The following is a 144179-nucleotide window of genomic DNA, read 5'->3' on the forward strand; positions in this document are numbered from 1 at the left end:
TTCTCATCCAAGTACCTTTAACATTTAACCTTTAATGACATATATTATAAGCTGCAAATCTATAATAATTCCTTTATCACTAATCACATAACTCATAATATAATTATAACATTCCATCAATTTATTATATTAATCATCTGAACCATAATCAGTTGCCAAATTTCTACTGTATTCAGATCGAGTGTAAAAATTCATTAACTACACAAATGAGACCAACATTATCTTATTCATGCATTTACCAATATTCACATGTTCCATAAATCATAATGAGGTAGTAAAGTATTACCTCAATTTCTATGCAATATTAATCGACCATTAAATTACATTCGAACGCTCTCGATCTTGAAATCATCTCCTAATAATTCCTCAGATGCATATCAACAAAAAATTACATAAAAAAATAGAGCTTAATTTCAAAAAATGGATTGAATCGGGTGATAAATCAGTTAAAAATAGCTTATCGGGTTCGAGTTTGGCAAAACGGACCACAAAAATAGATTCGGGACGTCAAAAACATAAAATATGACTTTTCAAAAATCTTGACTTTTCGTTTAAAGTCAAAGTCAACGGGATTGACTGGCGATTTCGAGGCCTTCTGGTTCAAATTTTGAAAAACAGACTGCAGAATCGGACTCAGAACGTCGAAAAACGTTAGAATTAGTATACCCGGTCAAAGTTAAAGGTTGTTTAACGCCCGGTCAACGCCGGTCAAAGTTCTGGTCAACAGTGATCAACGACGGTCAACGGTCAACAGTCGACTGTTTTACACAAATATCACCCGAACATAAATTAATTACAAAATTAGCCTCATTCTACAAATATTTACAAAACTAACACCCAAATTTTTACACAAATAACACCCAAACAGAAATTAATTACAAAATTAACACCCTAAGGCCAGACGATGCCCACTCTCGGTGGGTGGCGCGTGAACAGTGATACGGTGTCGAAAAATTCCCATAAAAAATTCCTAAAAGTTATTTTAAGCGATTTTGAGGCACTTACAAAGCTCGGTTCACAATTTTGATCGGTGGAGAGTTCGATTTCAACAAATTCGAAACTTTGACCGTTTCACCTCCTCACGCGCCACCGTCGCCGGAGACAAGGAGGACACCGGCAGACTCGGAACGACACAAGGAACACGATGGTGCGGAAGGTGTAGAAAACGGGATGTCATATCGTCTTGAATCGACGAAAAACCAACGAAAATTGAGTTAAAACCGATGATATTTCCGACTGAAATTAACGACGAACGACGATGATTCACGACAAAAGGCTTGAGGGGTTTTGTTCATCGATCGACAAAGAACACGATGGAGGTTTCGGTTCGTCGGTCAGAGGTCGGACAGTGAGTAGATCGAAGTTCAAAGAGGGGTTGACAGGGGAGGAAAACTGAGAAGAATACGCAGAAACAATCAGGGAAGTGGTTTATACTTCATCCCATAAAAAAATGGGTAAACCATTAATTTAGTCACTAAATTTCCTGCACTTCTTAAAATGGTCTGTCAACTTAAAATTTTTTCAATTTAATCATCAATTTTCTTCCAAAATACCAAATTAAATCCAATACTTTATAATTCTAAAATTTAGCCCCTAAATTAGGGTGTTACAATTTTTCCATCCTTAAAAGAATTTCGTCCTCGAAATTCATTCATGTCACAAAACTACAGAAATGAAAATTCCATCAATTCTTCCATATCTTCACGTAGCTTTTATAGAAATATGGATCCTCCACTAATACTTGACCAGTTGAGTATACAATCTTATCAGAACTCTCCCTCATTTCAATAAAAGAATCCGAACAAAAATTTCATGGAGTAATCAATTAAGTTTTGGTCAAGAGAATAGGCTCATAGAGCAGTAGCATATCCCAATTTCATTTCCAGAGTCGGGTCAGAATTTCAAAGAAGAGTAACTCTCACATGGCTCGTGAGATACTTTACATAGTTTAGACAAACGTTACTGATATTCCTTTTTGCAAAGGTAGGGTCTTAACGAATAGAAAACTTAGGTTTACTCATTACAGATAGGGATTCAACCTTGGAGTTTCAGCTCAGAGAAGTACGATTGTAGTCTAGGGGCATGTACTGATCAAACATCGTTTTGAAATTCGACTAGCCGGTCTATCTTGAAAAAATTTGACTCAACCATAGCTTTGATACCATTAAATATAACCCCCTCAGACCGATGCAGGTAACCTAATCCGATCTGAAGTCTCACATTAGGGCCACCGGAGCGACCCACTATGAAAACCTCAGAAAATTTAAAACTTTGATTAAAACATGTAACTATTAAAATGATTTATTAGTATGCAAAGATAAAACAAATTTTCAGACTTGTATATAAAACAAAATACAATTACATGCCCCATAATCATATGTACCATACTCTGCAAGCAACGCCGGAAAACTATCTTACTGAAGTCGATAGCTGCATTAGTACAATTCTTTTAACCTGCAATATTAAGTAATAGAGTGAGCTTCGGAAAACTCAGTAATACATAACTACCATATGATGTTGAAAAACATCCAGATACAGATAAACATATATTTCCTTATTGGTTCCGACATCTATAGATTTTTATGCTTAGCGAAGATCCTACTGATATTTCAGGTGGTAACGGAAAATGAGTTTTCAGTTCCGATAAATATTTCAGATGTCTAGGTTCAGGAGATTTGAATAGGTTATCTAGTGTGTTCCCGCAAAACCAGTAAAAAGATACAGATCTTTTAAAACATATATATATATATATATATATACGTTTCCCAGATCCGTCAATTCCAAAATGTGTAGGTTCCCCAGAACCATACACCCACCATCAAGTCCTGTAAGGCCCTGAGCACACAGTCGAGGATCCAGTAAGTAAGGCCCTGAGCACACAGCCGATGAGCCTCCAGGTAAACTTCCTCAAACAATACCCCCCAAATAAAACATGTTCCGTCCGTAAACGGATATATCGAAAAATCAAAACATAATTCATGTCAAGTATCATATCAAAATCCAGGTCAAGTATCAGATCAGAATCCAAGTCAAGTATCAGATCATAATCAATGTCAGATATCATATCAGAATCCATGTCAAGTATCAGATCAGAATTCAATCGAAAATTAGATAAAATATTCATGTGAGTAGGGAAAGCACCAGAATTTACAGATATTATTCAAAGATATTGGATAATCTTAACAGGTAGAGGAACACAGATCTTCAGTATATCTATAGAATATTAGAGTTCAGAATCACTATTGGAATAGTTCAATAACTGACGGAATCATCAGTTATTCAGAATATGACTTGAGCTGGTAAGGAAGAAATGAAGATTCAAGACATTTACAGTCTATGTCGATTAATCGGATTATCTAACAACTCCAGATGAATAGCCCCCAGAACTAATACTTGCCAACTTGTCAATTCATTAATCTTCCAGGGTATTTACTCTTTAATACCAAATATTTTTATCCCTAGATCATCTTCTGAGTCACATTGAACAGATCTTAAGGAGACGAACAAATATTATAACGGTCTTTATTTCATTTCCATGTTTCAACTATACCAAGAAATGCCGACGTACTTGATTTATGGTTCATAATCCATAGGGATGATACATCACATAAGTTCATCCGAGTTTCCAAACTTATTCCAATCTCTTACTTAAACCTCAGTCCTTTAGGTTACTTAGTTCATTTAGCAATCAAGTCCTTTACAGATGTTTCTGAATTTCAGATACATATTGTACTTCCGTTCAATTCAATTTGGTAGTCATAGTTGATTTTTCTAATGAATATCCACTTCTTAATATTGAATGTGATCTAGAGTTTGGCTGAGCTAAATACTTCCAAAATTATCATCAAGCCACATTGAGAAGACAAACATGCATTCAAGTGACATCTATGTCGTTCAAGTATTGATATAACACTAGCATTGGTTGCTCAGCTTAATATGTGATCCATAACTTTTAAGAGCAATACCTCATCCATGTTTTTTTTGGATTCCTTAATTAATCCAACACCTCTACTTAGTTTAGGTCATAAGGGTATTTTGGTAATTCTGATGCTCAGTTTTATTCCATTCTTTTCAGAGCTCGAGGATATCCAATCATTCCTAAGCTTGGTGATATTCTTGAGTCATTTTCATTACAAGGGTATCTTGGTCATTTTACATATTTACGGTATTTCAATCTTTTCCTTTCATCCGGACTTATTATTTAATTTAATCTTATCATTTACTTCAGTCCTGTCAAACAATTCTGACAAAAGAACAACATTGATAAATCATTCTTTAGGTATTTACTTATAACTCAAACATTTTCGGGTTAAGTGTCTTCTTAGATTTTACAAACGGAATATCATAAATTTTTCTGTCCTAAGTCATGTTCTTAATAATTAAATCCGTACTTAATGGAGTTAAGTACGAATCCTCAAAGTATTTTCTCATTCAGGGTCAACTCGGACTATTTTACCTCTCAAGGGCATTTTCGTAATTTCTTAACCAGAAAACTTCGATATTAACTCTTAACGAAAATAATATTAATATAGAGACTCTATGGTTAATTGTTTTCCCGAACATTCTCTGATCTTAGAATGATTCCTTAACAGACTTCTAGAGTCTTGCCCAAACCCTCTTGGGGTTAAAACCCGGTTATCCAAATTTTCTACCCAAAACTAGTATTTCCTATGCATATCAGTAGTTTCATCATATCAATGTCTTTTAAAACCTCTTATCCCACTTCCATGGTCAAATCTTGTCTTTTTACAATATAAAGGTATTTTCGTAATTTTACCCTACCGGAGTATTATCATAATTTCTCATCCAAGTACCTTTAACATTTAACCTTTAATGACATATATTATAAGCTGCAAATCTATGATAATTCCTTTATCACTAATCACATAACTCATAATATAATTATAACAATCTATCAATTTCTTATATTAATCATCTGAACCATAATCAGTTGCCAAATTTCTACTGTATTCGGATCGAGTGTAGAAATTCATTAACTACACAAATGAGACCAACATTACCTTTTCATGCATTTACCAATATTCACATATTCCATAAAGCATAAAGAGGTAGTAAAGTATTACCTCGATTTCCATGCAATATTGATCGACCATTAAATTACATTCGAACGCCCTCGATCTTGAAATTATCTTCCAATAATTCCTCAGATACATATCAACAGAAATTACATAAAAACGGAGCTTAATTTCAAAAAACGGATTGAATCGGGTGATAAATCAGTTAAAAACAACTTATCGGGTTCGAGTTTGGCGAAACGGACCCCAAAAATAGATTCAGGACGTTGATAACATAAAATATGACTTTTCAAAAATTTTGACTTTTCATTCAAAGTTAAAGTCAACGGGTTTGACTGGCAATTTCGAGGCCTTCTGATTCGAATTTTGAAAAACGGACTGCGGAATCGGACTCAGAACGTCGAAAAACGTCAGGATTAGTATACCCGGTCAAAGTCAAAGGTTGTTTAACACCCGGTCAACGCCAGTCAAAGTTCTGGTCAACAGTGATCAACGACGGTCAACGGTCAATCGTTTTACACAAATATAACCCTAACATAAATTAATTACAAAATTAGCCACCTTCTACAAATATTTACAAAACTAACACCCAAATTTTTATACAAATAACACCCAAATAGAAATTAATTACAAAATTAACACCCTACGGCCAGACGATGCCGACTCTCGGGGGGTGGCGCGTGGGGCGCGTGAACAGTGATACGGTGTCGGAAAATTCCCATACAAATTCCTAAAAGTTATTTTAAGCGATTTTGAGGCACTTACAAAGCTCGGTTCACAATTTTGAACGGTGGAGAGTTCGATTTCAACAAATTCGAAACTTTTACCGTTCCAACTCCTCACGCGCCGCTGTCGCCGGAGACAAGGAGGACATCGGCAGACTCAAAACGGCACAAGGAACACGATGGTGCGGAAGGTGTCAAAAATGGGATGCCGGATCGTCGTGAATCGACGAAAAACCAACGGAAATCGAGATAAAACCGACGATACTTCCGACTAAAGTTAACAACGAATGACGACGATTCAGGACGAAAGGCTTGAGGGGTTTTGTTCATCGATCGACAACGAACACAATGGAGGTTTCGTTTCGTCGATCGGAGGTCGGACGGTGAGTAGATCGAAGTTCAAAGAGGGGTTGATAGGGGAGGGAAACTGGGAAGAATACGCAGAAACAATCAGGGAAGGGTTTTATACTTCATCCCATAAAAAATGGATAAACCATGAATTTAGTCACTAAATTTTTTACACTTCTTAAAATGGTCTGTCAACTTTAAAATTTTTCAATTTAATCATCAAATTTCTTCTAAAATACCAAATTAAATCCAATACTTTATAATTCTAAAATTTAGCCCCTAAATTAGGGTGTTACAATTCTCCCATCCTTAAAAGAATTTCATCCTCAAAATTTATTCATGTCACAGAACTACAGAAATGAAAATTCCATCAATTCTTCCATATCTTCACGTAGCTTTTATAGAAATATGGATCCTCCACTAATACTTGACCAGTTGAGTATACAATCTTATCATAACTCTCCCTCATTTCAATAAAAGAATCCGAACAAAAATTTCCTTGAGTAATCAATTAAGTTTTGGTCAAGAGAATGGGCTCATAGAGCAGTAGCATATCCCAATTTCATTTCCAAAGTTGAGTCAGAATTTCGAAGAAGAGTAACTCTCACATAGCTCGTGAGATACTTTACATAGTTTAGACAGACGTTACTGATATTCCTTTTTGCAAAGGTAGAGTCTTAACGAATAGAAAACTTAGGTTTACTCATTATAGATGGGGATTCAACCTTGGAGTTCCAGCTTAGAGAAGTACGATTTTAGTCTAGGGGCATGTACTGATCAAACATCATTTTGAAATTCGACCAGACGGTCTATCTTGAAAAAATTTAACTCAAGCATAGCTTTGGTACCATTAAATTTAACCCCCTCAGACCGATGCGGGTAACCCGATCCGATCTGAAGTGTCACATTAGGGCCACCGGAGCGACCCATTGTGAAATCCTCGGAAAATTTAAAACTTTGACTAAAACATGTAACTATTAAAATGATTTATCAGTATGCAGAGATAAAACAAATTTTCAGACTTGTATTTAAAACAAAATACAATTACATTCCCCCTAATCACATGTACCACACTCTGCAAGCAACATCGGAAAACTCTCTTACTGAAGTCAATAGCTGCACTAGTACAATTGTTTTAACCTGCAATGTTAAGTAATAGAGTGAGCTTCGGAAAGCTCATTAATACAGAACAACCAGATGATGCTGAAAAACATCCAGATATAGATAAACATATATTTCCTTATTGGTTCCGACATCTATAGATTTTTATGCTTAGCGAAGATCCTACTGATATTTCAGGTGGTAACGAAAAATGAGTTTTTAGTTCAAATAAATATTTCGGATGTCTAGGTTCAGGAGATTTGAATAGGTTATCTAGTGTGTTCCCGTAAAACCAGTAAAAAGATACAGATCTTTTAAAACATATATATATATATATATATATATATATATATGTTTCCCAGATCCGTCAAGTCCAAAATGTGTAGGTTCCCCAGAACCATACACCCACCATCAAGTCCTGTAAGGCCCTGAGCACACAGTCGAGGATCCTCCAGGTAAACTTCCTCTAACAATACCCCCAAATAAAACATGTTCTTTCCGTAAACGAATATATAAAAAAATCAAAACATAATTCATGTCAAGTATCATATCAAAATCCAGGTCAAGTATCAGATCAGAATCCAAGTCAAGTATCAGATCATAATCCATGTCAGATATCATATCAGAATCCATGTCAAGTATCAGATCAGAATTCAAATCGAAAATCAGATAAAATATTCATGTGAGTAAGGAACATACCAGAATTTACAGATATTATTCAAAGATATTGGATAATCTTAACAGGTAGAGGAACACGAATCTTCAGTATATCGATAGAATATTAGAGTTCAGAATCACTATTGGAATAGTTCAATAACTGACAGAATCATCAGTTATTCAGAATATGTCTTGAGCTGGTAAGGAAGAAATGAAGATTAAAGACATATACAGTCTATGTCGATTAATCGGATTATCTAACAACTCCAGATGAATAACCCCCAGAACTAATACTTGCCAACTTGTCAATTCATTAATCTTCCAGGTTATTTACTCTTTAATACCAAATATTTTTATCCCTAGATCATCTTCTGAGTCATACTGAACATATCTTAAGGAGACGAACAAATATTATAATGATCTTTATTTCATTTCCATGTTTCAACTATACCAAGAAATGCCGACGTACTTGATTTTTGGTTCATAATCCATAGGGATGATACATCACATAAGTTCATCTGAGTTTCCAAACTTATTCCAATCTCTTACTTAAACCTCAGTCCTTGAGGTTACTTAGTTCATTTAGCAGTCAAGTCCTTTACAGTTACTTCGGGGTTTTTCATAGTAATTCAGATGTTTCTGAATTTCAGATACATATTGTACTTCCGTTCAATTCAATTGGAAGTCGTAGTTGATTTGTCTAATGAATATCCACTTCTTAATATTGAATGTGATCTAGAGTTTGGCTGAGCTGAATACTTCCAAAATTATCATCAAGCCACATTGAGAAGACAAACATGCATTCAAGTGACATCTATGTCGTTCAGGTATTGATATAACACTAGCATTGGTTGCTCGGGTTAATATGTGATCCATAACTTTTAAGAGCAATACCTCATCCATGTTTTTTTGGATTCCTTAATTAATCCAACACCTCTACTTAGTTTAGGTCATCAGGGTATTTTGGTAATTTTGATGGTCAGTTTTATTCCATTCTTTTCAGAGCTCGAGGATATCCAATCAATCCTAAGCTTGGTGATATTTTTAAGTCATTTTCATTACAGGGGTATCTTGGTCATTTTACATATCTACGGTATTTCAATCTTTTCATTCCATCCGGTCTTATTATTTAATTTAATCTTATCATTTACTTCAGTCCTGTCAAACAATTCTGGCAAAAGAGCACCATTGATAAATCATTCTTCAGGTATTTACTTATAACTCGAATATTTTCGGGTTAAGTGCCTTCTCAGATTTTACAAATGGAATATCAGAAATTTTTCGGCACTAAGTCATGTTCTTAATAATTAAATCCGTACTTAATGGAGTTAAGCACGAATCCTCAAAGTATTTTCTCATTAAGGGTCAACTCGGACTATTTTACCTCTTAAGGGCATTTTCGTAATTTCTTAACCAGAAAACTTCGATATTAACTCTTAACAAAAATAATATTAATATAGAGACTCTATGGTTAATTGTTTTCCCGAACATTCTCTGATCTTGAAATGATTCCTTAACAGACTTTTAGATTCTTGCCTAAACCTTCTTGGGGTTAAAAACTGGTTATCCAAAATTTTTAACCAAAACTAGTATTTCCTATACACATCAGTAGTTTTATCATATCAATATTTCTTTTAAAACCTATTATCCCACTTTCATAGTCAAATCTTGTCTTTTTACAATATAAGGGTATTTTTGTAATTTTATCCTACCTGAGTATTTTCATAATTTCTCATCCAAGTACCTTTAACATTTAACCTTTAATGACATATAATATAAGCTGCAAATCTATGATAATTCCTTTATCACTAATCACATAACGCATAATATAATTATAACAATCCATTAATTTCTTATATTAATCATCTGAACCATAATCAGTTTCCAAATTTCTACTGTATTCGGATCGAGTGTAGAAATTCATTAACTACACAAATGAGACCAACATTATCTTATTCATGCATTTACCAATATTCACATGTTCCATAAAGCATAAAGAGGTAGTAAAGTATTACCTCGATTTCCAAGCAATATTGATCGACCATTAAATTCCATTCGAACACACTCGATCTTGAAATCATTTTCCAATAATTCCTCAGATCCATATCAACAGAAATTACATAAAAAACGGAGCTTAATTTCATAAAACGGATCGAATCGGGTGATAAACCAGTCAAAACAACTTACCGGGTTCGAGTTTAGTGAAACGGACCCCAAAAATAGATTCAGAACATCGATAACATAAAATATGACTTTTCGAAAATCTTAACTTTTCGGGTGGTGGTGCGTGGTCCGCATGAACAGAAATTAATTACAAAATTAACACCATACGGCCAAACGATGCCCACTCTCGGGGGGTGGCGCGTGGGGCGCATGAACAGTGATACAGTGTCGGAAAATTCTCATAAAAATTCCTAAAAATTATTTTATGCGATTTTGAGGCACTTACAAAGCTCGGTTCATAATTTTGAACGGTGGAAAGATCGATTTCAACAAATTTGAAACTTTGACTGTTTTACCTCCTCACGCGCCGCCGGTGACGGAGACAAGAAGGACACCGGCAGACTCGGAACGGCACAAGGAACACGATGGTGCGGAAGGTGTCGAAAACAGGATGCCGGATCGTCGTGAATCGACGAAAAACCAACGGAAATCGAGTTAAAACTGTTGATACTTCCGACTGAAATTAACAACGAACGACGACGATTCACGATGAAAGACTTGAGGGGTTTTGTTCATCGAACGTCTATGAACACGATGGTGGTTTTGGTTCGTCGATCGGAGGTCGGACGGTGAGTAGATCGGAGTTTGAAGAGAGGTTGATAAGGGAGGGAAACTTGGAAGAATATGCAGAAACAATCGGGGAAGGGGTTTATACTTCATCTTATAAAAAATGGGTAAACCATGAATTTAGTCACTGAATTTCCTACAGTTCTTAAAATGGTCTGTCAAGATTGAAAATTTTCAATTTAATCCTCAATTTTCTTCCAAAATACTAAATTAAATCCAATACTTTATAATTCTAAAATTTAACCCATAAATTGGGGTGTTACAATTCTCCCATCCTTAAAATAATTTCGTCCTCGAAATTCTTTCATGTCACAGAACTACAGAAATGAAAATTCCATCAATTCTTCCATATCTTCACGTAGCTTTTATAGAAATATGGATCCTCCACTAATACTTGACTAGTGGAGTATACAATCTTATCAGAACTCTCCCTCATTTCAATAAAAAAATTCGAACGAAAATTTCCTTGAGTAATCAATTAAGTTTTGGTCATGAGAATAGGCTCATAGAGCAATAGCATATCCCAATTTCATTTCCAGAGTCGGGTCAGAATTTCGCAGAAGAGTAACTCTCACATGGCTCGTGAGATATTTTACATAATTAGACAGACGTTACTGATATTCCTTTTTGCAAAGGTAGAGTCTTAACGAATAGAAAACTTAGGTTTACTCATTACATATAGGGATTCAACCTTGGAGTTCCGGCTCAGAGAAGTACGGTTGTAGTCTAGGGGAATGTACTGATCAGACATCGTTTTGAAATTTAATCGGCCGGTCTATCTTGAAAAAATTTGACTCAACCATAGCTCTGATACCGTTAAATGTAACCCCCTCAGACTGATGCGGGTAACTCGATTCGATCTGAAGTGTGACATTAGGGCCACCGGAGTGACCCACTGTGAAAACCTCAAAAAATTTAAAACTTTTATTAAAACATGTAACTATTAAAATGATTTATCAGTATGCAGAGATAAAACAAATTTTCAGACTCGTATATAAAAAAAATACAATTACATGTCCCCTAATCACATGTACCATACTCTGCAAGCAACACCGAAAAAACTCCCTTACTGAAGTCCATGGCTGCGCTAGTACAATTCTTTTAACCTGCAATGTTAAGTAATAGAGTGAGCTTCGGAAAGCTCAGTAATACATAACTACCAGATGATTTTGAAGAACGTCCAGATACAGATAAACATATCTTTCCTTATTGGTTCCAACATCTATAGATTTTTATGCTGAGCGAAGATCCTACTGATATTTCAGGTGGTAACGAAAAATGAGTTTTCAATTCAGATAAATATTTTGGATGTCTAGGTTCAGGAGATTTTAATAGGTTATCTAGTATGTTTTCGCAAAACCGGTAAAAATATACAGATCTTTTAAAACACACACACACACACACACACACACACACACACACACACACACACACACATATATATATATATATATGTTTCCCAGATCCGTCAAGTCCAAAATGTGTAGGTTCCCCAGAACCATACACCCACTATCAAGTCCAGTAAAGCGCTGAGCACACAGCCGAGGAGCCTCAGGAAAACTTTCTCTAACAATACCCCCAAATAAAACATGTTCCGTCCGTAAACATATATATCAAAAAATCAAAACATAATTCATGTCAAGTATGATATCAAAATCCAGGTCAAGTATCAGATCAGAATCCAAGTCAAGTATCAGATCATAATCCATGTCAGATATCATATCAGAATCCATGTCAAGTATCAGATCACAATTCAAATAGAAAATTAGATAAAATATTCATGTGACTAGGGAACACACCAGAATTTACAGATATTATTCAAAGATATTGGATAATCTTAACAGGTAGAGGAACACGGATCTTCAGTATATCGATAGAATATTAGAGTTCAAAATCACTATTGGAGTAGCTCAATAACTGACGGAATCATCAGTTATTCAGAATATGACTTGAGCTGGTAAGGAAGAAATGAAGATTCAAGACATTTACAGTCTATGTCGATTAATCGGATTATCTAACAACTCCAGATGAATAGCCCCCAGAACTAATACTTTCCAACTTGTCAATTCATTAATCTTCCAGGGTATTTACTCTTTAATACCAAATATTTTTATCTTTAGATCATCTTCTGAGTCACACTAAATAGATCTTAAGGAGATGAACAAATATTATAATGGTCTTTATTTTATTTCCATGTTTCAACTATACCAAGAAATGCCGACGTACTTGATTTATGTTCATAATCCTTAGGGATGATACATCACATAAGTTCATCCGAGTTTCCAAACTTATTCCAATCTCTTACTTAAACCTCAATCCTTGAGGTTACTTAGTTCATTTAGCAGTCAAGTCCTTTATAGTTACTTCAAGGTTTTTCATAGTAATTCAGATGTTTCTGAATTTCATATACATATTGTACTTCCATTCAATTCAATTTGGTAGTCGTAGTTGATTTGTCTAATGAATATCCACTTCTTAATATTGAATGTGATCTAGAGTTTAGCTGAGCTGAATACTTCCAAAATTATCATCAAGCCACACTTGTGAAGACAAACATGCATTCAAGTGACATCTATGTCGTTCATATATTGATATAACACTAGCATTGGTTGCTCGGCTTAATATGTGATCCATAACTTTTAAGAGCAATACCTCATCCATGTTTATTTGTATTCCTTAATTAATCCAACACCTCTACCTAGTTTAGGTCATAAGGGTATTTTGGTAATTCTGGTGCTTAGTTTTATTCTATTCTTTTCAGAGCTCGAGGATATCCAATCATTTCTAAGCTTGGTGATATTCTTGAGTCAATTCCATTACGGGGGTATCTTGGTCATTTTATATATCCACGGTATTTCAATCTTTTCCTTCCATCCGGTCTTATTATTTAATTTAATCTTATCATTTACTTCAGTCATTTCAAACAATTCTGACAAAAGAGCACCACTGATAAATCATTCTTCAGGTATTTACTTATAACTCGAATATTTTCGGGTTAAGTGCCTTCTCAGATTTTACAAACGGAATATCAGAATTTTTTCTACACTAAGTCATGTTCTTAATAATTAAATCCGTACTTAATGGAGTTAAGCACACATCCTCAAAGTATTTTCTCATTAAGGGTCAACTCGGACTATTTTACCTCTTAAGGGCATTTTCGTAATTTCTTAACCAGAAAACTTCGATATTAACTCTTAACGAAAATAATATTAATATAGAGACTCTATGGTTAATTGTTTTCCTGAACATTCTCTGATCTTGAAATGATTCCTTAACAGACTTCTAGATTCTTGCCCAAACCCTCTTGGGGTTAAAAACTGGTTATCCAAAATTTTTAACCAAAACTAGTATTTCCTATACACATCAGTAGTTTTATCATATCAATATTTCTTTTAAAACCTCTTATCCTACTTCCATAGTCAAATCTTGTCTTTTTACAATATAAGGGTATTTTCGTAATTTTACCCTACCGGAGTATTCTCATAATTTCTCATCCAAGTACCTTTAACATTTAACCTTTAATGACATATAATATAAGCTGCAAATCTATGATAATTCCTTTATCACTAATCACATAACTCATAATATAATTATAACAATCCATCAATTTCTTATATTAATCATCTGAACCATAATCAGTTGCCAAATTTCTATTGTATTCGGATCGAGTGTAGAAATTCATTAACTACACAAATGAGACGAACATTATCTTATTCATGCATTTACCAATATTCACATGTTCCATAAAGCATAAAGAGGTAGTAAAGTATTACCTCGATTTCCATGCAATATTGATCGACCATTAAATTCCATTCGAACACCCTCGATCTTGAAATCATCTTCCAATAATTCCTCAGATGCATATCAACAGAAATTACATAAAAACATAGCTTAATTTCGAAAAACGGATCGAATCGGGTGATAAATCAGTCAAAAACGATTTACCGGGTTCGAGTTTGGCGAAACGGACTCCAAAAATAGATTCGGGACGTCGATAACAAAAAATATGACTTTTCGAAAATTTTGACTTTTCGGTCAAAGTTAAAGTCAACGGGTTTGACTGGCAATTTCGAGGCCTTCTAGTCCGAATTTCGAAAAACGGACTACGGAATCGGACTCAGAATGTCGAAAAACGTCAGGATTAGTATAACCGGTCAAAGTTAAAGGTTGTTTAACGCCCGGTTAACGCCGGTCAAAGTTCTGGTCAACAGTGGTCAAAGCCGGTCAACAGTCGACCGTTTTACACAAATATCACCATAACATAAATTAATTACAAAATTAGCCACCTTCTACAAATATTTACAAAACTAACACCCCAATTTCTACACAAATAACTCCCAAACAGAAATTAATTACAAAATTAACACCCTACGGCCAGACGATGCCCACTCTCGGAGAACGGGGCGTGGGGTGCGTGAACAGTGATACGGTGTCAGAAAATTTCCTTAAAAATTCCTAAAAATTATTTTAAGCGATTTTTGAGGCACTTACAATGCTCGGTTCACAATTTTGAACGGTGGAGAGCTCGATTACAACAAATTCGAAACTTTGACCGTTTCACCTCCTCACGCGCCACCGTCGCCGGAGATAAGGAGGACACCGGCAGACTCGGAATGGCACAAGGAACATGATGATGCGGAAGGTGTCGGAAATGGGATTGCATAATGTCGTGAATTGACGAAAAACCAATAGAAATCGAGTTAAAACCGACGATACTTCCGACTAAAATTAACGACGACGATTCACGACGAAAGACTTAAGGGTTTTTGTTCATCGATCGACAATGAATACGATGGTGGTTTTGGTTCATTGATCAGAGTTTAGATGGTGAGTAGATCGGAGTTCAAAGAGGGGTTGATAGGGGATGAAAACTGGGAAGAATATGCAGAAACAATCGGGGGAAGGGGTTTATACTTCATCTCATAAAAAATGGGTAAACCATGAATTTAGCCCTGAATTTCCTGCACTTCTTAAAATGGTCTATCAACTTTGAAAATTTTCAATTTAATCCTCAATTTTCTTCCAAAATACCAAATTAAATCCAATACTTTATAATTTTAAAATTTAGCCCCTAAATTGGGGTGTTATAATTCTCTCATCCTTAAAAGAATTTCGTCCTCGAATTTCACTTATGTCACAGAGCTACATAAATGAAAGTTCCATCAATTCTTTCATATCTTCATGTAGCTTTTATAGAAATATTGATCCTCCACTAATACTTGACCAGTTGAGTATACAATCTTATCAGAACTCTCCCTCATTTCAATAAAAGAATCCGAACGAAAATTTCCATGAGTAATCATTTAAGTTTTGGTCATGAGAATAGGCTCATAGAGCAGTAGCATATCCCAATTTCATTTCCAAAGTCGGGTCAGAATTTCGCAGAAGAGTAACTCTCACATGGCTCGTGAGATACTTTACATAGTTTAGACAGACGTTACTGACATTCCTTTTTGTAAAGGTAGAGTCTTAACCAATAGAAAACTTAGGTTTACTCATTACAGATAGGGATTCAACCTTGGAGTTCCTGCTCAGAGAAGTACGATTGTAGTCTAGGGGCATATACTGATCAAACATCGTTTTGAAATTCAACCGGCCGGTCTATCTTGAAAAAATTTGACTCAACCATAGCTCTGATACCATTAAATGTAACCCCCTCAGACTGATGCGGGTAACCCGATCTGATCTGAAGTGTCACATTAGGGCCACCAGAGCGACCCACTGTGAAAACCTCAGAAAATTTAAAACTTTTATTAAACATTTAACTATTAAAATGATTTATCAGTATGCAGAGATAAAACAAATTTTCAGACTCGTATATAAAACAAAATATAATTACATGGCCCCTAATCACATGTACCATACTCTACAAGCAACACCGGAAATTCCCTTACTGAAGTCGATAGCTGCACTAGTACAATTCTTTTAACCTGTAATGTTAAGTAATAGAGTGAGCTTTGGAAAGCTCAGTAATACAGAACTACCAGATGATGTTGAAGAACGTCCAGATACAAATAAACATATATTTCCTTATTGGTTCCAACATCTATAGATTTTTATGCTGAGCGAAGATCCTACTGATATTTCAGGTAGTAACGAAAAACGAGTTTCCAGTTTAGATAAATATTTTGGATGTCTAGTTTCAGGAGATTTGAATAGGTTATCTAGTATGTTTTTGCAAAACCAGTAAAAAGATGCAAATCTTTTAAAACATATATATATATATATATGTTTCCCAGATCTGTCAAGTCCAAAATGTGTAGGTTCCCCAGAACCATACACCCACCATCAAGTCCAGTAAGGCCCTGAGCACACAACCGAGGAGCCTCAGGTAAACTTTCTCTAACAATACCCCCAAATAAAACATGTTCCGTCTGTAAACGGATATATCAAAAAATAAAAACATAATTCATATCAAGATCAGAATCCAAGTCAAGTATCAGATCATAATCCATGTAAGATATCAGATCAGAATCTATGTCAAGTATCAGATCAGAATTCAAATCGAAAATCAGATAAAATATTCATATCTCTAGATCATCTTCTGAGTCACACTGAACAGATCTTAAGGAGACGAACAAATATTATAATGGTCTTTATTTCAATTCCATGTTTCAACTATACCAAGAAATGCTGATGTATTTGATTTGTAGTTCATAATCTATAGAGATGATACATCACATAAGTTCATCCGAGTTTCCAAACTTATTCCAATCTCTTACTTAAACCTCAGTCCTTGAGGTTACTTAGGTCATTTAGCAGTCAAGTCCTTTACAGTTACTTTGGGGGTTTTTATAGTAATTCAGATGTTTCTGAATTTTAGATACATATTGTACTTCCGTTCAATTAAATTTGGTAGTCGTAGTTGATTTGTCTAATGAATATCCACTTCTTAATATTGAATGGGATCTGGAGTTTAGCTGAGCTGAATACTTCCAAAATTATCATCAAGCCACACTTGAGAAGACAAACATGCATTCAAGTGACATCTATGTCGTTCAGATATTTATATAACACTAGCATTGGTTGCTCGGCTTAATATGTGATCCATAACTTTTAAGAGCAATACCTCATCCATGTTTATTTGAATTCCTTAATTAATCCAACACCTCTACTTAGTTTAGGTCATAAGGGTATTTTGGTAAATTTGGTGCTCAGTTTTATTCCATTCTTTTCAGAGCTTGAGGATATCCAATCATTTCTAAGCTTGGAGATATTCTTGAGTCATTTCAAACAATTCTGACAAAAGAGCACCATTGATAAATTATTCTTCAGGTATTTACTTATAACTCGAATATTTTCGGGTTAAGTGCCTTCTCAGATTTTAGAAACGGAATATCATGAATTTTTCTACACTAAGTCATGTTCTTAATAATTAAATCCGTACTTAATCGAGTTAAGTATTAATCTTTAAAGTACTTTCTCATTTAGGGTTAACTCGGACTATTTTACCTCTCAAGGGCATTTTCGTAATTTCTTAACCAGATAACTTCGATATTAACTCTTAATGAAAATAATTATAATATAGAGACTCTATGGTTAATTGTTTTCACGAACATTCTCTGATCTTGAAATGATTCCTTAACAGACTTCTAGATTATTGCCCAAACCCTCTTGGGGTTAAAAACCAGTTATCTAAATTTTCTAAGCAAAACTAGTATTTCCTATGCACATCAGTAGTTTCATCATATCAATATGTCTTTAAAAACCTCTTATCCCACTTCCATAGTCAAATCTTGTCTTTTTACAATATAAGGGTATTTTCGTAATTTTACCCTATCGGAGTATTCTCATAATTTCTCATCCAAGTACCTTTAACATTTAACCTTTAATGACATATATTATAAGCTGCAAATCTATGATAATTCCTTTATCACTAATCACATAACTCATAATATAATTATAACAATCCATCAATTTCTTATATTAATCATCTGAACCATAATCAGTTGCCAAATTTCTACTATATTCGGATCGAGTATAGAAATTCATTAACTACAAAAATGAGACCAACATTATCTTATTCATGCATTTACCAATATTCACATGTTCCATAAAGCATAAAGAGGTAGTAAAGTATTACCTCGATTTCCATGCAATATTAATCGACCATTAAATTCCATTCGAACGCCCTCGATCTTAAAATCATCTTCCAATAATTCCTCAGATGCATATCAACAGAAATTACATAAAAAACGGAGCTTAATTTCAAAAAACGGATTGAATCGGGTGATAAATCAGTTCAAATCAGCTTATCGGGTTCGAGTTTGGCGAAATGGACCCCAAAAATAGATTCGGGTCGTCGATAACATAAAATATGACTTTTCGAAAATTTTGGCTTTTCGGTCAAAGTTAAAGTCAACGGGTTTGACTGGAAATTTCGAGGCCTTCAGGTCCGAATTTCGAAAAATAGACTACGGAATCGGACTCAGAACGTCGAAAAACGTCAGGATTAGTATACCCGATCAAAGTAAAAGGTTGTTTAACTTCCGGTCAACGCCGGTCAAAGTTCTGGTTAACAGTGGTAAACGTCGGTCAACGGACAACAGTCGACCGGTTTACACAAATATCACCCTAATATAAATTAATTACAAAATTAGCCGCCTTCTACAAATATTTACAAAACTAACACCCAATTTTTTACACAAAATAACACCCAAACAGAAATTAATTACAAAATTAACACCCTACGGCCAGACGATGCCCACTCTCGGGGGATGGCGCGTGGCGCGTATGAATAGTGATACGGTGTCGGAAAATGCCATAAAAATTCCTAAAAATTATTTTAAGCGATTTTGAGGCACTTACAAAGCTCGGTTCACAATTTTGAACGGTGGAGAGCTAGATTTCAACAAATTCGAAACTTTGACCGTTTTATTTCCTCACGCGCCGCCGCCGCCGGAGACAAGGAGGACACCGGCAGACTCGGAAGGAACACGATGGTGCGGAAGGTGTCGAAAACAGGATACCGGATCGTCGTGAATCGACGAAAAACCAATAGAAATCGAGTTAAAACCGACGATAATTCCGACTGAAATTAACGACGAACGACGACGATTCACGACAAAAGGCTTGAGGACTTTTGTTCATCGATCGACAACGAACACGATAGTGGTTTCGGTTCATCGATCAGAGGTCATACGGTGAGTAGATCGGAGTTCAAAGAGGGGTTGACAGAGGATGAAAACTGGGAAGAATACGCAGAAACAATCGGGGAAGGGGTTTATACTTCATCTCATAACAACTTACCGGGTTCGAGTTTGGCCAAACGGACCCCAAAAATAGATTCAGGATGTCAATAACATAAAATATGACTCTTAAAATTTTTTAACTTTTCGGTCAAAGTCAAAGTCAACGGGTTTGACTGGCAATTTCGAGGCCTTCTTGTCTGAATTTTGAAAAACGGAGTGCGGAATCGGACTCAGAACGTCGAAAAACATCAGGATTAATATACCCGGTCAAAGTCAAAGGTTGTTTAACACCCGGTCAACGCCAGTCAAAGTTCTGGTCAATAGTGGTCAACGCCGGTCAACAGTCAACAGTCAACCGTTTTACACAAATATCACCCTAACATAAATTAATTACAAAATTAACCACATTCTACAAATATTTACAAAACTAACACCCAATTTTTTACACAAATAACACCCAAACAGAAATTAATTACAAAATTAACACCCTACGACCAGACGATGCCCACTCTCGGGGGGTGGCGCGTGGGTCGCGTGAACAGTGATACGGTATCAAAAAATTCTTAAAAATTATTTTAAGCGATTTTGAGGCACTTACAAAGCTTGGTTCACAATTTTAAACGGTGGAGAGCACGATTTCAACAAATTCGAAAATTTGACCGTTTCACCTCCTCACGCGCCCCTGCCGCCGGAGACAAGGAGGACACCGGCAGACCCGGAGCGGTACAAGGAACACGATGGTGCGGAAGGTGTCGAAAACAAGATGTCGGATCGTCGTGAATCGACGAAAAACTAATAGAAATCGAGTTAAAACCGACGTAACTTCCGACTAAAGTTAACGACGACAATTCACGACGAAAGGCTTGAGGGCTTTTGTTCATCGATCGATAACGAACACGATGGTGGTTTCAGTTCATCGATCAGAGGTCGGACGGTGAGTAGATCGGAGTTCAAAGAGGGGTTGACAGGGGATGGAAACTGGGAAGAATATGCAAAAACAATCGGGGAAGAGGTTTATACTCCATCTCATAAAAAATGGGTAAACCATGAATTTAGTCATTGAATTTCCTGCACTTCTTAAAATAGTCTGTCAACTTTGAAAATTTTCAATTTAATCCTCAATTTTCTTCCAAAATACCAAATTAAATCCAATACTTTATAATTCTAAAATTTAGCCCCTAAATTAGGGTGTTATAATTCTCCCATCCTTAAAAGATTTTCGTCCTCGAATTTCATGCATGTCACATAACTACATAAATGAAAATTCCATCAATTCTTCCATATCTTCACATAGCTTTTATAGAAATATGGATCCTCCACTAATAATTGACTAGTTGAGCATACAATCTTATCAGAACTCTCCCTCATTTCAATAAAAGAATTCGAACGAAAATTTATTTGTCTAATCAATTAAGTTTTGGTCATGAGAATAGGCTCATAGAGCAGTAGCATATCCCAATTTCATTTCCAGGGTCGGGTCAGAATTTCGCAGAAGAGTAACTCTCACATGGATCGTGAGATACTTTACATAGTTTAGACAGACGTTACTGATATTCCTTTTTGCAAAGGTAGAGTCTTAACGAATAGAAAACTTAGGTTTACTCATTATAGATAAGGATTCAACCTTGGAGTTCCGGCTCAGAGAAGTACGCTTGTAGTCTAGGGGCATGTACTGATCAGACATCATTTTGAAATTCAACCGGCCGGTCTATCTTGAAAAAATTTGACTCAACCATAGCTCTAATATCATTAAATGTAACCCCCTCAACTGATGCGGGTAACCCGATCTGATATGAAGTGTCACATTTGGGCTACCGGAGTGACCCACTGTGAAAACCTCAGAAAATTTAAAACTTTTATTAAAACATGTAACTATTAAAATGATTTATTAGTATGCAGAGATAAAACAAATTTCCAGACTCGTATATAAAACAAAATACAATTACATGGCCCCTAATCACATGTATCATACTCTCCAAGCAACACCGGAAAGCTCCCTTACTGAAGTCGATAGCTGCACTAGTACAATTCTTTTAACCTGCAACGTTAAGTAATAGAGTGAGCTTCGGAAAGACCAGTAATACAGAACTACCAGATGATGCTGAAGGACGTCCAGATACAGATAAACATATTTTTCCTTATTGGTTCCAACATCTATAGATTTTTATGCTGAGCGAAGATCCTTCTGATATTGCAGGTGATAACGAAAAATGAGTTTTCAGTTCAGATAAATATTTTGGATGTTTAGGTTCAGGAGATTTGAATATGTTAACTAGTATGTTTTCGCAAAACCAGTAAAAAGATACAGATCTTTTAAAACATATATATATATGTTTCCCAGATCCGTCAAGTCCAAAAATGTGTAGGTTCCCCAGAACCATACACCCACCATCAAGTCCAGTAAGGCTCTGAGCACACAGCCGATGAGCCTTTAGGTAAACTTTCTCTAACAATACCCCCCCAAAAAAAACATGTTCCGTCCGTAAACGGATATATCAAAAAATCAAAACATAATTCATGTCAAGTATGATATCAAAATCCAGGTCAAGTATCAGATTAGAATCCAAGTCAAGTATCAGATCATAATCCATGTTTGATATCATATCAGAATCCATGTCAAGTATCATATCAGAATTCAAATCGAAAATCAGATAAAATATTCATGTGATTAGGGAACATACCAGAATTTACAGATATTATTCAAAGATATTGGATAATCTTAACAGGTAGAGGGACACGGATCTTCAGTATATCGATAGAATATTAGAGTTCAGAATCACTATTAGAATAGTTCAATAACTGACGGAATCATCTGTTATTCAGAATATGACTTGAGCTGATAAGGAAGAAATGAAGATTCAAGACATTGGCAGTCTATATCGATTAATCGGAGTATCTAACAACTCCAGATGAATAGCCCCCATAACTAATACTTGCCAACTTGTCAATTCATTAATCTTCCAGGGTATTTACTCTTTAATACCAAATATTTTTATCTATAGATCATCTTCCGAGTCACACTAAACAGATCTTAAGGAGATGAACAAATATTATAATGGTCTTTATTTCATTTCCATGTTTCAACTATACCAAGAAATACAGTCGTACTTGATTTATGGTTCATAATCCATAGGGATGATACATCATATAAGTTCATCCGAGTTTCCAAACTTATTCCAATCTCTTACTTAAACCTCAGTCCTTGAGGTTACTTAGTTCATTTAGCAGTCAAGTCCTTTACAGTTACTTCGGGGGTTTTCATAGTAATTCAGATGTTTCTGAATTTCAGATACATATTGTACTTCCGTTCAATTCAATTTGGAAGTCGTAGTTGATTTGTCTAATGAATAGCCACTTCTTAATATTGAATGTGATCTAGAGTTTAGCTGAGTTGAATACTTCCAAAATTATCATCAAGCCACACTTGAGAAGACAAACATGCAATCAAGTGACATCTATATCGTTCAGATATTGATATAACACTAGCATTGGTTGCTCGGCTTAATATGTGATCCATAACTTTTAAGAGCAATACCTCATCCATGTTTATTTGAATTCCTTAATTAATCCAACATCTCTACTTAGTTTAGGTCATAAGGGTATTTTGGTAATTCTGGTACTCAATTTTATTCCATTCTTTTCAGAGCTCGAGGATATCCAATCATTTCTAAGCTTGGTGATATTCTTAAGTCATTTCCATTACAGGGGTATCTTGGTCATTTTACATATCTACGGTATTTCAATCTTTTCCTTCTATCCGGTGTTATTATTTAATTTAATCTTATCATTTACTTCAGTCCTTTCAAACAATTCTGACAAAAGAACACCATTGATAAATCATTCTTCAGGTATTTACTTATAACTCGGATATTTTTGGGTTAAGTGCCTTCTCAGATTTTACAAACGGAATATCAGGAATTTTTCTGCACTAAGTCAGGTTTTTAACAATCAAATCCGTACTTAATCGAGTTAAGTACGAATCCTCAAAGTACTTTCTGATTCAGGGTCAACTCGAACTATTTTACCTCTCAAGGGCATTTTTGTAATTTCTTAACCAGATAACTTTGATATTAACTCTTAATGAAAATAATTATAATATAGAGACTATATGGTTAATTATTTTCTCGAACATTCTCTGATCTTGAAATGATTCCTTAACAAACTTTTAGATTCTTGTCCAAACCCTCTTAGGGTTAAAAACCGATTATCCAAATTTTCTAAGTAAAACTAGTATTTCCTATGCACATCAGTAGTTTCATCATATCAATATGTCTTTAAAATCCTCTTATCCCACTTCTATGGTCAAATCTTGTCTTTTTACAATATAAGGGTATTTTAGTAATTTTACCCTACCAGAGTATTCTCATAATTTCTCATCCAAGTACCTTTAACATTTAACCTTTAATGACATATATTATAAGCTACAAATATATGATAATTCCTTTATCACTAATCACAGAACTCATATTATAATTCTTACAATCCATCAATTTCTTATATTAATCATCTGAACCATAATTAGTTGCGAAATTTCTATTGTATTCGGATCGAGTGTAGAAATTCATTAACTACACAAATGAGACCAACATTATCTTATTCATGCATTTACCAATATTCACATGTTCCATAAAGCATAAAGAGGTAGTAAAGTATTACCTTGATTTTCATGCAATATTGATCGACCATTAAATTCCATTCGAACGCCCTCGATCTTGAAATCATCTTCCAATAATTCCACAGATGCATATCAACAGAAATTACATAAAAAAAACGGAGCTTAATTTTGAAAAACGGATCGAATCGGGTGATAAACTAGTCGAAAATAGCTTACAAGGTTCGAGTTTGGCAAAATAAACCCCAAAAATAGATTCGGGGCATCAAAAACATTAAATATGACTTTTCAAAAAATTTAACTTTTCAGTCAATGTCAAAGTCAACGGGTTTGATTGGCAATTTTGAGGCATTCGGGTTCGAATTTCAAACAGATTGCAAAATCAGACTCAGAACATCGAAAAACGTCAGGATAAATATACCCGGTCAAAGTTAAAGGTCGTTTACCGCCCGGTCAACGCCGGTCAAAGTTCTGGTCAACGTTCAACAGAAATTAATTACAAAATTAACACCCTACGGCCAGATGATGCCCATTCTCAGGGGGTGGCGCGTGGGGCACGTGAACAGTGAAACGGTGTCAGAATATTCCCATAAAAATTCCTAAAAATTATTTTAAGCAATTTTAAGGCACTTACAAAGCTCAGTTCACAATTTTGAACGGTGGAGAGCTCGATTTCAACAAATTCGAAACTTTGACCGTTTCACCTCCTCACGCGCCGCCGCCGCATCTGCCGGAGACAAAGAAGACACCGGCAGACTCGGAAAGGCACAAGGAACACGATGGTGCAGAAGGTGTCGAAAACGGGATACCGGATCGTCGTGAATCGATGAAAAACCAATGGAAATCGAGTTAAAACTGACGATACTTCCAACTGAAATTAACGACGAACGACGACGATTCACGACGAAAGGCTTGAGAGGTTTTGTTCATCGATCGACAACGAACACGATGGTGGTTTCGGTTTGTCGATCGGAGGTCAAACGGTGAGTAGATCGGAGTTTAAAGAGGGGTTGACGGGGGAGAGAAACTGGGAAGAATACGCAGAAATAATCGGGGAAGGGGTTTATACTTCATCCCATAAAAAAATTGGTAAACCATGAATTTAGTCACTGAATTTCCTGCACTTCTTAAAACGGTATATCAACTTTGAAAATTTTCAATTTAATTTTCAATTTTCTTCCAAAATACCAAATTAAATCAAATACTTTATAATTCTAAAATTTAGCCCCTGGGGTGTTACAGTGAAGTTTGGCACCACTATACAAAATACAAAAGGTATTGTGGATTATATTCACTCAGATGTATGGGGTTCTACAAAGACATCATCTTTGGGAGGAAACCATTATTTTGTAACTTTTGTAGATGACTTTTCCAGAATAGTTTGGGTGTATCCGATGAAGTCTAAAGATGAAGTGCTTCAAATTTTCCTGAAATGGAAAAATATGATCGAGAACTAGACTAGTAGAAAGATCAAACGTCTTATAACGGACAATGGAGGGGAATATAAAAGTGACTCATTCTTTGACGTTTGCCATGAGTATGGTATTGTTCGACACTTCACTGTTAGAAATACACCACAACAGAATGGAGTGGCAGAGCGTATGAATCGAACACTATTGGAGAAAGAATGATGTATGTTGTCTAATGCTGGGTTAGACAAGGCATTTTGGGCTGAGGCTGTGACATATATTGGTTATCTCATCAATCGTCTGCCATCATCAGCGATAGGAGGAAAAACACCAATGGAGGTATGGTCTGGAAAACCTGCTACTGAATATGATTCCTTACATGTATTTGGATCCACTGCTTATTATCATGTGAAGGAATCCAAGCTTGATCCGAGAGCAAAGAAGGTTCTCTTTATGGGAATCACCCATGGAGTTAAGGGATTTCGCCTTTGGTGTTTAGACACCAAGAAAATAATTTGTACCAGAGATGTTACATTTGATGAATCTTCCCTAGTAAAGAAGGTAGCAAATAAAGCTGTTCAGACAAGTAGTACTCCGCAGCAGGTGGAGCATACTCTAAAACAGGTGGAGTTTCAGCAAACAATGATCCCAGAAGTTGATGCATTTGATTCTTCAAATCCAATAGAAGAACCATAAGATGAAGAGGTTCAAACCCAATAGAGACACCAGAACCACTTTCAGTTACAAAGCCAATGAGAGAAATTTGTAGACCTGCTCGATTTGTTGATATGGTGGCCTATGCTCTTCCAGTTGTTGATGATGATATCCCTATCACTTACTAAGAAACAATACAAAGCTTGGAAAGTGATAAGTGAAAAAGAGCCATGGATGAAGAAATATAATCTCTCCAAAAGAACAACACTTGGAAACTGACACAATTACCGAAAGGTAAAAGAACAATTGGATGCAAGTGGGTATTTGCAAAGAAAGATGGATCTCATAGCAAGAAAGATGTTCGCTACAAGGCAAGGTTGGTAGTTAAAGGCTATGCTAAAAAAGAGGGAATCGACTACAATGAAATATTTTCCCCGGTTGTGAAGCATTCCTCAATTAGAATATTGTTGGCCTTGGTAGCACGGTTGAATTTGGAGCTAGCTCAACTTGATGTAAAGACGACTTTCTTGCACGATGATTTAGAAGAGGAGATCTATATGACTCGGCCAGAAGGATACAAAGATAGTGGTTGTGAGAAATGGGTTTGTAAGCTGAACAAATCGCTATATGGATTGAAGCAATCTCTGAGGCAGTGGTATAAGAGATTTGATAGCTTTATGAGGAGGGAAAAGTACACTAAAAGCAAATATGATCATTGTGTGTATTTGCAAAAGCTCAAAGATGGATCTTTCATTTGTCTTCTCTTGTACGTTGACGATATGTTGATCGCTTCGAATATTCAAAATGAGATAGACAAATTAAAGGATCAGTTGAATCAAGAGTTTGAGATGAAAGATCTAGGTGAGGCCAAGAAGATTCTTGGTATAGAGATAAGTAGAGATAGACAGAGAGGGAAGCTTTGTTTAACACAGAAGCAATATCTGAGAAATGTATTACAATGTTTTGGCATGAATGAAAATACCAAACATGTAAGTATCCCACTGCTTCTTATTTGAAACTTAGTTCTCAATTATCTCCTAAAACTAACTAAGAACAAGAGTACATGGCAAAAGTTCCATATGCTAATGTAGTTGGGAGCTTGATGTATGCAATGGTGTGTATGCGTCCTGACATTTCACAAGCAGTTGGAGTTGTGAGCAGGTACATGCATGATCCTAGAGAAGGACATTAACAAGTTGTGAAATGGATTCTACAGTATCTCCAACAAACCGTGGATGTTGGTTTAGTTTTTGAATAGGATGAAACACTTGGTCAGTGTGTGGTTGGATATGTTGATTCTGACTATGCTGGTGATTTGGATAAGCGTCGATCAACTACTGGGTATTTGTTTACTCTTGCTAAAGCTCCAGTAAGTTGGAAGTCTACTTTGCAATCTACGGTGGCTTTGTCTACTACAGAGGTAGAATACATGGTAGTTTCAGAAGCTGTGAAGGAAGTAATTTGGCTTAACGGGTTGATGTAAGACTTGGGAGTTGTTCAAAGTCACATTAATTTCTATTGTGATAGTCAGAGCGTTATTCACTTAGCGAAAAATCAAGTCTACCATTCAAGGACTAAGCATATCGACGTGAAGTATCACTTTGTGCGAGAGATCTTTGAAGAATGAAAGATTCTACTTCAGAAAATTGAGACATCAGAAAATCCTGCATATATGATGACCAAGGTGGTAACAGTAATCAAGTTCAATCATTGTTTGAACTTGATTAACATCCTGAAAGTTTGAGCACCATCAAGTGTATGGCGCTTGTGAGCGCAATTAGAGGTACTACATTAAAAGAGCTTCATAAAATTTGGGGAGTTGAAGAAATTGAGTAGGGTTGGTAATTTCAAGCCAAGATGGAGATTTGTAATGTTTGGCTTGAAAAATTAGCAAAGTTGAAAGTTGGCAAAATTGAAAGTTGGCAAATTTGACATCTTTGGTTGGTGACTAACTTGTACACATTGGAAAATTCTTTGGTAGGTGGCCAACTTATTTTTCATCTTTGGTCCCTAAAATATTAGGTCATTTATAAGTTTAGTCCTTAAAACTCAACTATAAATAGGCCTAAGTATTTCATTAGAAATCATCCCAAAACAAGTTTTCTCTTCCTCTTGTTTTCTTCATTCTCTCACTTTGGGAATTCTAAAGAATTCCATTTGTTGTAATATTTGTTGATAGTGAAATTATCATCTGGTGTGGTGCCCGAGGAGTAGACGATATTCTCGTCGAACCTCGTAAATTTGGTGTGTTCTCTCCTTTATTGTTTTTTATTCGATTTTTTGCATTGTGTTTCAATATTCAATAGTTTGACAGGTTTATCCGCTGTGCAACCTTTGGTGGTTTTGATCTTGATATTTTAGGTCAATTTTGAAACTACGTTCGTGTGAGAAATAACCCGGTTTCCCCAACATAGAGAAGTGTTCTTTGTCTTTACAAAGCTTTTTACTACATATTTCAAAGATAAATAAAATTTAAAAGTATTAAATATTTTATAAATTTATTCTAATTCAATTCAATTAATTCATAAAAACATTTTATATATATATAATTATAGTTAGGATGCATTTAGACTCTAAAGTGTAATTATATAAAAATGTAACTACTAGCATAGTAATTATACATTCACATATTTATAAAAAAAATTAAATTATTTAAACATATTTGATTGAGAGAGTATAATTACATATTATTTTTTTATGTAATGTTTAATTGTACAAATTATATTATAATTATGCATATTTGATTTATTTATTTTAGTTTCAAGTAAATATAAGATAGTGTATGCTCAAAAACTCTCAATCATTTAGCAATAAATGTTCATATCTTTGCATACATAGTACTCGAACCGAGGACAACAAGATATAACAATAATTCATTAATCACTGAGATCGCTTGATTTCTTGCAATAATTTATATAATAAACTTGTTGAAGAAGAAATATTTAATTTATTAAACAATGATCATTGTAAACTTCGATGTCGAGGTTGGTTAAATTTCTCCTTTTATGAGGGCATTATCGGAACTGCGATGGATGTAGATTTAGCAAATGCGGTGGTATATCTTCACACTGCATTTTGTAGACCAGTAGTAGTCCATTGTTTGTGATATTAAAAGCTCAATTATCATGCTGGATTCCAACAATGCCCCCAAACTCATCGATTTTGGACTATGTATTCCAATTCCGCGAGGGGAATCACAGCAGAAGAATGCAATAAAAGTCAAAACTTAATCAGAAAACAATCAATGGATTCCAACAATTTACAAGAAAACAAAAGCATCGTATTGGATTCATTATTCAAGTTGGTATCAAAGCTAATATTTGAGACTTAATTCTGCCCATGCACCTTTGTATTTCTCGGTAAACCCGCAGGTTCTCCGTAGACCATGGCTTTTTCTACAAGGGGTAAAAGTCGATGCACTTTGGTATAACTTCCTCGTTAGCATGGGAGAAATGTGCAAGACTCACTATCGAAACGAGTTAATTACATCACATGTCCTCAAACTATGACCTCAGTTTAAGTTGATATTTAAACTTTTAAATATTTCAATTTTATCCCCAATAATCGACCCTTATTCTAAATTGATCCCTAAACTTTTTTAATCTTCTCATTTCATCAAAATATGTAATTAGTTCCAACCATAGTTTAACCTAAATTTTTTAAACATATAATGATAAAACTTGCCCTAATGATTTTATCAACATGGGATGCGAGTAGCATATATCGATCGTTTGAGATGAAATTCAAATGCTCAAAAGTTTAGAGACTAATTTAGAATGAGAATTATAATTTGGGGATGAAATTTAAATATTTAAAAGTTTAAGAATTAATTTAAAATGAGAATAATAATTTGAAATGAAGCTGGAATATTCAAAAGTTCAAAAACCCAACTAATAGTAATTTTATTGGACAACTAGACCCAACTTGGAAGAAAATATTTTGGGTGACATTAGTCTTTTTACAGCAGAAGCCCAGTAGAAGATTACTTCAGACCAAGAGAGAAAAAGAAGATTACTTCACGATCCTTTTCCTCAATAGCCCAAATTTAAGAATAATGAGCTCTTTGGGTCCAATTTATATAATTAAAAACATATATTAAACTCAAATCAAGTACTCAATTTCAAAATGCCCCAAATAGCTTACTATGGTACTATCACAAGTTACAAACCTCAAGTTTAATGTAAGAAGGTTGAACAAACAGTGAGTACCTGAAAAACAGCAAAAAATTAGCACACATGGCTGATGATGGCACCCTTAGATCCATTGAAATTGGAGGAAACACATCTCAACTGTCCCATGCGTGACCAAGCCCGTATGCATCCATGAATCCAGCTGCATGATCATGATCATGTCCATGACCATGACCATGATGATGGTGGTCAGAGTCTTTTGCTTCATCAAACATTTTCTGAATATGCTCAGAAATGGGTTCTTCCTCAACTTGTCTAACTGTTTTTGGCAATGAAGATACAAACTGAGCTACATTCTCAGCTACTTCACCAGCAACACTTTCCTACACATCACAAACACACAGCAAACATGAATTCAAAAGGCAGCAAATGCATGTAATATCGACTAACACATGGAAGCCATCTAAGGAGCTTGTTGATGCTCTTGAACAAGATTTAAATTCCACAGGGTGGATGGATCCATGCTATGTTGGAATTGGTTAATGGCTACGAGTATGTATCTAACCTGAGTATGCTTAATTTTTCCTAAGCTATATATTCGGAGGATCATATTCTCAATACGCATGTTGGATTATGCGTCAAGCACAAGTGTTTAGAAGTTCGGTTAACACAGCACCTATGGTCCTATAAGTTTGGAAGAATGCAGTTACCAACTGACACACGGAGGGAGAACGGTATCAATTTGAACAAGATCATGAATCAGACTCTGAAAAAAACCAACCAATGTTGCTCCGGCTTTTCATATGTTTTGAAGTACCCATGTCCATCACCAACATCCGATTCATACTCGGAAATGGCAATGGGGATATGCTAATCCAAGAACCCTCCAAATATATGAAAACTGGGTAAAAATTTATCTGTCGTACACATACTCGTATGTGTATTTATACTCAGACTCTAGGTAACATAGGAACCAAGAACAAAAGTCAAGCAAGCAAGCAGATTTCTCAAAACTGAGCAAATGTCCCAATTTACAAGGTCAATTTTTCATCTAGTCGATTAAAACCTTACTAATTTGGAAGACAATATTAGCAACCTTAACTAGCAACAGATTTCCCTTTTTTCTTTAGTAATTCAGTCACCATATTTCATGGCCTATCCAGGTGTTGATTGCACTCTCAAGACCTCAACCAAGCAATCTACTAAGTAAATGCATATTAATCAATTATATACAAGAATTTACCAGTAATAGAAGTGTAGAATATGGCTTTATATGAGAGCAAAATCAGTGGTCAAAATGTTAAGACACAAAAGTTGAAAGAATGTTCACGGTATATCTTACTCTGACTTTGGCACGAGTATTGGGCATGTGTCTGAAAAATACTCGATTTTTTCTTAGTTTTTTCATGTATTTTGAATGTTCATGTAAGGTCATATCCCCATCCATATCTAAAGGTGTGCAGCATACGGGTGTATGCCAAGTAAAATGATGAATCAAAGCAACATACTTCTTGGTTTAATTCCACAAACTAAACTTGGAAGAATGCAATAACCAAGCAACGTGCAAATTAAGGGAAAATGGCATCAATTTGAACTAAAGAATAAACAATTCAAAAGGCATGCAAAGAACCTAGAACAAAATTATCGCAAATATAAAAGGAAAACAATCTATTAAAGACATACAAACAATCAACAATACATGAATTCGCCAACAGTATAAGATGGCTGCATATATTCAGAACATATGGTAGCAAAAAAACAGAGGCCAAAATAGACTTAAAATCTGACTTTTCCTCACTGATAATTTGATTCAAACAAGCCAGAATCAATCACAAACTCAGTCAAGAGCATACCTAAAAGCTTTCTAAAGCAGCTATATTTTGATAATTCTGCTATGACATGTAATTATGTAATAATGTAAAACAATAACAACAGAAACTAATAAGTCAAAAGAGTCAATGAACCCATACCTGAGGCCATCTCCCACCGGAATGAGTGACAAATTTTGCACCAGGAAGTGCTTCGGCAGTTCGTTTGCCCTCTTCACTCCATTCATCTGACCAGTCATTAGACCAAAGTACCTGCATTGGCATACCTTTTATATCATCCAAACATCCCCATTCTTCTACATTAAAACTATGATTCAGCTTCTTCTCGATCCCCACAACAGCTTTTCTTGCCTCCCACCCCTTTAAAAGCGATCTATGTGCTTCCAATTCCGACTGGTTAATCCCCTTTGTGCAACACAGGTTTATAAACCTTGCATAAACAAATGAAAACCTCAACACAATTTCATTAACAACAGGTATGTTCAAAACCCAGGTAGGTAAAGCTGGTTTTAGTCCGGTATCGATAAGAGTTACGCTTCTAATGAACCTTGAATTCTCAGAAATCCAATTTGCAGCCATAAGAAAAGCAGAATCATGTAAAACCAAATGCACCGGAGCTAACCCCATTGTTCCTATAACTTGGCCTAGAATACTCCCCATCTCTTCACTTCCGATCTCAATCACATTAACATTCTTTTTAACCAAAACTCTAGATTTTATCTCTTCATAAGGCAGTTCCCCGGTTTCAACCATTTGATCAAACGCCCAAAACACACCCTTTTCTTGGATCAAACTATAAACTTCCTTGAACCTTCCCAAAACTCCATTTGTCCCTTCTTCAATCTCTACCCTAGATTTATCTGAAAACCCATTTCCGGGTAAATCAAGGGCTATAACATGAACTCCTTTTGAGCCTAATACCTTAATCATTTCCCTATAGGAATAAGAACTCAGTCCCAACCCATGAACGATCATAACATTCTCAGATGACGAAAACTGACCATTTTCAGAAACAAAAACTTCAATCGGAGATTGGTTTGGAGACGTTTGCACCTTGATGATTCTGCCATTTGAGTAGTGTTGGCGTAGGGGGTAGGGCAAAGAAAGGAACCAGGATTTGGGGTCTTGTGGGGGCAAAGATGAGAAGGAGACAAAGAGGAAAGTGATGAGAGAGATACCGAAGGTGAAATAGAACCAGAAGGCAAAGGGATTTTGGGTTTGGGTGTTTATGGTAGGCTTTGGAGTTGATTTAGAAGGTTCTGGGGTTGGATTTTTGGGAATTTTCTTGTTTCCTTTGGTTCTGGGTGGTGATTCTGGCTCTACCTCTTCTGTTATGATCGCCATTAGACAAGCATCAAATGTAAACTTCAATTTCAAGATCTAATCTTTGTAGCACAACGCACCTTTTAAAAAAATAGGAAAAAGAAAGGGTAAATTTTGAGATTTGAGATAAAGCTGTATGTCCACTTTGATAAAGCAGGTCTTTCTTCATTCTTTAACGGCAACGTGTTATTCTTTCTGGTTTCTCAGAACGGCGCCCTTAGCTTTCGGGTTTATGCTCGTATTGCCGCGACACAGATTAAAATATTTTGGTGAAAAGATCATTTAATTCCCTCGGAATTTCAAAATTGGATAAATTCAGAGAAGGAGTAATTTTATGTGCTGTTTGTTTGTCTTTTAATACAACTATTCAACGTTGAACGTTGAATCGTTCAGTATTTAGTACGTTTATTTTGTATCTTTAAATGATTCAATGCTAATTGATTCAGTAAAACAATATTAAATGATTCAGAGTCATTATCAAACAACATGTCACATTCAGAATTAATTCATACAGAATCTCTAAATCATTTAGCATTTAAATCATTCAACGCTTAAACAAACAACCCCTAAATCAATTTTGAAAGTCAACAATTAAAAATAATTAATCACGATTTTAATGTATTTGTTAATTTCAGATAATTCTGATAGCACATAATTTATATATTTTGTAAATGTTAAAGGGCAGAATTTGTTAATTCTTTTAATTAGAACTAGATTAATTATATATATATATTTAAAAAGATACTTATTATTATATGAATCAAATAATAAGAACTAGATTAATTATATATATAAAGAATAAGAACTAAACATATATACAATTACATTAATTTTATTAATTATCACATCAAATTTTTATCAAATATTAACGATAAATAATTTAATTGTATAATTCAAATAATTAAATACTCATATTCATAAAATTAAAAAAATCAATAATTAAATTAAAATTCTCTTAAACTAAAATACTCTTAATTAGATGGTTGGTATACTTTATTTTTAATTTTTAATATAAAACAATAAAAGAAACAAATGCATTACAAATTACAACCGAGAGTAGAAAGACTTGCATCAAATATGAGTTGAATATATTATACATATATCCAACAATTCTTTTGACTGCAATTTTTGTTGATCAACTTGAATAGGCAATAAGGAATGGCTTTGTTTTCCTCCATCTTTTCGTACAGCACGTGGCACTTGGCTCATAACATTCTCTGCGATATCTGATCGGATTTCGAGAGTTCGGCATACATGTTGGAAATGACTTTTCCGAAGCATGCCTTTGCTTCAGGTCGCTTGATCTGTACGATTTTTACATTAAGGTCAAAACCAGTTAGATTTTTATCAAGATTAAAGATTCGTACGAAAAGCAAACAAAGAATAGCGTCTAACCTTGAATGTCGGGTAACTGCCGGAAGTATTCCACGGAAACTGCTCTCAATCTGACGTTGAAGACAGCCTACTACCCCACCTCCCCCTTATCCCATTGCATATGAGAATAGGGTTTTATTGTTGTTGCTGCTTGAATGTCGGGGTGAGAAGGCCAGTCTCCACTGTGAATGGTTCAGGCACCAAGGATAGAGCTTTTGCAAATTCAAAGCCTCTTAACTGTGATATAAAAGAAATTCAATTAAAGGATTCAAATAAATTAAGGGTAAAATACACCCTCAGGGCATTCGGTTAGTAATTCAGTTACAAACGGACAATTTTTCTCTAAAATTTATAATTTAATCACTCAATTAAAATATTATTGCAAACGTATCACTTTATTTAAACTTAAGAAACATGTCCAATGTGGCTGGGTTTAATAATAATTTGTCTCCAAAACTAATATATTCTATTAATTTAGTCCTAATTTCAAACAATTTGATAAATTTAACCTTTTATATTAAAAAAAATCCATCAATATTATAATAATGCTATCAAATCAAACGAGTCCATCAAATCGAAATAAATTGGATAATAGCATTCTACTATAAAAGATCATGTTATTATATCAGTAACATAGCATGAAAATGATATAACATTTCTATGAGAAGAACAAAATTCTAAACTGATAGAATTTTAATGATGAAAAAAATTAAATTTATTGAATTATTATAACAATACACATCATTATATTTAACCACCAATTATCTATCTGTAACAATATTTTAACTGGATGATTAAATTATAAATTTTCAAAGAAAAAATAACTCTTTTATAACGAAACTAATGATTAAGTGGCCATAAAATTAATAGGTGTCGATAAAAAAGATGTATCACCGGTTAAAATCTTTTACCTGTGCTTTCTTTCCGACGTAATTCATTTCTTCCAGAACCGCATTCCTTGTTCTTGGATCATTGCACAGTTGTCCTAAATCCTCGTACTGTGCAAACGCATTAAAAAGTTTCGTCATAAAACAGAACACTCTCAAACATAGCATTGGCTTAAAGAGTATTCGGAACTAAATGACAGTGATCTGAAATGAATAAGTGCTGGAGTATACGTTTTATATGAGCATACGTTTGAGTTTTTCCGTATATTTGAAAAATCATACTCTACATGTATCAAACACAAATACGAGTGGACACTAGAGCAATCCGAATGATGAATTTAGTGATCTGAAAATGAAGAAAGACAGAGAAAATAGAAGAAAGAATAACCTGGATGCCCTGAGATGCAGCCCAACCTCTCAAGACATCAGGTTCCACTGCAACTATTGCTACTACAGATGAATTAAAACTATCACCTGTAAACATATTAAGCAATCAGGAATCCAGGAAGATAAAACACTGTTGAGGATCAAACAAAAGTATTTTTTATAAACGATCCGCTCACCGTATATAAAACACTGCAAAATGAATTTGCATTTCGCGTATACATTCTCAATCTTCTCAGGTGCTATGTACTCACCCTGTGCCAACTTAAATATGTTCTTTTTCCTGCAATGAATTAATAACCATGGGCATGAAAATGTTCAGTAAAAATGAATGGAAATGATCCATACAGATGATTCTCTACGAAAGATCAAAAATAAGAAAAGCATGGCATCGTTCTCTAATGTTTGAAAGCAATCAATCTTTTTTTTTTTAACAATTTCTACCTAAGAGAGAGGAAAGATAATTTTACTTATGTTGAACCCACAACTTAAAAAAAAAGTGTCAACTAAAAACTTTTAACAACCTACTCTCAATGATTATTTACGAAAGCAATCAATCTTAAGATTGTGCTCTTATATATAAATATGTCAGATATAGGCATGAGATGTTTATGTTACTCGGACTTTAGATGTAAATATTAAATATATGTCAATTTATTTTATTTTCTAAGATTTTATATATATTTAAAAGATTCGTAAAACATGAACCAAACAATTTTGATAGTAAAGAAATTGTCGTTATTCTTTGAAGTCTTGGATTCGTGCACCACGAATGTCAGGGTTGGAGTGTTTAACGTCAAAGTCTCGGATTCCGATCTATTCAGGGTTTTTTTTAACATTTAGGTTCAAGTCAAATTTTATTGAAGGATGGAGTTAGATTTGAGTTTAAAGTGAAAACTTGATTCGATCTGATCCGACATAATATTATAATTATCTTTTATATATTTAGGAATAATTATAATAATATCTCTCACTATTTTTTTTTCAATTAGATCTTTGTTTTACTTATTAAAAATAATTTTTTGTATATACATATCTATATCGGATTGGATCAGGTCAAACATGGGTTTTCGTATAAAAATTTGGGTCGAGTGAAATCCTCCTAGACCGGATCATGAATGCAAGTCAATGGGTTTACTTTTCGATTCCGGTTCAATTGGGTTAAGAAACCGACCTAACCCGACTGATGCTAATCCCTAAATAAGATTATCGGGTCCACTCGTCAATATGACATAAGATTTAACAAAGATTACCTATCAATAATCTTGAGACGGCCTCCAGGTAACCACGAACCAATGTCTCCTGTATGTAACCAACCATTATCATCAATCACTTCTCTCCTGTTCAACCGACTAGGTAGTCAGATGGAGTAAAGGTTTGCAGATACATGTGGCTACAAATCTAATAAGATTGTGAAAGATTATCACGTTTGGGCTTCGTCCTTGTAGTAGCCTTGAAATACGGTAGGACCTCTCACACAAATTTCTCCACGAGGATACGACTCATCGTCAGAGGTATAATTCATTTCAGGAACATCCACAAGTTTTACTTCTGGAAAGAGAAAATGATGTGCAGCACAAACAATATGAGGCACTATGCGATCTAACTTTTACAAAATTAGATGACTTGTGTTAAGTAGTGTTATCCCACATCTGTTAAATATTGGTTGCCCCTGCAACTATTGCCAATTGGTTTTAAGTTGGACACTTGATAGAGTTCAACAAGATTTTCAGCTTAAAATGAATGACATTTAGAACCTAAAATTTACAGCTAGAGGACTTATTCAACTGAAAAAAGCAAGGCTACTCACCACAGGCAGTACTAGGAGGCCCAACATGACCAGTCAAGCTATCACTTTCTTCCACCAAGGATATGATGCTACAAGTCTCTCTGTCATGCCATATCCCTCAACTACTATGCAGCCAAAGCACCTATAAAATACACACGTCAAAGACCGATGAATGTAAAGCTACGGTACTGAATCCGACAGACGTTGCTTATCAGATGGTTTGGAGACCGATTGAGTGCTTGCTAGCAAAGTGCTCAGATACAGCAATCGTGTACGAAAATCAACTTACAGTCTCAAGAACTCCATTACTTCAGGTGAAAGAGGGGAAGCACCGGATGCCATGAAACGCACTCGTCCTCCAAGCTTTTCCCTTATTTTGTTAAAAACTAATCTGTCCCAAATTGGCGATGCTTTCTTCCCTGAAACAATTGTAGGAAGCACGAGCAGTTAGATGGCAAAACAAGTGGCAAGCACACTGAGAGCATACACCTTTTTATAACGCTCATATTAATTGGAAATATATAATATATAGAGAAAGAAAGCTTAATTATTACCAAACATACCATTCATGATGGATTCCTTCTTGGAATTGTAGGCTACCGTAAATAGTCTCTCCTTTAGAGTGCCAGAAGCCTTTACAGTGTTAGTGATTCTATGGAAGTGAAATGAACTAAGTAAGAATCGACAAACATTAAAAGTTGCAATCAATTATTTTATCTAATTGTCAACCTCTATCATACCCGGCATAAATTCGATTAAATAGTCGAGGCACACTGCAAAATATTGTTGGTCTAAGAGCAGCCAAATCATCCATTAGTTTCAAGGTGTCCTGCCAACAGCAGGGTAAATCATTTAGAAAATCAGCATAGAAATAAATTTCTAAGATGAGGATAGCATTATAGGAAGAAACAATATCCGTTTTCCCTTACCGGTAATGTACTCAAATTCACAAGGAAAAAAGAGAGCTGGTTATAGGTAACTTTTAGATTCATTCAACAAAACTGCTATTTATATTCAGGGAAATAGATACAGCCTCATCTGCAGATATAAACCTTTTTAGTATCCTTTATTTAATAATAAAAATAAAAAAATGAGGGAAAAAAGAATCATCATGCAAAATTTTTACAAGATACAAATCAAGAGAATTATTCTGGACTATCACCCTATAGTCTTGAAAAGCATTTATCTAAGATAGAAGAAGTTATCCTTTTAGCATGCCTTGACATATATTCAACTGTTCACTTGATATTGTGCATAATATAGTGAAAGTTATAAATTTTCATATGATCAGTTTAATAGATAGCTAGATCAACATCCAACCCAAGAGTTTGCTACAGAGTTTGATAGTAACATACCCCCTGGTAGAAGCCAATTGCCATGCCACTGTAGAGGCAGAGGATTTGGTCTGTTCGTTCATAGATGTGAGTCAGAGGAAGATATGATATATAACTCACACATCGGAGGGACAGAATTTCAGAACTCGGCGGAAAGCAGCAACATTCGCAACTACATTTCCATGTGTCAAAACAACACCCTTTCCAGAGAAAACCAGAAATGATGGTAAGCGTTAGGCAGAAAATAAAGGCAGGAAAGAGATGAAAGTAGCTGGAGATGCTCTGCATCGGAGTTCAAACATCATAAGAATCCTACCTTTGGCTTTCCAGTAGTGCCACTGGTGTAGCATATTGTTGCAATATCTTCAGGTTTAGGACAGCAAAATGGTTGAAGGTTAATGTGGCCCTAAAGGAAAATAATATGGAATAAGCTTATATAGTGTAAAAGCTAGATTAAATAGAAAAATCCGAGATTTCAATTGCATTTGAGTGTTGGATAACTTTAAATACCTGACTACCTAATGTTGAATATGATATGATCTTGACACCAGATATTGAAGGAAGTGAAGGTAAGTGGTCATCAGCTTCTCCCACCACCTGCATAGGAAAAGATGCAAGGAAAAACATAATCTTCATGGGAATAAACAGCTAGAAAAAATGTATTGTTTTGTCATGATTTTGCAGTGAGATTTTACAGGTACATACCACTATAAGATGTACAGAAGGAATCAGAGATATGAAACCCAACAGCTGCAATTTTAAGAAGATAAAAAGAATGAGATAAGGAGTAGATTTAAATCAACAACTAAAACAAAATACAAACAATTTTGCAAGGTCTGCAGGAAATTAATTACTAATACAGTGCAAAATATAGACCCACAACTTTGTAGGAGCAAAGGTGAAACTCACGGAGTTCAAAGTTTATCGATCACAAAAAATAGCCTGTATGGCGGAATGATTAACCACGTACTTAACTGCATCAGGTCCTGCAAAATAATGAGAAAACATCTGTTAGAATTGAACTACAAGAGACTAAAAGAAATTATTTATCCTGTCAAAGAAACACCTAAAGTATCATATAAAGGAACCGAGATATATGAATATGCTGCACAAGCCTGATCAACGATCAGCCACTCAGGTTGGTTTATAAAATAAAGTCCAACACAAGCTCCCTGTCCCAACACACACAAAAAAAAGTTAAAAAATGCCTTCATATCTGTTCTTGAACATTCAAAAATCAAACATAAATATGTTCTAGGTGTAGGCAAGCTAACATACATTAGCAAATCCATGGTTGGATAGAGATGGAGTCCTAAAACATGAGAATCCAAGTTCCTCGAACCTACTTACTTGTTTCAACCCATAATACATAAACCAGAACCGATTTCCTCCCGAGCTTTAGCTGCTTCTCCATATGTCATCCATTCATACCTTCACATACAAAGCATATCAATGTAATCTCACACTTAAACTCCCATATTATTCTCACTAAACTTGAATTATAAACTTTTTAAAACCAAATACTGATATAACTCACTCCCCAACGGTTCCATCCACCCGAATTCGAGTTCCCAAGTACTTGTGATCTCTATAAGTCTCGGCAGCATGTCTAAGTAACCGAACAAATGAAAAGCATAGAATAATTAGAATATAATACTTCAAAGTTAAAAGCCAAACGAACAAACGAGAGATAGGGAGATATTCTCACACAAATGTATCATTCAATGTCCCGATTTCAGGATGATCATCAAACCGGCTCAAAAGCTTCAATGGAGAACGAACAGATCTGCATAAGAAAATTCAATGTTAAAACAATAAACAGAACAAAGAAAGATGCAAATAAGAATCTAGCAAGAAAAGGAGACCTATGAACATTCCATTTTCCACTTTGCAACTTCTCTGGAAGAAGCACACTGTATGTTTCACCTATAACAAAATTATAAACCAAAAAAAGAAAAGGAACGATTAATGTAACAGAAAAAAACACAATCAGGTTAATCAAATTATCTACTATGACTGATCAATCAAAATAAGCAATCAGTAAAAACAAATATTGAACACTTCCATTTCATGATTAGATAAAAACACCAAAACAAACTAAAAGATTTGATATTATTAAAAAGAATAAGAACCACTAACGTAAAAGAACGAAACTAATCAAATATACTCTATTAAGCAATCAGTAAAAAAAAACTACTGAACACTTACATTCTAAACAATATACAAAAATGAATACAGACATAGAGAGTTAATATTTTATTTTTTTTAAAAAAAGGTAAAAGAACTATTAACGTTATACAAGAAGACAACGGCATTAATCAAATAAGAAATCAATAAAAACAAATTCTATTTTTATGAATTGATTTAAAAACACGAATTCGGACTTTGAGAGTTCGAATTTTATGCAATGTATGACTTAGATGCCGTACCGTTAAGGAAATGTGAAGAGGAAGTGAGGTTATGGCGGAGAAAGGAGCCATCCCCGGTGTTGGAGGAGGAGAGGAGGTGAGATTGGATGACGTCGAGACGGCGTTGACCAGGAGACTCCATTTTCATGGCGTATTTTCTTTTCACGACGGAGTTGTTTGGATGTAATTTTCTCGGGAAAAAAGGTACAAAGTCGTTGGTTTGAAGAAAACGGAAAGACGTAAGCGGGAGCACGCTGGATGGCTATAATTTATGTTGGCGCCATGTTTAAACGCATCGTTTAAAGGTACTTAGTTGGTTGAAGTCAAAACTCATTTAATTTTATTATACTCAAAGTACTAAAACGTGCTCGCCGCGTATTGGTTAGTTAGGTACAATCCTATCACACAAAATATATTCTCTTACATTTTTATAAGGTTTTTCTCTCTCGTTTATTTGAATTATATTTTTTTATTATTCTTTTCTATAGAAAAATTAAATATTAAAAAGGAAAAAAAATATTTACATATTTTAATAAGTTGTCACGTTTATTTTTATAGAATTAACGTTCCTTAAAACCAAGCTTTTAATAAATTATTATAAATTTAAAATATCTAAATAAGATTGCTCAAAATATTTTTTTATAGTTAAATTGATTAAACTTTTTATGCATATCTCAAAGTAAGAAAAACATGGATTTCAAAAATATTAAAGGAATCTTGAATTATTTTTAACGTTAAGGTTTCTCTTAATAAAACTCCTATCATGTGATCAGCATCTGTATTTTTTGTTTTACATTATAATACATAAATATAAAATTATTAACGTTATTAAAATTTAAATAGTTATTACCTATTTAATTTAGTCAATTAAAAATTGATTATTTGCGATCACTGTATAATTAAATTTATACAAATTCATTTAGAGAAAATATATTTTTCTAAAATTATATTTTTTTAAAACCACAAATTTAAATAGTTCTAATTTTTAAAATATATTTTTAAAGATTCTAAATTCGAACATCAGCAAATAGCTACAATTAGAGGGTGATGCTAAGATGCAAATAGCTACAATTAGAGGGTGATGCTAAGGGTGTATAAATTTAGATATTCAAAATTTTAGATAACTAAAATAATAATTTAAATTTGATCTAATTATTTGGATATCCGAATTTTCAGAAATTAGATCTGATTATTTTCTTCCCTTTCTTGAGATTCTATCTTCTCTACGTGAACGTTAGTAGTCTACTCCCAAAGTCACACCTTAAGGAACTTGAACCAATAGTAATATAAATTTATCCAAATATTCGGATTTCTGAATTTTCAGATATCCGGTCTGAATATTTTCTTCCCTTTCTTAAGATTCTATCTTCTCTACGTGAATGTCAGTAGTGTATTCTCAAAATCACACCTTAGGGAACTTTCAACGGGCGCTGATTGTTGCCGGTGAACCACGGGCATTGGGGATGGGTTGTTACCGCTCAAGATCCAAAATGGGTTGTTGCCGGTGATCCACGGGCGTTGGAGATGGGTTGTTACCGCTCAAGATCCAACCTTCAACAGTGTCAGAGATGGATCATAATTTTAGTTCAAAATGTCGCTGTGATCGTTTGTCCGCGGGTGTTGGTTGTTGTCGTTAAACCGCCAATGTGGAGTAGTTGCTGTCGGTGACCCACCGTGTACCAGAGGTCGATGGGATTTCAATCCCTTCATATCCGATTATGTTTGTATGTGGATGTGGCATGCAACCGCTTATTTTTTGTGGTTTGCTCTCTGTTATTAATTTATTATATGAAAATTGGATGGGATATTTAGATATATATTTTAATATTAAAATAGTAAAGATTAATAAAATACTGGTACGATATTTGGTTATATATGTTAACCAATCATTAAATATTTTGTTTAGGGGACTTTTGGTAAGAATATTTAACTTCCAAACATTATTATACTTTTCAACATTGGAATATAACAACCCTTACCATGAGATTTTGCATATAAAATTCTTGATTTAATTGAAAGGAGATTGATGAACAGAAAGTTTGAACACGCGCCAAAATATATGGTTCAAGTTCATTGAAAATTAAATTAAGAACAATATTTTAAGAAAAATAACAAAGAAATCCAACCATTTTCACGCCAAATTAAGACGATTAACAAAACCCAACAACAAAAATACAATGTAATAACTTAACCCAAGCTTTCCATAAGAATAAGCTCCATTGGCTAGGCTCCCAGGTGGGGTGTTGGAAGCAAGAACAACCACCATCCAATCATCTTCGGAACCGAGACCGATCCCGGTGAAGCTCGAATCGTTGATGAATCTGGAGTAATGGGTCCGAGTGAAGTTGGTAAGTACGAGCGTCGGAACCAGATGCGGCACGCAAACGGGCAGCACCACCACGCCGCTCGCGGTGTTGGTATCGATGTTGCACTTCGATATGGCCTTCGGATAGTCCGTTAATCTGGTTCCGTTGCTGTCTCGTGAATTGCTGGGGTTCGTGCATAGCTGGTTGCCGTCGTCGTCCATGTCGCCGGCGATCTTCTTGGCGACGCAGTTAGCGTTTTTGTTCTTGGCGAATTCCGAGAGGTTCGCCGACGTCCTGAAGCTGTTGAGCCCTTGAAGAAGATGATCTTCCTCATCTGTAGGACGATGGTAAAAAGATTCAAAACATCATATTTTAAACACACACATATATATATAGAGAGAGAGTGAATACCATCACTGTAAACTGGATGAGAAACCAAGAAAACGACAAGAACAAGCACAGAGAATAAGAGGGAAGGTTGTTTAATTGAGGAAGCAGCCATCACAAAAGCTTTTTCTAATTATTATTATAGTTACAACAAATATAGAAAGAGTCTTTTTTGGCGAGAAGAAGGCTGAGAAAACTGAAGGAAATTGATTCCATGAGAATTGCATTACAAATCAGAGAAATATATACAAGTTACAAGCATAAATTTAGGCTACAAATTAACTAACTGATCGCTGAAACTATGGTAACAAATATTGACTAGCTAAATAAAGATATATACAAATAATAAGAGAATATATGCTAAATATATTCTAACACACCCCCTCAGTCGAAGCGGGAGGCTCGCGTATGCTTAGACTGTCCCTGAAATCATTAAATAGAACGAGTGAAAGCCCTTTTGTAAAAATATCAGCAATTTGGTAACGGGACAGCACATGAAACACATGGTCTTCACCACGAGCCACTTTCTCACAAACGAAGTGAATATCCATCTCAATGTGTTAGGTGCATTGATGCTGAACAGGATTGCCGGATAAGTATATCGCACTCACATTGTCACAGTAAACTAGAGTAGCCTTTTGAATGGGACAATGCAATTCTAGAAGCAGGTTTTTGATCCAGCAGGAATCAGAAACAACATTAGCCACACCCATGTACTCTGCCTCTGTACTGCTGCGGGAAAGAGTAGGTTGCCGTTTGGAAGACCAAGAGACCAAGTTATCCCCGAGGAATACACAATACCCAGAAGTGGAACGACGGGTGTCAGGACACCCACCCCAATCAGCATCTGTATAAGAGATTAGTCGATCAATGGTGGATTTGTACAAATGCAAACCATGGGATAAAGTACCCTGAAGGTAGCGTATGATACGATTGAGAGAACTCATATGCTCATTTTTCGGAGAATGCATATGAAGACATATCTGCTGCATGGCATAAGATATAACAGGCCGAGTGAAAGTAAGATATTGAAGTGCACCTGCAAGACTACGGTATTTAGTCAGATCTTCAAAAGGAGCATCGATGGTGGCATTAAGCTTGGACTTAGTGTCAACGAGAGTAGGACATGAATTGCAGTTAGACACGTCGGCATGTTCAATAATTTTTGCAGCATATTGTTTCTGAGATAATAATAAAACCATGGACATGACGAGTAACAACAATACCCAAAAAGAAACTCAGAGGACCTAAGTCCTTCATAAGAAACTCAGAGGACCTAAGTCCTTCATAGCAAACTCAGAACCCAAGAAAGTCATAAAATACTTACGAAGACGATCAGATGAAGCCGTAAGTATAATGTCATCCACATACAACAGAATATAAGCAGTGTTAGAAACATTCTTGTAAATAAATAAAGAGTGATCTAGCTTACTGTGAGATAACCCAATGGTAGCAACAAAATCAGCAAACCTTTGATACCAAACGGGAAGAGCCTGTTTCAAACCATATAAAGATTTCTTTAAGAGGCAAACATGATTTGGATGATTTTTGTCTCGAAAACCCATAGGCTGATGCATATAAATTGTTTCATTAAAATAACCATATAAAAAGGCATTCTTGACATCCATTTGATGGATAGGCCAAGATTTAGAGACATCAATACTGAGAACTGCTTGTATGGTAGTCGGTTTAACCACGGGGCTAAACGTCTCATCACAATCAACACTTTGCTCCTGTGTTTTTCCATCACCTACAAGACGAGCCGTATAACGCTCAAAAGAACCATCAGATTTATATTTATGGCGCAAAATCCACATAGAGCAAATAACATTCACATCCGGTGGCTTAGGCACTAATTCCCAAGTCTTATTATCAAGTAAATCATTAAATTCATCCAACATTGAAAAATTCCAATTTGGATCACGGAGTGCACTAATGGGAGTTTTTGGAATTGGAGAAATATCCTTAGTGGTGGTCGCGTGACAATTGGTAGAGTACTTAGGATTTGGCTTAAAAATACCATTGATAGCACGAGCTGTCATGCAGTAGAGCATGGGGTTATTGGGCCTAGGAGAGGAGTGTGGTGCTGATATGGATGTAGGTGATGAATTTGGGCCAGGTGAGGTGGGTGAGTCCAAGATAGGAGAAGAAGCTGGAGGGGGTTGCTGTAGCGTCTGGGCTACATGAGGAGTGAGATGTGACTGAGCAGCAGAAGAAGTGGGGGTGGCTCGGCGTGTGTGAGACTGCAACCCAGTGTGAGGAATAGGTGGAGAGTTGGGTCGTTGGGTTAGGCCAGGCTGTGGATTTTGTGGTGCTAAATTTTGAGAAATAACATTCAATATTATCACTCAGAAAATCATAATTTGTAGGAGTGGTTTTGTGGAGTTTCAACAATGGAAATTTGGTTTCAACAAAACGCACATGACGACAAATTATTATTTTTCCACTAGACATATCATAGCATTTTGAACCACGATGGTTTGGAGCCGGACCAAGATAGGCACAAGGGGAAGATCATTCATGCAATTTGTTTATAGTAGTTGAGGGAAACAATGGAAAACATAAACAACCAAAAACACGCAAATCCGAGTAAGAAGGGTCACTTTGATAAAGGATTTGTGCAGGTGACAAATAATCTAAGACCTTAGAAAGAAGAATATTTAGAAGATATGTCGCCATAGATAGAGCATGATGCCAAAAGGACGGTGACATAGAAGCATGAGCTAGAATGGTCCGAATGATATTATTGATAACTTTGATATGTCTTTCGGCTTTACCATTTTGGGACGATGTGTGAGGACAAGAAAGTCGAAAGATTAAGCCATGACGATCAAAGAACTGCTCAAGATTGCCATTAATATATTCTGTGCCATTGTCACATTGAAAAGACTTTATATTACATTCAAATTGAGTTTTGACTAAAGCATGGAAAGACATGAATAACTGTTTGACCTGTGATTTCTTTGCAATAGGAAAAGTTCAAAGAAATTTGTTATAGTCATAAAAAAAGAACATAATAACGGTGCCCGGAAGAGCTAGCAATTGGAGAAGTCCAAATATCACTATGAATAATATCAAACGGTAGAAAAGTGTATGATAAAGAATCATAAAAAGGAAATTTAGCATGTTTCCCAAGAGGACAAGATGAGCAAAAAGTCTTACAAGCCTTATTACATTCAATAAATTTATTACTACGAAGAGAATTGATAATAGTATCGCCAGGATGACCTAAACGATTATGCCAAATATCATGAGACATAGTAGTAAAAGCTGAATGGTTGGGTGATGTGGCTTAAGAATTGAAGAAGAGTGGATATAAGTCCCCAATATTGTTACATCTCATAAGTCTGATCCCCGTCTATAAATTATTGACCGGAAAACCAAAAGGGTTAAAAGAAATAGAAACCATATTGTCAGTGGTAAATTTACGAACAGAGATCAAATTTTTAATAAGTTTGGGAGCATGTAACACATTTTGAAGAACAAAAGGAGGATGAGGTGGGGGTAAATTAGTGCTACCGTGACCGACAACCAGAATTAAATGACCACTACCAAAAACAATGTTATGATTTTTAGTACTTGAATTGAAATAAGACGAGAGAATACCTGCATCCACCGTCATGTGAGATGTCGCGCCAGTATCCATGTAGTAGTTTCCATCGGGTTGAGAGAAAGATAGAGCATGCATGGCGTCCTCAATATCAGCTGACGTGTAACTAGCAGTAGAGGGAGCCGAAGATGGAGTCATAACATTGAAGGCTTGAGGTCTGGGCCCAAGCACACCAGGCCTAGCAGATGATCTTTGAGCCATGTAATTGGGTCGTGGATGCCAAGAATAGGCAGGGAAAGGACAAGGTGGAATTTTCCACCCTCCCCAACTTGGCTGCCACTGTGACCATTGTGACGGAGCTTGAGGACGTGGCTGCTGACAAGACTGACCACCACTGGCCCCACCTTACTGACCGGACCCATTCACTTTCCCCTTATTTTTGTTGTTGTTGCTCCCTTTGTTGTTATTGTTGTTGCGTTTAGGAGTAGAGGAGGAGTCATTGCTAGTTGCTGCAACCATGGCTGTGCCACAGCGGGTCCCGGATTCATGTGCGACACGTGCTTTGATGGTGCATTCTGCCATTTTCAAACTTGATTGACAACTTTCGAACGAAGGTAGGGGCTCTTGATTTTGGATGAAATCAACCGTACCACTGTATGCCTCTAGCAAGGAACCTGTGAGACGTAACACGAGCCGTCCATTTGACGTCGGGGCATCAACATCCGCAAGCCGGTCTGTAAGAGATTGAAGGTAATTACAGTAGTTATCGATGGTATGGTGTTCCTCGAAAAAAGCATTGGTGAAGTTTTCTTAGAGGTGGGTTGCTCTCGAAGCCTTATTGTCCTGAAATAAAGCTTCGAGTCGTTTCCATGCTCCCTCATCTTTGTCATCACGTCGTAGAATAGCAAGGAGAAGGTCAGAGGAAATGGTGCCATATATCCACTAGAGAATCGCAGCGTCAAGACGTTTCCACATGGCAGGATCGACTGATTTTGCCGCAAGGTATGTTGGTATGGCAGTTTCCTCTGTGGGTGGGATAATATGATCATAGAGATCGTGAACCCGAGTAAGGTTGGTAAACAAGGCAGCCCATGAGTGATACAGAGCATGCTCGTTATCTAATGTGACAGGAACAAGAGATTTCACATTTGTGATAGTGAGGACAGGGTGAAATTTGGTGCTTTCGGTCATGTTTGAGAGTGAGAAGAAGAATGAGGGAAGAAGAAAAAGATGAACGGCTAGGGTTCAAGAAATAGGATCGAAAACAATCTCTGATATCATGAAGGAAATTGATTCTGTGAGAATTGCATTATAAGTTAGAGAAATATATACAAGTTACAAGCATAAACTTAGGCTACAAATTAGCTAATTGATCGTTGAAACTATAGTAACAAATATTGACTAATTAAATAAAGATATATACAAATAATAAGAGAATATATGCTAATATATTCTAACAAAAACACAGACCGAATTGGAAGGTGAGCAGATGAGCAGATAAGCTGTTTATATATGAGAAATGGATAATTCTTCTTCTGTGGATGATGATTGATTTGTCAAGCAGTTTACAGGTGCCATTTTCTGGGATTCGTTACTCAACATTGAACCCTGTGCTTTACTGACATGTAAGAGTTCAAGGTTTCTGGGGCTTCTACGTGGACCACATGCAAAAATATTGGGATTTTCTATTTTATTTTTAGGGTTAAAAGACATGAAGATTCCAGTATAATCCAGCTCTAATGTTCCGAACACAAACTTGTAAATTGTAATCAAGGTCAAGAATCCTGTTAATATTATAGATTTTACATATTTATATATTTGTACTATGCCATGTATTATATTTTATAGTTTTTCTCCATATTGCATTTTGTATTAAATGATGGGGTAAATTATATTAATATCACATTATTTTGAATGTTTTTTCATTTTATAGTTCTCATTTTGTTCATTGAAACAACATTAAAATATTTAAGCCATGAATGTGAATATGTTAAGAACATATGATTCAACATTGGTGACATTATTGTTTCAAAAAAAAAAAAAGAACATTGGTGACATTATTCATCACAGATGACACAATGGGTTTTCACATTTTATTATGATGCTAGTTCATCAGAGTGGTTCACAATCTGTTTCATACCGAACAGCAGTATTCGACAACAAGTTCATGTATGCATCCATGTTCTCCAATTATCATCGTCTCCAGATGTGCCAATCGATAATGGCGACTCTTCTGTCAGCATTTTATAAGCATTTTGCAATCTTCGAGTAACCGGCCCGACTTTACCATCACCAATAACACGTCCATCGATCTTCACAACCTGGTAATTAAGAAATATCCGGAGCATCACCTAGACTGAACAAGGTGATGTAAAGTAGTCAGCTGTATGTTGCATAAGCCAACCACAAAATCGAATAATGCCGGAGACTCGTAGTCCTCTGTTGGTCCATTAAGGTCTCAAATCGAATATTTATAACGAAAGGGACTCAACGGACTGAGTTCTCCCATTGTTCCTGTAGTCCATACCTGTAGGGCATCATTATCATCAAACACAAACATAAGTCATCAATTATGTAATTAATCCAAATTTAAATTATATCTTCTATTATTTTAAGTCTTAAACGTTATTTTTAATTGCAAATTATTCAATCAATATGTTAATATGTCACGTTCTGTAATTTTACGAATCTTTTGATATAAACTTAATAAATACATAAATTTTAATTAAAACAATATAATAAATTTAAAGTTTATTTATCTGATATGTTCGCAAATAGTTATAAATAATTTTGGGGGAAAATAAATTAGTATGTTTTTTTATTAAGCTAAGATGACTATAAAATAATATATGTTCTAAATATGCTCGAATATGTGACCTCTAAGAATAACAACAATTCCTTAACCACTGAAGTAAGTTGATTCGTACATAAATTAATATGTTTTTAGTTTAACTAGAATGCATGTGTAGCGCACCAAACATCAAATAAAATGAGCTAAATATAAAGTTTAATAAAATTAACATGTTAACTATACTAAAAAAGATGGTCTTAAAATTTAATTATAAAGTTAAGTCCAATCAAATATATATAACGATTATAAATTAAATATAATATTTTCATCAATTAAACAATCGAAATAGTTTGATTTGGTGATTTGAAAGTTTTTCTCCATTCCTTACTCTTGGGCTTGGGTTTGTCACGGATCAAATCTATATTTTCTCACAAAAATTACTGACCATGACATATTACCTTAATATCGAATATTGACGATTAATCAACTAATAATTTTATAATAAATGATTATTTTAACTCAAAATAAACATTAAAAAGAAAAGGTGCTCCAAAGAAAAAGAAAAGGCCAGGGTGACACTATTTTTGACATTATGTTTTTTTGGTTTTGGGTAATCTCTCAAAAAACAATGATTCAAATGCCACCATGTCTCCACTTCCACATTTTTTTTATAATTTAAAATATTAATTTATTTGATTTTGGGCTTTTCCTTCTTTATGGTTCTTGAAACATTGTCCACTTTTGAATTGGGCCAACCCCTTATTCATTTATTTTATAAGGATTGCATTGTGGAGCAGCGGGAAAATAAGTTGATAACCTGCTAAATATTTTCCTTCTTGATGACTGAAACTAGATATAATTACATTTTGAGCTATGTTATTCGTATCTAGATAATTATATTTTGAGCTATGTTATTCGTATCCAAATAATTATATTTTTAACTATGTTACTTGTATTCTAAACCCGCACCGAGTCTAAAAATTATAGACTTTATTGTTAGACAAAATAGTTAATCTGAGACATAAAATAATAATAATAAACAAAATAAATAAAGAATTGAAGTAAATGAATGAAACCGTTTACTCGTATTTTGACTTGAAATCGGATGAACTGAGTCAAATAAACAGAAGATGAAGTTTTGTTGAGACATGTATAAACAGTTTCCTTAAGATAAATTCATCATATCCTTTGTGCTTTGAGTAACGTTGGATGTCGACTTCCCATGTTATAACAACAAATGATCACAACAATAAACACAACTGTAGTGATTAGGCGAACACAATCTTGATTTTCTCTATCACTAGACAGAACGGATCTAGAATGAATTTCTAAGTGACTTCCTATTCAGAGTTGTGAGAGTCTTATATTTGTGCCTTAACTAGCTTATATATAAAGGAGATGAAATTAATCAAAATGTTATGACCTTTGATGAAGAAATTCGTAAAAACACTAATAGGTATAATTGAATAAATACAACTTTAAACTAAAAAATAAGTTTACTCATCAAATGACATGACTTATTATAATGTAGATCAATTTTATTCAATTATTTACTATTTTTCCGATCCCTATCACTAAGCTGTCATCAAAATTCCACCAACTTTGTAGGAACTCTTTACACCCTGCAGTCATACAAAGTGAGTGATTCTTTTCCTTTCAAGTGGATAAACAAGAAGTGGAAAGAAGGCTTCCACGTAACATCAAGAAGTGAATCTTTTCCTTTGTAGAAACGCAGGATTCTCTGATCAGCTATTCTTTTCTTTAGATCTTTTACATACATCTTCAGTTCTCCGCTGCCCTCCATTTCCAAAGTTACCTGATTTACTTTTAATACTCATTTCAATTATTCAAGGTTGTGAGCTTGACTTTCTGTATCCAAGCAAAGGAATACATATGTAACCCCTAGATCCGCCTATGCGTTTCGACTAAGTTAGTGATCACATTATGATTATTAAAGACATTTTTTTCCAAAGTTACCTGATTTACTTTTAATACTCATTTCAATTATTCAAGGTTGTGAGCTTGACTTTCTATATCCAAGCAAAGGAATACATCGGCAATGGGAGAGCGGTTTTAGAATAACATCCATGGCTGCAACCGGAGATCAAGCTGCCTTCGTTCTTCGCATTCCAAAACGAAAAATGACAGATGAAACTCTTCGTACATCTGCCTTTCCGAGCACCCTTGTAAAGGTTGGTATATCCTGAGTTTTGCCCTTTAGCTATCTTTTTCAACACGAGTGGCGTATGTTGCCTCGACAATAGATATCAAGTGTTTAATATCTGTTCTGTTTATTATGTTGAAACATCATTCTTATTGAGTTATGTGATGATCGTTTATTGTTGCAGGAAAAATGGGCAAAAAATCTGTACATTGCAGCAATTTGTTACGGAAGAACAGTCTGCTAATTCTGGACTGTAAAATTATTAAATGCTCCTTGAAGGAAAAAAAATACAATTTGAAGTTTGAACTTGAAAGCTTTGATGTATTCTTGGTAATGAGTACAGTGGAGTTAATTCTGCTATAAGATCTCAAAAGAATCTAACTGTTAAATCTGGGTTCAATTGATGAGAGATAAATGTAAAATTAGTCAGGCTTAGTGTACTGGAGCAGCATATGTGGAGATCGATAGATGCTGCCAAGTGTCCAGTAAAGAACCTCTTCAACCTCAAGCTCACCCTCTGCTCTTGCTGCATATATGTCCTCACATATTGCAAGCAACCTGTATCAACATAAAGTATTCCGTTATATGTAACTTGAACAGGAGCAGAAATATCAAATTTAGATATTTTCAAGATATATGATAAAGTATCCCTTGGGATTTCAATGAGATTTTTTTCCTCTAAGGAGAGAACTTGTTCCATCGCCGAGCTTTATACCATCGCCGACTAATAGTTGTTCGCCCAAATTAGAAGAGATAAATCATAAATCGTCGGTTTAATCATTTCTTTTCCTAGTATTCAAGCCATCGTAAATCACTACCTTATCCACTGTACATAAACAAATACGCGTCGAATGGAAACAACATCGATTTAGTGTGACACTGGTGTGAAATTGAATAAAAATATATATACATGAACATACATGCATGTCTAGAATAAAAGGGCATCAATCCAAATATGTGTTTGCACCTGTCACAAGAAGGAAGGTTCTCAAATTGTATTCTCATTCTGTGATCAGAACACTGGAGTCTGATGAAACGGCCAACAGCCAGCACAAAAGTAATGTAAAGAGCCCAAATGCTGAATTTGCTCAGTGTATCCCCAAGAATGCCCTCTGATCAAACATACCAATCGAATCCAATCACACACTAATATATAAATAAAAAGAAAAAGAAGTTAATCCAAATAAAATGGTTGAACAGCTATCATATGTATTTTGCATGTAGATCTTAATAGAACTTACGTGGTGTTTCCTCAGATACAATTATGGCCACTGGTCCGGCAAACTCAAAGCATCCGGTTCCACTTAATACATCAATGTCCTTAAAAGACCACCATTCTGGTTTCCATGATTGAGAATAAGATCCCCACTAACCTTATCAACATGTAAAAAACTATCATGTTTACTGTTACCTCAACAGATAACTGATGATGAATCTAAATGATCAGCACCGGGTGGATTTATATGTGTATTGACACACCGACTGTTCGAGAAACCGCAAATCAGAGAACGGTAACCCGGTAATTTTTGGATAGATGTTAAAGATCCTGAAACTATTGGCAGTTCCATTAAACTTGCATTACTTCTGCAGGTGTAGGAAGATCATCATCTTCAACAAGTAACTGATGTTCACAACTTCCTTCCCTTTCGGTCTATCTCTCATAAATTGACAAGAGAAAATAATTCCCATGCTCCGGTGAAGAGATTCAATAAATCGGGATTTGGACGACCGGAGGAACAAGCCATACTTTGCTTGCATCAGCTTGGCAACATATCAGTTGAATGTCTATTTCGTTGTAATTGTCTAAGTAGCCTTGCGGATCGAGATCTAGATGTTTGTGCTTTACTTTGTTACATGATATCCTTTCACACAAAGTGGTCTCAAACAATGTAAGCCTTCCACTACTCGTATCTATATTGACCTGAACACTGGCTTCCCTGATGGGGTTGGCAATGTTTGTTGGGTTACCACTGCTGTACATCTGTGGAAATAAAACCCAAGCATTCCCCAAACTGTATAGATGAGTGGTTGATGCTATGGAATTCTTCCAACAAATATGGAATTTAAATTATTGGAACATCAAAAACTAAATGTATAGTTTCAGATTCTTACAGCATTGGGGCCCATATGACAAAAATCAGTATGAAGAACAAGCAAATGCCACTGCAAAACTTAGTTTTGTCTGTTTTTTTCCTTCTTGGTATTTAGATCCGCATCGCATTTGACAAGAAACAAGCTTCCATAGATATCTTCCAACTACATAGAAAGCTTAACATTAGAATGATTGAGCATGCAAGTTTCTTCAAGGAACAAAAATATTTCAGGGTTTTACATGAACAATGCATAAGCAGTTTATATATGATAGACTTACCTTCAACCAATCATACATGGTTAAAGATGTAGTTGTGCAAGACCAATCAAGTACATGTTAGGGAAATCGGGTTATTTCCCATACGGACGTAGTTTCAAAATTGACTTAACATGTCAAGATCAAAACCACCAAAGGTTGCACAGCGGATAAACCTATCAAACTATTGAATATTGAAACACAATGGAAAACCCGAATAAAAAACAATAAAGGAGAGAACACACCAAGTTTACGAGGTTCAACGAGAATATCGTCTACTCTCGGGGCACCACACCGGATGATAATTCACTATCAACAAAATATTACAACAAATGGAATTCTTTAGAATTCCCAAAGTGAGAATGAAGAAAACAAATGGAAGAGAGAACTTGTTTTGGGATGATTTCTAAAGGAAATACTTAGGCCTATTTATTGTTGAGTTTTAAGGACTAAACTTATAAATAACCTAATATTTTAGGGATCAAATATGGAATTCTCATGTTCAAAGTTTGGCCACCTACCAAAGAATTTTCTAATGTGTACGAGTTAACCACCAAATATGAAATTCTCATGTTCAAAGTTTGGCCACCAACCAAGATGAAATGTCCAATAAGTTGGCCACCAACGAAGATGAAATTTCCAACTTGCCAACTTAATTTCAAGCTAAATCTAACAAATCTCCACCTTGGCTTGAAATTATCAAGCCTACTCAACTTCTTCAACTCCCCAAATTTGTAGTGCCTCTAATTGCGCTCACAAGCGCCACACACCCGAAGGTGTTCATACTTTCAGGATGTTAATCAAGTTCAAACAATGATTGAACTTGATTACTGTTACCACCTTGGTCATCATATCTGCAGGATTTTCTGATGTCGCAATTTTCTAAAGTAGAATCTTTCCTTCTTCAAAGATCTCCCGCACAAAGTGATACCTCACGTCGATATGCTTAGTCCTTGAATGGTAGACTTGATTTTTCGCTAAGTGAATAGCGCTCTGACTGTCACAATAGAGACTAATGTGACTTTGAACAACTCTTAAGTCTTCCATCAACCCGTTAAGCCAAATTGCTTCTTTTACAGCCTCTGAAACTGCCATGTATTCTGCCTCTGTAGTAGACAAGGCCACCGTAGATTGCAATGTAGACTTACAACTTAGTGGGGCTTTAGCAAGAGTAAACAAATACCCAGTAGTTGATCAACGCTTATCCAAAACACCAGCATAATCGAAATCAACATATCCAACCACACACTGACCAAGTGTTTCATCCTGTTCAAAAACTAAACCAACATCCACGGTTTGTTGGAGATACCCTAGAATCCATTTCACAGCTTTCCAATGTCCTTCTCCAGGATCATGCATGTACCTGCTCACAACTCCAACTGCTTGTGAAATGTCAGGACGTGTACACACCATTACATACATCAAGCTCCCAACTGCATTAGCATATGGAACTTTTTCCAAATACTATCGTTCTTCGTTAGTTTTAGGAGATAATTGAGAACTAAGTTTCAAATGAGAAGTCAGTGGGATACTTACATGTTTGGTATTTTAATTCATGCCAAAACATTGTAATACCTTTCTCAGATATTGCTTTTGTGTTAAACAAAACTTCACTCTCTGTCTATCTCTGCTTATCTCCATACCAAGAATCTTTTTGGCCTCACCTAGATCTTTCATCTCAAATTCTTGATTCAACTGAGCCTTTAATTTGTCTATATCCTTTGATTCTTCGAAGCGATCAACATATCGTAAACGTACAAGAGAAGATAAATGAAAGATCCATCTTTGAGCTTTTGCAAATACACACAATGATCATATTTGTTTCTAGTGTACTTTTGCCTCCTTATAAAGCTATCAAATCGCTTGTACCACTGCCTCGGAGATTGCTTCAATCCACATAGCGATTTGTTCAGCTTACAAACCCATTTCTCACAACCACCATCTTTTTATCCTTCTGGTTGAGTCATATAGATCTCCTCTTCTAAATCACCGTGCAAGAAATTCATCTTTACATCAAGTTGAGCTAGCTCCAAATTCAATTGTGCTACCAAGGCCAACAATATTCTAATGGAGGAATGCTTCACAACAGGGGAAAATACTTCATTGTAGTCGATTCCCTCCTTTTGAGCGTAGCCTTTAGCTATCAACCGTGCCTTGTAGCGAACATCTTTCTTGCTATAAGATTCATCTTTCTTTACAAATACCCATTTGCATCCAATTGCTCTTTTACCTTTCGGTAATTGTGTCAGTTTCCAAGTGTTGTTCTTTTGGAGAGATTTCATTTCTTCATCCATGACACTTTTTCACTTATCACTTTCCAAGCTTAGTATTACTTCTTGGTAAGTGACAGGGATATCATCAACAACAACTGGAAGAGCATAGGCCACCATATCAACAAATCGAACAGGTCTACGAATTTCTCTTCTTGGCCTTATTACTGCAAGTGGTTCTGGTGTCTCCAATGGTTCTTGGGTTTGAACCTATTCATCTTCTGATTCTTCTATTGGAGTTGAAGAATCAGCTGCATCAACTTCTGGGATCATCGTCTGCTAAAACTCCATCTGTTTTGGAGTATGCTCCACCTGCTGTGGAGTACAAATTGTCTGGACAGCTTCATTTGTTACCTTCTTTACAAGGGCAGATTCATCAAAGGTAACATCTCTGCTACAAATTATCTTCTTGGTGTCTAAACACCAAAGGCGGAATCCCTTCACTCCATGGGTGATTCCCACAAAGAAAGCCTTCTTTGCTCTCGGATTAAGCTTGGATTCCTTCACATGATAATAAACAGTGGATCCAAATACATGTAAAAAATCATAATCAGTAGCAGATTTCCTCCAATGGTATTTTTCCTCCTATCGCTGATGACGACAGACGATTGATGAGATGGCCAGCATATGTCACAGCCTCAGCCTAAAATGCCTAGCCTAACCCAGCATTAGACAGCATATATCGAACTTTCTCCAATAATGTTCGATTCATACACTCTGCCACCCCATTCTGTTGTGGTGTATTTCTAATAGTGAAGTGTCGAACAATACCATACTCATGGCAAACGTCAAAGAACTGGTCACTTTTATATTCTCCTCCATTATCCGTCCTAAGACGTTTGATCTTTCTACCAGTCTAGTTCTCGATCATATTTTTTCATTTAAGGAAAATTCGAAGCACTTCATCTTTAGACTTCATCGGATACACCCAAACTCTTCTGGAAAAGTCATCTACAAAAGTTACAAAATAATGGTTTTCTCCCAAAGACGATGTCTTTGAAGGACCCCATACATCTGAGTGAATATAATCCACAATACCTTTTGTATTATGTATAGTAGTTCCAAACTTCACTCTCTTCTGCTTTCCTAGAACACAATGCTCGCAAAAGTTAAATTTGCAAGCCTTTGCACCTTTCAACAATGGAAAAATATGTATTCCGGATATAATACAACTGGGTTTCAATAAAGGAGAGAACACACCAAATTTATGAGGTTCAACGAGAATAGCGTCTACTCCTCGGGCACCACCGGATGATAACTTCACTATCAACAAAATATTACAACAAATAAAATTCTGTAGAATTCCCAAAGTGAGAGAATGAAGAAAACAAATGGAAGAGATAACTTGTTTTTGGATTTTTCTAATGGAAATAGTTAGGCCTATTTATAGTTGAGTTTTAAGGACTAAACTTATAAATAACCTAATATTTTAGGGATCAAATATGGAAATCTCATGTTCAAAGTTTGACCACCTACCAAAGAATTTTCCAATGTGTACAAGTTAGCCACAAAATATGAAATTCTATGTTCAAAGTTTGGCCACCAACCAAAATGAAATTTCCAATAAGTTGGCCACCAACCAAGATGAAATTTCCAATTTGCCAACTTAATTTCAAGTCAAATCTAACAGTACACGATGGAGTTCATAAAGGAATGGGAGAGCACGTAAATTCGGAAACCCAAGTAATTAGTTTGAGAAATGCTACTTGTTAGGAATTGCCTGTACAGATTGCTTTCATGCGGAATCCCATATCGGATTTGTATGGCCTGCAGAGCCAGAGAAATCAGCTTCGTGAGGTAGATAGCACGAAGCGCAAACTTCCCGGCATGTTTGTCAAGGCACCATTTTCCAAGCATAGTTCGTGACGGAGTATGTGAAGGGGAAAAGTGTGAAAAGATAGAATATAACTTTTGCAGTTGCAAATGAACAAGGAAAATGATACGATCCAGCACTATCAAGAAAAAGATAACCTGCAACAAGAGTCCAATTTTAATTCATTTCAGAGATTTAACCATTTAAACCATGATGTTGAAAGAATCCAAGACCAATGGCGAAAGATACCATGTTGAAAGAATAGATTGAAGAAGTAAACCAAAAGCTTTATTCATTCATCGTTCATAATACACTACACTGTATTTATATAGCAACAGAATTAGCATTAACAGCTCAGCTGAGTTTGTTAAGTTTGTTAAGTCTAGTAACTAATCTTGCTGAGCTGGATAACCAACTATGCTGAGTTGGCAACTTCCCGAATATGCTCAACACATGAACATAACATCAATGGTAAATAAATAACTTTTGACATCGAAAATTCTGTTACGATAAGAAGCTTGTTTATATAATTGATCGAATTGAGTCATACAAGCACTGAAAAATCGATTCATTTTAAGCAGCGCTCGAAGTTTTCTCAAATGGAAATTCTGTGTTTAGAGGATACCATTAAGATAATACAAACTCTTTCGGGAATTGATCTTCATGCTGATAAACTTCGAGGAACTCTCTGTTATTTTTTATGACTGCTTGATAGAAAATTGCCACCAAGAAGACGACGACTAAATCTGCACAAAATACATAGGCGTATAGGTCTATCTGTTTCTTACCTCCACCGATTACCGAAAGTATTGTGTAAGGGAACCGTATTTCTCTAAAAATATCAGCATGGTAAGCTTCTAGAATCTCACTGGTTACATCGGCAGACGGAGTTAACGACCTTTTCCATTCTTTGACGGAAGAACCTTCTGTAGGGGAGGCATATAACACCTCGAAAACAACCAGGGCAACGTTAAAATTTTCCAGACTTCGTTCAATGCTTTGAACTCGAACCCTACTTGCAGGATACATATTGAGGTTGTCTCTGCATCTTCTATCATGCAGAATCTGCAGCAACTTATTCATTTTTGATTCAGTTGTCTCAGGTTGAATGTCATCTCCAGATGGTAAGTTGACTTCCATAGATAGTTGCGCAAAGTAAGGGAGGAGTTTCAGATTCTCGTGTCAATGATATCCAATACCTGTAAGGTTTCGAATCAACACTTCTGTTGTGTTCCTTATACGTAAAAGCAGTCTCTTTATTCTCTTGATAAATCCAAAATCATATGCAGCCGTTTCCTGGTACTGACTTTCTGTAGTAAAGCTGAACTCAGCTGCCGCTGTCCATTCTCCATCACTGGTAGTTATGGCATACTGTAAGAGAGTAAACAAATACACTAAAAATAGAGGCCAATGGCTGATCACAAAGATGACATGTTCTTGAATGCCGGAAACCCCTAATCCAGAATCAACCCTGCTTCTAAAATCATCCCGATATGTTGGATGATAATTTGGTACAAGTATTGAAGCAAAATACAGACCTCGGTGTAAATTAGCATAATAACCCAGAACATGTGGCTTGGACCGGTATTTACGCAGAGAGCATATAAGAAGACCAAACAGATAAACCATGGAAAGCAAGCTAAAATTCCATAGGAAAATCAATATAAAGCAACAGTAACAAACACCATTGTTATTTGATCTCATTTGGTCCCAAATATCGTGGGATATGATCCTGATTTGCCGGCGTGCAACATTAAACATGTTCCTATCAGTATCAGATACCATCGAATGTGTTTTTTCAACATGTTCAATACCAAAATCATTCTCTTGCCTAAGTATTATCAAATAAATCCTCTTTTTCGTGTTTAATGTTCAAGAGGTTCACTAGATTCACGACTGCCATACTACCAAGAGACTGCACCTGTGAAACTCCATCACCCATCAGTTGTACTGCTGACGCGAGTTGGCTTCTCTTGCCTAAGTATTTTTCCTGAGGCCTTGAATGGGAATTAAGGAACGTGTTATCGTTAACTGTATCTTGTAGTTCATTGATCTCGAACAGTGAATCGATTGACTGCTGTCTGGAGTCCTCTACAGACAGAACTCCGGTTCTTTCACTTATAGGAGATCCATTCATATCATGAGTAAATGACAAATCGGCATCCCGTTTTTCGGGTGTAGTTTGAGAAAGATTTGAGTTTACTGAAAAATTCTAGTTTCTCTTGATTTTGCTTTCAGGAAAGGTGTCACCACAATTAATTGTGCTCATACTTTGAAGTTGGATGAGCAAGTTGAGCATCTCTGATTTGATCATTTCAACTTGTAGATTACACATGCGCTTTTGCCCCTCGGATTTACGTATCTGTTGCAAATGTGCAGTCTTCCAAGCAGCCTTCTTCTCCTGCTCACGAACTAAAGCACCAATCTTTTCTGCTTCAATATATTTTGATACATAGTCAAACTCCAAGGATGAAAACATGTATGACTGAAGTGAGATCAGAATGAATATTATAACCTCAACAAATTCAAATCTGGATGTAACTTGAAATCCGTATTTATGCAACCCGATCACTTTGTTGATCTGATCTATTTCACACTCCCCCTCACAAAAACCGCCTAGAAAAGGAGACCGGTATGCAAGGCTAAGTACAATAAGAGCAAAATTGTAAATCCGCAAGAATTTGAAGATACTATTCTTCTTCTTTAGTATTTGAAGCCTAATCCGGAAGAAAACTAGCGCAAATTCAAGGTATCCGAGGTGAAGAATATCATACTCTAGTGTTCCAGTGATCAAAATCAAAGCAAGCACAAGATCCAGTAAGTGACAATAACTATAAAGCCTCAGGTAGTCAAGAAATGTCCACAAGACTTTTGTTTCAAATGAGAGATCACTCAGACCAGATACTTCTTTTGAGTGAAACATCATTTGTTTATATGTCTGAAACCCCGAGAGACTTGACAAGCGATCCGCATGAAGTTTAAGACAAGAAAACATGAAAACAGCATAATAACTGATAAGCATTCTGGGATGATCTACTGCGAAACCTGCAAAAGGTTTTGGTTAAATAGCTTCACCGTTAAGGTAAATTAAACATAAGATTATAATGCAACAATGAAACAAAAAATGGTTGACTAATTATCACATCTAGAAACTGCTTTCTCCTATAAAAGAGTACTTCACGAATATAAATTCTTTACGCCTTTGAAGCAATCTGATTACTCATCTGTATACAGAATATATATATATATATATATATGTATATGAGTATCCTCTCTTATGATACTTCAAACAGAAATAAAAACCATTCAACTAGCTTGTTTTGAGTTTCAAATATCATATGTATATATATTAAGTAATTTTGTCTCCTACCTGACTATGCAGAGTATTTCATAGAAAGATACCGAGCCAACATTTTTGGCAATAGTCAAAATGGATATGGGAGTTTCTCCAACAGTCATCGCAAAGCACTTCAGGCTTAGTCGGGTAAAGATGCATCCAAGAAGTAAGATTCAGAAAAAAAGGCCATATACTCAAGGGTGATAACAGAGGCAAACAAAAAAACAAACAATAGCCATAATTTACTTATGATGTCCCGGTGCAAAAGAATGCAAGTAGCAAGAGATGGAATGTAAAGCGAAGATATAGCATTCAACACGGAAAAGCTGGCAAGAAGCAACGCAATCAGGTTAATCTCGAGCCCAAACAGATTAAACATATTCTCTACCCAGAACTTGATATAAACTTTCAGACTAGACTTTTGCATTGCCAACCTCTCCTTTTTCAAGACAAGAATTTGCTTTCTCTTCCATTTAAGGTTATTGTAGGAACTTCACTGTGAACGCCTGTTTGTACAGTTTCTGCCTTCAATACCTCCTACAGGATCCATGCCTCGAGAAAAGCTAGTCTTAAGAGATGGACATGAATAGCTTCTGGACTTTTTCATTTTGCTTAATAGCAGATTGGCATCTAAAAATTCTCCTCTGGTAAAAACGGTGGCTTCATTTGAGGCTATTTTGGTTGCAATAAACAAATCACAAGAGTCCTGTAACCATCCTTCATTTTCAAAGTTGCAAGGCATCTTTTCAAACCATCGAGAGACATTGTGCTGCGGAATACACGTAACAATAATCAGCACTTTTCCTCTCAAGCCAGATTCTACACCGAAGAAACCAGGTCCATACACCTGCAGGCCGAGAAAAAATGAAACCGAATAGTGTTTTTGACCAGGGAACATCTCAGCCTGGTAACCCCACATCTGAAAAGGATACTCAATCGTCACAAGCAATACTGTATAAACTAGGAGTTTCGAAGGGATCTGAGAGTTTTTTGACAAAACCATACAAATGACTAATCCGAAAAAGATAGGAAAACCCGAATGCACTAATCGGAGACAAAGATGCATAAAATACAGCAAGATATAGTATCTTTTCACTATGCCAAATTAGATGGCGCTTGAGAAAACTAAAACCATCAGTTTCTGGCACGTCATGCCTTGGCGCAAAGTTTTCGCTTTGCCTCCTCTCATAACTATGTAGCTGCACCACAATTAATACAGCTAAGGACTCCCAAATGTTATATAACATTGAAGCTTCTGGGTTATAACCAAAGGCAGAAGAAAGCTTAACCAACCCTGACAACCATTCCTGAAGCCAAGAAAACGCACTTAACCCAAATGAACACAAACACTGCAATGGCATAAACTTTCAGGAGTAGCCAAAGGCGCTTTACCGTCTTCCCTAGGAGTTGTTGTTCAGCGATCCACATTAGAAGGAAGAATAGGTAACCAAATGAAGAATAGTTAGGTGTTACTACGTAAACTGTAAGAAGGATCGTGAGAAAGACAATATAAGCTCCACATGGTCGATATATCAAAAGAAACTTCTCACCAATAGCATTCAGATAAGATCCTATCTTTCTCTCTGCAAGATCAAACAAAAATAAAATCAATGAGAAAATGAATAGGTTAATTCTAGGTACCGTGATCGGAATAGGCATGTGAACTGTCAATGACCTGATTCGATTGATTATTTACAATAAGAATTTTACACTTGATATACAGAGATAGACTAAGTTAGGAAACTCTTAAACTAGGAAAGAGACTGATTCTAAGAATGTTTGACCTAAATCACTAACATATTTACATAATCTTAGCCAATACAACCAAATTTCTCTATTTAGGAAACTGAAATCTAACACTTCCCTCAAGCTGGAAAGTGGATATCATCAATTCTCAGCTTGCTTATTAACTTCTGAAAACACTTCCCAAATAATCCTTTGATAAGTACATCTACTAGTTGGCCATTAGTGAACGCATAGGGAGTGTAAATCAGGCCACGGTAAAGTTTCTATTTTATGAAATGTCTGTCAATTTCAATATGCTTTGTATGATCATGTTGCACTAGATTGTGTACAATATTGATAACAGACTTATTATCACAATATAGCTTCATTAAACCTTCCCACTTGATTTTTAGATCTTCCAAAATAATTTTTAGCCATAAAAATTCAAAAATTCCAAGTGGCATTGCCTTAAATTCAACCTATGCATCAGATCTAGCCACAACATTATGTTTTTTACTCCTCCAAGTCACAAGGTTGCCTCTTAGGAAAGTGCAATAGCCTAAAGTTGATCTTCTATCAATTATAGACCTTGCGTAATTTGCATTAGTATAGGCTTCAAGAGTTAGCTTCTCCCCTTTTTTAAATAAGATTCTTTTGCCTGGCGTTCCCTTCAAGTACTGTAGGATCTGGTATACAACCCTAAGATGTGACTCTTTGGGGTTTTGCATGAATTGACTTACCACACCAACTGCATAGGTAATATCCGACCTATTATGAGACAAGTATATGGGCTTTCCCACTAGCCTCTGATAAGAACTTTTATCAACATATGCTTCTCCTAGTGCATCTCCAAGTCTTTGGTTGACCTCTATAAGAGTCTCTGTTGGTTTGCATCCCAGCTTTCCTGTTTCTGTCAACAAGTTAACAATGTATTTTTGCAAAGATATGAAGATTCCTTTCCGAGAATGTGCTTCTTCGATGCCTAGGAAGTATTTCAACTTTTTTTTACTTCAAATTCTTTTACTAGGCATGTCTTCAAATCTTCCATTCATTCCAAATCATATCCTGTCACTATAATGTCATCTACATAGACCAACAAGGCTGTTACTCCCCCTGAATTCAAGTGTTTTACAAACAGAGTATGATCACCTGGGCTCTGTTTATACTCCAACTTAAACATTGCATTGGTAAAACTTCCAAACCAAGCTCTTTGATAATTTTCTGGATAGAGAGAATATTAATAAACAACTTTGGAACATAAAGGATATTTTCAAGGGTGAGGGTTTTGCTTACAACAACATCTCCTTGACCAGCCACTGTAATTACCAAACCATCAACAATAGTTATTCTTTTATTACTAGGACAAGGTGTATATGAGGTAAAGTTTGTGAGGAGTGAGTCATATGGTTTGTGTCTCCTGAGTCAATGATCCAAGACCTTTTGGTGGGTATATCCGAAACTTTAGAAGTTTGAGAAGAGGATATACCTAAAAATGCTAAACTACAAGTATCTGTTGAAGACTGTTTTTCCAGTGATCCTAGCAGACTCTTTAGCTTCTCAATCTCTTCCATATGTAACTCAATAGGTAATTCTTGAGGATTGCTCTCCACTTTGCTACTTTGCTATGTGTGTTTGCCATTGTCCCTTTGGTTGCTCATTTTTAGTTAAAAAAATTTATTTGTTGTTTGTGGCCTTCCATGGAGTTTCCAACATTTTTCCTCATTATGGAGAGGTTTTTTGCAACATGTGCACCAAAGAGAGTCTTTGTTGAGTGTCCTTGTGAATTCAATTTATTTACTGTCTTCACTGGTTGGTTGTTCCGAGCCCCCAAACCTTTTTTCACTTACAACCTTTGTAACGAAGGCTGACCCTTCCACCTGACTATTTTCAATCATAACTCCTCTTTTTCCTTCTTCAGCTCGAACAATTGTTATTATTTTATTTAATGATGGTAGGTCCTCCTTTCCAAGTATTTGGACCCTTACTGAATCAATGTGTGCATGGTTTACATTTTTCCATTCCGTGAAATTTTCAAAACCAAAACCAACCAAAAATGTGCTTTGAAGGGTAACCTCCCACATTAAATACCTCGATTCACGAATAGAGAATGCTTTGAAGGAAGAAGTTGCTTAGTCAAGCTGCTTGCTCTCATCGACATGATGAAATCCATTTCTAGAAGATCACATCTAATCCAAGATAGCTACAAAAAAGTTAGGAGTTACAGAATGGAAACAGTAGCTCAGAAGTTTAGCAGTAAGTTATACTCACAATGACATAAAAGACAAAAAGAGAAAGACCAGAACAAATTTCCGGCCACTCCGACTTAGCAGATATCTTATAGAATCCAACGAAATTAGCTAGCCACCCAAAGATCCCAGAATACTCAACAGGGAGTTGGTATATAGAGAGCAAGATGACGTTCAAGCCAGCATATAACAAAAGGTACCTCCAGGACCTTCAAAATCAGACCCAAAAAATATTAAATCAATCAATGAGCCAGTTAACATTAAAAGTTAACTAATGTGAAAACGTAATCTGATATCTGTCATAGGAGTTTGAAAATGCTTACCTGAAAAGGCCAAGAAAGTTGCTTGTTAAAGACCAATCAACAAGTCCAATACTACTACAAATAAAAAATGGTAAGAAGCCCAAGAGGGATGACTGATTCCGGAACAACTTGTACAGCAGGCAACAATAAGCAGCATAAAACCCTGAATGGGAACCTTCAAATAAAAGGAAATAGGAAGATAGTTTCAAGTCAAATTCTAATGTGTATGTAACTATAGGAACAGAAGAAATCAACAATATAACTCAATAACAATTGATTACATCAAACATGGTCAAATAACTCGAGTAATTTAAGATAAAAGACCGAAATTGTATATTGTTTTGACTAACAACTCATACCAAACAGTACCGGTTGACTTTCTTAATAATAAAACTGGATTGAACTCAAAGTCATGACTTTCTTAGACAATCACGTAAGCTAAATGTAACGGTGTCGGTAAAGGATTCATTACACACTGGACAACCAAGAAGAAAGCATTAAGTTTTGGTGCTTCCAGAAACAAACAAGAAGGCTCATGGCCTATTGAACTAGGATGTTTACTGATTATTAACTAAAGTGTTAAGTAACTTATTTTTTTAAAGAAAAGAAAGGTAAATCCAAAAGTTAATGACATATAAAGAAAACAGAATATATATTGTACTGCATAACAAACCAATCTGCATTACAAAGGAATATAGATCCTCCCAAAATGCATCTCTCTGTGAATCCATGCCAAATCTACTATCTCGTATTTCAAATAACGCAACTAAAGCTGCTAATATTTGTACTACCAACTACCAAGAAATATATTACAGATGGAAAGCTCGAAGACTGATCTCTGCAAAATTCATCTCATATTAATATGAATTTATATAGAAAGAAAACATAAATCTTAATTCAAGTGTTATTACCTTTCGAAACCAATTAGCTTTTCCCATTGAGCATAGAAATGCTCCATTGGTCTCCATTCACAATCCAAACAATGTAAAATATGGAATGTGCTAGAATAGTTACCGACGAAAAGATAAGGGTATACCATGATAAAAGGGATTGCCATTGAAACTGAAAACCTATCACACACCAAAAATACTTGCTTAGAAATTCTAGCCTTAGAGAATGTAATTTCTGATCTGATTTTAGTCGTTTATGGCATGAATAAAAATGCAAGTAAGAACTAATGAAATAATTAAAGGAATGCAATCAAGAATATGATTTATCACTTGATCCTTACACCTTCCAAAGGTTTGAATATAAAACCGTAGCTTGATTGGCTATAAACACTGAAAGTTTTGAATATAAAACCATCAAGATTTTACATTATCTTTGACTTCTTGGTTGGCTGTTAACTGAATTCAGATTTAAACAAATAACAATTTCATTACATCACATACATTATTGATTGTAATTAAACGAAGTGAGAATTCAAATGAAGAGAGAACATAAGTTCTGTTCGAAAAAACTGCTTGCACATTATTGATTGTAATTAAAGGAAGTGAGAATTCAAATGAAGAGAGAACTTAAGTTCTGTTCGAAAAAACTGCTTGCTGAAAAATTAAAGAAATGTACCTCAGTCCAGAAATAATCCTTTGTTAATCTACATTGCAAGACAGAAAACAGGAAAAGTTTAGACGGTTTACCTATTTCTGGAGCTGCATATTGAATTAGGAGAAAGGTTACCAGATCAATCAGAGATATCAAACTCCGATTTAGCAAAGCAGCTGCAAAAGGAAAAGGAAAAAAATAAAATAAAATAGTTCACAGTTTCCCATTTTTGTTTTAGAATTTGACAGGTTTTCCCTTAGCTAACTCTTCAAGCTGAATGCATAATCACATTACGAGGCATTCATAAAAAAGTTATCTTTTTGTACTGCTTTCTTAGACTATCAGTAGATATTCACAAAACATTTCATTTACGGATATGAAAACATTCTGCAGTTCTGATTATCTTCAATTGATAATACTTTGATAAGGAATCAGATCCACATTATATTCTCTAATACGAAAACTGTTGGTAAAATAGACTGCTGCAAAACGAGGCGTTAGTACTGACTGAAAAATATTAAATAAAATAATCAATCAGAATGATAACCGTGTCGTGGTAAAAACCACTGCCTTAGAAACGAATTCGCCCCGATGTGTGTAATCGCTGCAGTAGGTGGACCGTTCCCCCGAGGTTAACACGGCTCTCCATAAATTCGTACACCCGAAAACTGGAGTGAACTTGGTGGTATTGCTCTTCTCTCAACTCAATCAAAACTTAAAAGATAGAAGTATTTCAAAGCAAATGTTTGCTTGGTATGATTAAAATGAATGAAATTGCTCACTATTTATAGGCTAAATAGTGAGGGCAAAATAGTCATTTCCAAATCACAATATAATTCTATTTAAACATAGAATTAATATTCAATACTAGTGGATTTAACACTTAATACTAGTGGATTTATCACTTAATATTAGTGGATTTAACACTCAATACTAGTGGAATAACCTAACTAGCATATTTCCAATGAGCATTATCAACATTCCCCACTAATGCGAAAGAATTTTTTCGTAAAGATGAGAGCAATGAAGTTAAAACATGAGAAGAGCAATAGCGAGATTAGTTGCTTAAGCACTAGTGAACGTATCTGGAACTAGTGCATAGTGACTATGAGCAATCCTTCTCTTAGATAAGTGAAACTAGTCTGACACATTCTAAGATTGGGGTAAACTCATAACACACAACTAACCCCTTCATCCACCAAAGTTCTCGATGTGTCTACAAAAAATATATACAAAAGTGTATATATATAGCTCTCTTTCCTCAGGATTCTAATAAGTGTACTAGAAAAACAGCCCAACGTTTTTCATAGAAGGTGGCTAATCCTTCTCACTTACATAGGTTATTTCATCAAGTTTATCTCAACATAAACCACTCAAACTGAGCTATGAAATAATTAAGAGCTTTTATAATAGCTCAACCTTACAAAGGGTATGGTGACTTTCTTCAAGTTCATTAAAAATGAACCACCCAAACTCTGGATAAGAAATCATTAAGAATAAATATTCAACCTCATAATTCGGTGAATTCAATATGTTCTTCTCACTAGGAACTCCCATTCAATATGTCTTTCTCACTAGGAACTCTTGGGTTTGAATTCATTAAGAGTTTAATAAAACTCATCCTTTCAAGCGGTAAGTTCATCCAGTCCTTGGCGATTAGAACTACCCACTCAACTCTGGGTTATGAACTTATTAAGAATAGATATTAAGCCAAAATTGATAAATTCATCAAGTCTTTCTCACTAAGACCACCCAAAGCCTAGGCTATGAATTTATTAAGAGCAATTAAGCTCATCCTGGGCATGCACATTATTCATCATAGGGATAGGCAGTAGGAATGTGCACTATGAGTCTTTCCATGGCTTCGTTTGACCACATGGAACTTAGATAACTAAGTTGGGTATCCACTATGAATTCCTCAACCAATGGGTTTTAGACCCATCCCCCTCGACGAATCTAGGACCAGCTTCCTACTTAACCCTTTGGTAAGTGGATATGCTAGGTTCATTTCCGACTTCACATACTCTAAAGAGAGCACTTCATTCTTTATTAAGTGTCTAATTGATTCATGTCTTATGTGAATGTGTCTTTTCTTACCAATGTAAGTTTGATTTTTAGCCACATATATCGCAGCTTGTGAATCACACAATAAAGAAATCAGAGGAGTCGGTCTTCCCCACAAAAAAATATCTGCTAACAAGCTTCTGAGCCATTTGGCTTCTTGCCCAGCTAGGTCAAGAGCTATAAAATCTGACTCCATGGTAAAACGAGCAATACAAGTTTGCTTTGATGATTTCCACGAGATTGTTGCTCCACCTAAAGTAAAAGCATACCCGCTCGTAGAGCTTGCCTCATCATTATCAGAAACCAATATCCTTTCAGTACCGTAGGAAAGCCAACAAACTCAAGTTTCCAATCCAAAGTACCCTTAAGATACTTCAGTAAGCGTTTAAGAGCAATTCAGTGCTCACCACTTGGATTATGAGTATATCTACTCAGTCTACTCACAACATAAGCAATATCAAGCCGAGTATAGTTCATTAAGAACATTAAGCTTCCGATTAATTTAGCATATTCTGTTTTGGGAAACTCTACTTCCTTTATTCTTAAAGAGATATATGCTAGGGTCACAAGGGTTCGAACTGTGACGATATCAAAACTGTCAAATTTCTTTAACACTTTTTCAAGATAGTGTGATTGACCTAAAGAAAATCCCTTTTCAGTTTTGGTAATTTTGACTCCTAAGATTACATTGACTTCTCCCAAATCCATCATCTCAAATTTAATGGACAAGAAACTTTTTGGTTTGTTAATGGACTCAATGTTAGAACTGAAAATCAACATGTCATCAACATACAAAACTTATGATGACGTAATCAGTACCAAACATCCTCGAATACACACAAGCATCCGAACCATTCACAAAAAAACCAAAACTAAGTATAGTTTTATAAAATTTCTTGTACCAGTGTTCCCATATAGATCTCCTCATCTAGATTTCTTAATCTAGATCTCCATTCAAAAATGCAGTCTTAACATCCATTTTATGTACTCACAACTTATGAATGGAGGCTAGTGCAAATAATGCACGGATCGTTGAGATGTTCATAACGGGAGAGTAAGAATCAAAGTAGTCTAAAACAAACTTTTGAGTGAACCCTTTGACAACTAGCCTTGCCTTGTACCATTGGATCAAACCACCTGGTCTCATTTTCTTCCGGAAGATTTATTTGCTACAGATTGGTTTAAATCCTCTAAGCAAGTCAACTAATCCCAAGTATGATTAGACATTATCGATTCTAGTTCATCATTAATATTGCTTTTCTAGAACTAGTCGATAGATCTTATAGCCTTTTTAAGATCCTCATATAATATTTAAGCTATATGATCAGAGAGAGTCTAAATCATTTATCTCAAAAATAAATGAAGTGATAAAATTTGGTCCAAATAGCCTTTTACTTCTTCTAGTCTCGAAATCAATTTCTTGAGAAGACCTAGCAGGAATACTAGAAGAAGTTTATAGAATATTTTCTATTTAAGTTTATGCATTTAATCTACATTTTAAGACACCCCCACATTTCTAACATTTTAGGATATCCATAAGTGTCTTGTAAAACGTGTAAACAAATACTCAATCATACTAGAGTAAAGTTTGTTATGAGTTTTAGCCATAAAACTATATTTTAACAAACTCAAGTTTTGTTTACACATAATTATATTCTCAAAGTTTTGAGAAGTTAAAGATCATTAAGATTAAAATGCATAAACCATTATGAAATAGATAATCTCTTTTCTTTCCTCTACTTAGGAAAATCACTTAAAGAGATTTAATAGCTACAACACACTTTTAGTAGCAATATTGTCTATCATATTCTCATTCATGATATTCAACATATTAACCTTAAAGAGATCATCACATATTTTATTTACTATGACTAAGTTTGATATTTCACTCAACCAAATTAATCTCTACTCTTTTAACTTCTACACTAAGTTTAAAGAGTTCTTGTCATAGTATTTTATCAATTAGAATAGTGAGCATAGAAATGAACAATGCACCAGGTAGGTTTCTATGAAAGAGAGGTGGTGCACTAGGCACGCTTAAGTACCAAGTCTTCATAGAACTAATCCTAGACATGCACTTCATACTCATCACACTACTTTCCAATAAATTATTTATAGATTTTCTCTTTCTTTAAATAAGATCTCTTTAAACAATTATGTTTGATACTTTTACTCACAATAGTATCTTATTAAGCATATATATTTTGGGATTGCACTACTACCTTATCCTTAGTAGCACTACCTTAGTATTTGCTAGTGGTTTTTCACTATTTTAGTCTTAACTAGTGGTTTATCTCATTTCACAATATTTCCACTAAGTTTAAAAGACTAACTTAAAGGCTCATGCAATATAATTCATGTATTTAAAAGGCATGAATTAACAGGAAACAAGTCTAAATAATCTGACATCGCAAGTAGAATCATCATTTCCAAATAGACTTATTCATCCTCACCATGCATGCTACTTCAGCCTTTGCATCATCATTTTTAATCAGCATGATCCCAAAATCCATCGTGACAATCTCTGCATCTGAACCATCATCTCTTTTGAATCTTCTGAAGTCAAATGAAGAATATACATGATTAGTCACGAAATTAATTTACTAACAATAATTTGATAGTGACAAGATCCTTATCTTTAGGATTTTGGTTTCTTATCTTCAAGAGATTGTGGAAATCAAATCGAATTTAACAACTATTTGATTTTGGAAAATCTTCTCATTTCAGTTTTACCAGCTCCATATTTCTCCAAATATTACACATTTCCTGTATCTTTACAAATTTCTCAAAGAAAATTATTAGTACGGTAAAAAATATTTATAACTATTTTCACCTTAGTTTTCAGGAACTATATTACCCCACATGGGAATAAGTTATTTTATATCTCCACATGAACCAAATATCACACATGCATTATCTCTCGTACCCATATATCAACTATCATCAATTCATAATTTGATGATGTATTAATTTAATATTAATCTCTCAAACCACATGATTAATATATTATTGTGCATTTATAAATGCAGACAATACAAACGTCAAAAACATTTATTCACATAAGTTACCATCATAAATTTTATAACTTATGTACCTTCATTCTTCAAGGCATTGAATATACCACTAATATTCAATTATGGTAGTTTCATAACGTTGGCAATCTAAAAAAAATATAAAGGTATATACCTGATTTTACACCTTTAATATAAATCAACCGTTTCAATGATTAAAGCATAACAATAATGCCATAATGATTATAACACATTCATGCTTAAAAGAAAAACAAAAACTATGCTTTAAACCATACATGATTATACATTAATCTCATGCATTAACTTCATGCATTTACTACGGTTAAAACCAACGTTAAAAACAAACGTTCAATAATGAATTTAATGGCTAACGTGCATAAGATTTTAAACCTTTTAATATTGTTATGCCATATACCTTTAATTCCCTTGTCTCATGTTCAGTATTTGGTTTCTTGGGCATTTCAACTTCTACCATTTTACTTCTACTTTGGCAGAAAGCATGTAATTGTGAAATACTGAAAGAAAGCTTGCTATTTAGAATGAACAACACCGACTCTTCAAAGCCTCTGTTGAGAACTCGGATTTCGAGTCCAACACGAGCAAATATTAGACAAAGCCATAATTAAAATGCAGCAGTAAAGAATTTATTTCTAAATTGTTGGTAAAATAGACTGCTGCAAAATGAGGCGTTAGTACTGACTGGAAAATATTAAATAAAATAATCAATCAGAATGATAACCGTGTCGTGGTAAAAACCACTGCCGTAGAAACGAATTCACCCCGATGTGTGTAATCGATGCAGTAGGCGGACTGTTCCCCTGAGGTTAACACGGCTCTCCAAGAATTCGTACACCCGAAAACTGGAGTGAACTTGGTGGTATTGCTCTTCTCTCAACTCAATCAACACTCAAAAGATAAAAGTATTTCAAAGCAAATGTTTGTTTGGTATGAATGAAATTTCTCACTATTTACAGGTTAAATAGTGAGGGCAAAATAGTCATTTCAAAATCACAATTTAATTATATTTAAACATAGAATTAATATTCAATATTAGTGGATTTAACACTTAATACTAGTGGATTTAACACTCAATACATGTGGAATAACCTAACTAGCATATTTCCAATGAGCATTATCAACAAAAACATGTCGAATGAAAATTTTTGCTACGATATTGGAGTTATGAAAGCATACCTATCAAGAGAAGAAAAGGCAATACAAATCCAATGAGGAACCACCCCATAATAATCTCTCCTAATCGGAAACATCATCTTTGTAGTTGCACCATAACTGAAATCCGGAACTCACTAGCGTAATACTGTATCTTTGAGGCCCAAGACAAGAGCACCCATCACAAAAGCTTCATTGAGTAGATTAAGTTCTGAAGAAAATAAGATAATCCATTTCCATATAAATCCGTGTCCTATTCATCAAATCGATGCTGCAACAAGAATCATAAAATGAAAAAAGCTTTTTTGGGTGGAAGGGATGTCTTTTTCTTCTTCTCAGAATATTACTTGAAACCAAAACTGGATTTTTGTAAACATTGATCTCAGATTTAGCCTAACATGATCTTCACTTTAGATGATAATTTAGAAAGTTTCGATCTTTGAATCTTTTTATTTAATGTATAACAATGTTAGCAAAAGTTGCACACTTTTCCAAAATACTAGGTAACAGAACATATGTTCCTCATATATATATATATATATATATATATATATATATATATATATATATATATATATATATATCCTCATATATATATATATATATATATATATATATATATATGAAATGTTACCCTTCGATGTTTCTATGGACCCATAAGATCAGTGCTCAATATGATGTGATTCTAATGACTGTTTTGACCTTGTTCAATCATCCAATAAATGGACCGGTTATTATTTTCCCAAACAAATGAAACACCCAAGAATGGGAAGCGTTGGTAAAGCAGGTACGATAAAACAATGGTGGAATTCGTGATTGAAAAATGAAGAATGTTTAAGCAATCGCCTGAGAAAAGATGCCGAACTTGAGGTTGTTACCGAAACACATAATCCTTGTCCGACATGGTGAGTCCGACGGCAACAAAGACCCCTTGGCCTACACGACAACCCCCGACCACAAGATCTCCTTAACCGAACATGGCCGAGCCCAAGCCCGACTCGCCGGTTCCCGGCTCCGGGACCTCATTTCGGACAACGGGTCTTCCCATGATTGGCGGGTTTACTTCTACGTATCTCCTTACGAGCGAACCCGATCCACGCTACGGGAGATTGGGAAATCTTTCTCGAAGAAAAGGGTGATTGGGGTGAGGGAAGAGTGTAGGATTAGGGAACAAGATTTCGGGAATTTTCAGGTGGAGGAAAGGATGAGGATTACAAAACAAACAAGGGAAAAATTTGGGAGGTTTTTTTATAGGTTCCCTGAAGGTGAATCTGCTGCAGATGTTTTTGATCGAGTTTCCAGTATGTTCTTCTTCTTCATCATCATCAAATTTGTATTCTTTTTTAATGGAAACTTTGCATTTTGCTTGAAAGAATGCTTAGGAAAGCTAGTTTCTGTTAAGAAAATTGTGATTCGGAAATGAGGAATAGGATTGCTTTTGATATATTTTTGTTGGTTGTTTCTCCTGTGTTTTTTTCTCTTGTTCAAATTAAATACTTCTGGAAATGTTATAATGGATTGTTTGAAACCTTGAAAGCAAAAATTTTCGGAAAGAAAGTTAGATTCTTGTTTTAATTCTAGTTTATTGCTTCCTTGACTACGTATGAGCACAAATTTCTTTGATGCATGTCGTTTGGATTAGGTGCCATTTTAGTCGATGTGTTATATGGATGATAATGGTGGCGTTACAGGCAAAAATATTACATAATTTACTTCATTAATAATTTTAAGCTCTTAAATTGTTTGTGTCAGTGTATGTTGTTGGGAGTTACTTTCTGGAAATCATATGCCTCGTTTGGATTTAGGCAATGGTCAAAACAGTCCTTCGGACTTGTTAGATGATGGCTCTAACGAGTGAGTTAGCAGTATTCACCGACTCAAAGGTTTAATGTAATAAAAGTAGAATGGAACCAGATGTGAGTCTCTTTTCGAGTAGATTATGATAGTGAAGCAGTTTGCATCTATTGGAAACATATCTCTGGCTTTGAGTTATTATGTTCTATGTAAGGGATACATCTTTCTTGTTTTACTGATCTTAGTCCCATGAGAATGAGCGTTAGTAATCAAATGGTAATGATCTTACTTTGGATTGATGAAAGTGCTATTGAAAGATGTTCTTCTTTTTTTTTTGGATTTTACAGGTTTTCTTGAATCTCTTTGGAGGGATATAGACTTGAATAGGCTTGGAAATGATCCTTCTCAAGAATTGAATCTGATAATAATCTCACATGGTTTAGCCTCTCGGGTGTTTTTAATGAAGTGGTTCAAATGGACAGTTGAGCAATTCGAGCAGCTATATAATCCAGGCAATTGCGAGATTCGAGTTATGGAGTTGGGACCTGGTGGAGAGTATAGTTTGGCAATCCATCATACTGATGAAGAGTTGCGAGGATGGGGACTCTCTACCGAAATGATAGAAGACCAGAAATGGCGAATCAAGGCTGACAGAACCAATTTGCATGGTCATTGTAAAGGGTATCTTAATTCGTTTTTTGACCAAGAATTAGACTCAGATGAAGATGTCAAAGAAGGATATATTGTTTCAGATAATGAATTCGAAGATGTCAAAGAAGATATTGATTCAGATAACGATTACAAAGACATTTGTGTACCAAATTCTTAAAGAGTTCAAAAGCTTTCATAAACTACCTTTTGGAAAGCCTCATTATTTGTGAATCGCTAATTTGTTAGTATTTTTTTTCTTTTGTTTTTTAGAAATCCACCATTATTTTTTGTTTGAGATAAAGAAGATGCCAAATTGAATTTTCAACATCAGCTAGCAGTGGGAACCGAGTTAAGGGATTTTGAATCACTCTATTTCTTGATCGAACCTACTTTCTGATCTACCAGAAGGTAAATTTAGCTAAACTCGAGACTGTTCCTATGACATATAATTTCTCATCTAGCATAGAACCTACTTTCTGAATCGAGTTAAGGGATTTTGAATCACTCTATTTCTTGATCGAACGAGTCCATTTTTTAATGCTCTTCTGCATTAGGCCATCTCCTGTACTGTGTCATTTATGCTAACCATTTTCTTTGGAGGTCAAACTTCAGACCCAATTGCAGACATGACTGCCTCCTTATCCTTTGATGGTGCAGAAGATATGTTACTTGATCTCAGGTGTTGTCTGATACGAGTATGTGCCTGACACGGGTATGTTCAGTTTTCAAGTTTTCCATGTATTTCAAAGGTCGTTGGAAGGTCATATCACTATATCCAAATCCGGGTACTCATCGGATACAGATAATTGAAGAAAATTGAAGAGTCGGAATAACAGAGTGCAGAAAGTACTGCTACTATCACTCATTTTTTGAACTTCTTTCTACACCTGTGCACATATTCAGTTGATGTTCTTGAACCACGGGTCCATTGCTGGGCCAGCCATGGAGCCTGATATAGCTGATGCAGTACCGGGAGAAGGTAACTGATCTGTATCCCGTTGAGAACTATGGCCGCATGTTACACTTTTCATTACATATGATTTTTTTAGAATCTGTTCTTTGTATGGGAATGAAGGGAAGGTTAATTCATTCCATTGATTCTTTTTCCAGTAAGAAATAGAAATTATTTTGAGAGAAATACTTTTATTTTCTTATGAGAAGAAAACATCACGTTTCTTGTTACCTGGTGAGGACTTACTCGAGTTCAAGCCTCAACTCGAAATTCGACTTAAGCTCCATTGAGTTCACCATGTTCAAAACTAGCTTGAAAGATGTGAAAGTTTCAGCTAAAGGAGAAGGGGCGAAGACAGGTATCCTATAAACTCGGGCTCAAGCAGCAAAAAGGAAAAAAAAGTACTAGTTCAAAATAAATTTGAAATTTGTTTTATTTTAGAATTTAAACTCAACCTAGATAAAACTTGCTATTGCCAAGCATTAGTATAGTTTTCTTTTTCGGATTTGGCAAATGCATGGTCAGAATAATGCTTGATCAAGTGTTCCAACGATGCTGAAGAAGCTAAGCACATGATCGACTTCCATAATCGAGAAACGAGTGTACTTTCTCATTAATGTGAAGCAAGAATTACAGACCCGTCGTACAATTTTTTTCATCAAGTCATAGTAATTATTCCAGTTTGAGACGCGTAGCCACAATATCATCACGGAGACATTCATTACGGTGAGTTTGGATCAGTTACAGCCATGAGCAAATAAGAACTTGAGATCTAGAAGGAACGGCATTTTGCCCAAAAAAATGGATCTGTGTACTTTCCGGTGAGTGTTTGTGATGAAAAATACTGATTTGCAGCTTCCGGACAATGAATTCCGTCCCAGTTAACATATTCGGAACTATTATTGCCTCTGAGTTCTTTGGCTGTCATTGTAGTTCCATTCAAGACTTCTGTTTTCCCACGGCCAATCCGTCTGTCGTAATTCAACAGTGAATTTCCATATCCACAGCAAACCATTATTGGCTGCTTGAATCCTGCAAAATTGTAAGCACTTCAAGTTATTCCATTTCCATTGTTTTGTTGAGAACGGAATCAAAACTCTCGAAAGTACTAAACCGGACATACCAAGTTTAGAATAATTTGCTACAAGGTTGGATTGTCAACATACGTAAAGTTCGAATCCACAAACTGGCACTGCAATTTCTTACACAGGGAAGGAAGTTGCAGATTGAAGACTTTAGCAGCTTGGTTATGCATGCTGACACATCCTAGCTCGTCGAGGCTTGATGAATCGGTTCTGAAAATGGCGATATTTTGAGCTAAGCATCCGAGAGATCCAACTATATGAATTTTGCCTCCCTCACCATTCTCATAGCCTGTAATTCTTAAGCATCTTTAATATCGGTTTCTACAATAATAGAACGGAATCCGTAATTCCAAGCCAAGGATAGACTCTCCAAAATTTCCCAGAGTTCCGCATCAATAGTCGAGCACCTCCCGATTGCCTTAGAGAAGCCAACAATCCATTCGCTTTTATCGTCACGAAGAACACCCCACACATCGACATGCCATCGTTATTTCTACGAGCACCATCCGTATTGAGCTTTATCCATCCAAGAGGTGGAGGCTTCCAACCGGATGAACGAATAATCGAACCCGTGCTCCTTAACATCATAGATCTGTGGCGCATTGCTGCACTTTTGGCTTCAGCCTCGAGGCGTTTGGCGATCTGTAAAATGCTTTCTTCTGCAGTGAAATTAGTATCAAACAAAAGCATATTTCATCTCGTCCAAAGGCACCAAATCACTGAGTCGAAGAGTAAATCCCAATCCTCCTCAATGTTCGGAAAATTACATAGCTTGGTGAGGTTCGTTTCAATCCACTCGCCAAGTTCCATATTAAGAAACTTAGTCATTCTCTCCCTTTCAATCAACTGCTACCACACCATGCGAGTATATGGGCTCTCTGGAAGGATGTGAGAGATGGTTTCATAGGCCGCACTGATATAACTAAATTATAATAAATATGAAATTAACAAATATATAATCATCTCAAATCATCAAGAATAAAATAAATCGTAGATGTGGAAGCGTATCTGAATTAATTGATAGGTTGAAATTATTGAATCTTTATTTGGTTGTGATTTTCCAAGAAGATAGAATTACCTTAAGTATAAACTTTCTGATAAAAGTAAATACGAGATTGTCTATTTCATGTGGACCATAACCCCTTTATATAGTTGATTTAAAAATCAGTTATTGTTTATACTTATAACTCTACCCCTCATCAAATTATAAATACAACTTTAATAGTATCTACACTTTTATTTTCATGAAACTTCTAATACCTTATGACTGTATAACATAATTGGTCACTTAATTTATCTCATATTTTATGAAAACAATGTGCATTATAAATATATGTGCTCATAATTATGGATTTTAATCCAACAATCTCCCAATTGGGTAACATAAGTTTTCTGATAAATGTATAGCCTTATAAGCTCAAATTTTGTATCAACATTGTCTATAAACACATAATCACTTGAATTTTCTTTAAGAACCAGAAACATAATGTCAATGTGCTTAGACTTAAAATGTTTCTGTTACATATGAAAAAAATGACTGCAATTTAATTATCACAAAATAACTCAAGTGGTCTTTCTTATCAATCCATAATTAGTAGTTCATGTAACAAAATTTTGCATTCATATTCAATAATTCGGAGTCCATAAACCTGATGATATGTTACTTACTAGACCTTCGATATGTGAGCATGTAACACTTTTGTTCTTAAATATATTGTATGAATCAATTTGACTTATCCAACGATCCATACCTAAATTGCTTAAATATCTACTTAATATCCTAAAATTATATGCTATGTCTGAATACGTATAAACCTGAGTATACATTAAATTCTTTATTTATTTTGAAACATAAGGAACCTTTTACATTTCTTTAATTTCAAAATCATCCTTAGGTAATAAGGGGTATTATTTGGTTTAATCCCATTGAACTTATAATATATACAGTTATAAACCAAATTCATCTCAAAATCAAACGAGATAATCATTTAGTGAAGTTTGTTATACAATTAATGGGAGTAATACTTGAAGTTATAAATGGATTTATTTGATTTGCATATTATTAATTTTGTATCATTAGATACAATTTTTTTATTGCATCGTATAAAATATTTCATCAATGTTACTGTCGAGAAACACAATTTTAAAATTCAACTTATGTAACTTAATATCAAATATGAGAAACAAGTATCATAATTATCTTGAAAGAGCCTTTCAACGAAACAAAGAGAAAATCTCTCTTTATAAGAGATTTGGGGTTTGGATTTTGAATTGAGATATTCCGCAAATTTGATTTCTAGGTTTAGGGCTGGGATTTAAAAAATAAAGGGTAAATAAAATTAGGTTTTTGACCGTTGTGAAAAAGCGGGGGAAATGATCAGTAAATAATATATATGATGTTATTTGTATTTTAGGCAAACTACAACTTTAGTACCTCATATTTCACTTTTGTTTCATTTAGTCACTCAAATATAATGTAACGTTTAGTTTTCGTTTCATTTTGTTCATTTGTCATTAAAAATCAACGGTGATACTGACATATCACCATAATATAATGTCATGTCATCATCGAAAAAATAAAAAATGTTATGTCAACAGTTTTGTTAAATTTTTTAATAATGAGTGATCAAAATGAAATCGAAACGTAATATTATATATGATTTAAAAAAAATAATTAGGTTACAAAAATGAAACAAAAGTAATAGTTGAGATATTGAACATATAATTTACTCTTATATTTTTATAATGCATAAATTATAACATTAGTCACCAATCAGTCAAGCATATCACTTAATTTTTTTAATATTGTCCATCAAATTATTTGTATGTAATATTTGAAAAACAACTAATGTTGCAGTTAAATTTAGTATATTTACACATTTGGTCTCTATTACTTAAACATTTAATCAATTTGGTATAAATTTATTAAATTGAATTAAAATTAAGATTAAATTGATTGAATGTGTAAGTAATTAAGACCACATGTGTAAATATACTAACTTTTTTAATTATCACATATGTTCTTCAATTAAATGTTAACGACATATAATTTGATTAATAATATTTAAATATTAAATGATATAATTGATAAACTTAAATGATTGATGATTAAAATAAAATTTTCTCGTAATTAAATAGTTATGGGTGAACTTTACCTCTCTATTTTGGACATTGAATTATTCCTTGATAAAATCATTATTAACCGTATTTTTCTGTTTTAATAAAATAAAAATTTATTATAACTTTAATGACCCATAGAATTTAGCCTAATTTACCTATTTCAAAATAATTTAAAATTGGGTAAATTACATAAATGATCACTTATCTTTGAATAACTTCATTTTTCTCATTGAAATTTCAAACTAACGAATTGATCACTAATGTTATCGATTTGTAACAAATCAATTACTCAACGTTAACAAACGTCACTGAGATGACAAAATACTGATGCGAAGGATTAAGTCAACTGGTTTGGTAGTTTAACTATCAAAATAACAGGTCAAAACCCATCAGTGTTGGCTTCTTCTTCAGCTTCACTCGTTCAATCCCATGTGAAAACCCACGGCTCAATCTTCAAACCCCATTGATTCCAAACAAACCCATGGCTTAATCGAAAACTTTTCAGACTCGAGTTAAGGATCGAAATATCACATTTGCATTGTGTTGCAAAACTAGATCTTCTCCTATACTAAAACTCTATATAATTAAATAAATAAAGTAATCTCTATATTTTTTTCATATAAGAATATACCCATGTGATGGAGTTTCATCTGAGTTAGAGACCATTTCGTAATCTTCAAGCAAACCCATGTCCATCAACACAGGTTTCGGGAATACAATCTTTTTTTATTTGGCCACCATGATTGATGCTTGCAGGTATTGATTTCTCTCTCTCTCAGATGAAACTCCATTTCTCGTGTGTATTTTTACTTAAAAAAAATAGATGCTGCTTTGTTAATTTAATCAGACAGAGTTCCAATATTAATTAGCTTTATTTATTGTTGGAGAAGATCTTGCTCTGCAACATATAGCACATATGACGTTTCAATTCATTAACTCGAGTGCAAAAGGTTAGTATGGAATCGATGAGATTTGAATATCGAGCCATGAGTTTTTATATGGGATTGAATGAATGAAGCATTTAAAAAGAATACAATACTGATAGGATTTGACATGTTATTTGACGGTTACACAGCCAAGCAAGCAAACGTAATCCTTTACATCAACATTATATTATATTCAAATGATCGATTTGTTACAAATTGATAATATTAGTGACCGATTCTTTAGTTTTGAAATTTCAATGGTAAAATAAAAATAAGTAAAGATAAGTGACCATTTCTGTGGTTTACCCTATATAATTTAATAATATTGACGTCAAAATCCCTCATGCGTGTATGTATACCAAATTTAAACCGGGAAAAAAGGCCAAAGCCTGAGATGGACCCCCAACAAACCGGCAAACCCGGTAATTCTCAAGACTCAACCGGTAATAGAGTCAATAATTTTAAATATGGAAATCTAGGGTACAAAAATTCCCAAATTCATCGAACCACCGCCTCAAAACTGTCAAAACTCTCATCATCCAATCCACACTCTCGAAATCCCAATTCATTCCTCTTTGGGTCTGTTTCTCTTATTTATAAACTCTTACCAAAGCCTCGTAAAAGACTCTTCTTTTCAAACATCTCCTCTATCATTCCCTCTCTTTTTTCTTTTGTAGTTTTACACCTTTGTTTCCCTAATTTATTTTTTGAAAACGTGTTGAACTTGATTAGGTCTGGTCGATCTGGTTTTGTTTTGGATATTCTGTTCATTACCTCCAAATAATTATTGATTTCTCTAATTTTAAAACCCTATTTTGTTCATGAACATGTTGGTTTTGATTGAATTTTAGTAAAATACGATCTGGGTTTTTCGTTTTAGATATCTAGAGAAACAATCGAATTTCTTGGCGAAATTTCGGGCGAGAAGCAAAAAATGGAAGTGGCAGAACAAGGTGGCTTGGAAGGGAGCCAACCAGTTGATCTTTCCAAGCACCCATCTGGTATTGTTCCCACTCTCCAGTAAGTCTCCTTGTTGCCTCTCTTTTCTTTGATTTTGACGCGTGCAATTTTATAAGCAGAATGGAATGCTAGAGGGTGGATGGTATGATCTTTGGGTTATTGGAGATACGTGTTCAATAAAATCATTGGGAAAAAAAGTTTTTTCTTGGGAGCATGGATCTGTAATTGGTGCTGGACCTTTTCTTGATGATAAGTTCGTGGAGAGGTATTTCTTGCGTTGGATTGTGTAAGGGAATTTGGTTAGGGAGATGGGCTTTGATCAGATATGTGTGAAGAAGGTGATTTAGTTTATATGGCATGTGAGCGTGTTTGAGTGTTCAAGACAGATGCTGGACCATAAGAAAATCATGCATTTTGTGCAGCAAAACAGAGAAAAATTTTCAGGTTTTGTAGGATAAACTGGACCACTGTTAGATCTTATTATCAATGTACATTTATTAAGCTTATTATACACACACACATACATACATATATACATGTGTGTAGACAGACACATAATCAAACATGCTTATATAGATTACACCGTGCACCTCAGGCAATATTAGAGTTTGAGTAGCTAGAGTGTTCCTTGCATCCTTGACAAGAATGATCTTAATCCTCTATAGATGACTGCAATTAGTATATGGAAATCTTAGTATTAGCATTATTGTTTTTTAGGAACATTGTATCAACTGTGAACTTAGATTGCAAGTTGGATCTTAAGAAAATTGCACTGCAAGCTCGAAATGCCGAATACAATCCCAAGGTATGCTTGGGATGGTTAATTCTTGTTATTATCTTTTTTCTTGTTTGTGCAATTTCTGATCCTGTCGCTGGTATACACTTGCTAACCTTTTATTTACAAAATAACCCTGCAGCGTTTTGCTGCTGTTATTATGAGAATCAGGGAGCCTAAAACTACAGCTTTGATTTTTGCTTCTGGAAAGATGGTAATTCCTTACTCGAAATTACAGTCGCATGCATTTATTTTGTTGCATTCAGCTAGAAAGTAACTAGAGCTTGCAGCAATTGCTTGAGCCAAACATGTTTTCACTGTTCAATACTTCGGTTACTGAAACAATTTTCTTTGCTTCTTCAGGTCTGCACCGGTGCTAAAAGCGAACAGCAGTCTAAACTGGCTGCAAGGAAGGTACTTATAAATCTTTGAGATGTTTGCATCCTAAATTCTGTTCAATTAGCTCTGTGCCTCCATGATATCTATTATTGCCATTATGATGCAATGCAATCATGAATTTGACTAAACAGACATTATATATGTGCTTTTTAGTATGCCAGAATTATCCAGAAGCTTGGTTTTTCCTGCTAAGTTTAAGGTTCTTCCTCAAATTCCTTTTCTTTTCTCGTGTAAAACATGCTCATAGGTTCTGGTTTATGGACTATATATCTTGCTTCAATAGTAGTCTGTTCTCATTCTTTTTGTTTACACTTTTTGTTGTCACTGACAGGACTTCAAAATTCAGAACATTGTTGGGTCTTGTGATGTCAAATTTCCTATCAGACTTGAAGGTCTTGCCTACTCCCATGGTGCCTTTTCAAGTGTAAGTGGCAGTTCCAGTTTGTTGAGTTGTTTCCTTTTCTGTTAGAACATTGGTTGCTCATGTTTTTATGGGTGGACATTTGGGATGTCTAGGTTCAACTTCCTGACTTCGTTTTGCCGTTCTGAATGTGTTTATGCACATACAAAGTCTTCTTCTGTGTGCCCCTTAAATTCCATGTAAAATCCCTTATGGCTTTGAAGCTCAGGGAACAGTAGCTAAAATTTTTAGTCCTAATTGTTTTGAAATACCTTTTCTAGCAATATTGAACTAAGCTTTCATCTGGATGGTGTACTTCCTTGGAAGTATGAATATTTGGGGCTTGGAATACATAGGTTTAGATCCTCTTGTTAGAAGTCAAGACTTGGTTTGCTTGGGTTAATGATTGGGACTTATCTTAATGATGTTTTCTGCAGTATGAACCAGAACTCTTTCCCGGCCTAATATATCGAATGAAACAACCAAAGATTGTGCTTCTTATTTTTGTGTCGGGGAAGATTGTGATTACTGGGGCTAAGGTGATTATGTTGAACTGTTGTTCATCTGTTATTGATAACACCAACAAAACTTTACTAGTTCTCTTTGTTTGAATATCTCAGGTGAGAGATGAGACATACACAGCCTTTGAGAACATATATCCTGTCCTTACCGAGTTCAGGAAGAACCAACAATGGTCATAAACTATACCCTTACTCTTTTTTGTAGTGGTTAACTAGTTATGTTATTCTGACTCTTTATATTCCATGAAGTATCCATGTTTCACAATAGTGTCCAACACATATTCAGTCATGGATGTGGGTGTACTATATTAAAATATATGAAAGAAGAATTAGGAAAACTTGAATATGTTCATGGCGGATGCATATTCTAATCCGATATTCACCCCCTAGTTTGAGCAACATATTTGACTAAGCTTGAACTTTGCATCTAACTGATCCGTAATTTGGTGGCAGATATACCATTGGATGGGACTTTGACTCTGTTGTGGATAGGTTTTCCTTCGGGATTGGATTTGAAGTGTGAATATTTGAAGAATGGGGATTGGAACCTTGCTTCTTTTGGCTATGGTTGTCACACTTTTGTCCTCTTTTTCTATTAAAATCAGCATGTTGCTGCGCTTAAATTGATGGAAAACTCAAAAGGGAAGAAACTGAGGAAAAAAGGGGTTGTTCTGGGTTTTCTGTTGTAGACATTTTGCTTTCAATTAAAATGAGCTATGTTAAAATTTTGACCTTGATCGTTCCTGTTTTTTCCATCTCGGATTCCAGAGATCACTTTATGCTAGAAAGTATTGAAAATATATTACTTTTGAGTCCCAGATCGGTTGAATTTATGGGTCATGAAGATGAAACAATTGGGCTAAACTTTTAAAGTTAGCAATTGACTAATCATGTTTCTTTCGACTCTTTCATTGGATGTACAAATTCTTGCAGCGTAATGTAGCTGATGGCTCCATTGTTTCAATATCTACAGAGGGGTTTAAAATGCTCCAAATCTTCGTATTCTTTGTATATTCGGTATTCAATCCTCCCCTTGGGGAAATTAGTGCATTTATTTAACAGATTTATATATATACACACACACATTTATGGTTAGAAAACTATTTTCTAATGTTCCACAAATACATATATAAAATATATTTTAAATCATACAAAGACAATAATGTATTATATACCCTGTTCTAAACTGCCTCTACGTTAATTTAATTATTTTCATCTAGATCCGAGCTAAAGGTACTTTATTAATTTGAACACTTCTACTATTAACGTATTATAAAAAAGGTATATTTTGTAATGTGAGAAAAAGGAATAAGAAATTTCTCAACGCATATGAAGCAATAACTTGTCACACGAAGATAGTGCTTAATACCTAATCAATAATCTATCTTCGTATCATATTTTTAATACATTTATATTGTATATATTTGCAAGACCAATATAGAAAAAAAAATACAAAATAAGATATTATTAAGGGTCACCTTTGTTCCTTTAATAGACCTAATTTATAATTTTCGCCTTTATCATATTTTCATATCAATTTAACAATTAAAGTTTAATTAAGGATAAGATATAGAGAAAATATCAATTTAACCTTTAAAGTTTAATTAAGTGTAAGATATAGAATAATGCAATTGAGCAACTTCGAAGACTAAATTGATGATAAAATACGATAGGGGCGAAAGTGATAAATTTGGTCTGCGATTGTTATTCCTCAACTTTTGCAACGCCAACATCTGAACATATATTAAGCTCTTAATCAAGAAATATTACATATATAGATCTGAGAGACTAAAGCACTATTATATTTTTTTTCCATGACTACTTGAATAGCAGCCACAGCCGCTGTGCGTAAGCCACAATGATAACAGGTTTTCTGATTATAGCTTTTTATTCTAACATGTTTGAAGAAAGATTCCACCAATTGCTCTAGAAAAATTTTTCTTGCAGAAAAATGCAAGTTACAATCCTTGGAAAAGCTTCCTTTAGAAATCTTGTGAAATGAAATAGATTTACTGTGAAACCAAACGTGATGTAGCAAAAGAAAAGTGAGACCAAAAGGGTTCCTCCATGCATGCACTCATAGCATAAAATGATATATCCTTCAGAAATCCCTCAAGAAGACCTCACCTATAAAAAGGAATCAAGGCCCCAAAAAAAATCAAACAAATTTAATCTTACCAGCATCATTCGTAACATTCATCACCAATGCCTGCTGACTAGACTGCTGGTGGATTGAGCTTGGTTGCTGCTGTAAGCTGCAGAAGTAACACTATTACGACCAGCAGTGATGGTGGGCACGTACCCACCCTGAAATTTAAAATTAATTTATTAAGTACTCAATTTTTATACATGTACTCCCCCTAAAATTAATTTGTGCCTATCCTGAATTTTTTTGTGTCCACCTTTGGTTTATTTATACTCAAAAGATAACTAAAAATGTCTATTGTAAAAATTATTTATGTTTGGGTTTAAAAATCCATTCATCAGGTCCTTAAAAAAACAAAAAAATATATCTAGTTAAAACTCAAATCCAATATGTAACTCAAATTTAATATACAATTCAAATCCAATACCCTTAACTCCAATAGCAATCGTAACCAATCAACTCAACCCCCAATCCCCTCAAAATTCACTTTGTACCCAGTACCGGAAAATGACAAAATCATTATCTATTCTCATATTTCAGCGGGGTTAATCTAGAAAAATTCCAATAACTTAATAAGACTATAACATGTAAAAAGAAATTGTAACACAACCTAAATATTTACAGAAAAATAATCTACAAACCTACAAAAAAATAGATAATAATTAACATAAGAAACTAAAATAAATAGAGCAAATTTAAAGGAAATGTCAAACCTTTATTGAGAATTTTCGATTACGATGAACATCTACAATCGTAAATTTGTACAGTAAGCAACTTCACAACGGCGAGTGGATAAAGATTCTCTAAGACCGCATGGATCAAAAGACTGTGAGCAACTTTCTAAAAATCAAAATATTATATTTGAATTAATTAATATATATCAAACATAATATCAAAATAATATATATATATAATCAAATAAATTTTTTATGCATACTAAATCAAAGAATTAAAATTTACAAATACTAAATCAACATAAAATCAAATCACTAAATCAAATCTATATTTTATAACATTAATTAATAAATACATTTTAAAAATTAAAATAATATATTTGAATCAATCAACTGATAAAAATCTATAAATACTTTTGAATAATTAATAAAAATATTAATATTACTAATCGCAACCTATTTCTTAATAACGATAACATTCTTGGCGAAACTTAAAATGTTAATAGTATCATAACATTTACCAATTATAATTCATTTTCTTAACTTGTATAACATTTTATTGCAACCAGTTTTGTTACTTTGACTGATAACTTTTTCGGTTATGATTTATAATATTTTGTGCTCCACTTTTAACCTATTGTCATTTTTTACTGGTCACGTCGTTTATTAACCTTATTTTAGGTGTCTCATAGCAAAACTTCCAGTTATAGACAACTTGTTTTGTACGAGGCATCTCCAATAGTTCCGAATATATTACAGGGTCGACCTTGTTGTCTCATCCGACTGGGGAAGCAAGAGAAGAAACTCAAGCTAAGATTGATGGACTGCACCAGAATATACTCTCAAGTCATATCGGATATCTAACGGATATGAAAACAAAAGATAAAATTTTGAGAATATTCTAAAATAATTTAAAAATAATATATATCTAAAAATATTCATTAAATAATCTAGAGATTTGTAATATTTGATATTACATCTAGAATTATCTAAAAGATTCTCAACATTTATAAGATTGATAGCTAAAATATTGACATGTATCAATAATCAATGAACACTAAAATATATAAATATGACTTTGGATTTATCAGTGTTACTAGAGTAGTGAAGAGTGTATCCACCTTAAAATTTAGTTGTATCCATCCTTTTATCAAAATTTTATGTAATTAATATATATGTGTGTTCACCCTGAAAAATATTTTTGAATCCGCCACTAAAAATCAGGTGCTTGGTCACCAAGTCCTATACCAGGTTGGATAGAGAATGATGTGCTTTGAGAATTGAGCTCCCAACATAAGATCATAAAAGATTAATTATCATTTTCTCTCATGAAAAAAAGTTAGTAGGAGTTTCCACCAACTGCCCAAAAAACAGAAGGAATTAGACAAATTCACAGGAGTATTTGGTAGTGGTAATGCTTTCCAAAACACTTTAACCAGAATATGAATCTATAAGAACTGAAGGGGTTGAAGCACCAGACAAACTATGAGGTGGAAGATTTAGAGCAGGGGTTGTTTGGCTCCCAATTGATGCTGTTGTAACAGAAGAATTAATTGCACTATTTTTTTACGATGGAGTCTTTACAATATCATATTTACTATCCTGGGAATCAATATATTTAACATGATATTGGGAGGAACTACCCTGCTGATTATATCAAAACAAGACCTAATCTTATACATTGAAATTGTTCATCAATCCATCAACTAATGATAAAAACAATTTATTTTGGAAAATGACACATTTAAGCATCTGACTGAATAATTATATATTTATATATATAAACAGAGAAAAAGATAACATACATTTAAGGTGTTGGCACTTCCAAAGAAGTGGATATACATGTTGAAGATATACTTACCAAGGGACTAATTTAAAACATATTGAAGTGGAGACATTTCATAAAGGAAAAACTTGACAGTGGACTAATTTGTACCCCCTATGTGTCCAATGAAGATCAAGTTGCAGATATACTTACCAATGGACTTCCTGAGAAGTATTTTCAGAAATTAGCAAGCAAGCTGAAGATGGAGAACATTCATTCCCAGATTGAGAGGGAGTGTCAGAAAATAGATTCCTAATTTAGAAATATTATGTGAATATTCTTTTAGTAGTTGTGATCCCTAACTTTAAGGGGTTATACCTATTCCTAGAATTAGTTACTTTCCTAGTTTTAAGAGTTTCCTAAGTTAAGATTACAGTCTGTGTATAAATGTGTAATAAATCATACAGAGTAAAAATAAATTTTACAGTGAATTACTCAACTTTTAACATGGTATCAGAGCTATTTTAAGCTTATTTATGGGGTACTGTAAATCTATGTTTAAGTTACCTCTTCTTCTCACTAAATCCTTCCCTTGAGTGTGTATTGTTAGCCCACCAAAAACATGGTTGGGGTGGTCGATACCAGTTGCTCTGAAACTTTTAGGGAGGCACAATGAGTGAAGGAAGTTATTTTAATCCGGTGGGTGATTTGCAAACTATACAAGTTGTCCATAGGTTGAATGAAAAAAAACTACCTTAAATGGTCTCAAGTAGTTCGTACATTTCTAAATGGTAGAGGTAAGTTAAGCCATCTTCTTAGAACTTGACCTAAAGAGGGAGATCCTAGGTTTGATTCTCGGGATGAACAAGATTCATTTAGTAATGTCCTGGTTATGGAATTCAATGGTGCCAGAGATCAGTGACACTTGCATGTTTCTCAACATTGCCCAAGAGATATGGGAGGTTGTAAAACAAACTTACTCAAAGGTTAAAGATGTTGCCCAGATTTATGAAATCAAAAGTGGGATTTTTATCACCAAGCAAGGAAGCAGATCAATCACCGAGTACTCTAATTTACTACAAAATCTTTGGTAGGAGATGGATCACTACCAGTGTATCCAAATGAGGTGTAATGAAGATGCAACAACCCTATAGAGGTTTATTAAAAAAGATAGAATTTACGATTTTCTTGCTAGACAAAATATTGAATTCAATGCAGTGAGAGTCAAGATTATTGAAAAGGAATAACTACCCTCACTAAATAAAGTTATTACAATCATTCGTGCTAAAGAAGTATGAAGATGAGTAATGATTGTAAACAGTCAAGTGGAGAGTTCAACCTTAGTCACTAAAGTTGTAACTGAAAGGAAAATTGGTTTGGAATAACATATCACTAAAGAAAATAAACCAGAAGCAACAAAAATAGTGAATAGGGACTCTCTATAGTGCACCTACTGCAAGAAACATCGCCATATAAAAGAGAAGTGTTGGAGACTTTATGGAAAGCCATAAGCACAACAAGTATAATTTTTTAGAAAAATAATGATCATCAAGGGGTCAAGGAAGACCATATACAATAAATGGTGGATCTAGAAATTAAAAAATAGGGTCCAAAATATTGTATACTTTATACTAAAAAAATAGGTATGCAAATTTTTTTATTTTTTCTATTCTCATTAACAAATTAAACTGAATTTAACACTCTTATCAAAATAATGGGTGTGTAGTGTCTCTCTAAAGAATCACATGCATCCGCCACTGTATACAACCAAACACTTGGTTAAGGACAGTCAATAACAACTTGTTAAGTTTAATAAAGAAGAAATAGAGAAACTGAAGAACTTGCTAGGGTCATTAAAAAAACCCACTCTACAGGTACATGTAATATGGTTTTCTCAAATATATCCTCTTCTCATGACTCTAAGGCCTCAGATTTTCCTACCCAAAGCTCTTGGGTAATTGATTCAGGAGCTACATATCATATGACCAATTCTTCACTCAGATTTATCCTTTATACGCTTTGTCCTAATAACAAAAAAACAACATTTGAAGATGGTACTGTGATAATAGTTGTTGGCTAAGGAGATATTGTTATAAGCAAGACCCTTACACTAGAAAATATCCTTCACGTACCAAAATTGTTTATTAATCTTCTATCTATCCAAAAAATTACCAAGGATACTAACTGCATTGTTTTTTTCATTCCTATCAATGTATTTTTCAGGAACAAAGAAGATGATTGGACGTGTTAAGGAACAAGTCAGCGCTCTGAACTCCCTGCCTTTTTCACTTTTATCAGAATCCAAAAACAATAAGGACCAGATATGAAACCATCTCTACCTTGGTCACCCATCATTTAAAGTTATAAAGCTTATGTTTCCCTCAATCAAATCCTTAAATATTGAAGAATTCCATCGTGATATGTGAACTTGCAAAACATAAAAGAACTTTTTTTCCAGTAAGTAATAAAAAAAAAGCATCCATTCCTTTTACTCTTATTCATAATGATGTTTGGGGACCATCCACTATTCCAAATATAACTAGGGCCCGATTATTTGTCTTATTTATAGATGATTGTATCCAAGTGTCATGGATATTTCTTTTAAAACAGAAATCATATGTAACATCTACCTTTAAACTTTTCATACCATGATTAAGACACGGTTTGGGTAGACATAAAAAGGTTTCGATTAGAAAATGCTAAAGACTATTTCAACCAAGTCTTATCACCATATTTCCAAGAAAAATGTATTATACACGAGTCCTCTTGTGTGAATACCCCTCAACATAATAGTATGGGAGAAATAAAGAATGGACATATCATTGTCATAGTAAGAGCCCTTTTATTTCAAAGAAATGTCCCTAAACAATATTTGGGAGAAGTTGTGTTAACTGCCACCTATATGATCAATAGATTACCCACTAAAATTCTTATTAAAATCCTAACCAATTTCTTCCCAAATTTCAGCCCCTCACTTAACCTTAAACCTAAAACATTTGGTTGTGTTGCCTTTGTCCACATATACTGTAACACCCAAATTTAGGGACTAAATTTTAGAATTATAAAGTGGTATATTTAATTGTTATTTTGGGAAGAAAATTGAGGATAAAATTGAAAAATTTTAAAGTTGGTATACCGTTTTATAAAGTGCAGGAAATTCAGTGACTAAACTCATGATTTAACCATTTTTCTTTAGGAGAGAATTATAAACTCTCTTCCCCGATCAGTTTCCAAATTATTTCCCATTTTTCCTCTTCCCCTCAACCCTCTTTTAAACTCTGATCTACTCACCAGCTGGCCTCCGTTTGACGAACCGAAACCACCATTGTATTCGTTATCAACCGATGAACAAACCCATTAAATCAATTAAAATGAAACGTTGTCAAACGCCGTGAATTTCGAGTCAAAGTTTCGACTTTTTTAGCATCACCGCCGAGAAAATCTTAAATTCATCGTCGATCGTTGCTCCGTTTTCGATACCTCCCACACCATCGTGTTCCTTGTGTCGTTCCGAGTCCATCGGTGTCCTCCTTGTTTCAGGCGACAGCGACGTGCGAAGGAGGTGAAACGGTCAAAGTTTCATATTTGTTGAAAGCGAGCTCTCCACTATTAAAATTGTGAATCGAGCTTAGTAAGTGTCTCAAAATGCCTTAAAATAATTTTTATGAATTTTTACAGGAATTTTTGGACACTCCACGACGTCGCACACGCCGCATGCTCCGTCACTGCACATGGGGAAGTCCTAATTTGTAATTAATTTCTGTTAGGGTGATATTTATATAAAACTCGAGTGTTAGTTTTGTAAATATTTTTTATAATAGTGCCTAATTTATAATTAATTTCTTTTAGGGTGATATTTGTGTAAAATCGTTGACTGTTGATCGGTGTTGACCACCGTTGACCAAAACTTTGACTGGCGTTAACCGGGTATTAAATGGTCGTTGACTTTTTCCGGGTAGACCTATCTTAACTTTTTTCGACATCCTGAATCCGTTTTTAGGGTTTGTTTTGCCAAATTCAAACCCGGTAAGCTGGTTTTCACTGATTTATCATCCGATTTGATCCATTTTTCAGAAGTAAGCCCCATTTTTTATGAAAATTATATTGTTATGTTTTTGGGGAATTATTGGAAGTTGAATTAAGGATCGAGAACTTTCTAATGGAAATTAATGGTCGATCAGTATGTCATGGAAATCGAGGTAATACATTACTATCTTTTTATGCTTTATATAACATGTTGGTATTGGTAATGCATGAATGGAAATGTTTGGTCTCATATGTGTAATTAATGAAGTTCTACACTCGATTCGAATACAGTAAAAAATTCGGTAACTGGATATGGATCAGATGATTAATATAAGAAATTGAAGGACATTTTGAATTCAATTACAAGTTATAAGATTAAGTGATATAGGAATCAACACTGGATATGCAATTTATAATCTATCTCATTTGATAAGGTATGGAAATACTTCGATTAGGTAAAATTACAAAAATTACCCTTATGTTGTAAAATGACAAGAATTATCCCTGGAAGTTGATTAATAACTCTGAAAAGACTTATTGATCTGATGAAACTACTGATGTGCATAAGAAATACTAGTTTTACTTAGGAAATTTGGATAATCGGTTTTTTAACCCCAAGAGGGTTTATGCAAGATACTAGAATTCTGTTAAGGAATCATTTCGAGATCAGAGAATGTTTGGGAAAACAATTAACTATATGATCTTTAAATTATAGTTATTTTCGTAAAGAGTTAATACTGAAACTAGTTGGTTAAGAAATTACGAAAATGCCCTTGAAAGGTAAAAATAATCCGAGTTGACCCGAAATGAGAAAGTACTTTGAGGATTTGTACTTAACTCGATAAATTACGGATTTAATTGTTAAGATCCTACCTTTGTATAGAAAAATTCATGATATTCCGTTTGTAAAATCTGAGAAGGCACTTGACCCGGAAATATCCGAGTTATGAGTAAATACCTGAAGAACAATTTATCGGGGGTGTTCTTTTGTCAGAATTGTTCGAAAGGACTGAAATAAATGATAAGTTTGAATTCGATAATAAGATCGGACGGAAAGAAATAATTGTAATACACTGGATCTGTAAAATAACCAGAATATCTCTGGAATGTAAATGACTCAAGAATATCACCAAGCTCAGGAATGATTGGATATCCTCAAGCTCTGAAATGAATGGAATAGAACTGAACACCAAAATAACCAAAATACCCTTATGGCCTAGACTAAGTAGATGTTTTGGATTAATTAATGAATCCAAATAAATATGGGTTTTGTAATACCCTTAAAAGTTATGGAACACAATTTAAGTGAGCCGATCAACCTTAATGACATGTCAATACCTGAATGACATAGATATCACTTGATTGTGTGTTCATCTCCTCAAGTTTGGCTCGATGATAATTTTGGAAGTATCCAGCTCAACTCAATTCTAGATCACATCCGGTACTAAGAAATGAATATTTGTTAGAGAAATCAATCACGAAGATCAAAATGAATTGAACGAAAGTACAATATGTATCTGAAATTCAGAAACGTCTGTCTTACTCTGGAAAATCCCGAAGTAACTGGAATGGACTTGAATGCTAAATGAAATAAGTAAACTCAATGACTGAGAATTAAATAAGTGATTTAGATGAGTATGGAAACGTTAATGAACATACATGATGTACTGTTCTTTTGGGTCATAAACTACAAATCATGCACGTCAGCATTTCATGATATTGTGGAAGCGTGAAAATGAAATAAAGACATTGAATTATCTATTCAGCGATGATTCCGAAGATGATCTATGGACAATAATTGTTGGTATTAAAGAGTGAATACCTGGAAGAATAATGAATAGACCGGTCAACATGTACTAGTTCTAGAAGTTATTCAGCTTGGGTTATTTCGATAATCCGATATATCGAGACAGACTGTAAATGTCATGAATCTTCATTTCTTCCTTATCAGCTCAAGTCTCATTCTGAATAACTGATGATTCCATCAGTTATTGATTTCGTCCAATAGTGATTCTAAATTCTAACATTTTATCGACAGACTGAAGATCCATGTTTCTCTTCCTGATAAGATTATCCAGTACCTCTAAATAATATCCGTAAACTCTGGTGTGTTCCCTATTCATATGAATATTTTATCTGATTTCTTATTTGAATTCTGTTATGATACCTGACCTGAATTCTGATCTGATACATGATCTGGATTCTGATCTGATACATGATCTGGATTCTGATCTGATACTTGACGTGATTTATGTTTTGATTTTTGATATATCCGTTTACGGAAGGAACATGTTTATTGGGGGTATTGTTGGAGGAATAATACTTGCAGGTTCTTCGGCTTTGTGCTCAGGGCCTTACTGGACGTGAGGGGTTGTATGGTTCTGGGGAACCTACACATTTTGTTCGTGACGGATGGGGGTATATATATATATATAAATAAATGTTTTAAAAGATCTGTATCTTTTTACTGGTTTAATGGGAACACACTAGATAATCTATTCTGATCTCTTAAACCTAGACATCCAAAATATTTCCATCTGAACTGAATATTATCTGTTACTATCTGAGATATCAATGGAACCTCAGCTCAACCTAAAAATCTGTAGATATATGAACCAATAAGGAAATATATGTTTATTTGTATTTGCACGTTCTTCAGCATCATCTGGTAGTTTCGTATTACTGAGCTTTCCGAAGCTCACTCTATTACTCAACATTGCAGGTTAAAAGAATTGTATCAGTGTAGCTATCGACTTCAGTAAGGGGGTTTTCTGGCATTGTTTGTAGACTATGGTACATGTGATTAGGGGGCATGTAATTGTATTTTGTTTTATATATATGAGTCTGAAAATCAATTTTATTTCTGAATACTAATAAATTTTATTTTGTATTCATAAATCATTTTATATGTTTACATGTTTTGACAAAAGTTTTAAATTTTCTGAGATTTTAAAAGTGGGTCGCTCCGGTGGCCTTAATGTGACACTCCAGATCAGATCGGGTTACTCGCATCGATCTGATGGGGTTACATATACACTCCCAAAATAAGGACAAGCTTGATCCAAGAGCATTAAAATGTATCTTTGTTGGTTACTATTCCACTCAAAAGGGGTATAAGTGTTATCATCCACCTAAAAGGAAACACTTTGTTTCGGTTGATGTTACTTTTGTATGAAAGGAAAGCTATTTTACTCGTCTTTATCTTCAGGGGGAGATTTCATTCAGGGAAGATAAGGACACCAGCCTAGTAGCCTAATTTTGTCTATCAACCTATCTAAATTGTCCAACAACTTGGTTTTGACCAACAACCTATTTTTTACCAGTCTGCCACCTTACAATCTGATCCTAACAACCCTCATAAAAAAACCTCAGGACACTACTCATCCTTTACTGGTCTACTCGAGGAAGAAGGCACCAGTGCAAATCCAATCATCTTCTTCCTTTTATATACAAAACGAGGTAACTACCGAATATATATCTGATCTAAATGCCACTAAAAAATCTGATTATGTTTATGATCACAAAGATTTTGATTTTCCTATTGCCATTAGAAAAGGAAAAAGAAATTGCACCACAAAATACCTTCATTACCTATTTATGTCCTACAAGAACCTATCTAGCAATCACAATGCCTTCATTACTAGCCTAAATACCATTGCGAAGTAATAACCCTTTCTTTTTTACTTTATATAAAAATGTAAATCCATAATGTTGCTATTAAAAATCCCATCATTTAAGTAAGTTTAATATAAAAGTTTTTTTTATTAATCTAGGTAAATACTAAATAATATATATTCAAAGATAATTCTCAATCATTTAACATTTAACGCTCGCACCTCTACATTTCTAATGTTCGAGCACGATACCTCAAAAAAATAACAATAATTCATTTATCATTAATGTTGTTCGGTTCGTGATAATATAATAGTTAAAAACGATGTAAATGCATAATGTTCCTATTAAAAAACTGTCATAAACGATATATAAAAAAACTGTCATAAACGCTTGATGTTCGTATAGAAAAACAGAAAAACAAAAGTGCATGGCGTTGCTGGAAATATGTATAATGATTATGTAGTTGTTGCAAGTTATTCAAGTACAAGAAGGAATAGATTTTGGTCTGAACCTGAATAACAAACAGCAGCATTCCTGCACCGATGTTTAATCCAAATTCTATTATAAATATCATCAACTTCGCCTTCTTCATCCTTCTCTGATCATGAAAAGCTCAACAAATGTCTTCAGCTCCAGCTGAGACCATTCAGATCGAACTCTTTACACCTGGAAGCTACGTCATTTTCTTCCTCAACATTTAAATCAAGCTTTGTTGCAAAGTAATGGAGTCCATCTTCTTCATTTCTGTTGTTGAAGCCATTACTTTTCTCTCCTTGTAATCCTACCGCCATCGACAAATCACTGCCACTGGAGCTTCTATCAGCAAAAAACATGTTCTTTTCTCCAATTTTCCCTCTTGAAGATTGAACCATCTTGTTCTCCTTTATTTCTTCGAACCGCTTCAGCTCGGTTTGCCGCAGCCATGGATCTTCTGTTATAAGATTGTATGGTCTTAAACACATCCCATTGTTGTTGTGTATTTCGTGTTCTTTCTGAGGTCCTTCGATGGAGGTCAAACAACTATCGATCGAACAATCCGCCGGCGGATTCATCAGTGTTTTCGTGTGGCATAAGCCCTGCAAATCTTTCAAATCCAAAAGTGCTGGATTCAGGCATTGGTTAGACACTTTGGACACCAGATCGGATAATTGTACTTTGGCTGCTTCGACTTCGAGTCCGATCGAACCTGGATTTTGTCTCCCAAGAGTCTCTTGAGCTTTCTCCAACAGTGACTGTAAGTACTTCCCTTGAGCCTCGATCCGAAGCTGTAAATGTCGCTGCACCTCGAGCTGTTCGTGCAGTCGTCTCTGGACTTCGATCTGCATTTGCAGCGCTTCGCCTATCTGTAAGCCTCTGGTCATTTTATAAATATCGAAATCAGTATATAAAGAACTACATGGATGACTGAAATGCAAAACTACGGAACTCCATGGATGTTCTTACTTGTTTGTTTGAGGTCCAACATTTAAGTTATTCATTTGAATCCCATTTGCTTCAGACATTTTGTCTGCTGCTGCCATTGCCACCGCACCTATATCCATTGAGTTAAAAGATATTAGTCTTCAAAATGAAAGCCCTCAACAGGATCCCTTGTTTGGAACTCGGATTTGATGCAAATCCGGACATGAGTATAGGAATATGATCCTATAAGGACCCTCCAAATACATAGAAAACGAATTTATCGTACCGAAAGAGGAACACTGTTTTCTCACCTATTCTGTTACTGCCACTATTAACTTGCCCCTGGAGATTTTTACTTAGTCTGTACTTCTGCAACCAAAATGTGAGAATTTACTTAGCAATTGTAAAACGTTTAGTTACCAGACTCTAATGCACGGGAGTTGGGAATCACTGGATACATTGTTGCGGTTTCGAGTTCAGATTGATTGGGAGGATTTAGTGGACAACCAACCAAGACATTATTACTGTTCCAAGATCAAATTGATTATTGGAAGGAACAAGATGAAAACCAATCAAGATGAGACATTCTGGTAGCTCCTAGATCATATTGAAAGGCTTCGGTCGAAGAATTCGAAAAGGGAGTTACTTTCGGACTGCAGGCTGGGAAAGACGACAAGGGATCGGTGAAGACCAGTTTCAGTCCCACAAACTTGGTGCTAGTTAAACAAGTTGGCTTTAGTTTCACCAACATTTTGTTGTGAAAAACAAGGTTTATCCATCTAGATATTTTCATAGAATGGCCTCTAGATTTTGTGAACACAAATTTCATAATAATTTAGATATAAATTACCTGAAGGTGACTCTTGAGATGGTATAATGTAAGGCCTGGAATCCCCATTAATTTCAATACTGTTTTAGGAGTAGCCTCTGCAGCAAAAACAACAGTCATTTGTACCAGTCTAATGCAGTTTATGTATCAGACACTTCTATTTCAATCAACGTAGCATGAATTTACTTACTGTCTGCTCCTCCGAGCTGATTGACAGCTTCAATGAAGCGTTCATGGAGGTCAGGCGTCCACTTAAGTCTCGGCTTCGCATCGGTCGAAAGCACAAGACCTGAATCTCCAGTGCCGTTCCCACCTTGCAGTAATAAATGCCTCTCTGGAATCGCCATTCTCAAAGACGCCTGCATGTTCTTGCCTTGTTGTTGTTGTTGATGATGATGGTGGTACATTTTCGATCGGAACTCGAAACTCAACTATGAAGCAAAAGAAACAGGACACGTCCCCTAATGGCCAGTTCTTACAAGACAAAGGTGACCCCAACCATGGCTTTTATAAAGCAGTTTTTAGAAGAATAGAATCTGGGACATTGCTAGATGGCAGCGTAGCACCATGACCTAATCCATTATTAACAGTGACTTGAAAGAAAGAAAAAAAGAGAAGATATTGTTAAACTATGGAAGCCATTTTGAATTCCTGCAAAACAAAACCAACTTTCTAAAATACCTGAAGAACTTGAATTAGGTACTGGGAATTGATCCACCATTTTCTCCCTACCCCACTGGCAAAAGCCCAAAGAACCTTATTCCCCAGGGGGGTGACTTGCATTAGGGGAATCCACTAACTATGTTTTGCTTGAGATTTTCAAAACCTCACTCTTCGTAACGTTTTTTTAAGGTCACTGCGACATTGTAACTGCATCCGCAATATAAAAATACAGTTATTTTTAATACTATGCTCTACATACATATATCATAATGGATCCTCCCAGTTTTACAATCAAATTATAACCGAGTTTTAGTTCAATGTTATCTATGTCAAAGGTATTTTTAGATGGAGACATGTACGAGATATAAAGATTTTAACTGGTTTATATTTGCAGAATGTGAGAAGAAGAAGAAGATTCTTTTGACTGAAGCACCTTGAAACTTTGGAATTAGATACATTCAAGAAGAAAAAAAAATTAAAATGGGGAAGAAAGATGCTTTTACTTGGAGATAGTTTGGTGGCAAAGGAATGGAATATGGAATTCGTCCCATGATTTGTCTGCTGCACCAAGTTTGGTACTTTGTTCAACTTCTATTTTTCCTCATAACATATATGGACTCGAGTACGAGAATATGGTTCTTCAAATCTATGGAAAAAAAAAACTAAGCATTAATTGTACTACACTCTACTCTGACTCCAATTATTATAGATATGAGTCCGGAGAGAAACAGTACAATTAATAATAGGATATAGGGACAAAATCAAAATAAACTCGTATATTGTCCTCGGATGAAGCATAGCTTCGTCTCTAGAGAAGGGTACTTATGTTCAACATAAGAAAATAGAAAAAACCGGTTATATTCATTTCAGACACTCAAATTCGAGTTTGAGGAACATAAGTACTATAGTTTAGAAGATGGGGATGGGGTCCAGATCATTTCGCTTTTTTCAATGGCGAATCCTAAGCATGTCGGGGACCCGATGAAAAGGAAGTATTTCTGCATTTGCATTTGTTGAAAAAACATGGCATGACAACCCCTGGCCCTGAAAACGACAACTTGCCATTGACCCCCTAATGCTTTTGTCTGGTTTTTCTTGATTCTCTTCGTGTGAATCTATACGCTCTTCTTTCTCCATTTTCGTGAATTTCGTATGATCTTATCTTAATTAATCTGCTATAAGTATATCATTATTCCATGTTATTTATAAATGGTAATGTCAGCTGAATATATATATATACACAAACAAATCAATGAACGCATGCAAATTATTCCCTTTTCTTCTTCTTCTTCTTCTTCTTCTTCTTCTTCTTCTTCTTCTTCTTCTTCTTCTTCTTCTTCTTCTTCTTCTTCTTCTTCTTCTTCTTCTTCCTGCATGAACTGGCACGTAGAAAACATGGAATTATGCATTCTTACATGTGATCATGCTTAACAAAGAACTTTTATTTCATAATAGGATGGAGTTTCATTTTTAAAACTTAAGCTCGATAGAGATAAAGATTGGATCATTTGAACTCGCTCGATTAGCCTTGAAAATATTCACTCTTGAGATTTATTTAGTTATAATATTTGCATCATCAACAGCTACTGAAGAATAAATTCGTAATACTTAGTTATACAGACCAAATCTGGCAAATCGTATAAACCAGCCAAATTGAGAAAATTAAATAGAACTTGTTGAAGAATAATGATATATATATACATATATATAAAGGGATACCCCAAGAAATTTTAGGGTTTGTTTCAAAAGCAATGGTAAGTTACATATATTCTTTCGACTAGGGGTGTAAACGAGCCGAGTTGAGCTCGAGTATTGCTGAGCTCAATTCGACTTGAAAACTCTGAAATGGAGCTCGACTCGAAAACTCGCGAGGTTAAAATTTTCAAGCTCGACTCGAACTCGAAATCTTGAACTGAAGCTCGTGAGCAGCTCGAAAAGGCTCGAAATGAAAAAAAAATCTTAAACTTAACTCGATTGAAGCCTCAAACTCAAACTCGAACATGAACCTTAAATACATGAAATCTTATTGTATTTTTTTTAAAAAAAATCAATACATAAATATTAATATTCTTAATAATTTATTTTAAAAAAATCTTAATATATTATATTTTCGAGCTGCTCAAGAGCTTTTCGAGTCGAATATCGAGTAGCTAGTTTTTGCTCGTTAAGAACTCGAGTCGAGCTCGAGCTCGAGTCGAGTCAATCGATCCGAGTATTTATCGAGCTTTGATCGAGTCGATCTCGAGTAACTCGCGATCTGTCTCGTCTCATTTACAGCCCTACTTTCGACTTTTCATTTTGATTTTAAATATTTAACACTCGTGTTCTATACCTAGATATCTATTCAACTACATATCCAGGTATATATATTCTCATAACTCTTCAAATATATGAGAAGAAATTTAAAAAATTAGTCAATATTTATATTGGAATTCGAGCAGGGACGGAGCTCCCTTAGGTCCAACGGAGCCTTGATCCCTGTTAAAATTTATATATTTGATATAATTTTGGTTTAATAGTATTTTAGTTCATGTAAAAATAGATATTTAAATTTGAAAAATATAAAAATTTATTAAATATTTAATGGTTGAACTAAAGAATAATAAGTATGTGTTCTCAAATTTTTGGTCTAATTACAATTTAGTTTATTGTAAGTTTAAATATTAGACAAATGAGAAGTTATCTTGTGAGTTTTGAGTTTTTTTTATATATAAATTTAGGGTGAATGCAAGGTAGTATCTGTACAAAGACTTTCAACTATTTGACAATGAACGCTCATACCCCTACATAAGTGCTTGAACATGTGACCTCAAGGGTACCAACAATCTCTTAATCACTAAGGTAACTTGGTTCATGCTGAATTTCGAGTTTAAATACCTAATAAGTCTTTGTATTTTTCTTAATAGTCTAATATTTCAGCCACTGTCAATATTTAATTCTGGCTCTGTCCTTGGATTCGAGTAATATAAAATTCCAAAAATGCCATTCACATTAGTTTCAACTGAACTTTTTAGGAAATCAATTGATTCTGATATGTCAGAATATATTTATGCAGTTTGAGAGAATCTATAAATACTTGGTCTCAAAAGTATTGAAGGCAGAATCCTAATACAGTTTGCTGGCATGTGGATAGGAATATAGTTGCAGAATAAGCATTATCTGATAACCATTATCTTCTGAGATTAATTAAAAGATGTAGAACATTACCCAACAAATCTAAACCATGCCCTGAGATTGAACCAAATTTGAAGAATGAGAATTCCTATTGTTCTTGTTCAAGTTTTATATCTTAGTGTTTCTTTTCCATTTATCAGCAAGTATTATGTTGAAAGAAAAAAGTATTTTTGTTCAGACAGAACAAGTAGTTGTGCAGTTAATGTACAAAAAAGTGGATGTAAATAAACCAATTGTAGGATCCAATCATCATGGTTCCAACATTTCAGCACATAAAAAGCAGTTAAAATTCTGTGATGTTTTTTAAAATGAAAGCCTAGTCCTTTTGTCCATATCTCCAGCTCCAACAAGTTCATGCAGTTGAAGAAGCAGAGGGGAGCATTGATATTTGTTCTTTCTTCCTTGTACTTGAAACAATTTTCCTTTTCATTGATTCTCAGTGTTAATATAATTTTACTTTTTGTTTTTTCGAAGACTACAGAAGCAGCTTGGGAGCTGAGAATATGAGATTAAAGGGGGAATAGTTTCAATCATAATACAGACACACGTGTAGGATGCTTATTGGTCAGTCAGGAGCATTGGGGGTGAAATAGAAAAGTGAGAAATGACCACGGAATTGTATTCCCATTGTTGAAAACAAGCCAAAGGAATTGGAATGTAGGAATCTTAACTCAAACTAAAGCCATTGAGTCATATTCTCAACTCTCAAGTCAATATTCTTTTTCTATATATAATTATTTTTTGTTTTGGGGATTATTCCTCTGTTAAAAGCCACAGAAAATGGGCTCTCTCCAACCCCATCTTCTACTTTAACTGATTTTGTAGGATGCTTTTCATCATTCATGATTTACTGTTTACATATCCTCTAAGTTGAGCCATTTTACAAAGAATATATATAGAATTAGTATCCACTTACACCTAGTGTAAAACTTTTAGTCTCACTTTTTTATGACCATTGAATGAGGGAACTCAAAGATGTAAAACAAAAAAATTACACGATATAATTGGATCCTATCTCATATATGTATATATACGATTTTTTACTCTAAAGATCACTTCGTTCACTTTGTTTTTATTGTGTATCCTAATTATCGATTTACATTCATCAAATGATTCTAAACCAATATAAAAATAAAAAATAACATAAAAAATTACTAACTGAATACTAACATGATATATATATATATATATATATATATATATATATATATATATATATATGATATGCTTATTAGAAAAGCATTGATATTAAATAAATTCATTGCATCTGATACATTTTAAAGCACCAAAGAATAAGGTTCCAACTCCAACGGGTGTACATAAAACTTCGAGGGTAGGCACGCGATTTAGATTATATATTATTATACCACCACCCTCCATTGCCAACCCCATATTACTTAAAGCTGCCCAACCCATGGATGGGAAGTTTTAACTATTTTATATGTCATGCATCAGATAGTAACTGAAATATTAGAACATACAATCAGCCAAAGATATGAAAGAAATATTAGAACATACACGATTGCAGAATCATATGACCATCACCACAACTGGATGAATTGATTTCATAACCTCTACTAAATACCCCAAAAGGAAAAAATACAAAAGCTTCAGTATACCCCGGTATTTTACTGTGTCTGTAGAAGATGAACATCTTTTTTTTTCTGGATAAAATTTTCTGTACAATACTCAAATCTGAAAACCCTTCACAAAATAGCTGCCAATCCAGCAGTTTCCCCCTCATCGATTCTATTTTCCGGAGCATTGAGTGAATTGCGTGGCCTCGCTGAAAGGTGGAACATGATATAATTAGTCGGGACTTGCCACAGAACTTATTCGGAGGTTCTCTCCTAATCCGAGTTCATGATCTAAAATCTGGAACAGTCCAATGAAGACATCCTTCAGTTAGCGTTTCAAGGCACTTGATCAAAAAACTTGTATGATTAGTGTGTCCACTTAATACTTATGAAGTGATTAGATCCAAAACTAACTTATCGGGGAGCCGGATTTCTGTCACATAGATATATGAATATTTTGCGACAGAGATTAATGAGATCAGAACTGATAAAAGCATTTGGCTCGAGGGCCAGACCTCGAATGGCAGCAGAAAATAGATCTCTCGAAACAAATTCCAGGAGATCCGCATTGTTCATAAATATAGCTAGAAGAACCACATCAGCTGAGAAAGAACAAACTTTGGCCACTGCTTCCCTGTCTGTCCAAGAAAATGCTTCCAGTGAAATTTGCAACATCGGGATTGCCAGGCTTTTATGCTTTAAAAGAAAACTGCAATAAGTAACCGTTGAGAAAAGTAGATTTTATGGAACGGAGTTCATAATCGAGATGTAAAAGTATAGTCACATGTCAAAGAGTAAAAGAAATAACTAATGTGTATTTCATACCCGATCATAGAGCCCAAAGCAAATGCATCCAAATCGTTCAAAGAAGACGTGTCGACGCGGCTAACATGACCAGAATGTTCCAACGATGGAAGGCTGGCATTTAATCCTGGTGATGTATAGTAGAAAGGAACAAGCATATCTCACGAGTTTAATCTCGAAGTAGTTTCTCCTCCATTACTTCCTCTTTTAAGTCTGACCCTGTGAGAATCCCATGATTATCAGGGACCTTTGCCCGACCTTCGTGCAAAAGACCAGACCATGAACAGCTCTAAGCTTGCTGACAATGAACAAATAATGGGTGAAGTAGCTTTTGGAGCCATATCTCCCACATATCCAGAGGACAGGACTTAACTAGTGGAATCAAAATAGAATGAACAAGCTGTCGTATATGTCTGAACTCCATTGACTGTATATTCTCAACTAGACTTAAAGCAGCAGAACAGACATCCATGCACTTGAAAAATGGATCCCCGATGATTGTAAATAGTCCCAATACATTGTACCTATAATTATGGAAGACAGATTAGCACCAATTTGAAAAGACATGATGAGCTATGATGACTGAAGTATTAGTTTGATTTCAGTCAAGTAGCTGCACTCTGTGCTGCCACAACTAGTTATTTTGCTTGAAGTACCCATGTCCGACACATATCGGACATCATTGTAGGGATATGACCCTCCAAGAACTCTCCACATACATGAAGAAAAAAGGAAAAATTAAACATATATGTATCCACACTCCTACTTGAGCCCAAGTAACAAAGGACAAGCTAAAATCTCAATACTAATACATAAACAATTTCGTAAGTTAGAAATGTGCAAAGATGCCATTACTTACCCACTATCTCGGATACCCTTTAGCCAATTTCTTATGTCAGCCTCATTTGGTTCGGTATATCCTTCCTTATTCACATCAAACTGAGGCCCATCTACGAAAGTTAATGTACCCTTTGAAGATTTCAGGTTCCCACCACCAAGAAGACTGGATCGCTCCACATCACTCATGCTCATTGCTGCTTTGATTTCTCCAGGTAACATTTGGAACACAGAAGGTGACCAAAGGGAATGTATACCACGAAGCATCTGCAAATGAAAAAACAACATTTTCCCTGTTATCTCCAAGATGAGATTCAATAATACAACATAGTCCTCATTTAAAAAGTAATGCAACAAAGAAAAATATGTAAGAAAATATAGGTTGGTTCTTAAACACAATAACATACTTTTAAGAGTGGAGGAAGCATCCACAACAGATGTGAAGCTATCGGATATGGTGTAGGAATTTCTGTTGAGCTGTTTTGCAAGTTATAATTGCCTTTCCGCATTCCACTCCTCTTAAGTGCTTTCTCGAAGAATGTCACAGTATGGAAAAGTGACCACATAAATGCTCTCTCGGAGCATAAACAAACTAGACCAAAAGGTTCAGATAAGTAATTATTTTGCCATTCTATCTGTATCCACTGTTGGCTCATGGGTTCAAGTAACCATGCCAAAACTTCTTGCTGCCGTTGACTCCTGCTCCATTTCAAGTAAAATTGATAACAACAAAAACAAAAGAAGCTGGCTTTACAAGATGATTGAGACACTTTAAGCAAGTAATTACCCCGCAGAAGAAGCCATTACAAGAAATGCTTCACCAAGAAGATTATGTTCACTACGAAGCAAACGACCTTCTCTTTGCAAATGTGCCATTGTATCAGCAATACCCTGAATATTGGGTGTAACGCTTAGTTATCTAAACCGTTGTGACAGATTGTACTGGATTTCCTTATGAAGCGCAGTTAAGTTTGTATCTATTTAAGGATTAAGTGGACTTTTTCTGCTCTAATTTAACAGCTATAATACAAGCAGTCGCAATGTATTCCTACATCAAAAAAAACTGAAGCTCGCTTTTGGATATGGAGAAAAATCGGGGAAATCCTTAAAAAATAAAACAAATAAAAAGACTGAAAATGTTCGTTTTTAAGAAACACAATTATCTTAATTTATCTATTCCATTTAAGTGGAGGGAACAGGAGTTCGTATTTAACAGGTTTTAACCATAATGGCTAGAAACTTGTTATCAATACACAAAAGTGATCTAGTGGAGTTTTCTGCAGCCCAAAAAAAGGCGATCTAATGGTTCAGCGTGTGAATCTTTCATTTCAGTTTGACACTAAATCAGCATTTTCAAACTTCAAAAAGCTTCAATTAAATATATTATCATCTTGCTCGACAGATAAAAAAGAAACACCAGTCACCTTCATGTGAGGCAGAAAACTTTTATCAGCAGCTTTTGCTATTCGAATAAATGACGTACAAATCTGCAACCTTGCATGCCTAGTGCTGCTAGTAGAAGGATCCTACCAAACAAAAGATTCAGGTAAAAAAACCAATTCTTGGTCCTTATTGCAAACAATAGGGCAAAACAAAGATAAAAAAACATGAGAACCTTCACAAGAAAAGGAAGTGAATTTAAGAGCTCAAAAAGCTTATTGATGACACTGACAACTGCATCGGTAAAATGCTTGAGGAAGGGACCCATTGCATCTAGATAGTGGCCAAGTACTTCCACAAGGGCCGGCTCAGTCCAGTTCAAAGAAAGAAGTTCCCGGAGTAAATCTTCAATTCACAGTAAATAGAGTTGTTCAGTAGGTATCCTATGATAAACCAAGAGCCTCTGATAAATAAGAATTTTTTTAGCAGACCTTCAAATATTCTACATAAAGTTGAGTGAACTTCTGAACTACCCCCGGGAAATTGATTCGATCCATCAAAAATAGAACTAACAACATTTTCCAGAGCCATTTGCATGCTTTCCATCACAGCCAAATCCTGAAAGGTAGAAAAGATATTAAAGACAAAGCTCTAACTCTCAACATATGGACAAGGTATCACAGAAAGGACAGAAATGAAACGGGTTGGCAACATAACCTGAACTGGCATAGGAGAATTCAAGAGGTTCCTAATGATCATAATAATTCTTTCAGAAACATTAGCAGCAGCCACAAGAGGCTTGTTGGAACCAATAAGTTTGATGAACTCAAGCTGCAATCGGAGAAGTATGGTTTTACAATCAAAAGTAGCAAATCTAGATCTAGATATAAACAAATCCGAGGTTAAGAGAACCTACCAGCCTAGAACGGTATGAGCCAAAGTCACCCTTGTCTTCAAAATCATCACTCCACAATTCCAAAACCCCCAAAGAAAGGGTTGTTCCAGTGATGAGCTTTTCTTTGTTAAGCATGCGTTGGAAAGATATATCGAGAATTGTACTACAAATATCGTCATTCAGAAAAGTTAAAATCTTTCTTTTTGCATCGTCAACCTGAGCCAAAGAGGATTCTGCGTTAGTAGCAATCGACCCATCTCCAGATGAATGTACGGAAGGCTTTGGCTTTTTCTTTTTATAGAATAAGGCCTCATTAAAAAACTCCTTCATATCCTACATGTTACAAACATAACATGAAGGACATTGGAATGAGGAAAAGAGTGCCTCTAACTTTATTAATGAGAACAATAATACACCTCCACACCTCAACAACTAACAACTCCTTACATAACAAATACCATAATTCTGTAAACATAACACACCCTAATACTCCCTTAATAAGAATAACCAAGGCATAACACCTTTAAGCATTACACAAACCTAAAAATCAACCTATACCAGCTTTAGCTAATTCATCCGCTTTCTAATTTGCTGCTCTCGAGATATGCCTCATGATAACTCCTTCCTCTCCACAATGGTAGCTATATCCCTTGCCAAGGATTGAAACAAAATAGTACTAAGGTTTGGATTATTAATCCACTTCAGAGCATTAGAAGAATCCGATTCCAAAATAAACATCTGACTTGGAAAGTAATCAACTTCATCAATAAGAATCAACCCTCTATTAATCGCCAATAGCTCTGCGAGTAAAGAAGGACCTCCCCCTACCTTCTCTGAAAACGACCCAAGCATCGAACCACTGCCATCCTTAATCAAGCCACCTATTCCACCCTTATCCCAACCTTTGACCATTGCACCATCAACGTTAACTTTTAAGAACCCTTCCGGAGGAGGACTCCACCTAGAAGAAGAAGAGACCTCTTTTTCAGATTGTCCTGCTGATCCACTAATTTTAAATCCCCCATCAAAGAATCAAAATGAATATGAACATCCTTAAAAGAAGTTTCAAACCAAGAAACAATTCTGAATCGTGTAATGAAGAACAACGCAGAATCTACCTTCCCATTCTGAAAAATCACCTCATTCCTACATTTCCAAACAGACCACAACATTGCTCTTGGAATAAATTTCCATATGTGAGATCTCGGAACTAGGTCATCCATGCAATTAAGAAATCCATCAACTTACCAGGAATCACAAAGAAAACATTCCATAAATTTAAAAATTTAGCTCACAAATCCCATACCACATCACAGTGCAGAAAAAAATGTGAGACCGACTCATTGCACTTCTTGCACAATGGGCAGACAGTGTCTTCAACCCCTATAACTCCTCTCTTCAGCAGTTCCTCTTTCACCGCAACTCTATGATGAGCAAGTTGCCAAACAAAAGATTCCACTCGAGGTGGAGCTACTCCTTTCCAAACATACATTTCCCAATTACCTTCTAATTCATCATTACCCTCTCTATCAAAATAAATTTTCATGCATGATTTTGCAGTAAAATAGCCCTCCATTTCCCAACCAAATCCAACAATCTTCCTCTAATAGAGACAAGGAAGAGATATTCAACAGAGAGATAATTTGTAGCCACTGCTCAACCTCCCAATCCACCAAATTCCTTCTTGTTTGAATATCACAAACCCAACCCGAATCGTTATGCAATCTGAATTCTGCAACCTTAACCTCTTTGTTATTTGAAAGAGCAAATAACCTTGGAAACCTATCTTTCAAAGAAACCGAACCCAACCATACATCATGCCAAAACATCATTGTTTCTCCATTTCCAGCTCTAACACACAAATTTTTTCTAAGACATCCCCCAAAATCATCACTTGAAAATAAGTTCTTAATAACTCCTCTCAAAATCCAAGAAGAACGAGTTGTCCAAGTATTCCGGATCATCATTGAATTAGGATCCATATTGTAAACACAACACACAACTGATTTCCACCAAGATTTTTTCTATGCAGCAAATTTCCACACCCATTTCCCCATAAGAGCCCTGTTTAATAACAACAGATTCAGAATCCCAAAACCCCCAACTTCTTTGGCTTACACACCAATTCCCATTTGACCCAATGAATGTTCTTTTTTTCTGTTGATTCCCCCCCATAAAAACGATGCCATGATAGAGTTTAGTTTATTGAGTACAATAATAGGGATCCGAAAGATAGAAAGGTAGTAAATAGGAAGAGAGCACAACACCGATTTGACCAAGACTGCCCTCCCAGCCAGAGATAAAGACTTGGCCTTCCAACCAGCCAAACTATTATATAATTTTTGTACAACCGGTTCCCACAGGGAAAAAGAATTCCTCTTGGCCCCCAACGGTAAGCCTAAGTATTCCGATGGAAAATCTCCCCTTACAAACCCTAATTCCGTGGCCCATGAAGCTAAGTCCTCCTCCCCACATTAATTCCAAAAATTCTGCTCTTAATCAGATTCAACTTCAGACCCACTAGCGGTTCATAAATTAAAAGCACCCTTCTAATATTCGCCAAATCACGAATAGAAGCCTTGATAAAGATTATTAAGTCGTCCGCAAATTGCAAATGAGATAACATGAAAGAACGATCATTAGAGCCTAATTCAAAACCCGAAAACAGCCCCTTATCCAATGCTTTCACCAACAATAAATGTAGCAATTCCCCTCCCAAATTGAACAACAAAGGAGATAACAAGCAGCCCTGTCTTAAACCTCTAGTAGTGTGAATTTTCTCCGTAGGTGTGCCATTTACCAAGAGGAATTTATTTGAAGTTAGCTATTTGTTATTCATGCTTTGCTATTACAAGTTACAACAATTTATGGAAACTTCCACATACCAACCAAAATTGCAGAGACTGGTTATGAAGAGCTAGCTTAAAATGTTGGAAAAACCCAAGCATCTGAAAGATAAAAGTAGAACATAACTAGAAGATATTACTCATTAAACAATTAGCGGAAAAATAATTTGCAAATGAAAATGTCTCACGATCTAGGTGTATATACGGAAATATAGCAATGTTAGGAGACTTGTTTGTAAAATACACTTCAGTTGAATTAAAGATAAAAAATAGTAATCTTACAAACTATGCCGCAATCTTCTGACCGTTATTACCTTCTGTAAATAAGAGAGAATGTAGTGCTATCTCCAAGAATAGATTGCAAGTTTGAGGAACCCAAAGACACCATACTTTCACATACATATTCAGCGAACTCGTAGTCATTTTCATCTATAGCCGCACCAGCTGAGCTAGGCCTAACCAAAAATCTTGGGATACATTCATCAAGATTTGAAAGATGTTACTCATTGCAGAATCAAAGTCAGAAGCAGAGTCATCCGTAGGTCTCTTTCTGCATGTCAGAATCGAGAGTTCATAATGGCAAACAGTAGTCTTCTAGGAGAGAAAATCCATATCTAATCAAGCAAACCGTATAGCATACCTCGGAGAGACAAGTTTGAAAAACTCACAAGCATGAAGGCGAAAATCAGGAGAAGAAAGTAGAAAACAGCACCTGTGAAAATAGAGTATGAGTAAAGAAGAGATCGCCTCAATGATTAAAAATCATCTTTTGAGAAGTGAAAGAAGAATATCATACCCGTGAATGATGCCATATTTAGCAAGATCAGACAAAGGAGCCCACTCAGCATAGGCATTTACAGCATTTAAAGTAGCTGTTACAGCAGCCGCATGCTGTTTTGCGATATCTAGTTGTTGTCTACCCAACTCATTCATTGCCGCTCCATAATGCCTTTCCAGTAACTGTATTGAGAGATGAACATAATAAAATAGTGCTAAAAGAATCAATGTATATTCCAGGAAAAGATGGAGGCATACAGTAAACAATAGTGGCAAAATTTCTGGCAAAGACTAAGACCACGTAACAGCAACCTACGCTGATCACCTGAATGATAAATTAAAGAAGCTTAAAACATCATATGATATGTTGATATGTATAATATCACTCTCTCGTAATGAAAAGAAGAAGAGAAGAGAAGAGAAGAGAAGAGAAGAAATGAGCATTCCATTTGCAATGTATCAATGAAAGCAGAATTGCAACATCTTGGGTGCCAAAAAATGAAATCATTCAGTTTTTGAACAAAAACAAAATCGAAGTCAAGGTAAGAATATAAACCTTCCAAATCTTCATTATGGACTGTAATATCTTCAGGGAGCAATCTCAGCATCATGGAGACCAACTCAGCCTAAAATGGAAACCATCAAATTCATCAAATGCATGATTAAATAATATAAAAAGATTATGACTAAATGTAAGTTGCAAGGAGCTTTACTTGTACAGGGCCTTTGCTGGATAGGGAAACTAGAGAGGGAAGCAGCTCTTGCCAAAGATTTACAAATTCTCTTCTAACAATCTGTCAAACAGCAAATATATATTAATACACACACATATATAGTTATTTAACTGAAAAAATGATAACCAGATACACATAAAATGAGTCAAACAAGGCAATGTGGTGAAAACCTCAGCAATAAGTGCAGCAGTTTGACATTTCAAATCCCATTCCCCACAAGTGTCTGCAATTTCAGACATTAAATCAAAAGCAGCATTTGCAAAGTTTCTATGTTCTGAAGGACCAAATTCCTCCCACCGAAACCGGACCACATGCTGCACAGATATTAAGATGCTATGCATCTTATTTTCAAGACAGGTTTATCATCATAATTAAATCATTGGTAACCCAAAATTTAATCTTTTGAAGTGAGCATGAAGCATGAACAGAACGGGAGGAGAAAAATGGTGAGTGAGCTTGAACCTGTAGCATTTTAAATGCATGTAACCGAATCTCAGAAGACCAATCTCTTTTTACTAAAAGGAATGATGTGTTCGCCAAAACCCGTATATCTCCTGCTTTAATCTGCAAATATTCAAGAGAGAAATCAATTGGGTCATGACTCATGATGTGGAAGTAAATACAGCAGCAAATTAGATTTTGCAATGTTTGCAAGCTTCATTTGATAAACTCTTTTCATAGGAAGACTTAGCCACCTTTTTACGGTTTCTTTTCTTCAAAGTTTTTAGAGTTCACTTATATTACTGATCACGAGGCAAAAGTTGATCAACCAACACTATCCTAAAAAATGCAAGATAAAAGCTAAGAACTGATTGTTTTCCGAATCAAGGTTATAAATTTCAGCAGGTAGAATCATTAGTAATATGATTGGGATTTTAGGACTTCGGCAACTAATATCAATAATTATGCATCCTGCTGAAATTTATAACTTTCCCAATCATTCTAAGGATTCAAACAGCACAAACTTATAGAAGAAAAAAACCCAGACCCAACCACAGGTAGTCAAAACTCAATCCAATATCCATACCATAGTCACATGGATCGTGGTACGCTCGGTACGGGAACGTGGAACGGGATCGCAATTCGCTAGGTCCCTAAAATTCAGTACGAGGGTAGACTTATTTCGGATCGTTTCGGTACGATGTATCATATAAATTGGTATGATGTACCAGTTTCTTAGTTGCTATTTTTCTACATCAAATTTTATAAGTAACTATAAATAGTAGGAATAAAATAAAAGAAATTAAAACTTCCTTAATAACTGAAATAATACATAAAAAAACAGGGATTTAAACAGATATTTACCCTTAACCAGAAACAAATATAAAATTAAACTGTAAAATTAGAAATAAATCACTGACCTAAGTACAAAATGCGCATAAGTTACAGGTTCCTATATACAATTTATCAAATTCGATTTAATCTAAAATAATATGTAAAATAACATAAATGGTACCTAAGCATTTAAAACAAAATCAGAAAATTGGGACGAATTAGGGACCGTTTTATAAACATTCACTAAATTACGAGGCCTAAACATAATTTTCCCTAAGAATATGGTGACTAAATCCTAATTTAACCGAAAACCTAACTAAATGTATTAAAATACCCAAACTCAGCGCCTCTCTCCAACTCTCCCTCTCTTTTTTTTTATAGGAACCCGACTCTCCTATCTTCTTCATCCTCCTATCTTCTTCTTCGACAGCATCATCGACAGCCGCCACGCCAAGGTTAGTCTCGCCTCGTTCATTATCTTCTTCAGCCTTAAATCGACCCCTGTCGTTCCCCCATTTCCTCTCCTCAAGCTCCTCTTTAACACTCGAGGAAACCCAAAGCCTTCATGCCATCCGCCGTCCTACGCTCCGATGAGGAGCTAGGACTCCATCTAAATCCAAATCTCGTACCGAATCGCGATTTTAAAACGACTGGAACGCGATTTTGAAACAACTGGAACGCGTTTCGGATCGCTTCGTACGGTACGCAGATCGTGGGCTGTTGAGCGATTTATGTGACTATGATCCATACAAAAACTGGATATATACTGATCCTAAGCAGATGAAAATCACAGAATAGAAGAGAAAATGCATGTAGAAACTGCAAAAAGCAGATTTTAAAACCTCGATAGAGGAAGGAGAGTAGAGACCAAAAGTTAATCACTGCTTGCCCAAAAGTTTGACACTCAATCAAAACCCATTTGAAAAAATGAAGGAAAAAAAAGGGAATACAATACAAAGATCAGACATTATTATAAAAAAATGCAAAGCTAAGGGAGATCTATTAGTTCCATAAAAGCAAATTTGAAAATTACGTCTTAGCTTAAACCCTTAAAACTCATTTGAACCACTAACCAATCTTAGAAAGCAGAACAAAGTTCATAAATTTCCCAACTTTACACAAATTCGAAACTCGACTAATGAATCGCAGTTCGAAACTTTCACAGAGACGTAAACTTAAAAAATAAGTATTCTTCATAAAAAAATTGATTAATTTACAGCAGAAACTACATTTGACAACATTTATTGTTAACAGAGAGACAAACAGTACGGATTCAAGGTAAAAAGAAGCAGCTTTGAGAGCATCGGGAGTAGTGTTGTCGTTGTTGTTGCCTTCATCCATTATTTTCTACGCTTTTGCTTTTACTAAAACTGTAATCTTTCTGGGGTTTTCCTGGGATTTCTTTGTTAAAGGCTCTACACTTCGGTGATTGACGATTTCAGAGAAAATGGAAATTGAAAGAGTTCTATTTTGAACGAAAAAAATGAGGTGTCATTTCCTTAATCCCTTAAAATTAAAATTAAGAAGAATTGAAATCTAATTTCATAATTTTTTTTATGTTTGGTTTAAATTTTTAAAGGATATTTTGAATTAAATTTTATTAATAGAGAGAAAGTAAATGTCATCTATAACGTAATTGAAATCTTTTGGATAAGGGAATGTGAAATTTAATTATACTATCATCATCAATCTTTCAGTATTTAAGTTAGATTTTTTTTAAAATTTCGGGATCAGATCGGATTTTTTTAAAAAAAATTAGGTTCGGGTCAGGTTTTTTTAAGTTTGATATTCGAGGTAGGTCGGTTTTTTTAAGTGTGATATTCAGGTCGAGTCGGATTTTTTTTAAAAAATTTGGGTTTGGGTAGAGTCGGGTCAGGGTTTTTTAAGTTTGATATTCGGGTTGGGTCGGAGTTTTTTAAATGTGATATTTGGGTCGGTTTAGGGTGAAAAATACCCGACCCGACCCGAAAAAATATATAATTTTACTTTATATATTTAAGAATAATTACAATAATACCTCTCTATATATAATTTTTTCAATTAAGTTATTATTTTTATTGAATAAAAATAATTTTTTTTATTATTTCGAGTCTGGTCAGGTAGACCAAAAACCCGACCCATGACCATCCCTAATTGGAATAATTTTAACTTATGATGTTTATTAGTATGATATTTATAATTTATTTAAATGAATAATTAATCAATAAATTGAAAATTTAATATTTTTTAAAATTTTATAATATATTGCTACATGTAAGTTATAAAACAAACTAAAATTAAGCAAAATAAACAAGAAGGGCAATTGTGTCATTTTACATTACTGAAATCAAATTCATCTGACATGTCTGCGAACCAAACAGAATATGGAATTGGATTTCAATTCAATTTCCTGCCAACCAAACAAGTTTCAGATTTAGATTCTAATTCCTTCATATTTCAATTCCTTCACAAATTCCAATTCCCCCTCATAAACATTCCAGCAAACCAAACGTCACCTAAGGTGGCGTTTGGTTCGCATGAATCTCTTAGAATTAGGGGGAATTAGAATCCAATTCCAGCACTTTCCCATGTTTGGTTCAAAATTTCCAAGGGAATTGGAATCCCTCATGGCTTCAACTTTCTATCAAATGAGGGAAAGTGAATTCCATAAAAATGATGGAATTCAATTCCCTTGTTAGAAGGAATTGAAATTTGACCATACTACCCTCATCAATCTTTTGGTAACTTATTCATATATTGAATATTTTTTATTTCGGGTCGGGTCGGGTTTCTAATTCATATATTCGGGTCAGGTCGGGAGAAACTTTATTTTGGTCGGGTCAGGTCAGTTTTTTTAAATGTGATATTCGGGTCGGGTCGAGTTCGGGTTCAGGGTGAAAAATACCCGACCCGAAAATATATATAATTTTACATTATATATTTAGGAATAATTACAATAATACCCCTCTATATATAATTTTTTCAATTAAGTCACTGTTTTTATTAAATAAAAATAATTTTATTATTTCGGGTCGGGTGTCTAATTCATATATTCGGGTCAGGTCGGGTGAAACTTTATTTTGGTTGGGTCGGGTCTGCTTTTTTAAGTGTGATATTCGTGTCGGGTCGAGTTTGGGTTTAGGGTGAAAAATACCCGACCCGAAAATATATATAATTTTACCTTATATATTTAGGAATAATTACAATAATACCCCTCTACATATAATTTTTTCAATTAAGTCACTGTTTTTATTGAATAAAAATAATTTTTTTATTATTTCGGGTCGGGTCGAGTTTCTAATTCATATATTCGGGTCGGGTCGGGTGAAACTTTATTTTGGTTGGGTCAGGTCGGTTTTTTAAGTGTGATATTCGGGTTGGGTCGAGTTGAGGCTTAGGGTGAAAAATACTCAACCCGAAAATATATATAATTTTACCTTATATATTAGGAATAATTACAATAATACCCCTCTATATATAATTTTTTTTCAATTAAGTCATTGTTTTTATTGAATAAAATAATTTTTTTATTATTTCGGGTCGGGTCGGATTTCTAATCCATATATTCGGGTCGGGTGGGTGAAACTTTATTTTGGTGGGGTCGGATCGGTTTTTTTAAGTGTGATATTGGGTCGGGTTCGGGTTTAGGGTGAAAAATACCTAACCCAAATATATATAATTTTACCTTATATATTTAGAAATAATTACAATAATACCCCTATATATATATTTTCAATTAAGTCACTGTTTTTATTGAATAAAAATAATTTTTTTTATTATTTCGGGTCGGGTCAGGTTTCTAATTCATATAGTCGGGTCGGGTCGGTGAAACTTTATTTTGGTCGGTCAGGTCTCAGGTGGAGGTTCCCTTGTTCTCGGGTCGGGTCAGGTAGACCAAAAACCTGACTCAACCCGACCCATAGTCATCCCTAATTGGGATGATTTTAACTTATGATATTTATTAACATAATTTTTATAATTTATTGAAATGAATAATCAATTAATAAAATTAAATTTTAATTTAATTTAATTTTTTTAAAAAAAATTATAATATATTGCTACATGTAATTTATAAAATAAACTAAAATTAAGCAAAAAATAATAATAAGGGCAATCTTGTCATTTTACATTACTGAAATCAAATTCATCTGACATGTCTGCGAACTAAACATAATATGGAATTGGATTCTAATTAAATTTCCTGCCAACCAAACAGAATATGAAATTTGATTTTAATTTTTGACAGATTTCAATTCATTCACAGATTTTAATTCCCTCATAAACATTCCAACAAACCAAACAAAAGGGTTTTTATTAAAGTCGGGCAAGGTTTTTATCAAAGTCGGGCAAGGTTTTAACTTTCGACAGTTTTCGCATAACCGTTTGCAGATTGCAGTGATGCTCAAGTTATTTTAAAGGGTAAATTACAAGTATTATCACTCAACTTTGACCATATTCTTATTTTGGTTAATAAACTTGAATTTTCGATTTTATTACTCGACTTTGTCATTTCTTCAATTTTTATCTTTTCATTTTAATTATTTAACAGTATTATAACAAACCCCTATTCTTTCCAAAACCGTTGAAATCTTATAAAATTTTCTTTTAATTTTTTTAAAAAATTTAACTTATTTTTTTAGATTTTCACCTATTTCCATAAAAACACTCTCTTCCAAATCTTAATGATGAAAAAGTGGAGAAAAAAATATAAACAATATATCTTAATTCCACAATAATTGATAGATAAAGATTGAATTATATATTTAAATCATTTTTTTTAATTTTGGATCAAAGGTTTACAAATTTATAAGATATTTTAAAAAAATAAATTGATAGATTTATTATAAGTAAGGATGAGATAAATGTATCGGTGTCTTACCAAAGAAGATATCAAAGAACGATGATATTAATAATGAAATACGAGAAAGATGAAACTCTGAGATTTTAAAATTATTTAAAATATGATGAAATAAAAGAAGTAAAAATGAGATGATTTTCACAACAATAAGAAATAGCCCGTATCATAAAGAAAAATTAGATCAAATCATCCTTTTGTTTATGATTTAACATCTGAATAATAAAAAAATATAATTTAAAAGTTAAATGATTAAATTAAAAATTTTGAAAATTTAATGATTAAAATAAAATAAATCAAAGTTGAGTCCAAAAATAGGCTTCCTACTTTAAATTAGTTTTATTCCTACAAAATATAAAAACACGAAAAAAAATAATGAAAATAAATTCTTTTAATATATATTTTCCCGTGACAACTCAGCATAAAGTAAAGTAAATGTGTGTGAACTTTTTCTTTTTGGGTATCTTCAGCAAAAAAAAATGTTTGAATTTTCTCCTTTTTTTAATAGTGAATTTTCTCCCTTTTTAAGCGTAATTAATTACATTTGTAATAAATTTATTTTAAACAAAATAAAATTATTGTATTTTAAGAAAAAATAGCCTAAAATTATAGTTCTAATTGTATTTTTCTCTAATTCATCAAATAGCATCATTGAGAACTTTTGATAATTTGATCAAATCAATTTTTGGATTTTTAAATTTATTTTTTTATAGTTTCCCATTTTCTATGTTAAAAAGGATAAATTACACATTTAGTATTTAAACTATCATTTTAGTTCATTTTATATAATAACTTCTTATAGTTATTGTTAGGTTGAGATTGAAGAAGATTAAAAATTAAAGAATATTTGATAAATTAAAGAGTAAGATTTGAAAACAAAACATGATTGGACTTAATTCATAATTAAATGAATAAATAAGAGAGATGGAAAAAGAGAGTCAAAAATTAAAAAAAAAATTAAGGATCCCAATTATAAATACAAAAAATTGAGATTCTTGAACGATTGCTTAAGGTACTCTCCTTGGAGTAGGGGTGTAAACGAGCCGAGTCGAGCTCGAGTATTGTTGAGCTCGACTCGACTCGAAAACTCTGAAATGGAGTTCGACTCGATTTAAAAACTCGCAAGCTTAAAATTTTCAAGCTCGACTCGAACTCGAAATCCTGAACTGAAGCTCGTGAGCAGCTCGAAAAGGCTCGAAATGAAAAAAAATCTTAAATTTAACTTGATTAAAGCCTCAAACTCGAACATGAACCTTAAATACATAAAATCTTACTGTATTTTTAAAAAAAACAATACATAAATATTAATATTATTATTAATTTATTTTTTTAAATAAAATCTTAATATATTATATTTTCGAGCTGCTCACGAGCTTTTCGAGTAGAATATCGAGTAGCTCGTTCCAGCTCGTTAAGAACTCGAGCCGGGCTCGAGATCGAGTCGAGTTCATTCGATCCGAGTATTTATCGAGCCTTGATCGAGTCGATCTCAAATAACTCGCGATCTGTCTCGTCTCATTTACAGCCCTACCTTGGAGTCGACTCTGAGCGAGTTCCCGTACTTTTATATATAACATACAAGACAATCCTTTCAAAAAGAAAAATCAAATAATAAAAATTGATTGGTGTCTTAACATATGTAAATATCGGATATTTTTAGATATTCCTCACTTGAATCAATTTAAATATTAAATTTTAAAATTAATAATGTTAGTTTTATTAATTTAAATTTGTGTATTCGCATTTAATTTAAGCTTGAAATTTATTTTCTTTAGACATTCAGTTTAAAAAATATGAATAACTAAAACTTCTTGAATCGAATGAAAACGAATTAAATCAAGTCAAATATTTTAATTCTTATATCATTCAATTTTATAAATATAATTTAATTCACGTTTAATTAAAAATTGAACCAAACCTAATTATTTATATATTTACTTTATTTTCATATTAGATTAATGCATTTTACCATTAATATATTCTAATTATTCATAGCATCTTTTTGTCCAATTTCGGGATATTCCATCCTAGTTTTCTTTACTAGAGTCAAATAGTTCACAAAGAATGGAGTTATGATTTATTAGGAGGATCAGAATGAATTTACAAATTTTAAAGAGGATTAAAACATATTTAAAAAACCCATCAAGCGGCCCAAAAATAAAAGGAAAATATCATCGGTTTGGTTTTATTTAGAAAACATAGATTATTTTTATTTTTAATTTCTTAAAAATATAAAATATTAAAGAAAATATGTTTGGTTGTAAAATTGAAAAATTATTTTAGAAAATAAAAATAAAAATTTTCACATTAAATATCGATGTCTTTTATTTCATAATTATTTTACTCTCGTTATCGAAGCAAGAAAACTCCATACAAATTACAGAAAAAGTTTCCTTAAAGCATTCTCTGTCAAAACCAGTAGTGGGGAAAATATTTATAAATTGAAAGATACTAAATATTTATATGTCATTATTTAAATGTCAAGAATTTATTGACCATTATCACTATATATGAACAAGATATTGATGATGTTTGAATCACACTGATAAATTTCTTTAACATTAAATTATTTTAAATCAAAATTAATTTAATATAAAATATAAAATTTTAAAATTAAAATTATTAGTATATTATGCTATATTACTATTTTCGTTACGTCGACAATGAAATAAAAATTAAATATCAGAGTTTTGCTAAGAATAATAATTTAGCGACTAAAACAGAAGAGAGAAATATATAGGGTACGAAACAGGTAGTTTACCCTAAAAGAAAACATGATCACAAATTCAATATGAAATTTATCATTTGACCCAACAGTTCCCGACCCAGATTCATCGCTCTCTTCACCATCACCGTACCGAAGGACCCAACCAACCAAGCCTCGCCTCTCTTCCTCCGTTTCCTCACCCAACCCCAACTCTTGCCTTGTAGTTTCCGACCGTCCACCGTATTAAATAAGGTAATTTTTGAAACCCTAAACTTTACTTGAGCATCGATTCCTATTTTAGTATTGAGAGAGATTTTGAGTTATCTACTCCCAGCCTCTGCTATATTGCATTCTATGTTTCGATCCCAGTACTATTTACTCTTATCTCATTTCATACTTTATCTACGATTACTCTGCCGAGAAGGAGAACTTTCTAAACGCTATTTGTGCCCGCGATCCGCTGCTATCCATGTTAAATTTGTTCACGACGGGACGCCGACTCTCCATCGCTATTTGAAGCCTGGCTTTATTATTTTTTTAAATTGATTTTGGTTGCAGAATTTAAGTTATTCCAACTTAATATACGGTGTTGAAATGTTCAAGTGTTCAAAGGCGTTGAAAATTTCAGTGGTTTAGTTTCAAATTTCGTTTGACTGATCATATAGGGGGTCACGAAATGCACCGAGTGGGCAGTGCGGGGAACAATGGCAATTCTAACCGCCCACGTAAAGAAAAGAAGCTGAGATATGTCTTGAGGGACACTGATGATACAAAGGTGAAGTTGTTCTTATTCATTCGTTCTTAATCTTTGAAGTGAACAAGTTTTCTTCCTTGATTTCGTATTTGGCAATCGTTAGGAATTTGCATATATGAGATTTCATTAGGGTTCTAATGTATGTATCTGTATTTTCAGTGTAATGCAATATGTTCCATGATCGGTGTTTCTGCCTAGTGCTTAATCAGATTTATATTCCTTCTCGAAACTTTAATGCTATCATATCGCAGCTAAAGTATGAATTCTAGAAGCTTGTGTTTGTTTTTATATGCATTGTTATATGGGGACACACAAATTTATTAATGAACCACAGAATAACAATTTGAGTACGTGTGCCTTCATTAAATCTTGTTTAGATTACCATTTGTTTTCCTAAACGTTTATTATTTATTTGTTATGTTGATAAACTTCGCATATTTCAAATATGTTTGGGGTTGGAACTCCTGAACTTCCTTCTCCTAGGTAATATTGTACCAGTCATATTTGGCGTATTTAAGAACATGTTCACAATCAGATCAGATTATTCTGTTAATCCTTTGCTTTTTATTCTATAGGGTAAGTATATTGGATTTTTCTTGATCCTTTTATCAGTTTCTATGGGTGTAGGCACTGATGTTTCTTTATTTTGGCATGTTGTTTTGCAGCATTGTGCTGGCATAAATTGTTTGGCTGTCCTAAAGTCATCTGTCTCTGATGGGTGCAACTATCTCTTCACTGGAAGCCGTGATGGCATGCTTAAGAGATGGGCACTGGATGAAGATGCTGCCAGTTGCTCTGCTACTTTTGAGTCACATGTTGATTGGGTACATTTTTTATCGCCAATGACTGCATTTGGCTATGAGCATGACCTTCATATTTCTCCTAGAATCTTTTGATTGCTAATATGTTGTTGGGACTTGGGAGGGTGTGAAAATTTAATTTACTTCCCATTTTTGGTCTACTAGAATGCCATATCTTGACATATTACCAATTATAAATAGTTACTAATTAATCAGCTCTCCAAAAGGAAAAGCTAGAGCAAGTATTTTGCTTTGCACTTCAATTATGTCGACAGTTAGTTTAAATGTCAAGAATTCTTTTATCTTCTTTTTCTTTAGGTTTTGGGATTCACCATCCATAATACTTCTCTGTAATGCGTAAGTTATGATTCAGAATAAAGCAATTTCCTTGATATGCAGGTAAATGATGCTGTAATTGCAGGTGGTAATACACTTGTTTCCTGTTCGTCGGACACCACATTGAAGGTTTGCTGTTAATTAATCTTTATCTTTTACAGTTATTTTTTGACTAATTTCATTAAGTATTGACATGCTTTTTTTTTGGCATATACCAGATATGGAATTGCTTGTCTGATGGAACTTGTACCAGCACTCTCCGTCAACACTCTGACTATGTTACATGTCTAGCTGCAGCTGAAAGCAATGTAATTTATATGTCAAAGTTTCTGTGGATATTATTAGCTGCATGGATGGAAGGTTCCATTAATGCAATATTGCTATTTAAATTTAATGTTTAAGTTGGCTGCATAAGTTCTGCTTCAAGTTATGACATTTATTATTATAGAGGTCACTTTCTGATTCATTTTTAGTGCCATACATTTTAGACCAATGTAGTTGCCTCTGGGGGTCTTGGTGGTGAGGTTTTTGTATGGGATATTGAAGCTGCGGTTACTCCACTCTCCAAGTCCAGTGATGTAACGGAAGATGATTCGTCCAACGGTATCAATGGTTCTGCAAATTCATTATCAATATCAAGTTTGCGAACAATTAGCTCAAGTAATAGCATTGCTGCACACACAACCCAGTGTCATGGATATGTCCCCATAACTGCCAAAGGCCATAAAGAGTCCGTGTACGCATTAGGAATGAATGATAGTGGATCCCTTCTGTCTCTGGTGGAACTGAGAAGGTATTTTTACTTCTAACCGAATTCAAATGTTCTGATAATAACATGTTTCTTTCCTCTTATAACATATTGCAAGTGCAGGTCATACACTTACCTATTTTGGTCATTTTTTACCATTTAACCTTTTCATTTAAATATTTCAGCAACAATCTTAGCATCCTGCCTCATTTTCATATAGGTTGTGCGAGTTTGGGACCCTAGAACTGGTTCTAAGACCATGAAGCTGAGAGGGCATACAGATAACATTAGGGCTCTGTGTCTGGATTCTACTGGCAGGTTGGTGCAATGAATTCAGCTCCTGTCAGTTCTGAGTTAAAAATAGAATTAACTTGATGCTAGTTGGAAGCTTACAGCTATAGAGCTTTAGTATGTGGTAACTTATATGATACATATTTCATCTGATTATTCTCTCTTGCAACTGCTGAACTCTTCCGTTGCAGTGGAATGAACTGTCGTTTCATTGTAACATTTTGGAAATTTTAGCAACAAGAATTTTTGTATATTAAAAATGGTCATACGATGCTAAGTACTTTTATAACAATGGGAATGGTTGAATTATGAGACAAAACCTTGTTATGGATTTAAATAGATGCACATGTCCAAATCTATTATTCTATTAACTGCAACGTTGCCTTCAAGTGAAATTTGGATGAATGCTTTTCTCCGAACATATCAGGGAGTTTATTGTTATCTTATGGGCTCTTCCCTTGATTGATGCTATTGAATTATGTTATTTGATTGTATTCTATCTTCCGGAATTTATTTCATTTAATTAAGTGTTTGACAGACATTTTGTATTCTTTCAGATACTGTTTATCAGGCTCATCCGATTCTATGATCAGGTACTTAATTTGTGCACCGGTTTCACCGGTGTACAAGCACATGCCATTTTCAGCCATAATAAATTAAGACATTGCCTTTCAAGCGGTTGTAATTTTAATTTGTAGGCTATGGGACCTTGGGCAGCAACGTTGTGTGCATTCATATGCTGTGCATACGGATTCTGTTTGGGCGCTTGCAAGCACCCCAACCTTTAGTCATGTTTATAGCGGTGGTAGAGATCTTTCTGTAAGTATATATTGATGCGAAACCATTTTAATGGATATGTTTATCCTTTTTGTCAATGCTTTGATGTAGAATTTCACAAGAAATTTCTCCTGAATTTCACAAGAAATTTCTACTGACGTAGGACAATTGGCTGGTAAGTATATCAGGTTCAATTAAGGATGCGAAATTATGCTAAGGAAATTTAATCTGTCATTGGTGGAATGATAATTAAGGGCTTTTTGGAAGGATTTAAGGTTAGTTTGATAGTGAAACTAATGCTAGAAATTAGAGAGCAATGAAGAGGAATAAGTAATTATGTCGCATCATTCCTAGAATTCCTTAAACTTTGAACTAGGGCAATGGTAGTCATTTAGTCAATAATGTTGCCAAAGTTCTTATGAAGTTTCTTCTTTTAGTAATTGAAGTAGATCATGCTCATTGATGGAGTTCTGGTAATATTTATTCATACAAACACTTGGGATCCAAAGTAGGAAACTTCCAAAATTGACTTCATAAAGTTACAACTCTTGTAGAATGAATGAAAGCTTAGCATAAGACAAACTCTTAAATATGATTCCTTGTGCCACGGGAAAGGGTCCACTATGAGGGAGGTTTTTAATGAGGCCTCCTACTTCTATAAAAAAAAATGATTCCTTGTGCCAAATTCTTTAATTTCCGGTATTTTTTTTTGAAATTACCTGAATATCTTTGACATTTAAAAAGTAAGTAAGCAGAAAATGAAAATGCAACTCAATGAAATATTGTTAAGAGTTGAAAATGCCTATTCTAGCTTAAGTTTCTGAACTGTTCTGACTTCAAACAAAGGTCATGCTCTGAATTTTCTTGGTATATAATCTTGACAATCTTTGATGTCCATGTCTGTTACCTCAAATATTTAGCTTTAACTTTGAACTTGCACTTACTTTGTACATGAATCAGTTGTATTGACAAACTTGACAACAAGAGAGAGTCTTTTGCTTTGCACAAAGGAACACCCAATTTTGCAGCTGGCATTGTATGATGATAGCATATGGGTTGCAACCACAGATTCTTCAGTCCATAGATGGCCTGCTGAAGGAAGAAATCCTCAGAAGGTGTTTCAAAGAGGTGGTTCGTTCTTGGCTGGAAACTTGTCCTTTTCTAGGGCACGAGTTTCCTTAGAAGGGTCTACCCCAGTAAGTATAGCATGTTTGTGTAGTATTGTTAAAAACATAAACTCTGCACTGTGGCAACACTTAATTTCTTTACATACTTGAACTTTGGTGGATTTGGTGCAAGGCTGCAAGCTCATTGAATTATTTATGGTATGTTTGATTTGTTCCATGCTCACTCAACCGCAAGGAGAAAGAGGAAATATTAATTTGTCCTTTTGTTAACCATGATATGCTTTGTTATTTATATCTCTTTGAAGTTTGGTTGTTATTTGTTTTAAAAACTTTCTATTCCTTTCCCTTGTTGAGTGCTGACATTGTCATTTATTCACAGGTTCCTGTTTATAAAGAACCAATCTTTACCATTCCTGGAACTCCAGCAATAGTTCAGCACGACATTTTAAATAATAAAAGACATGTATTAACCAAGGTAAATGTTATTGTACTTCCTGAGTTTTGTTTCGTACAATTTTGTTTTGGGAGTTTTTTTTTTTTGCATAAATGATATTAATGTTTCTTTAACAGGATACTGCTGGTTCAGTAAAGCTCTGGGAGATAACCAGGGGTGTTGTGATTGAGGACTACGGACAGGTGACCAGATCCTTTCAGTTTTTTTGTTCTCCTTCATCCCCCCCGAGTAGAAGGGCTTGGACTTTGCTTTTCCACTTACTGGTTTGGTGCACATATACACACTTGTATATGCATGGTTATGTTTTAGTTGTATGTATAAATCTTTCTTTAATTTCAATGTCCAGGCTTCGTTTGATGAGAAAAAGGAGCAGTTGTTTGAGATGGTGCGTCAACTATTTATTGATCATATCAGTTCTAATAGTGCATATATTTTTTAAAATAGTAATAATAAATTTTGTTTAAAACCATTCTAGGTAAGCATTCCTGCATGGTTCAATGTGGATACCCGGCTTGGGAGCTTGTCTGTTCATCTGGAAACTCCCCAATGCTTTTCTGCAGAAATGTACTCTGCAGATCTGAACATAATTGGCAAGCCTGAGGATGATAAGGTATTAGATTTTTCCATTGATTTTGGCAATCTTAAGACACTGATATCTCTGAAAAAATCTGTGATTATTATATACATCTGGTGTTGACGTGTCTTTTGTAGGTTAACCTAGCTCGTGAAACCCTTAAAGGCCTATTGGCTCATTGGATGACCAAAAGAAGGCAAATACTTGGCTCCCAGGCGTCAGTTAATGGAAATGTTCTATCAGGAAAAGATATTACTTCAAGAAGTCTTGCTAACTCAAGAACTGAGGTAGATGGTAATGCTGAAAATGACTCCACGGTCTATCCTTCTTTTGAATTTTCTACCATATCTCCTCCCTCTATTATCACTGAGGGTTCCCAAGGTGGTCCTTGGAGGAAGAAAATTACTGAATTGGATGGAACTGAGGATGAGAAGGACTTCCCTTGTTGGGTTTTGGACTGTGTATTGAGTAACAAGCTTCCACCACGAGATAACACTAAGTAACTTCTGAGACCTCATTAAGCTTTCCTTTGCTCAATTTGGTGTGGGTATAACAAAAGTAATAACTATTTTTCATGATATAAAGAATATTTAAAATCAATGCTACCACTAATAATAAAATTTATTGCTTAAAGTAGTTTAATTGAAAAGAATTTTGATACTGACAATAAAAGTAAAGTTCATTTGATATATGAAATTGAATTAATTAAACTATATTTAATATATGTCAACTGCCGTATTTTTCCCATGTGTTCTTTTTTGGCCCATTTAAATTATTGTATTGCAGTGTCCTTGTCGTGTGGTACCTGTATTCTGTGTTCTTATTGTGTTTCATAGTTGACAACCCCCCACCCCCCAAAAACAAAAAAAAAGCAACCCCTTTACACCATTGCACTATATTCAGAACCATGGATAATTATTTATTTTACTTATTGGGTATTAAGCAGGATGTACTTTCATCTTTTTTCCCTTTCTTGATAGTTTAACTTTTTATTTGTGCAGGTGCAGCTTCTACCTTCATCCATGTGAAGGTTTAGGCATTCAGATCCTCACACAAGGGAAATTAAGTGCACCTCGCATCTTGAGAATACATAAGGTATGGATGTTTGGTTTTCTTAGTACTTGCTAAAAGCATTTTCCTGTGCATGGCATGTGTTCATAGGAAGTAGAAAATGTTGTTAGTATACAAATATATCACTCTAATTAATGCACTGGTTTCAGATTTTGGAGCATGAACGACATAACAGCTAAAAGGGCAATGTTAGATTACTGAAGATGTTATTTTAGCCTTTAGAGCTCATATATATCGATAGGACCTTTACTTGGTTGTAGCCAAAAGAAGATAGGAATGAATTATAATAAAGCAATCTTCTGAATTAGCTTTGTTGAATGCTTAGTTGCATGTATATGTGGGAGATGGCTTTGTTTTGTTAGATTCTTTTTTTCTTCTTTGGTTTTCTAATATTTGTAAATGCCAACTGGTTCTGTAGATTGTATTTTTTATATCTTTATTTTATAGATTTTCTAGTATTTAATATACTCATTATGTTTTGGTTATGAAGGTTGTTAATTATGTCATAGAAAAGCTTGAGAAACCATCTGATAATGTGAATTCGGATGGAACATTTTCACCTGGACTTGGAGGCCGATTGCAACATTCAGCAGTTGGTGATGGATCTTTTCGCTCTGGATTGAAGCCTTGGCAAAAGCCTCGACCTTCTATTGAGATTTTATGCAATAATCAGGCAAGCCAAGTGCATGTTGGATGTTATGATGGATCTTTTCGCTCTGGATTGAGGCCTTGGCAAAAGCCTCGACTGTATTGTGTTTGGATTCAACATAGTCAATTCAAGTTCTATCATATTATTCTGGTCCCTTATTTGATTTACTACTACATTTTCAGGTATTGTCTCCTGACATGAGCTTAGCTACTGTCCGGGCTTATGTATGGAAGAAACCGGAGGACTTGGTACTTAATTATAGGGTGATACAAGGCAGGTGATTTGTTGACTTCTGGGAGCAGGTGAGTTGCAGCTTATTATGTAGGCTGTATTTCTAGGATTGTTTCTTGTGGGGAAAAAGACGGGGAGGTTAGTTAGTTGTTTAGAGGAAGCATGTCGGTAATTTTTGCCTATAATTTTGTCAGTTTAACATGGGACATTTGTTTCATATTAGTCTGTGACTAAACAGAGTATAGTTTCTCTTTGAGCGTATCTACTCATTGAGTATCTGCAGGAAGCTATTAGCTAAAATAGTGATTGAATTGTATCCTCTTGTTATCTATTGGGCTGCAGGTTGGTCTCTCTATATTGGTTGGAAATCTCATGCTTTTGTGAAGCGTTGGCAAATATTTTGTTCATCCGAGGCTGCCTATCATGATCAGAAAATGTTGGTTGGATCCTTTATATTTCAAAAGACAATCAGTTTCCAATCTGGGGTGTTTTCCAGACCTTATCAAGAGGGTCGTAATTAAAGTTTTCATAGGCAGATGCTAATTTTGTTTTTTTGACATCCATGCTCTTGCCATACATCAGAAAAAAGCTGTAGGGTGGGAAATGCAATCAACTGAAGAGTTTGTTATTCGGGGTGGACAATTAGCTGAACGAAACCCGGGGACCAAAACACTAGGCTTACACTGATGTCTGATGCTCTGTAGATTTTTGTTCTATGGGGTGTGATATCTAGTCGTAGAAACTGCTATCATGAAGTAGAATTTTTCTTCACTTGTTACCTGACGAAATAAGACTATGAATTTGCATTGAATTTGTTTCTAGAAAATCTCTCAATGTTTTCTTGTGCATGATTAAGTCGTATTTCTTGCTTAACTAGGGAGAGGGGATTTGATTTAGGCTATATTTATTGGTAAAAGTTATGCTAATTGTTTTTTATTCTTTTATTTATGCGCCTGTAATAAAATAAATTATAAAAGGGAGCAAATTGTCTCATACACTTTCTTTGTGCATTTTGCTGCTTTATTTTCTTGGTTGGCAAGTGAAAAGTTGAATCCTCTTTCCCGGCTTATCTCATACACGAAAAGACATATTGATAGACCAATGAGGTTGTCTCTACTTCCACTTTTTGCAATACATGGTAATATTGGGATTTGTATATGAAATTTTCTAAAACATACGAAAATTTTGGGTAAATATTTTAATTTATTTTTTGTTATACCTACGGTGATCCCTCTAAATGATACTTCCGCCTGGAGTCTCACGCACTCGAGATAGACACAGTTCCATATAAACCTAAGACAATTGTAATCTTGTCTAATTCAACCTATAGACAGTATAATCATTATAGTCTGACATTAAACGTTTTATAGTTGATGTATTTATACCTCGAAAAAAGAATGGAAGGGAGATTTCATCCTCTACATGCCGTCACTCTTCCTCTTTTACAAGATCAACTATTGTTTCTAGGTCGTCTCTCTTCTTTTCTGATGGAGAACCACCAGCTCACAATTAATCTTGCATCGAACTGTTACTTTTCACTCAAATCAGAAAGGATGAACCGTGAGCACAACTAACTGATTTCTAGCAATAATTTAGTTTTCAACAAATGATAAAGCAAGCTTTGAAGACGATTTAAGTACTTAAATGTTTTTTCTTTCTTTCTTAGTGGTGGTAGTTTTCAACTTTTCATACATTTATATGGTTGTAAATTATCCAGTCGGCCATCTTGGTAGTTTTCAAGCTGGATAGATAACTTGAACTGATTACCTTCTTTTTTTAATTCAAGACTGTTTACTATATTCTGCACGGAGAGTGGTCTGCTCCTATTATGATACTAAGAGATTGCATATTTCACGTAGCTAATAGATGCCATTATAAACCCCCCCCCAAAGGAATATGATTCTTTGAACAATTGAAATCTCAACTTCTAAAAGTGCTCATTGAATTAAATGTTGAATCTTTAGTCAGCTAAAGAGAACAATTTTCATTTTTCTATATAAAGAGAGCCACGATGCTTATCACCTTTGATAAGAAACCAACATTCGAGTCGTTTCAAATACAAAGAGCGACAAAATCTTAAGCCAGGAAATGGCTGCGTATGGTGGCTATACATACAGTGCCGACTTTACAACCATGCATCCGGTTGTCGATGGAAGGCGAAAACCGATCACGTCTTACAATTCCCAGGGTAACACAGATCAACGGAATGTTATGAAATCCGAGATCGTTGTCGAGCAGCGTTGTGTCTATAGATACACATAGCAGTAGTGTCAAGTTGTTGAGGTATCGATATACCATTATGGTGATGTTGAAGGTAAGTTGAGTTTGAGGTTTATTTTTTTTTAAATCATGTTCGATATAATGCTGAAATGAAATAGCTTATCGTCCAATTCAAAATTATAACCAAACCATCGAAACCGAAAGAGGCTGCAAGAACAAAATAGTGGCTCGTCCTAAAACAACACTGTCAAAGCAACTATCAAAGATTATTATATTGTTCAACTTAAGTACAAAGTCAAGTGTCTCCTAGGATATCAAACAAGATGGACCGAAAAATGATGTGATATAATCTCATCTTCAAAAAATTTTAAATTATATATTTTTAGATATTTTTTATTAATTCACTTTTTAAAATTTTATAATTTCACACCTCAAAAATTTTAATATAAATTTTACATTCGTACTTCTAATATAAAATCTCATTGATTTTTAATATTTAATATATTTAATCCATTACCCAACGTGTTAATATTAAATCTTCTCAATTCGTTCAGGTCTAGAAATGAAATGTGAAATTGAGAAAAATGTGTTTAAAAACCCTAAATCTGATTATGAACTATATTGAAGACAATTTATCTCTAATATTTTTTTAATGTATTAATTATCGAGTTGATCATTTTCTATTTATATTTATACACTTTTATTAATCGAATTATATGTATATATATATATATATCAGTCACTTTCTTTATCAATTTCAATTTATTAAATTTTGATCACCTGTGTTATCACTTGTTATATTTTGATCACTTAATCGTTAATTCATGTTAGTTTGATGACATGACACATTAGTTTAAAGTGATTAATTTTTTATTTAAAATATGAATTTAGAATACTAATTTGATTCTTAAATTTTAAATGAAATATCATTTTAACCCCTAAACTTTATATAAAATATCAATTTGACCTCTTGAATTCGACCAAAGTCTTCAGTCGTCAGTCAATACTCACCACTGTCATTGTTTATCACTATCGATTGCCTTTGCGGACGACCGTTAGGCCTAAAAGGAGGATGTATGTTTAGATATAGGAATGGAACTATTCGAGTATCAAACAAAAAGGAGGGGTTTGAAGTTAATGGCTGAGATTGGGTTTTAAAAGATCCTAGTCGATTTAAGCTACCATTCAACTCGAATCAAAATTTAATGTAAATCATTCATTACTTCATCTTGATTTTCTCTTCAGAAAAATAATATATTATTTATATTTAATATTTCTAAATTTACAAACTAAATTTCTAAATTTACAAACTAAAATAATCACAAAATGGATAAAAAAAAGAGGTGCAAAGTGCTGCAGAAACTACATAATTGTGAGGCAAATCTCGTCGAGTCAAAAGTACCAATAGTAGATTTTTTGGGGTATTTACCGGGAATGTCATTATCTCCCATTCCCTTAGGTATTGTAACATTACCGACGTTTTGGACTAAAATGCCCTTAAATTATTATTGTTTTTTCAAAAATATTTCTGTCATTGAATAATAAAAATTCTACGAAGGTTAAATACAAAATTTATCCTTAAATTATTTTAGATTTACAAAAAAATCTATAATTAAAATTTTATACGAAATTCAGGGGTTAAAAGAATTTACCCTTTCATTAAACCTTTTTTATATTTTTAATTTTGTAAAAAAATTATATAAATATTATGAATTTAATTTTTTAAAGAAAATATATAAATATTTTACAATTTGTATTATACAAATATATAATAAGGACAATTTGGTCAAATATACATTCAAATAATCTTTTATTCCTTTAACCAAACACGGTAATCTTACATTCCTGCTAAACCAACCAAACACAAAATACAATATTCCCAATAATCCTATTCCCTGATAATCTTTTATTCCCACTGGTAATGTTACATTCCGTGAACCAAACACACCCTAACCTTCTTTATTTTACAAGGTATAAGTGCTTAAAAACTGTGCGTTGTTATTTTATATAAAAGACAAATTAAAAATAATCAATAAAAATAAATATTTTAAAAAAAATGAAACGTTCATCCTCACGTTTTATTGAACCCACCACTACAAATATATAATTATATTTTTTGTTCAAATGTTGAGTAGTATTCAATAGTTTTTTTATTATAATATATACATATTTATTACAAATTATTAATGTATTTGATATAATTAATTTATCGAATATTAATTTAATTAAAAATAGTTAAAATATAATTTATTGAATAAAAGTTAATAATTATATAATTATGTTTTTATCTTTTCATACATTGTATAATTTTAAATGGAAAAAATGTATATTTAAAAAATAGAGTAATATGCACGAACCAACCTACCTCAATGGTTAGAAGAATTACTATTAGAGAAAATAACCAACTTTTTTTGGATTTGTCAAAATGACCAACAATTCGCAACGCGATCTCTAAAAAGATTAATTCGTGCGGACGTGTCGAAGACTCGTATTACCACGACCACGACCACGATCACGACCACGAATTTGCGATTTTAACTTTCGCGTTTTTGGAGTATCGCGTTGCGAATTTCGACTATCGCGTGCGAATCTTAAAATCGCGTTGCGAATTTCGACTTTCGCATTGCGAATTTGACTTTCGCGTTGTGAATTTGGAACATGGGTTGCAAAATTTGAATTCACATTGCGAATTTGAGATCGCGTTGCGAATTTGTTAGTCATTTTGGTAAATCCAAAAAAAGTTGGTTAAAATCGTATATTATAAGGCATTTTCGGTCACTGAGGTTATTTTCTCTTACTATTATCCTCAGGTACGGAGTCAGGATTAGGAATTGATAGGGCCAAAATATTAAACTTTTTAAGAAATATATAATGACTTATTAGGTATTTAAACTTAAAATTCAGAAGACAATGTCTAATTTGTGTAATATTTTAACTTATAATGACATAAATTGTTATTAGACCAAAAAATCGAGAACATTGGATTATCATTTGTTAGTTCGCCCCTGCATGATTAAATAGTTAATATTTTTTTAATCTGAATACTTATTTTTACATGATTTAAAATACTATTAAATCAAAATCTATCGAACATAAAAGAAATTTACAAGATTAGGGGCCTTTAGGCCCCAAGTGAATTTCGTTTTAGGCCCCAAGTGAATTTCGTCTATGGTTATCTTTAGAGATTTTGAGTTCGAACATTAACGATCACAAAATATTTACGTTCATTATAAAATAATTGAAAATATTATATATATATATATATATATCAATTATATTCAAGTCAACTATAATTATTTGATTGAAAAAATATTTTTAAAAAATATTTTTATTAAAACGTAGACAAAGTCATTATCATTGTGCATTTGTAAATAATGAAATGAACACGAAACCCGGTTTCATCTGTTTCCTAGCCACGTTTCACTGCACCCGAGACAAACGTGTCCAAACCTTGCATGTCCCATGCACGTATAAAATAAAATTTAACGAATTTTATATTAATTATTTATTAAAGTAATAGTGTTATATTAATTATTTATATTAATAGTGAAATAAAATATTATAAATTATATTAATTATTTATTAAAGTAATACTGTTATATTATATTTTAAAAATATTATTATATTTTTAAATATCTTTATTAAAATATATTAAAATATATAATAATATTTTTTTTTGGATAAGTAATTATATTCCATCAACAAAAAAAAAACAGACTGCTACTACAATCAACAAGTTACCTCAAAACAAACCCCAATTCAAACATAACTGCCTGTTAACATCATCAATCCTAGGCTTACCATATCTACTCAACTTAACTCTAACAGCTAACTTTATACTATTAACAATTAACAATTTTTGTTTGAAGAAGAGTATTTTAATAAAATAAAACATTAAAAGATAAAGTGCTTAAAAATTCCACATGTAACAAGTACTCATTAGACTAGTTGAAGAATATGTCACGGAAGTAAGGGTCTGTTTGTTTGGTTGTAATTGATTTTTCGGAAAATGAATTACTAGAACTGGAAAATGAATTACTGGAATTTGATCCGGAAAATGTTTTTTGTAAAATGAATTACATTTTTCTGAAAAACATCTGGAAAACGTTTTATGATATTTGGAATATGTTATTTAAACATTTTTTCCACTAGTTGAAGAGTTTTTTAAAAATTATTTATTACAAATATTAAATATAATAAATAATATTATTTATCATAAAACTTAATATTATTATTTTAAAATATTAAAATAATTTATTTATTATTAAATATTATTTTATAATTTTATTAATAAAAATATTAATTTTGTATATTTTAGTGAAATAAAATATTATATTAATTAATTATTTATAAAAGTAATAGTGTTTATTATATTTTAAAAATATTAATTAGTATATTTAATATCTTTATTAAAATATTATTTAAATATATAAATATATTTTCATTATTAAATATATAAAAATTTTATTATATATTATTAAAATAAAAATATAATCTTATATTATTATAATATAATTTATATTTTATAATATTAAAATTATAATATTATATTATTATAAATACTAATAAATAAATAAATAATATTTTGATGAAAATGATATTAAAATATTTTATTAATATTAAATTCATAAAATAAAATTATTTTGAGTATTTATTCTTTGAAGTGAAAAGTTCGGAAAATAACTTACGGAAAATGAATCTGTAAGTCATTTTACAGAAAACACAAAGGAAATTATGTTACTAGAAAAATGAATTACATTCCGAAAAATGAATTACGTGAAACAAACACGAAAATTCGTGAAAAATCAATTCCGTAATTCCAATTACGGCAAACAAACATACCCTAAGTGTTGGATTTCAAGGATATGCAAATGAAGGTGAAGAAGACAAGTTGAAGACGCTTTCCTTTTTCCTTCTCCAAGCTTTGTCAATGATGAACACTTCTCTTTTCTATACAAAAATTGAACTGCCAAAAATTCTACATGTAACAAGTACACATTATACAAGAATTATCCCAAAGAACAAAACTTGGCCTTGTCCTAATGTACAAACTGCTGTTACATCGTTAGTATGATTACAATGATACAAAAAAAAAAGCATGTCATAATATCAGCTTTTTTATAAAATATTTTTTTTATTAAAAATGGTTGTTCTCAAGAGCTAGTGATAACCTTTTCTAATGTGAGTTCCTCGGCGATGAGTTTGAGCAAAACTGGTACCAACTCTCTCACTCTAGCTTCCCTGTCATCCAAGTCGATTAGGGTTTGGCTTTAGTAAGAACAGGAATAATAAAATCCTATGTTGATCACTCTTTGAAATATGATCTTCCAACAACCCTTTTAATATGTTTTCACATCTTAAAATTTTATAAACTCGTTCCCTCTTGAATTTTTAGAAATTCTCTCCTAATCCTTGGAAATAAATGATAATGTCCACGCAGAACACAACCCGTGCTAGGCACTCATACTCGATTCCGAGGAACATAGTTAAATTTATTGGATGGAGAAGAAACTTAGAAAGAGGTAAATTGTCAAAATTGTTGGGAAAATAATAGTTTAATTTAATAAAATTGATGCTATTTATAATAAGTCATGCCACTTGGTAAATAGACTTATTATAATAAGTCATGTCACTTGATGAATGAACTTATTTTTTAGTTTAAATTGCATCCATTTAATTATATCTATTAACTTTTCAACAATTCTTTTCATGAAATGCATTAACTATTCATCAAAAGATTCTAATATTTATTAACTATTCATCAAAAGATTCTAACATTTTGATTCATATCCCCTCAGATAGGTTAATTAGTTGAGGCACAATCTTAGACACAACTTTGAGAGACAAGTTTAGGACACAATTCACAAAGTTGAATTAGGAAATCACTTAGAAAATTCCTTTCAAATGTGTTCTTTCTGGTGAAAGAGAAAGACAAGATTGTGTTCGACTGTTCATTACGGTTGTGCTTACTGTTGTGATCGTTTGTTGTTGTATCCTGGGAGACCGACGTCCAACGTTACTCAAAGCACCTAGGAGATGACGAATTTGTCTTAAGGAAATTGTTCATTCAGGTCTCAACAAAATTCTTCTTCAATTTATGTTACTCTACTTATCCGATTCAGTGTCTAAATATGAGTAAACTAATTTTTTGTCTCTACTTTATGTTTTATTTATTTTACTTCGTTCGAAGATAGAATATTTATTATTATTAATATTGTTATTATTATTATTATTATTATTATTATTATCTCGAGTTAACATTTTTTCTAACAAAAAGTTGTGTACCTTGATACAACTAGTTCACAGAGGGTGGGGAAAAGAAGCAGCAGATGTGATCGGTTTTTGCGGTTCCCCTCAGCTAGGCCAGTTTTCAGATGCGGGCATAGAGAAAAAAATAGACGCAGTGTCTGCATGAACCACCAGGTCAGCCAGTTCATGGAGGACAAAACTTACTTCCGTGAGCCTTGGTGTGGGTAGCGGACGATCACCTGCGGCTCAGTCAAATTAGGGTTCGTATTTGGTAGCAGCAAGTGAAGCCAATGTAAAACAAGTTAAAATTTGAATATTTGTTTCCAAACGGAACTATGCTTACCTAGATCGTTTTCGTCGGCTAAAAATCTAATCAAGATGCATTCACATCTAGTCATTGGTACCATGATTGCAGTTTTGCTGACCTCGGATCTCGTACAACTCCAATTATCCGTTCCCGGTTCTTCGATGAAGCTAGAAAAATGTTGACCAAAGATCAAGATATTTGAATAAAAACAGAAATTTAAGTTGCCTATAGATGATTAAAGGATGGTCTTAAGGTGCAACAGGAAAAGGATATTAATTCCAAATGCAAGAGATGCTCGCAGGGAAAATAGAAACATGATGAACTCTGGCTCATGAAACTAGTCAAATTTAACAATTTCAAATGCTGCATTCTTGTTTACCAATAAAATAATACAAAAGGTTCTCAGAATGGCCATGGACATAAGGACATTTCTATTTTTAAAAGAAATAAAAAAATTAAATAAACTGGGCTTTTTCGGTAGAAGTCTGCATGAATGTCATCATGCAACAAAGGAGATTGTAGTCAGCTTTTATAAACTCGGTTATAAAGTATGTTATAAAAAAATATAAATAAGATTCAAAATAATTAATACATTATTTTTTTTGAAAAATGGATTTCTTGTTTAATTTAAAATTTGGAGTCGGCATCAACCTTTGAGTTAGGTAGATCGAATACCTAAAATATCTTTTAAAAATTAAAAAAAATATTTTAAGACAAAAAAAATTGGTTTGTGTTTACCAAAGTTCAGTTAAAAGGGGTCAATAATCGGTTACGTGCGGCGAAGGGTAAGCACCCACACAATGCCCAAATATTGGTACATTTAATTATACGATGTCTAAAACGATGGAATTTACACATTTAAATTCAAATTTTAAAATTACAATTCTTCCTATTTCTATGAATTTTTAAAAGGAGTGAATTTCATTCTTTGAAAATGTTCAACTTGATAAAATCACTTTATTCACTCGATATCATTTAAAGAAGGATGTTCTTTTATTTCGTGAATTAACAAAATTGAAATCCAATTATGTTGGACAAAATTTCATTAATCCACGACGTAAGTTAACATTGCCTTTAAACTTTTAAAAGGATGAAACATTATATCATGATATATGAATATGATAATAATAAACAATCTATACAGAGAACAAAAAAATTTAATCACAAACAATGAATAAAATGATAACATAAAAAAATAAAATAAAATAATAAATAAAAATAAGATAAAATAAAAATAAAAATCAACCATAAAAAATAGATAACAAGAAATAACTAAAAAAATAAAAGGGACACGAAAAGAAAGAAAATTGGATATTTTATATCATATGAAACTGAGCATGCAATTTAAAATGTTAGGGATATAAATAACATGCTAATTAGCAAAGGATTATTTAAAATAAATTTAATTAATATAATAAATAGCAACTAATAATATCAGAATGATTTTTACGAAAAATTGCTTGAAAGGGCAATTCAGGTATTTGGAGGTCTTCCCTAGATTAGTCGAACAATTAACAAATAATATCAAATATTTTCGAACAAAATAAAATAATTTACACAATAAATTTGGTTAATATGAATATTTATAGAAAATTTTCAAAAGAAAATAAAAATAAAAAAAAGAACTAAAAACTAAAAAAACAAGGAAATTATAAATAAAATTTATAAAACATGTAAATTCTTCTAAGGATTAAATCTAAACCATAACAGTTTAAGGGGATCAAAATGGGTATTAACATATTTCATTTTTATACACAAAGAGGATTAGAATACATACGAAACAAGATTAAGGGATTCGAATTGCAAATAAACAAGGTTAAACTTGAGATAAACACAAGACTACAATAAAATTAATGTCAAATGGGTGAAAATAGCAATTAACCCGGAGATACCCGAATAAAATAACGAGGACTAAAATAGAACTATCTTCAAATTAATTAAGCAACCTCGAAATTAAACCCTAGGTGATAACTAACGAATGGTGACCAAACTGTAAATATGAAAACTTTTAAACATAGTAAGCAGAATTTTACCATTTACATTTGTGACTATAATGGAATCTTACAGAAATAGAGTGACCAAAAGCGAAATTTCCCCTATACTTATAAAAACACAGGTGAGGGAGTGCCAAAACGATGTTGTTTTGCCTTAGGGTCCATAAGGTCTTACCACTAGGCCCAAGAGCCCACCCAAGAGTTGTCTTAGGTCCATAAGGAATTATCAGTCGGTGCTGAACCTGTACAAGGAATTACCAACAACGACTGAACCTTCCAGTGTCTTCATACCAGATCCTAGAATACCCCGAATAAAAACATTTTTTTTAAGCAGTAACTAGTGATAGCAGTAAATCAAACTTCAGACAGATAATTAATTAGTAAAACAATAACCATATATCATAAGTCAAGAAATGATGCTTTAAATTTTAGTAAATCATGAATCATTCTTCAAATCAGGTAAATTATACAGTAGTCAAATTGTATCAAACATTATATTCCAAATCAGAGAAAACAATCATGTGCACATGATATTCAAACATATATATAACAGTTATTTAAAATAGTATTGCACACAATGAACACACCTCGCAAAAATGGATCAGTCCGAAAGATCTAACGAGCACCTACTTCACTAGGCTCTTCGACTGAACGGGAACCTAAGCCATATCAGAACATGGTCATATACATAATAATATTCTAAACAGAATATCTAACAGGGTTACAGACTATACGGGTATTCATGACCTCTCGCGGACAACGGATCAGGAGGAACCAAGTTGAGCAGTAGAACGGTCAGGAGATCCTCGAGTACCTTAATATACCCATAACAATAATTAGTCCTCAACCCTTTCGATTAATTTAATTGAATAAAATCACTTAAATAAATATGCATTTTTCATATTTACGGGTCAATTCAGAGGCTTTCAGATTTGAATTTGGAAAACGGACTTCAGAATCGAACTCAGAACATCAAAAAAATATAAAATAAGGTTTTTAAAAAAATACTTTTCAGTCAAAGTCAACTATCAACGGTCAGATCGGGCAAAGTCAACGGTCTGACCGGCCAATGGTCAACTCTGACCAAAGTCAACAGGTCTGGTCAAGTCAATGGTTTGGGACAAAGCGGTTCGGGCAGATAGGTAGGTTCTACCTGAACCGGTTCCAGAAATATCTTGGACCGACCGGAGACCCCCCACGCGTACTGCCAGTGCATGGCGGCGATAGGGGCGATTCTCACTGGCCGATCACTCCCAACACCACCGTGGCCTCAATTACAACCAAATCTAATCCAAAATCATCCTCAAGCCATACCAAAATACCAAAAACCGATTGGTAGCATACCCACGACGGCGATCGGCAACGGTGAACAAAACCGGTCGAGTTTTGAGCGCATGGCGACAGTGAATCCAATGGTGCAGGAGGTGAGGCGAGATAACGTCGGAGGTGACCAGAACATCGAAGATACACTCGGTGACGGGGATTTTCGACGGGACTTTCCGGTGAGTTTCACGACGAACGACGATGTTACGCGACGAATCGGAGGTCGGTTATGATCACCGTTCGACGGTGAATCTATGGCTGTAATGGCTCGAGCTGGGGTGGCCGGACGATGACTGAATGTGGCGATAAAGAGGGTCGGCGAAGAAGGGAATTGGGGGTTTAGGAATTTGGGCTAATTGGGGAAATTTTAGGTTAAACCGATTGGGTAAATTTATTTTTCACTAAGTCTAAAAATGAGCAAATTTGGATTCTAGTCCTTGAACTCTCTATAATTCAGACATTGACCCATAAATTTTTAAAAATTATCAATTTAGTCATTTAATTGAAATAAACAAAATGATTTTAAAATTTTCATTTAAAATCGGGGTGTGACAAGTAGGCCTTAGTTTTAAATATCACATTTATTTCTAGTTACCATGGGGGTGATTATTCACATATCTTACGCTGACCCCTGGTTGACTGATATCTAAAACAACACTTCGGCTAGCCACTCCTGTTGAATCTTCATTTTATTGACAATGAACA

General features: G+C 34.2%; 4 protein-coding genes, 2 long non-coding RNA genes and 5 pseudogenes across 10 annotated transcripts; 4 read left to right on the plus strand and 7 right to left on the minus strand.

The window, feature by feature from the left end:
- Positions 1 to 30637: 30637 nt before the first annotated feature.
- LOC120123417 (protein AUXIN RESPONSE 4-like) lies at positions 30638 to 33993 on the minus strand. Of its 4 annotated transcripts, XM_039142319.1 has the most exons (3): positions 33904 to 33937; positions 32624 to 33869; positions 30809 to 31036 (listed from the first exon to the last, which is right to left on the minus strand). In XM_039142319.1, the coding sequence occupies exons 2-3, from the start codon at positions 33824 to 33826 to the stop codon at positions 30809 to 30811; spliced, it is 1431 nt and encodes a 476-aa protein (XP_038998250.1). In that variant the 5' UTR covers positions 33827 to 33869; positions 33904 to 33937. The 4 variants fall into 4 exon arrangements, with proteins under 4 accessions (XP_038998251.1, XP_038998250.1, XP_038998252.1 ...); XM_039142320.1 differs by lacking the exon at positions 33904 to 33937 and having other exon boundaries at positions 30638 to 31036; positions 32624 to 33826; XM_039142321.1 differs by lacking the exon at positions 30809 to 31036 and adding an exon at positions 32203 to 32482 and having other exon boundaries at positions 32586 to 33993.
- Positions 33994 to 36069: 2076 nt separating this feature from the next.
- On the minus strand, positions 36070 to 42214 carry LOC120123529 (annotated as a pseudogene).
- A 1874-nt stretch (positions 42215 to 44088) lies between these two features.
- Positions 44089 to 44815, minus strand: LOC120123418 (uncharacterized GPI-anchored protein At5g19250-like). The gene is made up of 2 exons (XM_039142323.1): positions 44699 to 44815; positions 44089 to 44621 (listed from the first exon to the last, which is right to left on the minus strand). Exons 1-2 carry the CDS (start codon positions 44787 to 44789, stop codon positions 44113 to 44115), a joined length of 600 nt encoding a protein of 199 aa, XP_038998254.1. The 5' UTR covers positions 44790 to 44815; the 3' UTR covers positions 44089 to 44112.
- Positions 44816 to 53005: 8190 nt separating this feature from the next.
- LOC120123420 lies at positions 53006 to 53467 on the plus strand. The gene is made up of 2 exons (XR_005516188.1): positions 53006 to 53207; positions 53364 to 53467. It is a non-coding gene; the product is annotated as an uncharacterized LOC120123420 (long non-coding RNA).
- A 95-nt stretch (positions 53468 to 53562) lies between these two features.
- On the minus strand, positions 53563 to 75100 carry LOC120123530 (annotated as a pseudogene).
- A 691-nt stretch (positions 75101 to 75791) lies between these two features.
- Positions 75792 to 77677, plus strand: LOC120123421 (phosphoglycerate mutase-like protein AT74H). Its single transcript, XM_039142324.1, has 2 exons — positions 75792 to 76328; positions 77169 to 77677. The coding sequence occupies exons 1-2, from the start codon at positions 75884 to 75886 to the stop codon at positions 77648 to 77650; spliced, it is 927 nt and encodes a 308-aa protein (XP_038998255.1). The 5' UTR covers positions 75792 to 75883; the 3' UTR covers positions 77651 to 77677.
- A 6391-nt stretch (positions 77678 to 84068) lies between these two features.
- On the plus strand, positions 84069 to 87428 carry LOC120123422 (annotated as a pseudogene).
- Positions 87429 to 99251: 11823 nt separating this feature from the next.
- LOC120123489 (myb-related protein 2-like) lies at positions 99252 to 101677 on the minus strand. 2 transcript variants are annotated; one of them, XM_039142372.1, is made up of 6 exons: positions 101257 to 101677; positions 101088 to 101164; positions 100549 to 100606; positions 100280 to 100367; positions 99445 to 100189; positions 99252 to 99405 (listed from the first exon to the last, which is right to left on the minus strand). In XM_039142372.1, the coding sequence occupies exons 1-5, from the start codon at positions 101471 to 101473 to the stop codon at positions 99463 to 99465; spliced, it is 1167 nt and encodes a 388-aa protein (XP_038998303.1). In that variant the 5' UTR covers positions 101474 to 101677; the 3' UTR covers positions 99252 to 99405; positions 99445 to 99462. The 2 variants fall into 2 exon arrangements, with proteins under 2 accessions (XP_038998303.1, XP_038998302.1); XM_039142371.1 differs by having other exon boundaries at positions 99252 to 100189.
- A 4772-nt stretch (positions 101678 to 106449) lies between these two features.
- On the minus strand, positions 106450 to 117369 carry LOC120123531 (annotated as a pseudogene).
- A 6702-nt stretch (positions 117370 to 124071) lies between these two features.
- Positions 124072 to 132033, plus strand: LOC120123423 (annotated as a pseudogene).
- A 6715-nt stretch (positions 132034 to 138748) lies between these two features.
- Positions 138749 to 140240, minus strand: LOC120123495. The gene is made up of 3 exons (XR_005516201.1): positions 140194 to 140240; positions 139887 to 140089; positions 138749 to 138842 (listed from the first exon to the last, which is right to left on the minus strand). It is a non-coding gene; the product is annotated as an uncharacterized LOC120123495 (long non-coding RNA).
- Between the last annotated feature and the right edge of the window lie 3939 nt (positions 140241 to 144179).

Source organism: Hibiscus syriacus, unplaced genomic scaffold, assembly GCF_006381635.1.
Source record: "Hibiscus syriacus cultivar Baekdansim isolate YM2019G1 unplaced genomic scaffold, ASM638163v2 tig00110393_pilon, whole genome shotgun sequence".
Taxonomy (NCBI): Eukaryota; Viridiplantae; Streptophyta; class Magnoliopsida; order Malvales; family Malvaceae; genus Hibiscus; species Hibiscus syriacus.

Bases quoted from the DNA above. Each gene is read 5' to 3' on its own strand.
- LOC120123417 (XM_039142320.1), bottom strand. From the start codon at position 33,826: ATGGCGATCATAACAGAAGAGGTAGAGCCAGAATCACCACCCAGAACC. The intron at 31,037-32,623 runs GTATGGGTTCAT...TGTGATGTGTAG, and splicing joins CCGGTGGGAGATGGCCTCAG to GAAAGTGTTGCTGGTGAAGT.
- LOC120123418 (XM_039142323.1), bottom strand. From the start codon at position 44,789: ATGGCTGCTTCCTCAATTAAACAACCTTCCCTCTTATTCTCTGTGCTT. The intron at 44,622-44,698 runs GTATTCACTCTC...ATCGTCCTACAG, and splicing joins TCATCCAGTTTACAGTGATG to ATGAGGAAGATCATCTTCTT.
- LOC120123421 (XM_039142324.1), top strand. From the start codon at position 75,884: ATGCCGAACTTGAGGTTGTTACCGAAACACATAATCCTTGTCCGACAT. The intron at 76,329-77,168 runs GTATGTTCTTCT...TGGATTTTACAG, and splicing joins TGTTTTTGATCGAGTTTCCA to GTTTTCTTGAATCTCTTTGG.
- LOC120123489 (XM_039142372.1), bottom strand. From the start codon at position 101,473: ATGTACCACCATCATCATCAACAACAACAACAAGGCAAGAACATGCAG. The intron at 100,607-101,087 runs GTAATTTATATC...TTTTGGTTGCAG, and splicing joins ATCTCAAGAGTCACCTTCAG to AAGTACAGACTAAGTAAAAA. The intron at 100,368-100,548 runs GTGAGAAAACAG...CAATGGATATAG, and splicing joins TAGTGGCAGTAACAGAATAG to GTGCGGTGGCAATGGCAGCA.